The 142,323-nt window shown below is 44.3% G+C and overlaps 10 protein-coding genes and 1 non-coding gene across 15 annotated transcripts in view; 6 read left to right on the top strand and 5 right to left on the bottom strand.

Moving 5' to 3' along the window:
- babam2 (BRISC and BRCA1 A complex member 2) overlaps positions 1–11,672 on the top strand; it is a 77,206-nt gene extending 65,534 nt beyond the window's left edge. For both annotated transcript variants that reach the window (XM_034525659.1, XM_034525660.1), the window contains exons 8-12: positions 1,155–1,254; positions 9,057–9,127; positions 9,293–9,375; positions 9,468–9,621; positions 10,871–11,672. In XM_034525659.1, coding sequence (XP_034381550.1) covers positions 1,155–1,254; positions 9,057–9,127; positions 9,293–9,375; positions 9,468–9,621; positions 10,871–10,934 — 472 coding nt within the window. In that variant the 3' untranslated portion in view covers positions 10,935–11,672. The remainder of the gene's footprint in view (positions 1–1,154; positions 1,255–9,056; positions 9,128–9,292; positions 9,376–9,467; positions 9,622–10,870) is intronic.
- Positions 11,673–25,055: 13,383 nt separating this feature from the next.
- Positions 25,056–33,690, top strand: fosl2 (FOS like 2, AP-1 transcription factor subunit). The gene is made up of 4 exons (XM_034563018.1): positions 25,056–26,252; positions 28,746–29,000; positions 29,335–29,442; positions 30,819–33,690. Exons 1-4 carry the CDS (start codon positions 26,124–26,126, stop codon positions 31,416–31,418), a joined length of 1,092 nt encoding a protein of 363 aa, XP_034418909.1. The 5' UTR covers positions 25,056–26,123; the 3' UTR covers positions 31,419–33,690.
- Positions 33,691–39,143: 5,453 nt separating this feature from the next.
- LOC117751538 (potassium voltage-gated channel subfamily S member 3-like) lies at positions 39,144–40,436 on the bottom strand. Its single transcript, XM_034563457.1, has one exon. The coding sequence runs from the start codon at positions 40,434–40,436 to the stop codon at positions 39,144–39,146; it is 1,293 nt and encodes a 430-aa protein (XP_034419348.1).
- A 2,509-nt stretch (positions 40,437–42,945) lies between these two features.
- wdr35 (WD repeat domain 35) lies at positions 42,946–56,154 on the bottom strand. 3 transcript variants are annotated; one of them, XR_004608922.1, is made up of 29 exons: positions 55,743–56,148; positions 55,520–55,637; positions 54,493–54,564; positions 54,264–54,356; positions 54,060–54,188; positions 53,761–53,894; positions 53,202–53,367; positions 52,928–53,073; positions 52,372–52,497; positions 51,837–52,022; positions 51,636–51,671; positions 51,470–51,530; positions 50,614–50,758; positions 50,127–50,196; positions 49,698–49,751; positions 49,501–49,610; positions 49,049–49,268; positions 48,858–48,938; positions 48,495–48,631; positions 47,741–47,944; positions 47,469–47,615; positions 46,357–46,489; positions 46,123–46,233; positions 45,497–45,661; positions 45,135–45,275; positions 44,841–44,997; positions 44,310–44,547; positions 43,930–44,111; positions 43,336–43,435 (listed from the first exon to the last, which is right to left on the bottom strand). XR_004608922.1 is itself a non-coding variant. In XM_034525531.1 (28 exons), exons 1-28 carry the CDS (start codon positions 55,764–55,766, stop codon positions 43,285–43,287), a joined length of 3,555 nt encoding a protein of 1,184 aa, XP_034381422.1. In that variant the 5' UTR covers positions 55,767–56,154; the 3' UTR covers positions 42,946–43,284. The 3 variants fall into 3 exon arrangements, 2 of the variants coding, with proteins under 2 accessions (XP_034381422.1, XP_034381423.1); XM_034525531.1 differs by lacking the exon at positions 43,930–44,111 and having other exon boundaries at positions 42,946–43,435; positions 55,743–56,154; XM_034525532.1 differs by having other exon boundaries at positions 43,329–44,111.
- A 624-nt stretch (positions 56,155–56,778) lies between these two features.
- Positions 56,779–71,445, bottom strand: LOC117751712 (matrilin-3-like). Its single transcript, XM_034563674.1, has 9 exons — positions 71,041–71,445; positions 70,104–70,256; positions 69,231–69,806; positions 66,441–66,560; positions 64,025–64,144; positions 60,174–60,299; positions 59,894–60,013; positions 57,877–57,978; positions 56,779–57,597 (listed from the first exon to the last, which is right to left on the bottom strand). Exons 1-9 carry the CDS (start codon positions 71,333–71,335, stop codon positions 57,545–57,547), a joined length of 1,665 nt encoding a protein of 554 aa, XP_034419565.1. The 5' UTR covers positions 71,336–71,445; the 3' UTR covers positions 56,779–57,544.
- Positions 71,334–77,376, top strand: LOC117751537 (G-protein coupled receptor family C group 6 member A-like). Its single transcript, XM_034563456.1, has 8 exons — positions 71,334–71,509; positions 72,996–73,092; positions 73,187–73,293; positions 73,403–73,715; positions 73,907–74,695; positions 75,207–75,419; positions 75,509–75,626; positions 76,442–77,376. Exons 1-8 carry the CDS (start codon positions 71,334–71,336, stop codon positions 77,374–77,376), a joined length of 2,748 nt encoding a protein of 915 aa, XP_034419347.1.
- A 746-nt stretch (positions 77,377–78,122) lies between these two features.
- Positions 78,123–83,077, bottom strand: odc1 (ornithine decarboxylase 1). The gene is made up of 11 exons (XM_034525248.1): positions 82,930–83,077; positions 81,888–82,037; positions 81,529–81,666; positions 81,075–81,248; positions 80,753–80,925; positions 80,437–80,653; positions 80,266–80,349; positions 79,954–80,116; positions 79,747–79,862; positions 79,442–79,656; positions 78,123–79,290 (listed from the first exon to the last, which is right to left on the bottom strand). Exons 3-11 carry the CDS (start codon positions 81,628–81,630, stop codon positions 79,152–79,154), a joined length of 1,383 nt encoding a protein of 460 aa, XP_034381139.1. The 5' UTR covers positions 81,631–81,666; positions 81,888–82,037; positions 82,930–83,077; the 3' UTR covers positions 78,123–79,151.
- Positions 83,078–95,125: 12,048 nt separating this feature from the next.
- On the bottom strand, positions 95,126–113,178 carry nol10 (nucleolar protein 10). The gene is made up of 21 exons (XM_034525255.1): positions 113,011–113,178; positions 110,322–110,367; positions 110,128–110,226; positions 109,949–110,026; positions 109,825–109,862; positions 109,445–109,581; positions 109,281–109,346; positions 109,077–109,137; positions 108,563–108,648; positions 108,284–108,362; positions 107,462–107,611; positions 107,300–107,366; positions 106,238–106,290; positions 103,007–103,133; positions 100,013–100,092; positions 99,754–99,852; positions 99,502–99,594; positions 98,854–99,030; positions 97,408–97,712; positions 96,766–96,868; positions 95,126–95,858 (listed from the first exon to the last, which is right to left on the bottom strand). The coding sequence occupies exons 1-21, from the start codon at positions 113,074–113,076 to the stop codon at positions 95,604–95,606; spliced, it is 2,265 nt and encodes a 754-aa protein (XP_034381146.1). The 5' UTR covers positions 113,077–113,178; the 3' UTR covers positions 95,126–95,603.
- Positions 113,179–118,283: 5,105 nt separating this feature from the next.
- On the top strand, positions 118,284–119,603 carry kcnf1b (potassium voltage-gated channel, subfamily F, member 1b). Its single transcript, XM_034563455.1, has one exon. The coding sequence runs from the start codon at positions 118,284–118,286 to the stop codon at positions 119,601–119,603; it is 1,320 nt and encodes a 439-aa protein (XP_034419346.1).
- Positions 119,604–127,783: 8,180 nt separating this feature from the next.
- Positions 127,784–127,855, top strand: trnac-gca. The gene has a single exon. It is a non-coding gene; the product is annotated as a tRNA-Cys (tRNA).
- A 10,003-nt stretch (positions 127,856–137,858) lies between these two features.
- The window catches only part of mocs1 (molybdenum cofactor synthesis 1), a 9,061-nt gene continuing 4,596 nt past the window's right edge, over positions 137,859–142,323 (top strand). For both annotated transcript variants that reach the window (XM_034525313.1, XM_034525314.1), the window contains exons 1-5: positions 137,859–138,150; positions 139,416–139,527; positions 140,408–140,575; positions 141,034–141,198; positions 141,708–141,769. In XM_034525313.1, coding sequence (XP_034381204.1) covers positions 137,950–138,150; positions 139,416–139,527; positions 140,408–140,575; positions 141,034–141,198; positions 141,708–141,769 — 708 coding nt within the window. In that variant the 5' untranslated portion in view covers positions 137,859–137,949. The remainder of the gene's footprint in view (positions 138,151–139,415; positions 139,528–140,407; positions 140,576–141,033; positions 141,199–141,707; positions 141,770–142,323) is intronic.

The raw sequence follows: 142,323 nt of genomic DNA, 5'->3' as shown, positions 1-142,323 counted from the left end.
ACCGTACACCACTGAACAAAGGCCACGGTGTGGCTGCAGAGTGATGATGCAGAGCTGTGGACTTGGAAAACGTGTCTGCTCTTCAGACTCGAATGGAAGGCAAGCTGCCCATAACTGTTGAAAAATGCCTTGTGGCTCTCTGCCAAAACTTCACCAATCCTTTATGACATAACCAGGATTCACGCAATGTCTGCATACCCTAATGCACACCTTTCAGCTGCTGCTGCTGGCCCCAGAATACAATGGAGAAAACTCTGCATTCATGATCAATACATTATTCTTATTTCACAAAGTGTATTAGCGTTTACACATAAATGAGTAGCTTAATAGTGTCAAGCATATTGCCAATTTCCCTCCCCACAGCTGTGAAAATGGTTCTGATGCACACATTAGCTTAAGCTTGACTTGTGGGGTGACTTGTACTTGAAAAATACTTGGAAACAGCTCTTGGATGATGGGAGGGATTTAGTGGGACCATGTCCTTTGTTTGTGACTCACTGTTGTTGAGTTTTACCTTCATAGCCTTTCTGATCAGCTAAAGGATAACTACATTTTAGGGGCTGCATCTCAACATACTTTGACATTTTACATAATGTGGACTATTTACATGCAGCATGCATTCTTAACCTGGTAAACGGCAGTCATCCACTTCAGCGTGGCTTTTAAAATAGCGTCATAGCATCTCTAAATGCCCTCCGACTGTCCTGCAATAATGAAGAATTAAATAGAAATAGAAAGCAGCATGAGGGAGTGACTACTTTGGTTGGTTAGTCACCAGGGAGCTGCAGATTCCCTGATTAAACGAGCATGCACTAATCACTGATGTAGCTGTGCTGCAGGACTGAATCAGGAAGATGTCAAAAAAATAACCGAAGGAGAATGAGGAGGATTCCACAGGCATGAGCCACTCCTTTTGATGTTTTGAATTCCTCAACTTCAGTAGATTGCAGCCAACTAGCAGTGCTCAGTTTTTTTTATTTTTGGTTTTGCTCAGTGGTTTACACGCATTTCCATAAAGGCAGGATGTCACACAAAGCTTTGAATTGTCCTTAAATTGCTGTTGTGGCACAGAGAACGTGGTAGTAACAGCATGGTTTATGTAATCGTAATATGTTTGTTTACAGGCTAACTGTTTTCTTTTTTTATTCAATCAGTGCCCTGGGAGGCTCCTCAGCACTTCATATCCCAGCATTCCCCAGTGGAGGATGCCTAATTGACTATGTTCCCCAAGTGTGCCAGTTACTCAACAACAAGGTAACAGTGTTTGACATAACTCATTTAACCTCTACACAGCCTGGTCAGATGTGCTTTGTGTGTATGTCAATGTCAAATGATGTGTGTCCCTCCCCCTTAATGCATGTTATCTGAGAGCAAGGTGTCTTACTCTTAAAGCTACTATGAGGAAATCTTGTTTTGATTCTGGCGGTCCCTGTGGACAACAGCGGTAGTGTTTCCCAACACCAGACCCCCCCATGAGAAAATCTCAGATTTTACGGCAGCAGGGTGTGGCGGTCTGCCCCGCTCGGTCCTGGTTCTGGTTCTCCCGCGCCTCCCTTCTCTCGAGCGGGCCTAGCAATGCAGCCTGGGCCTCCGGCAAAGCACTGCTGCTGCTGAGCACAGAGCCCTCCTCCAGTCTACCGACTGTTTCATAATCAGTCACAAAGTTCCTCATACTAACTTTAATGTGTGTGACAGGTTTGGGAATCATTTATTGCATATTTGTAAGCGTCGGTGCAGCAAAGCGTGTGTCTGAGGGATGTCTTTTGTCAAGGTGTGTGCGTGCGTGCGTGCCTTAACGTGTATATGGGCACTCATGCACGTGTGTCCGGCATCTGCCGACGTGGGCGTACTGGCCAACCTCCATAGGCTGTCTGAGCGCTCCTTGGCCTCCGCAGGTTGACAGGTAGATATGCAGTGTAGATGCAATGTAATGCCATTTCCCTCAGGAGAAATGCTCATTCCCCACACACACACACATACACACACACACACACATTCTAAATCAACATGCGAATGCTGGCAGCTTAAAAAGAAAATCAAAATCTATATCCATTCATTGTATTTAAAACTTGATGTTCTGTTGCAGCTAAAGATCAGGCTACACTAACATTAGTAGTGTTATACTATTTGTAGGATTAGATTCCAGTGGGGGCTTCAGACTGGTGTGATCCAAACATTTCCAGTAACTCCAGAACGTTGTGAAGTCAAAAAGTCAAAGTGATGGCAGATTCAATCATTTCCAAAATGTACAACTTGTTTTTAGCCAGCAAAATATTCTGCTTTTCTTTGTTCAATGGTTATTTCAGCGTGTTGACAGACATTCTTAGTTTTATTGGACATTCTCAGATGCTTTGATTGTAAAAAAAATAATACATTTGGAAAGACATTCGCTAGCCGACAGCCTGAAACAAAATACAATACAGTTTTTGGCCTAATCAATAATGGAACTTTCAATATAACAGACTTTTACACCCCAATTTGTTCCAGAGTGTAGCAATCGTTTTAGTCCATATCATTCAAAAACATATCAGGATGTTACTAATCATTTGTGGCCTTTTCATGGAGTCTTAAAGAAAAACGGACACTTGGACGGCATACAGTAGCAATTAACCAAATCTGCAATTAGCACACACGTGGCTCATTTGTGTGGCAGAAGCAGCATTGGGATCTCTTTGGAGACCCTTCCAGCCAAAACAAAGTAACCTGAGCTTTGCCGGAGTAAACAGAGATAATATGTAGAGTCATCAGAGGCAAAAGCTGGACGTTCTAGCAGAAACACAAAACATTATATATCCGGCTTCTTTGTATCCGTTATTGCTTGTAAGGAAAAGACATCATGTTTGTAATCTATTCGACGACGGGCTGTGCATTCATTTTGCTCTTATAAAACCATCAATTATTCCCTCCCACGTATTCCAGATGCTGTGATTGTATTGACAGAGCGTTGCCACCGCACGCTGTGCTCACAGCTGTGGCTGTGACGAGGACCGTGCTGGGTGACGGCGGCAGCACCTGGCGTCTGCATCATTAAAGAATTACTCACGGAAATCAGCTACAGGACATAATAGAGCCCGAGGGCTCCTCAGTCATCCCGACAGTATGTACATGCTGGAATACAAGGAATCCGTTGCTTTCGGTCAATTTCAGGGAAATCCTCCTTTTTGTGGTTTTTGACATGTTAGTCGGGAATTTGGCCGATGAGAGAGATTTTTGCTTTGTAGACCTGAAGCCTAAATAAACACCTGAAGCCACTGTGCCGCTGAGACCGTTTTTACTGTGGAGGTTGTATCAAAAGTTTGGAATATTTGTTTACTCCCACGGCCGCATCGGGCCCATCTGTGGAAGGGGGCTATTTTGCGATCATTATGAGGACCAATACCTTGGTTTTCATCATCAGCGTTCGGTGCCACCAAAGTAACGCACAGCACATGAATCATTGGGCAGATTTATCCGTACAGTGACTTCCTCACTGAACTTAAAGAAAAGAGCAATGAGCTGTGTGAGCGGATTTCCCAGAAAGCCGAGTGGAGAGCAAACTTAGCCGTGAGTCATGATATTCACCCGCCACCACATTGTTGTGTGCTATTGTTTTATCCTTGCAAGCCGTGTGTGTGTGTGTGTGTGTGTGTGTGTGTGTGTGTGTGTGTGTGTGTGTGTGTGTGTGTGTGTGTGTGTGTGTGTGTGTGTGTGTGTGTGTGTGTGTGTGTGTGTGTGTGTGTGTGTGTGTGTGTGTGTGCGCAAAACAGACAAAACTTTAAAGATGTTTGGTTCAATCTGAATCAAAATGAAGTGTCGCGGTGCTAGTTGGTCTTCTTCTGACCTTTGGAGGATACTTTGCTCCAATGTGCAAAATGCTGTTCGATTAGATCAGATTCAACTTAATTGCCATTGCTTTGAAACAACGAAATGCAGTTCAGCGTCCAACCAGAAGTGCAGAGTAATGTTCAGAATGAACAGTAATATTTAGAATAGACGGTGAGAGGAAGATAATAACACGCTAGGGATGAACAGTATCTAACAGTGGGTCGTGAGAAAGGGAGAAAAAAGAAATGTAGAAGAAATGCGGAATGTGAGAGATTATACAGAAGGAAGAGCTGGCGGTTTGATGTGAATACAGTGTTTATACTACAGATGGGACATGTACAGTATCGACTATTCTGGTACGAGTGAGTCATGTGACATTTCTGCTGTGGCTGAGGTCAATTGAAAGTATGTGCTTTCTCCTTTCATTAACATAATAAATGTTTTTTAAGCTTCTGACGCCTGTGCTCTGCATTTCCAACCCTATCAAACGATTTTCTTTTGGTGATTATTCTTTTATGATCTTCCTGTAGTATTTGGAGGTGGATCTTGATCAGATCAGGGGGACATTGATCCTTTAAAATGCATTTGTAGTCAGACATCAGATCAGTCACTCTTTATGGAATGAACGCCGGGGGCGGTGCGAATGCGTATGTGACACAGAGAGAGATAGAGAGAGCGAGAGTGGAGAGAGATTTCTTAATCACACAGCAGGAAGCACTTCCGGCGCTATTGCATCACATTCCCCGCAGACACATGCGCAGACAACAATACGTGGTCGAGCGGGGCGAGGGAGCCGAGGTTTCTCAGGCAAGTTTGAATACCTGCGGAGCGAGATCACCTGCCTTGACTCAAACCCCCAGGCAGCCAATAGAGAGAGGCCTGGCTGCAAGTTGCGATGACGAAGGCGGGGGGGTTGGAGTCCTTTCTCAGTATGGGTGCGAGAGTTCAGTGATCCAGAGTTCCCTTGAAACACACACACACACACACACACACACACACACACTCATGTAACTAGATCAACAGCTTATTTTGTATGTGGCCTTGCAGCTTTTGAGAAAGCTCAATTGCCGCCTCCACTGTCCCATGTAAACATAATTCAACAGGAGTCTGAGTCACAATGTGCGTCTGTGTTTAGGAGACCCGACACACACACACACACACACACACTGTGTGGATCAGAGATTACTACTTTCCTCTTTCACAAAATGCCGTCATTCATACATGGCTGATGAGTAATCATAAGCATGCAGTAGCAGCGGGTAAGGCGCCACTGTCTCCAGTTGTATTCATTATGTATGCACTCCTCAGATGAACCCCAGCGTTTCACTACATGTTCTTACGGCAATATATTGCAATGCTTTCACTCGTATTATGCAATATGCTGGAGATGCCATAGCACCAAGATCACATTATTCTTCAGCGGAGGCTCGGTTTATCTCCTGAAACTTTTCTTCTTTCCAGAAGTTCACCCTTTCTCAGAGCCGTCGCTGTATTTTTTCTCTACTTTTACTGGTTATAGGAGGTGGACACCATTTGTAAAATTGTAACCACTAGATAACCTTTGAGTCAGTGTTGGTGATCTTGAGAAACCAGAAAGTATACGCTGCGTTTAAAAAATCATAAAAAATCCAAAAAAAAGCCAAGTCTACCAAGAAAGTTGCCAAATCGGCCACACAGACAAACCCTTCAGACGATGTATAGCTATATGTTTATTAGCTTCAGCTGATGTATTATCAGTTTCAGAACGCATCGGCTCCAATTTGGGGCAACAACCGATATTTCTGGGGACTTACATTTCCGTGGTTTGGTTGTTGTTTAGCAAATTGAGACAAGAGAATGGTTTGAAAGGTGACGTGTACGACCAGATTGTTTCACAAGTAGCCAGTTTACAAGCTTTAAAAAAGCTAAAGCATCGTCAGGCGATAGCCGCTGAGTTCCCAGATTGCATTACGGCCAATCCGGTCCGTCTCTTTTGCTCTCCACACGTCTATCTGCATTTAACCAAAGCCTGCTCCAACGTGATTGGTCGATACTACAAACCACAATCCGTATCAGAATCGGGTTTATTGCCAAGTACATTACACATACACGGAATTTGGCTTTGTGATTGATGCGAAAACGGAAACCAGAACGCCTCCGATACCAAAGTCTCCTCCCGTTACCAACAGATTCTCCATTCATATTCAGGATTTCTTTTTTGGGATTGGAGAGTGAGGGTCGGCTCAGGCTAAGAAGAAGCCTGCAAATGAGGTCTGATAAGAGATGAGTTAACCTTGTCTAAAATGCAGTCGCCTCTTGGAACATATGTCTGTGTAGAACTAACAAATATACCCACTGGTGCGGTGAAATGGATTTCACATTTGACTAAATAGTGCGCACGTCTAATTTCTGCGTCCGTTTTTTTTAGCCCCGCGTCGTTCAGTAGTCTGAGCTTCGCCGGCATTGCCCATGTGCAGTGATACGGAACCGTCACTGCTAAGGTGAAGGGAGCAGGTCAGCTTCATAGCTGGCTGGCGTGGCTGCAGGCTTTCTCACCTGCCCAGGACGCTCAACAGTAAAGCAAGCCCGGAGCGCGTCCTCTTGGACTTAAAGATAATACTTCATCACAGCTGTCAACACGCGCTAAACACATGTTGTTTGTGTTCTCACAAGAGGAGAATCCTGAATTACATTTTGTTTTTCTTTTGTTTTTTTATTGTGAATTTAAAATGTCACTCACTGTTTTTTAAATAAGCTCATGTATTTTTATTTTTTTTTAAACCTGTCCCCTCCCAGCAAAAAGGCCTTCATGTGTATGATACCCTCGCTTATGAATAGCAGTCGCATAGGGGTGTTACAAAAGGACAAAAGGTGCTAAACCTGCACATACAGTATAGGACAACGAGAAACCATCCACGTACCCGCAAAAGGGTGAGATGGACCCAAAACTACGCTGCCAAGCAAATAGCATCGTGGTGACGGGGGATTTTAAAGCCCAAATACAGTGTGTCTCTGTCGCGTTGTCTGTGCACCTCGTCGGTCAAAATAAAAGTCAGCTCAGTCAGAAAAGGTCTTTTTTTCTTTTCCCCCTCCGCCATTGTTCTCCCTATTGTGTTCGTGGCACAAAGACAACCTTTGCCACATGCATGATTGCAATCAGATGCAAAACAATTAAAAAGGCAATAGCTCATGTTGCTATGAAATGGGCAAGAATAAAAAAATTAAGAATACATTTATTAAACTGAACGTAGCTCCGTCTAAAAGCATTGGCTGAAATGGAGAGATGTTACCAAAATGAACACGGAGCCTCGAGCACAGAGCGTTTGACAGCCCCAATTGTACAGCACTTACCACCAGCTTATTTGCCTGTCAAGTGCTAAGCTTGGTGAGACTTTGTACTGTGACATTTAAATTCACCTGTTCAAAGATTGCATGTAATGCCACTTTTGTGCTCCGCGCCGACTGCTTTTAAAGAGAAAGCATCCATTAAAAAGAAAGTTCAGCTTTCTTAATTCTCTCGACAGGCCGCGGCATTGTTTACATTCTGGGTAGGTTCTCTGTAGACGCCTCTCTGCTAGTATGTAAAGTGCTGCCGGCGGGCTGAGGGTTAGATCTGCCTATAAAGGCCTGATTCAGGGCAAGACAGACCCGGAAACCATGCGTACAGGACATGTGGTGAGGGGGGTTAAAGGGGGTTGACAACAATATTCCTGTTCATTAAACAGAGTATGCATGAAAGATGTTGCAACGCTGTAAGGGTTTTGCTCCAGGCCAGAGATCTAGGACCTATCATCATGTAGTAATAGCATCTCTCCCCCCACCCCCACCCCCCTTCTGTTGATGTTTTCCTACCGATCAAATGTCTAAAATGTATCTACATTATTAGGCTCTGTGGTTTGACATCCAGCACCTATAGACCTATTTTATAGTGTTTGTTAGATTACCTTGGCGCCATACGGTGTCATGCTTCTTTCTGTTGTCTGTCTAGTACAATATGATGCAGAGTGTGAGCAAGTTATTCATTGTGTATTTGGGGACTTTTAACATCCCTCTGGCAATTACTTATTATTTTTTCAAAAGAGTCTTCGAAAGATAACAATTGACTCTTTGTTTGGGAATCGGCTGCTTTTCCTTTCAGGAAGTGACCTATTGTTGCCAGGTTTTCAATTAGTATTATACTATTTGTGTGGTAATTCAGCTCTTTGTTCAATTTACAATCAATACTTGTCTGTGATATGGTATGAAGCTCATTGGGAGCTGGCCTTATTATCCATCATCGGTGCACTCTGTTAATAATTTGTGAATACTGAATTTGGAAGAAATGATCCAATCACGTGTCTGGTGAGGTCTCGTCCCACAGCCACCGTCGTGCACTCCAAACCTCCTTGTAAAGTGTTTGTGGTTGTATTTCTCATCTTTTGTTTGATTTTTTGAGTGTCAAACACACTGATATGATTTGGTTTTCCTCTTCACTTATACGCTATATAATATAATATAGGACAATATGACCTGTAACCAGCTAATTAAACATTGGCCTGTTTTCAGACCCCACTGCAGTCAACCTGGTAAACAAATGGATGTCAACAGACCTTTGGCACGTATTGATAATATGTTGTAATCTCAGTTCTGGGCGTGCCACGGTCTAGATGTGAATGGTATCACGATCATGGAGTGTTTTTGTAATTACTTTGCTTTCGGCACAAGTGGAGCAACCTTCAACTACTTTGCTTTCCGTTAAACAGCTACTTGTCAGGCTTTTTACCCACCTTGGCTGTATTTCATAAGATATGAGTCTTTTGAATTTGGTCTTTGCATTCATCTTAAATATGAATTTAGCAAAGATGTTATTAAAAGTTTAAAAAAAGAAAAGGGAGGAAAATCTGGGTGCAGCACATACTATTTTACAGTCTCAGAGAGTAAATATATGTGTTATGATGACACAGATACACAGACATACCCACTTTATGCTTATCCCATGACGTTTTTTCTAAATGTTATTTTCGCATTTTCGTGTTGGAATTGCATAAAAAATGGGTATGACTGGAAAGACTCTTGTGGATCCGATGAGCCCACCATGTGACCTCTAGGGTAATCACAGCTTCATGAAACTGCAGAGGATGTGTGGCTCTCCTATGTATATAGATAGTAATTAATAGTAAAAGTTTCTAGCACAGAAGCGCTCGCCCCCCCAATCGGTGAAAATTGTGGTATGTGTATAAACCCCAAAAATTGCTGCAAAAACGTATGCTATGTTTCACTTTGATCCCTCCTAGGTGCAGTATGTCATCCAAGGATATCACAAGAGGAGAGAGTACATCGCCGCCTTCCTCAGCCACTTTGGAATGTGAGTTGACTGGAGAGGACCACATTGTCCACTGCTGTGGTCACAGCGTGTGTCCAGCAGGACATTCATTCGTCACCGTCCATGTCTTTTGACAAGAAAGTACTGTTGGGTGTGAAATAAGACCCGGGCGACACTTTGCAAGAAACCAATGTGTGTGTATTACAGGGGCGTGGTGGAGTACGACGCCGAGGGATTCACGAAACTCACTCTTCTACTCATGTGGAAGGACTTTTGCTTCCTAGTACACGGTAGGAACGTCACATGGTCTGCCTGGATCATATCTAAGGCCGTTTACCTTATGGCCCTCTTTTTCTCTACCCACATCCTTCTCTTCTCGTAGTGGACCTCCCGCTGTACTTCCCCAGGGACCAGCCCACCCTCACCTTCCAGTCCGTTTACCACTTCACGAGCAGCGGCCAGCTCTACTCTCAGGTGCAGAAGTCGTATCCCTACAGCCCTCGCTGGGACGGCAATGAGATGGCAAAGAGGGCCAAGTGAGTGGATCCAGCCTCATTGGATCCAATGTTTGGATCTAATTTAATTTTTTTACATTTTGCACATAGAGAGTTCAAATAAAATAGAATGGACACCTAAACACTCAAAGGTTTTGATATACTCAGTTCTCCACAAAGTGCATTGAAGCTAAAAAAAACTTCACACCAGGTCATTTATCCGAATGACTATCCTGTATGAGCTGCATTAGATTAATGATACAATAGGACCATATTGTTTGGACTGCAACGCACACGGGCCATTATTCAATGCTCTGAGATTTGATTCCACCTTCAATAAACATAAACTGGCACAACCCCATGAGAGTAGATCTATAGGCGTCAGCTGCAGCCTGAGAAGTGTTTGCTTTGTGCATGGCAAAGGTTAATGACTGCTGTAAATATTTGATAGAGCTGAGCGACGACAGAAGGCACAAAGAGCAATACACAATGTGTACTTCTTTCTTTACTCTTTGGTTCACCTTAATACATCTCAATGTCTCCACAAAACAAAATCTGGATTACCATCTGTCAGCTCCTGGATTTGACTACAATAGCCTTGATTTAGTCAGAATGCCTTCAAACAAGAAAACCCAGGTTGAAGCTATTTCCTTTAAGCTATATGTTCTATGGGTCATGCTAACTTGTCTATTCGCTAATTTTGCTCAGCGTACATTGATTTTTTTCTTAAATGCCAATAATGACCACGAGTCCAACAATAATTTCAGGAGATCAATGGCATGGCCAAGAAATAGTCACACATAATATCCTACAAAACCAAAATTGTCTGTCAGGCTAGCTGATTCCCCCTACTTCAAGTCTTGATGCTAAGCTAAGCTAACCAACAATTAATTGAACCAACGATCAACCAATGAGAGGGATCTAACCCTCTGCAAGAAAGTATGCATATTTCCAAAAATGAACTATTTGCTTGTTGCTTAATCTGACACGAACACATAAACACAACCTGTGGCTAAATACCGAGTGGACTGCCGTTTGATTGTTTTGAGTTATGTCTCCTGTGTTTCTCTCCAGAGCGTTAACACGTACAGAGTAGATATCTCATGCACAGCTGTAATTGTAACAAGTAAACACATTCTGCCTTTCATCTGCACGTTTGATACATGCTGGGTCTGGGACTAACCCAGTGAATGTGTTCGATGCTTTGAAGCACTTGAAACAAAATTATTGTCACATTTTGTATGTTTTATTTGCTGTATTCTCTCTCTCCCTCTCTCTCCCTCTCACCCAGGGCATACTTCAAGAGCTTCATCCCTCAGTTCCAAGAGGGAGCCTTCGCCAACGGGAAACTCTAGTACTCTCTATCTTAATGACATGCCTGGAGAGCTGCCTGAGGGAGTGTGAGTGTGTGTGTGTGTGTGTGTTTGTGTGTTTGTGCGTCTGTGTCCGTGTTGTGTACCTGTACAAGAGTATGCACCGACACACATTTGTGGAAATGGGCCACATTGCTTCACCTTGAAATGGTTGCCTCTCAGTCCTTCCTTTTTTGTTGTAGTTTTAGTAAGAAGCCACTTTGGTAAAGGAGTCTAGAAGATGACCAGTCACTGCATCGTGCCACAACAACGGAAATATGATAACACAACAGCAGACGCATAAACATTGTGCACATGTCACACAATTTTATGGGATCAAGCTGGAATGATGTATGTCAAGGACCTTTTATTTTGAAGAGAAACTCTATATTTTGACAGGAAGCTGACCAACCTTTTCAATCCAGAGCTGCCTCTCTGTGAAATATATATTGATGATATGTAAACTATTAACTACACGTTAATCACAAAGAGCTGTAGGGATGATGCAAAAGACCGCTGTTTACCGTTTGTTTTGTCTATCACGATTGTCAAGTTTGGCTCCACTGTCGATGTTGAAATGCTCTTTAATTTTCTGTATGTTCCTGTTGAAATGCTCTTTAATTTTCTGTATGTTCCTTTTGACCGTTCAAAGTCTTTTACTGACAGCTTGACGGACAGTACTGTAAATTTCTAAATGTTTAGTCCAAATTTCTATCCAGTAAAGAAGTCTGTTTCCCCTGACGTCATGTGTGACTTTTTTGTACTTAGTCTGCACTGTTTGTTTGTTGTATTAATTATTTATTATGGAGAAAATCTCAATGGTTTTATACCCTGAAAACAACTTGTTTTCATCTCAAACCACAACGTTTATTTAGCCATTAGCAAAGTTCTCATCATATAGAGATGGAAATTATTCCCATGTTAGAGCTTTGGGAGAGGATGTATTTTAATTTTTTTATTCTCTTTACATCCTGACAGCAATCAATGAATCAAATGCTCTGACAAAAATAGAAAAAGATCCAGTATCTGTGGCTGTCGCAGGACTGTTATAAATGTAATGATTGGCCTGTTCATTATCTACCGACCTGAGTCTTCCACAAGCTGCTAGCTCCACAGCTGTGAGTACAGTAGCCGTGTTCATGGGATGATCATTTTGGGGGAGTGGCTTTAGAGGGAGTCCCTGATATTCTCCCCATGTTTAGTTTGTTCTGCTCGCTGCTTTCATTAGGAAACAACACTGGGCTTATGTCAAGCTTTTAGACATTTGGATAAATTAAAGGACTGGACAGTCATGGCACCAGATCGCTTTTGATATCACCAATGATTCCCCTTGTAGGGAAACGTCCATGTCTGCTCCAAATGGTTACTCATCGGAAAGCAGAAGTCAGGGCATCACCAAAAATCATCCAGATTCGTTATCTGGGAAGTGAACGATTTACCTGCTGGTGGTGCAGGAAGAAAAGGCAGCCTCACCCGGCTTCATCCTTTCGGGGACATCTCAGAATCTGAAAAATAATTTTTAATCAAACGCAATAGCAGCGTTGTGTGAAAAAGAAAAAGAAAATAGCATTTTTAAAAAAGGAAACCATTTCAGGCAGAATGTCCATCAGATGTGTAACGGTGTACTTTTGGTGTGTCGTATCTGCGCTGCTTTTTTAAACCCTAGAGATGCTGTTCTTTTCACAGGCCCCTAATGCGCTTGTGTAATAAGGAGCCACAGCACCGAGAGTGTGTGTGTGTGTGTGTGTGTGTGTGTGTGTGTGTGTGTGTGTATCTGTGTGTTTGTGTTTGAGTGCGCACATGCCCATGCATGCATGCGCTTGCTTGTTTTCATCATTAAATATGAGGGTCATAGTTTGGGGTCCTTCCTGGCCCGAGGCGCAGCCTTTTGCTATATTTATTGTTGGTAATGCAGCAACTGTCAAGTCTAATTGAGAACTATAGGGTGAATGTATCTGGGGCATTTTAATAGCATCAAGGCTCCTAATAAAACATTTTTTATATATTTTTTAAAAGCAAGATTCTTTTTGTCTTTTTCACTGCCTCGCTCCATGTTCCTCGCTCTAACCTTTCCCGACCTGCTTTCAAAACGTCTCAGTTGTCAGCCGAGGGACGGGCTGCTTTCTGGGAGGAGGTGGGGGCGGGGGGGGGTTGAGAGGGAGTTCAGAGGAGGGGGGGTAGCATCGTTAACGAGCACGAGCAGTTTTAACTCTGACATCACGACGGCACTCGGAACGCAGCGATGGATCTTCAACAGCGGTGAACCTCAGCCTGCAGAATCCGAATCAACGACTAGTTGGTGCACAAAGAGCGGCTGAATCGTGATTTTAAAGGGCGGCGGCTTAAATCAAGCCCTTGAATTACAGGCCGTGACGTTGCAGTGTGTAAAGTTTGCCAATTTCATCTGGAATTCAGTGAAGTTTCCCCTCAGGCCTTGATGTTGACCCAAGTTGACATAAGCCCTTTTTAAGTAACTTGTAAACAATTCCTCCCCAAAGTGGCTTTAAACTGTGTCACCGTCGCGACGCTCGAGTCACACTCGGTTAGCCTCCTCCCTCCGAAGTGTCTGCTCCGAAACGTGGCTCACCTTTACACGCTTTTAAGCAACTTAGAGTGGATTTATCCCGTGTAATGATCCTGTGAAGGTGCTGCTTAAGGTACCGTTTGAAGAAGCGCTTCTCAGCTCCCCTGAATCACAGTGCAGAGGTCTGCCAACCCTCCCAGCTAATAATCCAGAATCCACTAATCCGGCCGTCTTTAAGAGATCTCAACGGCAGTCGGGTGGAATAATTAAAGGCTGGAATAATTAGCGTGGAATCTGTGGACGGGAGATGATTAAATTGATGGGTTGGTTGGGGGTTTTTTTGTGGTCTGTCTGCGTTCACGCTTTGCTGGACCGGGACTCAATTTCGGGATTGGTTGAGGATGCAGCGGTCCTTTCCCCTCAGAGGATGATCGAGTGGCGTTTTTCGGCCGTTGTTATTTTTTTTTTTTTACTCCATCGTGTAGCTCGAGGTGAGAATAATGTCATCTCGTCTCCCGCTGGATAGCGACCATCCCTGATGCTCAAGAGGCAGCAGGTTTCCTCAGCTCGAGGCGGCGGGCCAACACCAACGTTAGTTAGCATTGGATTAGCGTTAACCGCTCCGGTGACAACCCTGAAAAGTAGCGAGCTCGGAGGCAGCGGAGGACCTGCCAGCCCCGGAGAAAACTGACAAGTGTGTGAAACAGGATCACTTAAGAGCTCAGCAACGAGCACCTCTTCCTGGGCAACAACCCCCCCCCTCCCCTCCACCCATCCACTTCGAAGTTAGCTCTTGACATCAATCTAGCCCCCCCCCACCCCCACCCCCCCCCACCCCACTTCACCTCAGAAGTCGGGGCGAGCAGTTGCCGGAAACTTTTGAAGAGTAAAGGGAAGTGCACGTGGACTAAGTCGCGGGGGGGGGGGCGGTTTCATGGAAAGACGATAAGCGAGAGGGAGGGAAAGTTGAAAATTGAAAATCGTGAATCATCACCTTGTGAGCGGAGACGGTAAACAGCCGGGGCAGCAGCAAAGGATGAGGTCATCGGGGGGAGCGACCAAAAGGCCTGAATATGTCAGAGCGCCGTGGAGGCGGACAGCAGCCTTATTCCACATTGTTTACTTTCCTCTCCTGTCACCGAGTCCAAATCACCCCATCTGTCATCCTCGCATGATTTTTGTCTTGTGCACAGCAGCCCTCTGACTGAACATATTCCCCCGGAAAAGACAAAAGAGTTGGCCAAGGGAAGGGGCGAAATCATTGTGGGGGTGCTTTGTGTTTTAGCCTGTAAGTACAAATTCAGAGTGACATATGAGAAGTTTTGTGTCCACCCCCCCCCCCCACTCATCTTCTGTGTGTGTGTGTGTGTGGAGTGGAGTGGATTTCTGAGGCGATGCAGCGTAGGGTTTGTTGATGCGAGCCATGTTGAGGATGATGGAGCTGAGAGGCTTAACTAATTTTGGAAAAAGAGAGCAGGAGGCGGTAGGGGGGGGGGATTTGGGGCCTTTTGTTGCCGCCTGTTTGATCTAGGAATTTAAGAAGAAGGGGGAAAAATGGCCCAGAGATGTCGTGGAAATGAGAGAATTACTGCTTGGGTCCCTCGCTCTTCTTTTTTTTTTTCTTCTTTTTTTTTTACATATTAAACTTGAGTAGCACGGGAATTCTAATGCAGTCCCAACTCCAAACGGCAGATATTTTTCTCTTTCCCCCCCCCCACCCTTGCAGATAATAACTGGATCTAGTTAAACCCTGATTGTTAATTGCTAATTACTCCTCGTACACGACAAGCCAGGAGAGCGTGGCTAAGCTGATCAAATGAGTCCTCGCTCTGGAGCTCGTAGGTTTTCTCCCGTTTTGTCTCGCCCTCGCGTCGTCGAGGCGTTCTGGATGGGCTTGTTTTCGATGGCTTTTGACAAGATAAAGACTGGAGGAGAAGAGGGGGGGGGCTCTCCCTCTCCCCCCTCAGGTGTGATCACAGACACTCGATTTAAACCTTTCATGGGTTAAACCAAAGCACATCCCGCAGGTGTTTTTCCTTTCTGGAAGGCGTGCAGCTCTCGCTCTGCCCTGCGTTAAGCGAGCAGTTTGGCCTCGGTTCAATGTGCTTGATTGTCGCAGAGCCACGAGACTCAATTTGATTAAAAATAGTCAAAACTGGCACCCGCTGTTTCTTTTTCGCGAGAAAGAGGATTCTGGGCCTTTATGGCGGTTTTAAAGGTAATGTCTGGCAACAATCGGCAAGTTACAAAGCGGTATTTTAGAAACACTTCATTATCAGATGGTTTCTATGGAATTCAGCAAAGCGGCATTACGATTAGTCACGCCGGTTGGCTTATTTCAGGTCGTTCACTGACTTTAATCTACTCCCCTTGTCGGGTTTGTGCGTGTTCTTTTACTCTCTCAGCGGCCCTCGTCTTGCCTCTCGCCCCCCAGATTACTCCCCCTCTCCCCTCCACCACCACCACCCTCCTCTCCACCAGCTACCTGAGGAGCTGTCAGTCTGGATTGCCGCGCTGTCGGTTCAGCCTGTCAGGCGGTGGGACGCGTTCTGATCAGCCGTGGACACTGATAGACCTGTCAGGTGAGATGACAGCTGCGAGTGAAGACGCGCACAGACAGGTACATGTAATGTGACAAGACTCCTTCAAACCCCCCCCCCCCCCCCCCCTGAAAAATAAATATCCATGCATTGGAGTTGAGGGAAACTTTTCTTTTGAGCCTGAGCAGATGTGATGCACCCACATGGATGGAGGACGGCTCGGGGCATCCGTTTAGTGTGTTGTCATGGCAACGCGGCGTTTGAATGAAATGAACGTTATCTGTCCTCATGAGCATCTTCTGATAACATTTAAACAGCTTCTGTGAAGTAGAAGGGCATACATACACCTGCTGTGCACGCGGCCGCCTCTGTGAGACCTTGTTGGAACTATTTATGGTGTGATGGAGCGGTAGATGCTGTGGTGTACACAGTGCACTCTGCTAGGTGGACGTGGGGGGCAAACGTTTGCCCCCGGGTCCTCGAGCAGGTAAATCAGGCAATGCTTCAGACATATATTATAATTTCGGTATTCTGCATCTTGACGAGGCACACGAGGCAATAAAGAGAATTAAGCCAATTGTCCAACTGGGGGAGGTGCGATACCTTCTTAAAACAAAACAAAATTGAGACTACACACAAATGTGCTTGAAATAAGTGATAGAATAGCAGATACAACACCTCCTCTTGGCCTCTTGTTCATACCGTATCCGCTCACATCCTTTCCACACCGATGCATGCGTGTCTGTTCACCACCGTGATTCCACATGAACCCTTTCTTTTCAAAAGAACAACGTTTTAACGCTCATATGTCACACACGCGGCCAGATAACAATGGCAGTCGGTGCGTTTGCCCCTCTCTCTCCCCACAGCGTAACCGCATGCAGTGCTCGTGGCAGCTCCAGCACCATGGGGTGTCGCCCGCTTCACGACCTCGTGCAGCTGTAAACTGTTGACCTCTATCTGCGCCTTTGGACCAGTGGGTCATGTCCCGCAGGACTGAGGGTAAAAATACAAACAAGAGGCGCAAACGCCGAGGTTGTTGCAGCAAATGAGATAAGAGCAAAGGGTGAGCGAGACTGTGTGTTGTGGTGGTGGGGGCGGGGCTGATGGTGGTCGTGGGTGGGGGGGATGGCTCATGCCAAGTGACACAAACCCCCCTTGGCAGCCTAATTAAATTTTCCACTTTTCCACACTCGCATTAAGCCTCCATCGAGACGGAAGAAATGGACGCACCAGAGGAGTCGACCCCAGGAAGAAGATCAACCGCCCAACCCCCCCCCCCACACACACACACACACACACACACCCCCCACCACCGCCACCCCACCCCCCAACTCACATTTCTGTATCATCAATGCCGTGTGTTCAACCGCACGACGTCAGAGTTTAAACTGATACCGTCGTTCATTTGAGTTTTTCTCAGGACCATGTTGTTGTTTCTTCCACGTCTATCGCAGTCCGTCAGCAGTGGTCGCTGATCACTCGTCCAGCCTCAGCTCAACTCTCCACCCTGCCACCCGAAACCTGTCGCCGAACGACTGATAACATGGCAGACTCGATGGCCGTGTTTCTCTTCACCACAACGCTGTGTCCATGAAAACCAAAAATGTTGAATGGTTTTTGCTTCAGCGGCCTGAAGGAGAGGCCTGAAGGAGAGGCCTGAAGGAGAGGCCTGAAGGAGAGGCCTGGGAGGAAATGCAGTATGCAAGGACATACTGTACCTGACTCCACTCCCCGGTAAACCGACTCAAAACAACGTGGAGGTCCAAAGGTCACGTTACACGATAGTTATCTTTCTTCTATGTTGCATCTATTTTGAAAGTGCCCAATGTTTCTTTTAAACTGTTTTCCAGTTGTAAAATATTATAATATTGGAATTATTTTTGTCCACAGAGACTTTGTTTATTTTTAGATGCCCTGAGGATTATTCCTCTTTTCAGCTTTGATGATGTGAAATGTTGGCTATTAGCCGAGATACGGATTCTCAGAGACTGGAAAACCACCATTCCACCACAAATGGATTTCTCTCATATATTTAGCAAAACTTGATCAATTTGATATTCAGAGCATTGATATAGCAGCAAACAGTTATTTTTATTGTAAATATTTAGAGGATTAATGTCCAATAATGCGGTCGCTCTCCTTCCTTCTGTGTGTTTGTTGAGTGCATGTTAGTCTCCTGTTTTGTTCTGCCGGTTAGCTCACGGCCGCCGGCTGACGCCGACCACGCCCTCCCAGGTACACACTTTTCTCTGCACCGTTGGAGGTAATCCCTCAATCGTAGATCTGCTTTGTATTTGGTCTACGTGGGAAAAGTCCTGGGGCACCTCTTAAGATAACTTAAGGCTTATTTGGAGTTTATACTACATGTTTACGTTGTCAAAGAAATGTGTTCTATTACTGTCCATCTAAATATACCGGTATTCTTCTTTCTTTCTTTCTTTTTTAAACGCTCCAGTTTAGCCCCCGTCTCTTTAAGACCACCTCCCGAAAAGAAATCCAGTCTGTTCTGATTGGCTCGCGGGGAAAACATGTTGCACCTTTGCAAAGGTTTATCTCGAGCCGTGAGTGGAGACACCAAGTGATGTCTTATCTCCCAGTGTGTGTTTTGTTTTGAAACGACATGTCCCCTTTATCTTTTCAGCTCGCGCCATCACCGGGTACCATTATCAAATGGCCTGTTGTGATGTCAGCTACAGGTCGGTACTGGAATCCTCTTCAGTCACGGATTACAGACCACAGCCTTTAAATGCACCACGTTTCAAATGAGATCAATTACCAAGGAGCACAGAGAATATGTATTACCGCCTCTGCCTGTAATGTTAGTTCCCCTCCGAATGGGGCTTTGCACCTTCTTTGCGTTGTAGAGATGTCCTTCTTTTGTTTCTCATCAACAACGGTAGTGTCAATTAAGTCACATATATGTAAGATGCAAGAAGGGATCTACTCGATGGAAGACCTTATTTCTTTTTAATCTTACCTCGTATTGTGAGGAAGGTATATGAGTCCGATATAGGACGGTAGTAAGATATCACAGAGGCAGCAGTGGGGTCTTCTGAAAGCTCATCGGTGACAACGCTGATATCCTCCCATCTGAATCCACAATAGCTCTTCCACTGAGGACCCAGATAAACCGAGCTAAAACTGTGTATTATTCCACAGTGGAGATAAGCCCTCCGAGCGGCATCGGAGGGGACTGAACGAGATATTGGCACTGCTGAAAGCACAAAACAAAGAATTCTGTATGTTAACACAAACAAGAAATGCAAGATTGCACGTCGAGACAAGCCAACAGCGCTAATCCTCCCTGAGCTGCAACACGACGTGAAGTCAAGTTGTCCCTACAGCCCAGCTCCATAAAGAGACTCGAGCTATGTGGAGGAAACTATCTTGCAGCTTTGTTGGTTTCCTTTTAGTTTTTCCACAAAGGGGACTTCTTTTTTTTCTTCTGCCTTTACAGTAAAAGTTAGAGTGAACCTCCACTGCAGAAAGCTTTCACACCCTGTTGGTGAAGTGGTGTTTCCAGACTCCCAGAGAGAAACGGCAAGAAAAGCCTTGAAACAATCACACGCCCACGCTTTCACTTTAACAGGTGATTTCTGGGAAGTGCAGTGAAACGGCGACCTCGCACATTACGCCGTTGGGATTTTACAGGTGGCTTCTTCTTTAAACTTCGGACTTTTGATGGTTCGGTCCAAGTCGCCATGCGTGACCGGGACGTGGACGCAGGTCCAGCGCAGGTCAAGCGGCGGCCTCGACCAAAACGCATTAACATTCCGAGCTGCTCTCAGACCAGCATTACTCATGAGTTATGTTGACAACCTTGTTGACGGAGGGAGATAAACTCGCCCATTGTGTGCACTGAGACGCGTCATTCAGAAAACCATTTGATTTGTTTTGTGCCAACGACGAGGAAAAAACAACGCGCGCATGAGGAACCACAAAAACACAACAATACGCAGATGTGTTTTTGTCAGGCAGCCAACGGTTTCTAATATTGACTGTGTGTGTTGGGGAGTTGTGGGGGGGGGACTTTAGTTTTCTTCCACTGAACATAAGCAGTCCAGTAAAGGGGGAAGGAACCTGTTTGTTTGCGAGCTGCAGGTGGCTGGGTTGACCGCTCGCCCTCTTTTCTTCTCTCTCAGACCATGTGATTTGTTCACTTCTTCCACCACACACTTCCAACATTTCCCCTCTCTCTCTCTCTCTCTCTCTCTCCACTGTTCCATTCTTCTTTGTCTCGAGGTACAAGCGTGTCTGTGACGCACTTCCTTCCATTGTATCAGGAACTGATACCTTAACGCTGGCGAAGTTACCGTCAAAGAGTGTGTCGGGGTGTGTTGATTGGAAGGTTGCTGACTCAGCGCAGGTAGTCGCGTGTGCCTCCACTCGGCTGTTTTCCTGCGGCCCGTTGATTAAACTAGAGCTGCGGGGCAAATGACAGAATGAAGCGCCGTGCTTCACTGCAATCTGCCGTGACAAAATTTATTTTTAAGGTTTGCCAGCAAAAGCGCGACGACATGAAAACAAGTTGTTGCTGAAGTTGAGTCAGATGAGGTCACTTGGTTTATTTCCCGGCTGCAGCAGCAAAACAAGCATGAAAACATTTGGTTGCTACGTGATGGCATTTAATAAGATGCTCCCACCCCCTAATTCCCACCTCGCGGCGATTCCGGCGCTGTTCTCCTTTCAAAGTTAAGGCTCTGCTTGCTCGAAATCACATTTGTCTATGAAATATCAAATGGCAACAAAAAAATGTGTGCAATCTACTGTAAAAAAAAAAAAACTATTAAAAATTGATTCAGGTCCACACCTACATGTGTGTAGAGGTGAAGGTTTCAGGTTGCAACACTTAAACCACAAGTAAGCAGTCCTCACCACCGTTTCTTTGAACCATACCGACTTAAAAAAAATAATTGATTACTATTAAGATTTATTTTCTTTTTCGAGGGATTCCTGGCCAAATGTCAAATGAATAAACGAGTGGCAGTAAAAAAGTACAAAAACTAAAACATGTTCTTCATGTATTTAAGCCTAATACTTACCATAACCTAGACCTTCCCTGAGATTGAAATCTGGAAAATCAATCAATCAGACTTTTATACGTCAATGATTATACAAGAAGTTCCTGCAGATGCAGGTTAGCTTAGCTTAGCACAAAGTCTGGGAACAGTGGGAAGCTCATTATTTGGCTGCCCGGCCCAGAAGTCTTGGTTCACTCGGCGCTCTCACTGGGACATTTTCTGTGAAAAAGCTCCACAAGAAAGCAGACAGACTCTGCTGGTGAACACAGAGGAGCATTGGCAACAGAGGTAGAGACCAGAAACCGAGCTAAAAGGGAGTGAATACTAGACTCAAAAACATGACTTGTTGAACAGATGATAATGCATAAATAAGCAACTGTTTGCGAACAACTTTGCTGTATCAACATAAAAGGTCATAGGTCAGTGTTGTGCTCACAACTTGCGTCCAAGTGGCCGAAAAATGACTAAATTCAGGTTTACGGTAAAGGTTGTATACTAAAAAACATATTAAAATCATCTTAAAATGTTTTCAAACTAAATTCATACTATGTGTCTTGTCTTTCATTTGAAGGGCAGAGTACTTTAATGATTTAACATTGCACTGATATACAGAAGCCAGAATACAGAATCACCTAAATGTAACATACGGAGGCCAAGTTAGCCTAACTTTTAGTCTTTTGTGTGGGTCTAAACATTGGATCCTACAATTCCCCTAATGCAGCATGTTCATGGCAAGCACCCACCAGAGGTTGTGGACATGTCAGACATGTATGTGCTGGTCCACATAAGACCGCATGGGAACAGGTGGCCTACCTGACTGCGATTGGCCTCATTGGAGGATACAGAGCCTATTCTTCTCTCCTCCAGAGGTCAAGAGCGATCAAATTATCCCTGTGCGACTGCTTCACAAGAGTCACCAAGGCAACGGGTAAATGAAATCACCGAACGGTGGTTACTTTATTTCACAGGAGCTGTCTGGCATCCAGCCTCTTTTCCTTTCTTTTATTAAAGCCGTGTTCTTGCACAGTGGGAATCCTGATGAAACTGCTGATTAGATTTCTATATAAGAAGTCCAACTTGCACAAGATAAAGTGACAAAAGAACGCATGTTTACCACAAACCCACTCCTATTGGGTGGGTTCAATGGGTTTTATTCCATTCTCGACAGCAGGGAAGTGTTGCTCACTGGCAGGTTTACCCCAGCTTCCCGCATCGTGGAGCAGGAAAGCATTGCTTCTTCTACAATATGTAAACAGTATATTAAGGGTGCTACTGAAATGCTGTTGCGCGACATTAAATCCGTCTGTCAGTCCCGCTGAGTGTTCATTAACCCACTCTGTGTGATCCCGCAGTCAGCACTTTGGTGCCTGCGTGTGTCCTGCAAGCAGCACCTGAGCTGTGAGATTAGCCATGCTGATCGTGTGGAGCTATTATCCAGGTTAAGGTATTACAACATGACAGGTGAGTGACGCTGGAGGGAAGAACACAGAGGAAGGCAAGGGCAAAAATAATTATCTTCTTTTGGTTTTGTGTAACACAATGCTTATTGCGTTTCTGACTGTGCTGACTCAGACCGTCTCCTCCCCGCTGAGCTGTTATCCTGCTAATTATTTAGCATTAAAGTCTCAATAAGGAGGATTTTTTTTTCCTTCTATTTCTGAAAGTATATAGATTTTGACTTTATTTCATGGTTACATGAAATGTGACCATGGAATGTGCAAGACAATAAATAAAACAGGGGTAGAATGCAACATAAATGACCTATACAGAGGTAGAATATTCATCTTTCAAACGTAGATGGACGTTTTGAACAGTCCATTATTTATGATTACAGACCCCTCTGGCCCTCATATCTGATATTGGGGATTCTCATGCGGTGGTACTTAATACTTTGTATGCAGTGTGTTTATCATATTGCATCGTGTAAAGCTTTCATCTGCAAAGTGACTTAAGCTGTAGTAAAATGTATGATTATTACTTTAGACATGTAGGGTGTACATATGTGCAGTGTGCAGTGCAAGTGCCTCCAAATTTGTACTTAAAGGGTTAAATGCGGATGTCCAGTCAGTGTTGATGGTGAATGTAGTCGATTGAAGCAATGAATTCCTCAATGCGCACTATATTGACCCAGAAAGCTGAGACCCTCATGCTCCAGGAGGCCTGCCAGCACTGCCTACATGTACCAGGATGCATTGCACAAAGGCTTCTGACTCCCGGAGTATCCCCTCACAGCCGTATGCATCCTCCTGTATTTGAGCATTGCCTTAGTTCTCCATGCAGTGGTTTTCCTTTTTGTTGGGTGGCTCACAGCACTTGGATGCATCATAAACTCAGAGTGGAGTTTAACTATGAAGATGTTACTGTTTGATGGTTTCACCTGCTCTATAATATGTAATTAATTGAATCCGGGCCTTCGTATTGCATAACTAAATGTTCTCGTCCTCGTGCTGCAGCGGCTCTGTACCGTTTAGCCTGTAATGTCACCAAGAACCTCATTTTAACATCGTTGTTTGTGTCATCGCCCTCAGGCAAAAAGCATTTGACTGCCCTTAATTTACAATCTGCCATTCGGGTTTTGCAAACGGGCACTTGAATGCAGCATTAGGGCCACATTACACCCCCCCCTTCCCCGTCTGCGTCACCTGTAAGACGGCCACGGCCAGCCAGGTTAAGCCTCTTGCCTCCTTCAGTGGACGTAATACTTGTGTGGAGCCTTTTTTTAAATTTATTTTTAAAAGTCTGTCATTTACCATCAACACCCGTGAAACTAATGACAAATTGGAGCAAGGCCGTCTGAGTGACGGGCGTCACATCACCATGTGTGATGATATCTCATTATGTACTTAAAAGACCCAAATTGGACTGGTATAAGGGAACAGGACCTGTCACAGTGCCATACCTTTGCTTCCCCCAAATCGACGCCGACGGGTGCGTCTCAAATTATATTGCAGCATTAATTATAGGACTATGGCAGATTAGCACACACACACACACACACACACACACACACCTCCCCTCTTTCCTCCTCCCCGAGCAATTTAGCAGGAAACTGTGTCGCTTAGCAACACTGTCGCCCGCTCAAAGAGCTGGGATGTTGGCAGATGACAAACACTAATCATAAATTAATATCCTTGAAAAATAAAGAGATGTATTGGACATCTGCGTTCACACAGGGAGCTCCTGGGGTCACGGGAGAGGTCAGAGAAAGAGAGAGAGAGAGAGAGAGAGAGAGAGAGAGACCTTTGGAAACGGTGACACGGTGGAAGGGCTGATACCTGAGTGTAATTGACGTGGTCGCGTTATGAGCGTCATGAACTCATCTCAGAAACCCCCTGCAGATTGTTTTCCCTCGACACAACTTCCCCTGCATCTGAAACTTTTACTTATTTTTTTTGTTATGCGAGCGACTGTTTCTGCCAAAGACACGCGCAAAAAAAAAAAAAAAACATCTTTAAGAGAGCATATAACCAGTTGTGGTGATACAGATTAAAATGGGGACCATGGCAGATTGGATTATGCTTAATACGCCATTTCATCTCGTGTAACGTGTCACATTTTGGGCGCCGTGCCCTCGTTTGTGAGCTGCGTCCGAGTCACAATTAGCCCACATTGCGCTGACGTTCCCTTTGAAGCCGCCGCGCTGCGCCCGCTGCGTGTGCACCGGACCGGTGGGCCACGTCGATGTGGACCAAACTGCACCGGATAACGCTGCGGTTTTATGTCACGTCCCCGTTTGCGCTGCGCCGTGCGTTCTCGCGCAAACACTCAGTTGTGCGAGAAACACTGCCCCCCCCTCCTCCACTGCCAATACATGTTATGCTGTGCGGACACAGAAAACCTTCCAAGATATGTTTTGGGGTTTTGTTATGCTCTAAAACTCAGCCCCAGATTGAACGCGTGGGGGCGCGGGATTCAAACGCGTGTGATCATCTCTTCACCTTTAAAGCTTTCATCTCTTGTTTCTTGTCTCCCTGAACTGAGCAGGGACCGGGACCGGGACCCGGACCGGGACCCGGACCGGGACCCGCGCGCAGAGAGCTCAGAGTCCGAAGTGCAGCGCGGCGAGGGGAGGGAATCCCTCCAGTGTCTGACGCGTCCCTTTACCAAGGAAACCCACACGCGCGCTCTGACGCAACTGCCCATTTTAGGAAACATGCGTCAATGGACCGAGGCAAGTCAGACCAAACGGTGAACTCCACAGCCGGCGCTGACGTTCGTATCGCAAAATAAACGTGTCCACATGTATCTGGGCTGCTTGGACTGTGTCCCCTCGTGCCCGTTGTGTCTCCAGTGTCCGCTGGGCGACGGCTGGTCACCTCGGATCTGAGCTCTGCGCCGCCTGATCCAGAGCGCAACCCCTCCCTGGGAGAAGTTGCAACGCCCAGGCTGTGACGTGGGCCGATTCGTTGGTGTTGAAAAGCCGTTGCAGTTTCTTCATAGTGCCATTGAAGTGAGTCATCTCTAGGAAGTGTGGTTACGAAGAAGAAGAAGAAGAAGAAGAAGAAGAAGAAGAAGAAGAAGAAGAAGAAGAAGAAGAAGAAGAAGAAAAAAAAAAAAAAAGGAAAAGAGAGAGAGGAAGAAAAAAAAAATTAAAAAAAAGTTCGAAGTGTTCCGTGAACAGCGGAGAGCTCGGAGTGTCCAGGCGAGGCTGCGGGAGATAGTCCGAAGACTAGCCGGGCTGGAGCGACGTTAACCTGCGTGAATCGCTCTGTAACTGCGGCTGCGCTCGTCTCCACTGGATCCGCCTGCGGAAGGTGTGCGACTGACTTCAGGCTGGAGTTTGCGCACCTGAGAACCGACCATAGCGGAGGTCTACCTGCGGCTCAACAAGACACGCACGAGTAGAAATCTCCCTCACGAGCAGGAAGAACGTATTCATGCGAACTGGCAGTGTCTGTGAGGTGCTTTAGGTTAGTTTACGGGAGCGGCATTGCACTTTGTCTTTGCCAACTCTTCTCTGGATATCCTGAACTACCAGAGTCTCAAGACAGAGGATTTTTTTTTTTCCTTTTCTCTTGGTGCCTTTTGAACTGCGAGGATTTTAAGAAAGGAAAAAGAGGGGGCGGACACTTTAGATCTTAAACAGTCTCCTCTTTCCTGGACCATGTACCAGGACTACTCCGGGAACTACGACACCTCGTCCCGCGGCAGCAGCACCTCTCCGGCCCAGCCAGAGTCCTTCACGAGCGGCAGCAGCACGATCGGAAGTCCGGTCTCTACCTCAAGCTACCAGGTAACGCCAGGAAACGCCGGGCTTCCGCGACATCACCGATGAATAACACCGCACTAGTGTCGAGGTCACGTGCGCGACATCGGAAACATGCACGTCGTTCGTCGTATATATTGATTTTGTCACCAGTTAATATATTTTATTAAGACAGTTTAGCTTCGTGGGGGGAAGGGGGGTGCATTGAACCCAATGACACAGATCGTATCGATGACGCAACAGATGCAAGACTCGATCAAGTATTTCATCATCATTATATTTTAATTATGTCACAGGTTATATCAACGCCGTCGGTGTGATGCGCTTTTGATCGAACGTGAAACGTGGCGCGCGCAGTAAATGGCGCATCCGTGGTGATTTTAGCGCATGCACATTGAAAGTGCACATGTTTCCTTCCTTGTGGTAAAACAAAAGTTCCAAAAGGTACGGGCTACTCGCACGCGTGTCGCTCATGTTGTGCAGGAGTAATGGGACACGCTTTCCAGATGTCACTGTCAGATCCACGATCTGTCCGTCGCGCGCTTGTCCGTGCGTGTCCGTGCGTAACACCGTCATATTCGTGGGCTCTCTGCGCTTGTAGCAGCCGGGTGGGGACCGCGTGTTACGCGCATTGTAGGGACATTATAGGGACAATGGCATATACCACGAGCTATTTACAGTGCGCCAGTTGGGAGAATGCAACAGGCGCGCACTGCTCCATACTTTGACACGCGCGCCAGGATGTGTCGGTCTTGGCCACCAGCTACTGCATTTCTGGAGTTATGCTGTGGAAAAATATGATATCAATCAGTTCAGGTTGGACTATCAGAACTGATCAGATTGTAGTCCGATTTTCTTCGACGGGTCTCGCGCTGCACATGGCAGATTTCTTCCAGCAGGAAGTGCACACCGGGAGCGCAGGGCAGCCCGACCCTCCCCCACCCCCCAACAAACCCGGTATTTCCTTACCGAGAAAATGTTCCCAAAAAATTGCAAACGCAGCGTCGTTGTGAGCGCTCCTCTAAAACACCCTGTAATCATCTCCTCGATGTCATCAGAGGTTTCATAACTTCTCCTGGACCCGAGGCGACTGTAGGCGTGCCAGAGGCAGGCTGTGAGGACGCCGTGTCCATATACACTCCCAAATGATAGGATGTAACTCGTCCGGGAAGAGGCTTGTTGTTTGCTCGCAGTTAAATCTCGGTTTAGTGCACTTCTGTGGAACAGCGTCGTCCGGGCTCACGCAACATTACCGTCAACGACTTTTGGCCCGTATCTCTCATTGCTGCGGTTCCCTGTAATCACACACTGGCGGCCTGGTTCCCATTACAGCGGGCTGGAACATGACTTTGTTGAGACATATCAAAGCAGAGCATTTCCCCCCCTGTTTTAATTAAACCAATGTATCTAAGGAGTTATATCGGCTGAACTGGGAATTCACTATATTTAGTGTAATAACTTTTTTTTTGGTCGGATTTATATTACATTGTTTACATCTTCTTCTTTTTAATGACCCCTATTTTGAAGCCAAGTTTGCCAAAGAATTCCGCTCACATAATTCTGTCTGACTGATCTGGCTTGTTACAGCCCCCCTTACTGCTTCCCCCCCCCCCCCCCCCCCCCCTTACTGGAACTGCTCGCGTTTCTCATGTGCTTAACAAATCCCATACACAATGACTCACCAGAATAAACAAAGTTCCAATCCACTGCGGGGATATCCGTCGGGAATAACGGCGAAGTCAGGACGTGCGTAATTTACGCACAGGAGCAGGCGGCCTGTCTGTGTGTGGACTTCAAAGACATGAAGTTATACTGACTCCACATATTCTCACACCGGCATCATTCATGCAGATTTAAAAATCTTAGATTCGTATCCATAATTTTGAAGAATTGGTGCCAAAGGTTGAGTGGCATGAACTCATAATCTTTTTCCTTGAGACCAGAAACGCATATCCTGCATCACGGTGTGGCTCTGGAGCCACAACTGAGCGCAAAGGCGTCCTTTTGCTTTAAATACAGTTGTATTTACAGTGTTGTTAATTCTCATATTAAAATTATTAAATAGTTGTCACTCATAACTTTGCACGTCAGAAAAACAAATCCCTCTGTAACAGTTATTCTAATAGAATAAAGGCCGTGCCCCATGATATTATATCCATCCAGTCTATAGTAATATGTGTATTCACCCTCATGCCAGTACAAAGTTCTCTGGCTCATGGTTATTGTCGTAAAGTGAGATGCTCTGGACACTTTGGGCTTTCCCTGCGTGATTCACAGCATGTGTCACTGTTCCACTCCAGGGCTTACATACACAGGGTTTATATGTTGGATTGAATCATTACTATAAGCTGGTACTGTGGAAAGTGTGTGAATGTGATAATGGTGGGTGTTCGGTGGTGTGTGACTGAAGCAGGGCTCGTGGACAGAAACTAAAGATGCTCGTTTCCCCAGACGTGACCACGCGTCCCCTCTCATCCCGTCTCTCTCTCTCTCTCTCTCTCTCGTTCCTTCTCCTTCCAGAAGTACCGGGTCGACATGCCCGGCTCCAACAGTGCCTTCATACCCACCATCAATGCAATCACGACCAGCCAAGACCTGCAGTGGATGGTGCAGCCCACCGTCATCACCTCCATGTCCAACCCGTACTCCCGCTCCCACCCGTACGGCCACCACCTGCCAAACGGGCCGGGGCTGCTGGGGCACAACACGCTGGCTCGGCCCGGGGTCATCCGCTCCATCGGGGACGCCAGGGGCCGACGCAAGAGGGACGAACAGGTGAGGGACAATGTCGGACGGCCTTTTATTTTTTATTTTTCAATTGCTGGACGTTGGTTTCTTTTTATAGAGTTGGATTTTGCTTCAGAAGCTCTCTTGCAAAGACATTTGAAGTGTGTTCATTCTGAGAAAAACACCATCCTGTGTTCATTAAGCATTATTAAACGTGAGGTGGTTTGCAAAGTGAGTTTATCTTCTCAGTGTTCTCCTCACAGACCGCCACACTACCCAGCTCGTGGTTAAACTCCTGCTCGTTGCTTCGTGTCGATGAGCGTGTGTTTGTCAAGCAGCTTGTTTTATGCCTGCTGTGCTCCTTCTCTACGTCTGTCCTTAGCTCACCCCGGAGGAAGAGGAGAAGCGGAGGGTGAGGCGCGAGAGGAATAAGTTGGCGGCCGCCAAATGCCGCAACCGCAGGCGAGAGCTCACGGAGATGCTGCAAGGGGTGAGTGGAAACCTGCAAACCGGATCAGAGTGAGCTGTCGGGTTCCGCTTCAATCACGCTGAAACCTTCCTCTCATGCAGAAAGCTCCTCGGGCTCAGTGAACAACCAGGCTCCCGCTTTTGGAGGGGAAAATATGCCGTGCTTATAGTTAGCATATATTTATTTTATAGATAATAATAAAAATAAGGCAAAAACAAAAAAGCGACAAAATAAATTATTTTCACACGCATGGGAGGCAAACAAAAGTCACCCCGGTTCAGGTGTCTGTCAGGAGTTCAGAATATTTTTTTTTTTATGACTGATCGAGCACACCTAAAATTACAACCTTGCATTACTGGTTTGACTCTCTCACTCTCTGAGTGCGAGGACCGAGCGAGGAGATGACAGGCGATGAAAGGCTTTTTGTCTCGGGCAGCTGCAGACAGAGGTAGGGCTGTCTGCAGCATCTAAATGGACTAATTAGCCGAATTACAGTGAGGTGGAGCTTGTCAGGCCTTAAAAAAAAAACAACCAGGAATGGAATTTGCTTTAGGCAGCTGTCTCTGTGAATGAAGGACATTTTGTAAAAAGGGGCCAATTGAGTGTCTCACAATCCCACGTTGAGAAATGCTGCGCGCACACACACACACACACACACACACACACACACACACACACACACACACACACACACACACACCCATCGCCTCTAGGGAGAAAAAAAAAGAAAAAATTCCAAATAAGGAAGTGTCGCTTTCCCAGTGAAAACACTGAACAGTGTGTCTAACCACTCCTCTTTGATTGACTGAATTGTCTCACTTAGCCCCTCCCCTTCCTCATACCTTTGCCTGTGAGTCAACGTTCTCAGACAGCATGTCAGCTTTTCTCTATCTGCCCGATGTCTAGAGGTGTTTATGGGTCTTTGGACCTGAGTGTGTGCACGTTCGCTTCTGATGCAGATCTCATATCTCCCGAAACACAAACACAAACCTTCATTGTGGGAGAGTCACATTCAAGCAGGGAGTGGAAAAGGCCCCGGACAAGTTCCTGACTGCCACTTCCCATGTTAGCAGAACTGTAGTGAAGGGACAGTGCCCTCTGTTGGCGGCTCGGGGTAACAGTCACAAAGTCTGACGACCTGACTGGAAGAAACTTTAAATGATTCACATTTGTTTTGCAACCATGGCGTCTTTTTCTTGTCGTTTTGTCCCCGAAAATGCTGTCGCACTATTTGTTTTGATCAAATTTAAACCGTCCCGCTACTTGGTGCTGACCCTGAACTGTGAAGTCCTCGGTTCACGTCTGGCTGTAGTGAACCTTATTTCCTGTAAAAAAAAACAAAAACAGAACCTGCTCAAACTTTAGCGCTCAACCATATTTCCTGTTTCTCCTCACAGGAAACTGAAAAGCTGGAGGAGGAGAAATCCGACCTGCAGAAAGAGATCGAGAACCTGCAGAAGGAGAAAGACAAGCTGGAGTTCATGCTGGTTGCCCACAATCCCGTGTGCAAGCTCCCCATCGACGAGCGCCACCAGCAGCACCAGCAGCACCAGCAGCACCAGCACCACCACCACCACCACCAGCAGCAGCAGCAGCAGCAGCAGCAGCAGCAGCAGCAGTGCGCCCCGCTCCCCCTGACCATGCGCCCCAACATGGGCAGCCGGCCTCAGATGAACCACGTTGTCGTGAAGCAAGAGCCGGACGAAAGAAACGACGTGGGCAAGCCCCAGCGCTCCGTCATCAAGCCCATCTGCCTGGGCGGCGGCGGCGGGATGTACTGCACGGATGGGGACAGCCTGAACACGCCGGTGGTGGCGGCGTCCACCCCGGCCGCCACGCCCAGCGCCCCGAGCCTCATATTTACCTACCCGAGCATGCTGGAGCCCGAGAGCCCCTCGCCCTCCTCCGAGTCCTGCTCCAAGGCCCACCGGCGCAGCAGCAGCAGCGGGGACCAGTCCTCAGACTCCCTCAACTCGCCCACCCTCCTGGCGCTCTGAGCGAGGGCCGCACTCGGCTGAGGAACAAACACTGTGGCGTGAGGATCAACCGCGCCTCCCCTCCCCTTTTTAAAGACCCAAGAGCACATTCAAAAGTACAGAGCAAGCTGACCACCCGCCCCCCAACCCCCAACCCCAACCCCCACCCCCCCACACACACACCCCCACACCCCTGCAGGGAGACCCACAAGGGCTAGGCCGCGTGTTTCTTCTTGTTCTGCTTCAGTGTACTTTTTAAAAAATCTGCAAAGAGGGCCATTTCAACTCCAGAGTGTCAACTTGTTTACTGGGAAGACAATTCTGAAGAGAGACACGCCGCAATCTGGCAACGCCGCGACCGCAACTAGAGAGCGCGTTAATATATATAATTTTTTTTTGCCAATGTTTCAAAAGCCATGTGGCCGACACTTGCACTCCGCCAAGACGAATCAATAAATCACTAAACGAGGTCAGCGTTCTGCTGGGATGTTCTGAGGAGGAGAAGGGGACGAGACTTCCTCTCGTCTCCTCTTCCACTGAGAGCTCTCAACACAGACCTTGATTCAGGAATCGCTACTAGCAGTGTGGACACATTTCTGACGCTATTTCCATCTCTTTAATCGTGTTTATGGCCTGTGCCGAGTACATTTTACAAAGTGTTCTGTCGAGACATCGTCCTCTCCTTAATCCGCCTGTAGAAAAGCAAAAAGGTCGTCGGCATGGCGACCGAGCCCCTCAGTGTTGCAAAGGATTACGAGCCAACTTTCAATCAAGGACTAGTTCCTACTCTATACCTTCTATTTTTGCCATAGCGGCTTGACTTTACAGTAGTGTTGGTGTGCTTTTCCTCAGTGATTCTGTACATGAACTTTTACAACCTGTTTATGACAAAGTGTATGTGATTTACATTGATGTCAGGGATATCTCTCATGTGTAGTAGAACCCCATCGTGAAGAGCACCGTCTAGTTTTTCAGAGGTGGCGAGACACTGCACGCCGAGGGACGACACAACGTCGTCGCCTCGTTGTGTCACGTCGGGGTGGGGTGGGGGTGGGGGGGGGGGGGGGGGGGGTTGACTTTTTCCGCTCAGACGATACAAAGGTTTGAACAAAGCCCTCCTCCTCCGGATCCTGACCTTCTTTTCTGTGTCTCGCACATTCTCCAGATAAAAGGTCTGCAGGTCGGGTTTCAAAAAGCCCCCAAAAAAAGGTTTGTTTGACACGTGTAATCCTGTAATTTGTCCGTCTGTGTCTGAAAAGGAGGGGGTTTTACTCCAATTTGGACCCAAAAAAAAGAAGAGAAAAAAAAGCCGCTGTGGTCTAGACCGTCTCCAGCTGCCAATGATGTCAACCCTGTTTATACTGTGTTTGAGTGAAGCAGACAGTCAATGATGTTTAAATCCAAGCCAGACGAGCTGATTTCTTTTACGGGTGTGTGAGCGTAACACGGAGGTACTCTGTAGAAACGTCGTGGAGGCTTTACACAAGGGGCCAGACGCAGTTCACCTTCTGACAACAAGAAAGGGACTCTTTATTTTTTATTTTTTTAAACAGCTGGCCTGAGATGAAAGAGGGGACACCTCGAGAAGATGTAATATCTCTGAAGTTCTAAGAAGCACTTCTTTTTTTCGTCGTTTTTACATGTGTGTGTGTATCTTTAAAGGGATGAGGGTTTTCAATACTGTGCACTGAGAGGGACACAACAGCGATGTTTGGGACTTTATTTTGTTCACTTCAAACATTCCTAACATCAGGGGTTTTGGAAGGGGGGGGGGGGGGTTGTCGTTGCTCCAAACCCTTTTCTGTTAATAGAGGAGAACACGTTGTGGTTGGAAGACGTTTGGTTGTGCCGGATGCAGAAAAAACGGACTTTGCAACAAGCTGCTGCTACTTTGGAAAGAACGCGCCGGCTGTTTCTCTTCTGAGGATGTTGTGTTTAACGTCACCGGCTGTGATATTGTGTGGATGCAACCGGGGAGGGGGGGGAGGGGGTGGGGGGGATCTCTGATCCTGTATGACAACATAAAGAGTAACCAAAAACATTACTGTGGGCGAGTCTGAGATGTCTGTACGTTGAAATATTCTGCAGCCCCTCGACACACATAGGAAAGCCATTGACTGTAGATCTTCTGCTGTACATGTCATCTACTGTCTGTCGCCTGTTTTCAACTACTATTACTTATTTTCCAAATGCTTTAACTGTTCAAAATGATTCAAAATTAATAAAAAAAGAGCAATATGTATAGCAGTGTTTGTTAATTTAAATGAATAATAATAAAAACAAAAAAATGTTACTTTTCAACCTGAAATTGTGCTGTTTTGTTCATTCGGATGCACTCACCGCGGTTAACTGACAAAACACAGTGTTTATTTTAAATTATAGATAAAAACACCACCCTGTTCAGCAATCGTTCTGATCGGTCCGGAATAGGAAACCGTATCTGACACTGAAGACAGCTAAAACACAGGCTAACGTAGCTGGTAAAAAAAGCAACAACTATTATTTCAGATTTCATTCAGAGCCTAATTGCCTCTATGAAACATCTAAGAGTCGTCACACAGAACATGATAATACTGTTATTGTTTATCTAGTGTTTAACGGGCTACCTTATAATAGTGTATTCTGGAGAACAGTTTTTGTATTTTGTCAGTATAGGACATAACACTCCTGCATATTATATATATATATATATATATATATATATATATATATATATATATATATATTCATCATTCATAATTTTTATTTTATATGCAGTATATATATATATATATATAGAGAGAGAGAGAGAGAGAGAGAGAGAGAGATAATCATCATGATATATAATCATTTTCATGTGTTCATGTCGTGCTCATATTTAACCACTAGAGGGCAGAAGTCTTCAATCTCCACCGCATTAGAACTACCTCAGTCTAATAACTGTAGTTATGAATCCTGGTTTACAGTAAACTGTATTGACTGTTCTGCTGGTTCATGGAGGATTTACTGCACGTTAATCAGGCTGCAGTAGTTTGAGCTAAGACACTTACTGCCATCACAAAGCCACTCAACTGGGACAGTTGTCTGTCTAGAGCCTGCTAACAACACACATATCGGTCAACATCAACATCGTGAACGTGTTCTAGTATTTATCTCCAGCCGGAGTGGACTTAAAATCACCTCCGCATATATTTGAGTTGTTTTACTTTGAAAGGAGGCAACGAACGCTTTTTCTTTTAAAAATAAGCTTGTGCTGCCCCCGTGTGGTCACAGAGGAGAACTACAACCCCGGCAACGATAATCACGGAACTCCTGCCTTCCTTCCTTTCCTTCTTTCTTTTCCTTCCTTCACTGCCTACTTTCCTGGCTTCCTTCCTTTCCTCCTTTCCTTTCCTTTCTTCCTTCCTTCCTTCCTTCCTTGCCTCCTTGCCTTCCTTCCACACGATTCCCGATCGGGCCGCACGTGTTGATGTATTTTGACTCATTTGGGAGGTCCAAAGGTGCTTAGTGGTCCAAAGTTCTGTCGGAAGAAGAAGAAAAAGAAGCGCAGGAGAACATTCAGTGTGGCTCTATGAGCTTGGCTGCTTCGCATAGCCACACCGAATTATAATATACCATGTTTTTACAGTCATACCAATAAAGCTGATTCAAATTGAACTCACAAAACTATTAGAATATGGACATGGAGCTATAAGCGCAAGTTGAGACAGGAAGACCAAACCCCTCAAGCCCGCCATGTATTCCTCATATGTCTGCCAATCATTTCTCACACATGCTCACTCATTGTTTACTTGCTGTCATCGTTCTGCGCCGTCAATCATGACACCAGCTGCGCAGATCAGCTGATCCCCTCTATCCAATAAGCACACGGAAACGATGACACGGTTAGCCAATCACCTCGCTGCTGTCTCTTTTAAATATGACTGTCTCTCTAGCTTCAGGTCATTCATGTTGTTCAATTTCAAATCTCCCCGTAGAGTCCAAGCGCCAAAGACTCTGAGACTTCATCATTTCATATCATCTGTTAACAATAAACATGCATCCTTTCTTTATCTAACTGGTCTCTCCCTGATTGAAATGTGATTGCGCCTTTTTACCACTGAAGAACAGTGAACGCCCACGAACACACACACACACACATGCAGGAGCACAAACACTTCCGGTAAAGACTTTCAAAATAAAGGGAAAATATAAAATAAAGGTACGAAATCCAGTATTGAGTAATGTGATTACTAGAATAATGTTTTTACTGACACTACACTGACATCTTTCACTTATTTTTATACTCGCTTTTATCTGTCGTAATTCAAACTTCAATTGCTGAAATCCAAGCATGGAAATCAAACAAATAATTGTTGGTAAATCACTTTCTACTCTGATCAGATCCCAGCTCAGAGGAAACTGAAGAAGAGTATTTGTCTTCTTTTTTCAGGGTGATGTTTAATCTAGCGCGTGTATGTGTGTGTGTGTGTGTGTGTGTGTGTGTGTGTGTGTGTGTGTGTGTGTGTGTGTTTATTTTGGCAGATTACAACGCTAAATCTTCGTTGCAGGCCACCACCATGTAAAACCGGATGTAGTTTACTTTATTCACGAGCACAGTGTCAATGCTAACTATAAATATAAAGACAAATTCTATGATTTTTACTTGAACTGACACATTTGTTGCGTGTTAATTAAAGGTGCTTTTTATTTGTCTAACCCTTTGAGATATGCAGCCTCAAAGGATGGCTTCTGGAGAGACCCACTGAGACAACATCTTCTGTGTCTGAAGCTCTGAGGAGGATCATGTTTAGGACATAGACAATAGACATCCAGACTCACACTCGGTGTGATTCACACTTCCCGAGAATATGATCGTCCCTGAAGTCCGGAACTTCTGAATACCTGAAGCTGAACTTTAAGGAGCTCATGGTTCTTTGTTGCTGGCTTTAGAGAGAAGACACAAGGAGTTGTGTGAGACGAGGACATCGCGGTAAAACGGCCTTTATGCACAAACTGCAACAGTCAAATGACATCATCTAATAATTGAATGTTTTTGCATGCATCTCCGTCCTCCAGAAAACTGCTTCCCCATCTGGTTCTCTATAGCATGTATGTCCAACATAATTATAAAAAAAGTCAAACAAAGTTTTAAAAAGTCATGATTTAGTATATCAAAAATGAATTTAATCTAAAGAATTGTAATATGTAACACGGTAAAAGTCATAGCATAGTTTTTCACAAAAAGTTAAATAAAGTACATTTCCTTTTATGACATGTCAAAATGCCTTAATGTCAGACAATGTAAACCTGGAACCAGCTTTCTATCTATCAACAGGGAAATGAGAAAACTGTGCACAATACTGCCACAGAATATGTTTCATCGATCTAAAATGAAAAACAATCCCGACTGCAGTCTTGTGTCTCCGGTTGCTAATCGGACCGTAAACGATGAGAAGCACACGGAAAACAGAGTCTTTGGCCCGGATATCTGTGACTGCACCAGAACCCCAGAAATACAGCCCCTGAGACTGATACCCGATGGGTGCAGATGGGGTTGACCTTTTTAAAATATTAATTTGTATATCAATTAAATGGAAAACAGAGTTTTTCTTGGTGCATGTCACCACTGTTTCATCGCCTCGCCCCCCCCCCCCCCCGGGGGGTCAGCGGAGAACACACACGGTCTCTCCGTGTTCCTGTGTGGGAACCGCCGGGCTTTCCTTCAGCACAGGGAACGCCACAGATATTGCTGACGCTGACGTTCACGTATAAAGACTAAAGCAAAGAACTACTTTGGAGTGCGATACTGTGTGACCTTGAGCATAAAGGAAGGACGCAGGAGGCGCCCAGGCATGAAAAGATGCCCATATGAGTGCTGACAGTGAGGTTTATTTAAGGGCCGAAGCCACAAGCTACTTAGCAATTCTCTGGCACATGACGGCTGCAAAATACCACAAATGTTGAAGTCATCAGCTGCCAGCGGGAGTAATCTGACTATCGCAGAGGCTGTGATTCATATTGAAATCCGTTGGATTGAGTTTCCGTCGGCCTCCTTTTTAGAGGGCAACTCTGAAATTTGGTCTGTTCTTATTGATCGGCCCATTCTTATCTGTGGAGGAGATAACTTGGATACGACCCACATGCGTAGGTACTGCTGATCAGGGTGTTATGCGGCAAGAAGCAAGAGCATCAAACCGCAGGACGATTGAAGGTTTGCTGGCGTATATAGATTCAACATTAACAGAGATGAAATATAGTCTGATAACAGGCCATCTGTATTTCTTAGAAGCAATACAGATCCTGCTATTGACGACAAGACAAACACGTAACTTTATTGTCCGGCTAATTATTCCAGTTAAAGATTCAATACTCATTATGGGATGAATTGTTAAATCAGTGCCTTGTGAGGATTTTTGTATAACTTTAATACTTTTTAATAACTAATTACACTGATGACCCAGCAAACAGCAAGGAGCCTCTCGTTGGATTGCACAACTGAACGCCTTTTGACACAAAATACGTCGGAGACTTGAGAAGCAGACGCGTGGATCAGCAGAGGACAGGAACAACCACAGGATGATGCTTTTCACGTTATGACTTTATTAATGCGTTCGACGGCTTGAAAACACGGTGTTGCGCTCAGGTGAACATGTGCATACTGTCCGTGAGGTTAAAGGAGCAGTTTGACATTTTGGAACGTTTTTGGTTGTCCAGGTAACAACATCCACCTTCCAGCACTTCTGAACAAATGCTACTCATGTGAACTACTACTGACTAGTGCACTATGCTGTTTTACAGGGGTTATGTCAGACTAGTTATTGGCAAGAGTCTTTATAAAGCTTGAACTAAGGTAACTGGCAGCTGGAGCTCGCTACATATTTTACATTACATTACATCACGTGTTATTTAACTGACGCTTTTAACCAAAGCGACTTACAATAAGTGCATTAAACCATGAGTACAAACTCAGAACAATAAGAATCGAGAAAGTACAATTTCTTCAATGCTATCAGTAAGAGCCATTTAAGTGCTACTGAATAGCTACTACGGCGCTAGCTTCCTTATATTTACTGTTCAGACGTGAGAGCGGTACAAGTCTTGATCCGGACAGCCTATCAGAAGTGGAACGTTGTCCCCAAGACATCAACCTTGGGTTCATGAACGGCCGCTTTGAAGCCTCGAGTTCGGCATTTTGGTTGTCGCCATCTTGGTTTTAAGGAACCAGGAGGAGGGTGGAGCTACAACAGTTTTTAGTCAAACCAAATATTACAATTAACGTTCATGAAATCTAAACACACTGTGAAAGGGTTAAAGTATAAAGATGAAAACACAGACAACTCACAGACTGGACAAGGCTGTGGTAGCGGCCTGTCAATCACCTTGTAGCTCCGCCCTAAAGCATGTATTGAAGAAGACTTGAAACTAAAGATGCTTACTGTGAAACGAGAGAGTCATTTTCTCATAGACTTCTATAAAATCTGACCATTATAAAGAATTAAAGTTCAAGGCACTTCCGCAATGGCTTCACTTTACTTCTGAACCGGAGGTCGCCATCGAAAGTGATTAAGCAAAATTCCAGAAAATTCCAAACTTTTCCTTTGCGCCACAAACATATTTATCCAGTACAGTGTGCAGTTCATCCCTTTGCCCTGCTCTTGTGTCGTGGTCACAGCTTCTTTTACAACTGCTCACGAGTTGTGGGTGATGAAGGATTTTGTGGGGTTAAACGTTTCGACACTGCATGCTGGAACTCTTTGGAACACTCTTGTACCCGCTGGAGAGGGTTCAGTTATTGCTTCGTCTGAGATCTATACGTCTTTGCCTCTCATAGAAAGCGGAGAATTTATTGAAGATGTTAGTAACGGGCAGAGCCACCATCAGCAGCCCACAGAGGATGCACAGGGTTGCTATCAGCTTCCCAGCCAGCGTAATGGGGTAGGTGTCCCCGTAGCCCACTGTAGTCATGCTAATGGTGGCCCACCACCAGCCAATGGGCATCGTCTGCAGCTCCGACTCCTGAGATTCTTTCTCCACAAAGTAAATGAGAGCGGAAAACATCGAAATGCCCACGGACAGGAAAAGCACCAGCTGCCCCACTTCGCTGGAGCTGTGGCGCAGTGTGGCGCCAAGAGAGCGGAGGCCGGCCGAGTGGCGAGCCAGCTTTAGGATGCGAAACACTCGCATCAACCTCAAGATCTGCACCACCTTGCCGACGTTCTCCAGGTCTGTGTTCTCCCCGTTGTCCATTGCATCACAGGCCGAAGTGACATAGAAGGGCATGATTGACAATAAGTCGATCATATTGAGGGGGCCGCACAAGAACTTCCTGGCTGAAGGCGCAACAGCCAGGCGGAGAATAAACTCGGCGGAGAAGTACAGAACACAGATGATCTCGAAGAAAGTCAGCACTGGGTTTTCAATCTCCTTCTCGTGGAGATCCACTTGATGGTAGTCCGGCATGCTGTGGACGCACATGGCGACAATAGAGACGATGACCACGCTTAGGGAGGCTACAGCCATCACTTTGGCGGAAGTGGAGTAGCCTGGATCCTCAAGTCGAATCCAGATGTTCCTGCGGAGAGTCGCACACCAGGAGCCTTCAAACAGGTCTACGTCGTCCCTTGAAGCGGACAGCTCCTCCGTAGACGAGTCCAAGCTGTGAGGCTGCAGTTCACCGCTCCCCTGATCCACAGACTTGTCCTCCGCGAGCTTCATCAGTTCGTGGAACTTGTTGCTGCAGCAGAAGTCCAGGTGGCGCTCCGTGATGCCCCAGTACTCAATCTCTTGAGAAAATGAGAGCACGCACAACCCGTCCGCCAGGTGGATTTTGCCCGTGAGGTAAAAGTTGAGAACGTAGAGGAAGAAACGCGGACTGCGGTCAAAATAGTACTCAGAGGGACTGAAGTCATCGCAGAGCTCTAGGACTTCCTCGTGGGAGCTGCAAGACAGGAGGCGACCCAGACGCGTCTGCGGGAACCGCTTCAGGGCGTCGCAGTCCACGCGCTGTTTGAAACCGCCGACGTTGACGTTAATAAAGCAGTCGCCGGAGCGGCGCGAATGCAGGACCCGTCCGAACATCTTGATTGATGCCGTTCAGCTTTTCCTGGCGAGAACCCTCAAGACGCTCCGTTGGCTGCAGACAAAAGACACTGGAGTTAGAATAGCTCGCACTTTCTTGTTTGTCATCTGAGCCCAGCGATGGGCCTTGGGCAGAGCATCAAGTTGCAGCTGAGTCTCTGTGGCACCGTGTCATGGAATAGTTGCAGCATCAGTTGCTATTTACAGAGATAAAAAAGGATACCATCCAGCATTTATATGTGGTCACATTGTTGTTTGTGTCACGAGTTGTTGTTGTTATTGTGATGTGTCACATCATGGCAGTGCTCTGCACAATTAATTTGCACGCAATGAACAACATAATTCAACTCTTTTTTTTTTTTAATGTTGGATGTGTAAACATTTGACAGAAACAAGCCTTAACATGAGAACATGTGGCTCATTAAACTGAATGTATTGGCTGCCAATGGCTCAAATCACAAAACTGGTGATCAAGCTATAATATTGGTGCAGCATCCGTGTTTCTATGATACCAAGCGTGGCCAACATTTTACATACAGGCGCACAAATATCATCGACTCTCATCAATACCTGCTGTCTGACTTATATGGTGCGTTACTGCACCTTCAAATAGCAGTGAAAAGGCAAAACAAGGTCACATTTGACACGTTTCTGTAGTAAATTGAAATAAAACTGACTTTTACAAGGACATTGGAAAATTGTTGCACCAATAAATCCGAAAATATTGCTCAAAATAGTACTTAAGTCAAACAATGTCAACGGTGTTCAAGCATGTCTACATGCACTTGGAACCTGGAGGGACTTATAGCGGCAGCGTACCTGTGCGCGAGTTGTTGCTCCGGCGGCCCAGACGTCCTGTGGCGCTCCGCCCGCAGCGCACCCCGCACCCCGCACCCCGCACCCCGCACCCCGCACCCCGGAGCGCGGTGTCCCTGAGCCCGGCGCGGGGCGGAGCGCGCCTCCGAGCGGGACATGCATCACACGGTGTGCCACTAACGGGTTCGCTTCTATACAAACTTTACACTTGAACGCACCAGCTCCCTTCATGTGCGCCGAGTGTAAATACTCGATACGTGCTCTGATCCTCATTATGTTTTCATCATATTGTGAATCATTTTTTAATCTTTTGGAAAACAAACTAAGAAAGTAATAGAATGCAGTCCAGTGCAAATAAATATAGTAGAATAAAAAAAAATAAGAGGTCCAGTTTCTCACCGTTTGCCAGTTTGATTACCTGCAGCAGCGGAAGGAGAAGTAGTGCGCAGGAGATCTGAGATCTGAGATCTGAGATCTGAGATCTGAGATCTGAGATCTATTGGGACGGTTTAGTGTTTCATTATGGCGACAACATTCAGAGTGTGTAAGGAACCCCTGCATTAAGTCAAGATACCCAGTGGGACGTCATGGTGTGTAAGATTGAGTCATTCACTAATAGTAACAATGTTGCAGTGGCACAACAACATATGATCTCCTCCTGCAGTTATAACTAAAGTACAGAAGATAGCCGTAAAATAAATATGAATATGTTTTTTTTTTTAATGCATTTATATTTGTTCATGCAGGAAAATAGCATGTATTTGCCCAATATAGGGCACACATGAGAAACTGGCCCACCTTGATGGAAAATACCATTTACTGTAGAAGCCAGGGCTGGAGAGTGAAAGCCTGATAAATAAAATAATTAAAAATAATCATTTAAATTAATGACTTGAAATGGTGGTTTAATGGGTTTCAATTGGGACATTTTGACTACACAGTTTATAATGATTATTGTTGGAGTCGAGGTTGAACTTCCAATATCTCACACCCTTGCTAAATTGTATGCCAATGAGCCAACCGTGGCTCAATGGCAGAGCAGGGTCGTCCTTCAAATCAGAGGTTCGACGGTTCGATCCCCGGCTCCCCTAGTCTATGTCGATGTGTCCTTCGGCAAGACACGTAACCCCAAAATTACTCCCATAGCTGTGCCTGAATGTTAGTTACCCCTGATGGGCAGGTGGCCCCTTAGCCCCCTGTCATCAGTGTATGAATGGGTGTGAACGGGTGAATGATGAAATGTAGTGTTGAAGCGCATTGAGTGGTCGGAAGACTAGAAAAGATCTATACAAGTAGAGTCCATCGACCATTCAAAAGCCAGGAATGTCCCCATTGGGGCACAATGGTTAAAATATGCTCAACAGAACTGAGTCAGACGAGACAAACTGAAAGAGATGGCTGCTTATGAGCCTTTAAGGACAGTAGATGGCAGGAGAAGACTGCATCAGAAGCAGGTGCACACGGACCACTGAGGCACAGAGTCAGGATTTGGTTTCGCATTACATTTATTAATATAATACTCAGCAAACAATAGTGTCGTGTGAAATACTTAGCAGGCGATCGATGTTGGGGGTCCAGGTCCAGGTCATCCGGTTGGTCGATTAGTTCTGACTATTGGACAAGTATTGATTGCTCCAAACGGGTTGAAAGCCTTCCAATGCACCATGACAATAAAAAGGTCAGCAAAATACAGTTTAAATTGTTGTATTAACGGGACAGTTTATTGACTGTTCACTTTCATGTAAAAATAGTACACAAAGCAGTTATGTTCATTCAAGTATTGTACAACATTTAAAAAAGGTTAGAAAAAGAACATTTCACTAGATTGTTCAAGACGTATGAATCGAAGCTCGCTCAACACATATTTCCTAAGTTTTGACATATTGAGGAATGTTCCAGTTCGGGTTGAAAGCAAGTGCAGCTTAAGTGCTCCACAGACTCAAACTAAAATATATAATATATGCAGGTTAAAGTACAATACAAGGCTTTGAAATGTGAAAATGAAAATGGAGTTTTCTTTGGGCACGGAGCCTCATGCTACAGGAGTGTGACACAGCGGGCAGCAGTTGTATTTGCAGATCTCCTGCCCCAGAGCGCAGTGTTTACACACACTGCACATCCAGAACTGGTACTCCTGGATCGGTTGGCCCGTCACAATGCAGGTGGGTAATTTCCCTTCCGCCCTGGAAGAAAGAGGGACAAACAACAATTAGTAAGGCCAGAGAGAACCTCAGTGAAAGGGTCAAAAGGAAGTTTTTTTTTTAGAGAATGGCCTGTTCTCTGGGTCATATTTACATTTTAGTGGCCACATGTCCCGGTCTCTATCACTATTCAGCATTCACTTTTAGAGAGTGACAGTTAAAAAACCCAATTCTGCTTCTTCCGCCTGCAGGAACTGGTTCTGTAATCTACTTAATCCCCCCCAATGAAAATGTACCCAAAATGTTGTGTATACAAAATCAACAAAATATCTATTTTGAGGTTACTAAAGAAAAATAGATCTCTGCGCTTCTGCACAACTCAATTTGAGTTCACCAGTAAACATAAACCACCATTTGGGCCTTTTCATAACCAACAGAAACTGTGTTGACTCTTTTTTATTGTGTGTGTTCAAAGCTTTCCCACCACAGCCGACACAAATAATCTTGATCCACGCATTCCGCTGAAAAAGACTTACATTTTGCACCATCACGCGTCATCTTCTGCACTCGGTATTCAGACGGAGTCTAAACAGACTTATTTGTGAATACAATTATGAATTATTCCCGTTTGGTCTGATCAATCGACCACCGATCGCTGGTCGACTGGGTGGTCTCCATAAAGGCCGGTCAAAAGAGATGATGAGACGACGCATCGACTCTGAATTGAAACACATTCAATAGTCATTTGGCTGTTGTAAAGCTCACGGTCAGAGCCACGAGCCAGTTACTGTTGTTCCTCCCAAAAACTGGCAACATTATGACCTCTAAATAACACGATAATGTCACTTTGCAGCCATACATTTTAGGAAGCTGGTCTCCAGTCAGTGTTTGGAGCCAGAGTTACTTGTGCCCTCACCCCTCCGATCTGTCCAGCTCCACCACGTGGCTGTCCTTTGGGGTGTGCTTGGTGAAGATCTCCAGGGCCAAGTCCTCATACAGCTGCCGCTGCTCCAGGTCCAGGCTCTCCAGGGACTCCAGCTTGATGAAGGCCTGCGAGCACGTGCCGAAGGCCCTGTTGGCTGCGGCGCAGACGGCGAGCAGAGAGTAGATCTCCACCGCCGGGATGATGTCCTCATACTCACGCAGGTGAAGGGCTTTAATATCGGAGAAACCGTGAAGAGTTAGTCTGGTTGTATTTATCAATGATTTATTGTACTCTCTCATTCTCAGTTGTGTCCTCTACTTTCACGAGGTTGTAGAACTAGAAAAAAGCTGTTCAACTTATTCATACAAATTACATTAAGGTATCTAATATAAATCTATAATGCTACACATATCAGCATAATGTCTACTACAAAAACGGTGTGGAGAGACAACCTGGGCAATACTTCAATGTATATTTGTGATAATGACATCATCCGGTGACGTGTCCCGTGTGTTTTGGTACCCGTGCGCATGGCGTTCTCCATGTAGCCTTCGTACAGCTGCCTCTGGGCAAGCAGAAAGAAGTGATACGCCTCCGCCCCTCGCCAGGCATGGTCCACGATACGGTCGTCTGAAGAGGTTGCATCTTCCTCAAGCAGCCCGGCGAGCGCCGATGTTGCCTAATTACAGTACAGGTATATTTTAAAGCTTTTGTCCTAGAGAAATAGATTCATAGTATATAATATATACATATATATCTATATCTATACACACATACATATATATCTGTAATCAAGTATTAGTAGTGCTATAGTACCTCAGACTTCTTCCCTTTGGCTTTGCTCTGTTGTGACGTCTTCATCTGCTCGTGGTAATTTTCCACCAGTCGTGCTGCCAGCACATAGAGCTTCTTCACCCGCAGTGGTCGGGTCCCTTTCTCCGCCTCCTCATCCGCTATCTGTAACAGAAGCCACTTAAGTCCACAAACAAGCTACTCCAGCAGTTCATTAGCTGCATATCAGAACAGAATATGTAGATTACAGATTCATCTGTCGCTCAGTTATCAAATGGCCTCGTATCCTTTTTGCCATAAAATAAGAATTGTCTGAACGTGGAAGTTCCAGAAAACACTTTTCACAAATCTCCTCAAAGTCAGTGAGCATGAAAACACCAGCCGACCTTGAACATGAGTTTGGCTGCATCAAGAAAATGGTGGGCCTTCCGATACAGCTCCACCGCCTCGAGGGTTTTATTCTTCTCGAGAAGATGCGACGCATATTTGGAGAGAAGAGATTTGATCTCCTTCATGTTGTGGGTCCTGGCGAGCTCCACTGCTTTGTTCCACTGTGAGCAGAAAAATGACAACGTACATTCACAATTACCACATCATTGCTTTTGCCTGTGGATTTTCAAATATGGCATTGGGGCATATGAATCTAAGTTAATAATCATAAAAGTCAATGCTAAAAATGCAACACTTGTTAAACAAATGTTAAAAACGGACCAAATCTGTCTCCCAGTAAATGGAAATGACTCATAGTCCTAATTACAGCACAGATTAAACATCCTGTCAACTAAAGCAGCCTAAATTATGTATGTAAAGAAAGTTATTTCCTTTGTCCAAATGTTCTTTGAGCCAAAAGGTAAAATTGACATTGGAAGAGCCGAGTAGGAGAGCAGCGTTCACACTGGATGGCTAAATATCACTCAGGAGGAGGCTGGCAGTGGGAGGACAGCAGGTGCCACAGTGACTCATGTGCTCGCTCAGGAACTCTGGCGCCACAGGTTCTCTGTCCGTCTCTCACCTGGTTCAGATGGACGCAGGTGTCAACGGCCGCTTTGGGCTGGTTGCACTTAAGGTAGGCCTCCACGGCTTGTTCACACATGCCCACAGTGGCAAACATTTGTCCGATATCCTGAAAACACAGAGATGGAGACGATAGAGTTTGTTTAGTTTGAAGGATTCAGAGTCGTTGATGTCGGAAGCTTCCAGACGAAGTCCAAAGGTAAAATATCAGACATCGGAACATTTGGCTTACCGGTAGAAGTTGATGATTCTCTGGCAGGATAGCGGTCAGCTTTTCAAGGCCGTGATAGTCCTCCAACATGTAGTAGCATTCGGCCAGCCTCTCCTGGTTACAGCCCTGAAGGTAGTACTGCACTGCATTCACCCTTTGACACAGAAAGGATAGATATTTAAAACCTAGAACAGAGCAAAGTTTCCTTTGATCTTTAAGTACAAGTTAAAATTTCAAACACACTAAAAGAGTTATTGGTCGAGGTATTGGTTGCTAATTCCTAGAGTCAATAAGAGCTGTGAGGAGGTCCCATCCTAGTGATGAGGGACAAAGCCCAGAGTCCTCGATCTGGGCAAATATGGAGGCTTCAGCATTTGCTGTTAGCGAAGTCACATGGGCATCTTATCAAGTTATAGTCTTTGTAGTACAAATTCCCTGTTCTTCTTCCTTGATTCGGCTGTCTCAGACAGCTCAAGCCTCACATTGTTGGCTTTGAAGAGAGTGGAGATGGATACGGCTTCAGTTCCCCGTGGGAAAGGGCCGTCTGACAGCGGGGTAGTGTGTGGAAAATAATCTGAATATGGGGTTCACTTTTTTTTGATAGATTCTTTTGTTTCTTGATTTGGGGGAGAGGGGGAAGACATGCAAACGGCCGTGGGCCGAATTCAAACCCTAGCCACTGTAATAAGGACTTACCCTTAGTACCAAGGGCACCAGCTCGACCAGGTGAACCACCTCATGGCTTCAATATAGCGGACACTTCTGTTGTTGTTTGTTTAGATGGACCTTTGTTTTAGGTGTCTAGAATCGTACATCCACAGCAGTACATGGCTCTGCTGCCGAGCTGGTACTCCAGTCTGTTTCTCCAAACTCCATCTACTGTTGGTAAGGTACCTCATACAACGCTCCTTTAAAAAGCCCAAACAATCCCTTAAACTATGGAATCTTGATATTGTCATTTATAATACCATACAGTTGAGAGTAATGTTTTAGTATATGCACTTTTCTTCCCCATGACATATACTGTGTTAAGCATATTACAAATACACGTCTAACACGTGTGTACAATCTTCTTGTACTAAATACACTAAAGCACTAAACGACCGGAGAGAAGGTCAATTGAATTTCAATACCACTTCTGCCTGTCAGCAAAGTAGTTTCCGATAGCGTTGTACGCCTGCTCCAGCAGAGTATCATCACAGTCCCCAGAGCCCGTTTTGAGCAGCTGCAGCACCCTGAACCAGTCTCCCAGCTTCATCCTAAGGCTGATGGCCAGGTCCCTACAAGAAATACATCTCATCAGGCCGAGAGAACTGGTCGAATCATGTAACGCCGACAGTAAAAATGTGAAAACATAACAGAATCAACCATCGTCAAGTATGAGCCAACAGATGTCCACGTGTACCTGCGGTCCATATCCAGGTACATCCGCTCAGCTTCCTCAAACCTGCTGAAGTAAGCCGCCACCTCCGCCTGCTTCATGGGCTCGCTCTGCAGGTTGCCCAGCCGCTTGACGAACTCGATGCCCTGGTAGTCTTTGCAACGGACGAAGGCCTGTTCGGCCGTCTTCAGATCCAGTTTCTGGAGAGCCGCCTCAGCCAGAAGACGCCTGGCAGGTTCATAACAGGGAGAGAGGGAGGGGGCGGTTGGCTACTATCACCAGTAGGGCTGCATGGCATGATGTGTTGGCATAAATCATTTTACCCAATCTAATATGAGTTATTTAGCCATGAGGCTGTTTAAAGTCGAGCCGTGTCTGTAATCAATCGGTCTGTGTCAACCTCATGATTCTACAAACGTATAACAAAAATAAATGAGTACAAAGGTTGTCCTCAAGCCACCGACTGAAAATGACTCATAGAAACTTTTTTTTGCTGTTGCCAGATTTTGAGGGATGCTGTAAGAAGTGACACGCTAGCCAGAGAACACACATAAGCTGCAGCGATCCCACTGCTGCTTCAAAAGATTTAGAATAAATCTCATACACAGCAACAATCCTCCCAAACCGGCATAGAGAATATGCTCCGGTGACAGCAGCTATTATTTGGTGCTGATTTGACCTGGCAACAAAGCTCAACGGTCTCTTAAATTTAGGAATCGTTTTTGAGAATTGGTTTTGCGGTTACAAACACGAGTAAAGATGAAAATGTTGCATTTACCAGAGTCTCGGGTGAGGATTGTCTTTAATGAACTGCGAGGCATCTTCAATCCCCACTTTTTCAATCAATGCACGACTGTCTCTCAGGGAGCGGATTTCAAAGTTGATGAGGTTGTCTTTGTTCGGCCTCTCTGGATCCTGTGGAGCGAGATCCCACGACTGAGTGTTTAATTAAAACAAAAAATACAAACTACGTCTTTGTTCACCATGGAGGTGTGAAAGAAAAGCTAAGTTCTCATTTTGGGCAGGAAGTATTCCTTTAAGAAGAGTTTAATACGAGCATAAGCGGTTATGTTTCAGATTTCAACATGATTGTGTTGGGACTTTGGCCATCAAGACATTTTTTTCCTCAAAGGTTCAATACCTTCATGATTTCATCCAGCAGGACAGATTTGATTTCCAGGTCTTCAAAGTTGCAAATGTAGCCAGAAGTTTGGATGGGTTCCTGTTTCAAAGAGGACAAAAAAACAATCCATGAAGGCAACAGTTGCCCAATGTTTATCGAGTAACAATAAGACAATGCAGCTGACATCACACAAACACCTGCACGCTAACCTCTGGGTCTAGGTCCCTGAAGACATACATCCTCGTCTTCTCCATCATGGCAAACAGATCAGGATTGTCATGCGCCCACTTCATGTCCCAAACATCCTTCCGCTCAAACTTGGACGGATCTCCCGCAGACGCCAGGTTTCCTGTGCCGTCGTCTGCAGAGGCACGGACGTCCAGGTCCAACAAAGTCAGCACGCCCGCAATGTCGATTATGGCCAGACGGCTAAATAGAAAAAATAATTACAATTTAAATTATAACAGCTTTCAAATTGGACAAATTGTGTTTGATCTGGTTAATAATAATAATAATAATTATTATTATTATTATTATTATTATTATTATTATTATATATATATATAATAATAAATATTATTATATATATATATATATATATATATATATATATATATTTACAGCAACAAGTTTAATATGCATAACACCAATCAACGCTTACCTGGAGTTGCAGTTCAAGGACAGATAGAAGGCTCTGTTGTTCAAAATGTATTTCTGGAGGAGAACAACATTTGGGAGGCTGTATCTATGGATGGTACCAGACTCGCGGCCCTGTAAGCACACATGCACCAAAACACTCAATGTTTTACTTTCACTGCATGATCCAACACTTTAGAATTAAAACAGAGCTGTACATACCACCATCAGGGTTTTATCTGTTGCTGTAATACAACAAATGGGATCTCGAGTTGCCTGAAACGGAAATGGAAACTTACATTCAAACTATGATGAGTTATACAATTTATCTAGAGCAAAGAAATAATAGTAGTTTATTTACTACTAATAGCTACTAGTAGTAGTAGTTTATATGTGTTTAAATCTTTTTTCTTACCGAAATTTGAATATTTTAAAAGTAAGGCTTGAGAAGCTTTAAGTGAACTGAACACAGCAAATAATATATTTTTGTTTTTTTATTAGACAAAAAAAGGGCTTCACATACAGTGGTTGGAGAGATCAAATTGAAACATATATGTACTACTTTCACAATATACAGTAAAAAAATGGCTTGGAAGTGCCTGTAGAGTTAATTACTGATGTTGCGACCTGAGAGGTGAAAATGTCTCTTACTGTGAAAGCTTTTGCAAAATCTGGACTGCTGTCGTTGGCCGCAGATGGATTGCTGTCAATGTGATAGACCCTAGAGAGGCAGAAAGTGAGAACAAATGAGAAAGCCGAAGCGAGACGGACAAACAGTTGCTCTTTCCACTGAGGTGAACTGTTGTCCAGGTGCTAGGGTAGCCCCAGCAGAACATCAGGTCATGCCCAGCCTGTCTGGAACCTCGGTGGCCTTTGATTCAGATGAATGGATCCTTTTCATAGCGCTGTCAGTAAATACAAACACCCTGCACTGAAACAGTGAGCCAGTAAACCCACGGTTTCATCCACCGATACACAGAATAGAGCTGTGTGGTTACGCTGGCCTCCCTGTAACTTTCCATGATCTGCTTGATGTGTACTGCAAGTTCTGACATGGCCGTTCCATTTAGTTCAGATGCATGTACTGTGAATGTTAGGGCCATGTCTGGAGAAAAAAAAAACGAGAAAAAGGCCTCACCTCTCTCTTCCCTCCTTCTTAGTTCTGGTCACTTGGTTGATCTCCAGGGCAGTTAATTTCTTTGCCACTCTGTACTGCCACAAGTAGAAGGCCTGTTTGGATGCGGCGATCACGTGTGTCTTGGTCATGGTGACAAACAGCGGATCTGAGAAGTAGACAAGTGACAGACGTAGTTAGGGAGTGTGTATGAAATGTGTTCTTTTTTGTCATTTGGTGAAGCTTGTGTGTGCCCAGCTTTTGGCATCAGATTTCAAATGCTTACCAATTTCACCGACTAAGAGGATCTTTAAGTTTTTTGTTTTCTGTTAGGTTTTCACATTTTACTCGGGTTTACTGAGGCCAAAGCAGGAGACGCCTTCCAAAGGCCCACACAGGAACTCACTCTCTTACTGTTTACAAAGGTGGTCAATCTGAAACCCATTGAGTCCCACTAAGCCTTTCAAATATGCAGACTTTGAACCGTCTTGGCCACAGACTCGAGCTTAGAAAAACATTCGGACCCGTCCAGCAGCGATAGAATGCTGAATATTTGTGATATGAAGACGCTCGGCGCAAACAGTCTGTTTGCTATAGGATGCTGTGGGCCAATGAAAGATGGGACTGTGGGCAGCAGTTGGCAGAACGCCATCCACCATTCCTCGATACACGGGGTGTGATGTCTCGCGTTGGCTTGGAGAAATCCTCAGACCTCGTGGTAAATTAGGACTTTGATCAGTCCACTGTTGTGCCACAAGAAGATTACTAGCAAGTCCTACTCACTGCCCACTGTATGCAAGCTTGCAGGGCACATGGCTTGTTTGTGTCAAAGATATTCACTTTAAAAAGGATATTGAGTTTCTTTACTGTATGAACTCACCAATGTCAATGTATTTTGAGTCCAGTGGAGTCCCGATGGAGTTGCACAGAATCAGGACGTACTAAAAAAACACAGTAGTACAAAGTTATTCTACGGGTCAATTGATGATACTTTGTCTGAACAAATAGTCCTCATTTTGAGTGTGTGGTTTTGAATTGTACATTACCCTTGCATGACTCCCAGACTCTAACTCAGCATCCTCCTGTGTAGCAATGAATAATACAAACAAAAAACAGGAGGCAAGACAGCAAATAAACATTTGTAATCCTTACTATTGCAGCTCTGTATCTTCCCCATTGTGTGTAAAAAGTTAAATATATCTTGCTTTGCTCTCACTATTATATCATATAAGTGGAGGTGTTGGTACCTGAGGCTGTGTGTCATCTGCTTTGCTGGCTAGGATGCAGAAGTCCCCTGAGGTGGTGATGGACATCAAGCTCTTGACATATTTGACAAACTTCTCGTTGTTTTTGGTGTCCCAGAATACCACGCAGTAGTCTTGGCGCTCTGGCTTCGTGTAGGCATACACCACTGTGCTGCAACAGTAGCCCCACTGTGAGGAGACAGAATGGAGCAGGTGAGACCCCCCTTATGTGTGGGGCTTCTGAACTCTTTAGTCAGATTAGAATTACTTGGGAGTGAAGTGCAGTAGTTATTCCCCCACGAATGGTCATTTTTACTATTTTTACACTGAAAATCAGGCAGTGAAGTTATGTAGGTGTCACTGCTTTTTGAACATATGGAAGCATGATGTTAAACCATCAATAAGCAACCCGTACACTTAGCAACCGGCCAGAGCTTTAACCGTACTCATGCCAGATGAAGTATTATATTTTTAAGTGTCTCTGTCTACGACAGTCTTTGAGAACGTCCCCTCCCCTAAAACTTAAACAGCCATTTACCTTGTAGTCTGGTCTTATGTTGGCGAAGTAGATGTAGGAGTCCACGGCCAGACCAATACGCAGCCCTCCTCCCTCCCAGCCAACTCCAGTCATCTGCTTCCCAGGCACTTTGAGAGTTCTCAGATGCTATGTAAACAAGAAAAAGTACAAAATCTCTAATTTGTCCCACATTATAGACATGTCGTCGTCACGGATACCACCATGTTGCCTCCTGCATGTTTCCACAGTAGCCCAGAATGGACAAACCAAACACTGGCTCTAAATAGGGCCATTTGCATTTTTGCGTCGGCCACCATAGTTCTACAACATGCTTGAGGTACGAGAGATGGTTCAGTTGGCTGGATGCCGCCAAATCCTACACACTGGCTCATTAAATGACACCGAAAAAGTTAAACAAAGCACATTAGACAATGTACTCATCAACAGTCCATTCCATGTACATATTTTTGGTCCCACATATGATGCTGACAGGAACACTGCATGGTTGTGTACTGCTTATGCCTCGTCTTCTTTTTGCACCAAACTCCGTGTCAGGTAACAAAATCTTCCCCCTCACCTCTCCAAATGGCGTGTAGAACTGCACGACATTGAACTCTTTCTCCAGGTGTGAGGCTCTGAGGGAACCTGCTACCGCCAGAACACTGCCGCAATGATTCCATTGGATACTGACCACGCTCATCAGAGTGTCGATACACACCGGGTCTGAAGAAAAGGGAGGCAGCATCGCTCATCACCATCGGTAAACATGTCATTGAAGTGTAAGATGGAGAATACAGTGCAGTGCAGTGCAGTGCAGTGCAGCGCAGACCCCCCCCCCCCCCCTTCCTTACTTTCATCGTTCTCGTAGCGCATGACCTGGCATCTCCCATTGTCAAAACAGATGGCAAGACATGGGCAGTCTGGTTCAACGTAACCCCTGGTTCCTGCATACCAGTGGATACCTGCAATGCTGATAGCTCCGGTCGCATTGGCGAGACAGCTGATGGTCATTTTTACCTGAAACGCAACATCAAATTATTATTTTGTACTATTTTCCTGTTATTAATTGGCAAATGAATTAACCAGTCTTCCTGATGCACAGTGACGCTTTAAAAAGGGACATTTGTCACCCTCAATGTTGATGGCAAATGTAGTCGATTAAAGCAATAATTGTATTAATAATAATAATAATAATAATAATAATAATAATAATAATCTCCATCTCTGGGTAGCCATGTTCTTGGGGGCTTTACAAAAAATTATATAACATAGCACTACCTCAAGCCTTAAGCAGGTTAATGATTTGTCAACAATAAGCCCTCTGATAATGTATAATAGATTCTTCCTAAACCTTCTAGTTCCACATGGGTACATCCTAAATTGACATTTTTATTTTACTTATGCACTCACGATTAAGTTTCCTTGATTGTCATAGATGTGTACTTCCCCGTTGGCCATGCCAAAGAGGAGGATCTTGCTGTCTGGCGACCACGCCACATGAGCAAGCTGATTTCCCTTTAGCTCCTTCCCCCAAATCCGGTTTCCTACAAACAAACAAAAAAGGCATTAATCCTACTGTGCATGTTCATACTCAGTATCTGAATAAAGCAATCCTTTATGCTAAATCTTGTTGGAAAAATATTGCGATCGATCGACATTTCTTCTGATTTTTAGCAGGAACACTGTAAATGTGTGTGTGTTATTTTTACCATCTACAGAACCAACAATGACCGCTCCGTCTTCATACACAATGCAGATCTTCTGACCGTCAGTGTTCCAACTCATGCTCCTCACCACCGACTTGTTCCGGTTGTTGATCATCTCCTCGTACCATGCACCTTCAAAAAAACAGACAACTGTAAAAGCCAAATTCAATACAGGACTTGGATTTTGGATTTGACGGCAGTAAAAACCTTTGTAGAGCATCCATACAATAATGAGTCCATTCTGGTCACTGGTTGTCAGCTTTTCATACTGTTCGTTCCACGTGACCACTTGTACTGCGCCTGCAAGTTTCATTTAGTCATGTGAAGTGTAAAAACTTTTCATGTGGCCCGCTCCACGGACCTGCATCACCTAAATATGGACGCTGCCTGTTACGGACATCGTATAATGATTTGGCAACAGCTGGATATAACTTACCACTGTGTCCCTCTAGAGTCTGGTTCATTGACAGATTACTGGGAGCAGCAAGACCTTTAATTTTAACATCATCTGTTGAGAAAGCAAAAAAAAAGATCGGGTTCAGAACCCCAACAATGTCCAACCAATTCTCAGTGAAGGAATTGTTAAGAAACAGTTTGAAAGACCAGCACTTGTCTCCAGCATTGGAGCAGTAGTTTGCAGGTAGAACCAGCACAGAGTTGTCATTGTTTCATTCCATTCATTGTTGGTGGGGTTTCTCTGTTTGTTAAGCAACATAAGAACATAATACCAGTGGGTCTGTCCAACAGACGGAGTGGACAAGGTGGTACCATTTCTACTTACAGTGACTGGACACTGAGGCACCAGAACAGAGCCAAGAAAGCTTACGAAAGTTTCAGACCGTTTCTTACACGCTGGAAGAGCTGCAGTTTCAACAACACTCAAATCTCAACCATATGGGTATGACATAATGGCCAATTAAACGAACATCTACATAAAGATAAATGCATTGAACATTATTCATCACAGCCAAAATAAATATATATACTGCGTGTGTATATATATATATATAATTTTCTTTTTTTAACCTGACCACTTTTATTATATCCTAGAGCAAAATAACTGCAATAAATAGATAAATACATATTTATATTTATTTATTTGATATATATTTCAGTTTTTTTAAATCACACATTTTACACGCAGTCACTTTCACTAATATTGTTATTATCATCGTAATTATAATAACATTATCAAGTCTTACCCAACTTTGAAACTAGAAATGGATGTCATCCGATGAAATGAGTGACCATACTATATGTTTAAGTTAGTTGTTTTGTATGCAGCACACCTCACAGTTAGTTTATGCTGTAGAGCACTTCACATGTCAAGCAACTTTGCATTGTGTATTGCATGCGTTTAGTATTTTTGTAGACTTCCTCTATGGTTCATATTTACATCTGCGGCCGCTAAAGAAGAAGCCTGAGTACCTCAGCAGTGTGAGGACTGTGCATCCTGAACTCACCTGTCTGAGTTTCGAGCTTGAGCACTCTGAGGAGACCGTCGTCTCCTCCGCAGGCAATGAAGCCTTGGTCTTTGTTCCAGGAGACGCATTTGAGATGGATATTGTTGGGGATAGCAATCTATAAAACACGGGAAGTTGAAGCCGCGTTGTTAACCAACGCGTTATGTTTGAACAGACGTCTGAATCGTTGAGTTCACGTTGGGGGGCAGCAGCGGAGACTCACCTTCTTGCTGAGGTAGATAAACATGGCGGTAGTGTCAACAATCCCAAATGAGCTGCTAACTGCCTAGTTATACTAGTTAACGTAGGAGGACACTTACCAAACGTTAACTAGCAAACTAGACAGCTAGAGTGAGCTAGCTAGTTAACTCTTCTGACCTAGCTAGCTAGCTATGCTATGCACATCCCTCTGGTGGATGTGACGTTAGCTTTGCTAACACCGTTAACGTTCACATATCAAGTACCGAAGACGGGCGCGTTACATTTAGCCTCCTCAATTAAAAAGGCTAACGTTACGTCTATAGTTAAAAACGTCAGTAAATGTATGTAATAGAAACAACTGTTCAAATTCGTCGTCTCGTGGCCCGTGTTGGAGGACTCCAGTTCTCAGAGGTTGTAGCTTCCCTCGGTCTCCCGTGGTAACCGTAAACCGGAACGCGGGTCTTTCTGGTAATTGTAGTTTTTAATGTTCGCTTTCTGGTGGCGGGCTGCCTTGCACTTTGTTTAGCATATTGTAAAACTGCAGCAGGCGCCATGCAGTGGTTCTAGTTGGATGAATACATGACACAAGCTTAATGAACCAGCAATTCAATACATAACAAACAATGCTAAATTATATATGTTTTAAAGTCTGTCTCATGAAAGTATAGTCACTCTCAAGGAGTTGTCATTGGTCTTGAGATGTTAAAAGTCATCAGGATTAGTGCCTTAGTAACTAAGCTACAACACACAATACAAGACATATAGGATCTATTCTTTGAGAATATTTATTTTCCATATGCAACTATACACTCAATAGAAAATATACAGAATAGTTGTTTTCTATTACAAAAGCACCATAATATGAACAATATTATCAGTTTACTCAGAGATCCCTGCACCACAAACGCCCTTCTCAATTGGTTTCACATGTGTTCTTTTGATATGACCAAGTCAGAAATACATTAGGCCTACATGTGTGTATTGTATAAAGAAAATGATGTTGCGGTTTTAACTGAACGCAAAAACCTTCTTAAAAGTTCAAATTAAAATCTCACCAATCAAAAAACGGAAACATTTTATTTAATTTCTAGGACCGCGACCAGACACTTTGGTACAACACTTGCCAAGCGTGTAAAATGTTGACGCCGTCCAATAACTCCCTAAATTGTTTTCCCACTGAAACAATTGTACCAGTATGTTACAAACAAAACAAAACAACTAATTGTGCGCAATATAGTTGTTGCAATATTTCAGGTATCAAAGAACAGGATTATAGTAATTCACTGTGATGTAACAATGCCACAGGCTCATTGGATCGAGGCAACAACAATGCTCTTGTTGTAGAGGAGATTAGTTGTTGTGTTGTGGTTATGCATGGAGGAACACTGACCAGGAAATACTCTTGCATCTTGGATCCGGTACAAGTCTTCCACAAAAAACATTGAAATAGTTGAAAGTATACTTTTAACATGTCTACAATGAGGTTTTCACTTCTCTATTCTATAATTTCCCTAACTATCTCACATATTTTGATTCCATACTGGATGGCTTACACTGCCAGAAAGAAATGGAGCTTTTCTTACAAATATACAGGTGCAGTATATGTAAACATTTACACCAGTTATACCTGACTTTAACAAAAGAAGTAATAACATACAGTGTTGTGGATGCAAAATGCTTGTTTATGATATTAAATATTAACGCGATCAGTATACTGCATGAGAAATCCACACCATGCAAACATTATTACAGAAGCATTTTGAGGGTTACAAGACTTCCGCTGGTCAGAGGATCCTCGTCATGAACATGTCTTCATCGCTGTCCTTAATTGTGCCCTTGGCCCTCAATAAGGTTCACTTTGTCTGAAAGTGCATCAAGTGAACAGACTGTCAAGGAAACCAATTTTTGTTATTGAAGTTGTTCATCATCGCTGAGCATTTTCTAAAGATGTACCACTACAAATCAACGGACTCAAACTATCGATTCAGATTCAACTTATGCTTATTAAAAGTACTAATGAGAGAAGACCATTGTAGCAGCAGCCCAATATCTCCAATATTTAGAGGTGCGTAGCAGATATTTCTCTTACATAATCCCAATTTCTTTAAACAAATTCCAACCGCAGACCCTTCTAAGTCTGTCAAGCAAAAGGATATGTTTTCTGCTCAGCTCCTGAATGGCCGCCTGCACTTTTTTCTGGAACACAATCTGGGCTTCACACATGCAGGCGTCTTGAGTTGTTTCACTCCTCATTTCCTCTAAGAGAATGAGAGAAAAAAAACATGGAGACGGTCAAGGCATGTGAGTGGTGCTTCACCATGCGTGGCGTCTTTGTAATAATCCATTTGGCTCCACAGCACATCTGATATTCCCCCGATGTTGGTGTTCAGTATGAGAACATTTTGGAGATGACGAAATCAGATAATGAGGTGTTGTTTTAAATGGAAACATAAGCATAGTGGATATTCATTGAGCAATATAGTAGCGATCAGTTCTAATCATGATTTTTCCACTTTTGTGAGTGAGATTAGGAAATATGTAAAAAAAAAAAATTCAATCACTTCAATTAGTTAATCACAACCCGGGAATGCTCAGTTACTGAGGTCAGGCGTGGATAGCGTTAAAGAGGACGCATGTTAATAACCGTTGGAGCAATATACTCATGTATACATACAAGCCAAATTACTGAAAAACACAACAGACGACAGGCAAATCGATTCCAACCAATTTCTTTTGGTCCTTTACTTGGACCAACGTTTTGGGTGGTCTCCCACCACAACTTCCATTGTAGTTTCTCAATCCTTAAACCAGCAGCACAGCACACTCGTGTGTCCTACAAACTGTGCCATTAACGGCTGGATCAGTGGAAGAATTGCTCGTCGCTGGACAGTGGCTTTGGTTGCAGTCAACAGCAGACTTCTCCAAAGCTAAAGAATGCAAAAAGGTAGACATGAAAGGTATGATAACTATTAAGATCAAAGTGTATGCATTGTAACTACATTTAATCTAAAGGCCCCTATCAGTGTCATAGGCTTGACCAATTTTCCGACCTACAGCAGTGCATTGAAATTCACATGGGTGAGTATATAAGTAAGATATTTTATATGATTCCATTTAACAGTACAGTCTACAATCACAATTTGTGTAGATTGGTTGACAGGCATTTACAGACCTGTGGTCATAGAATCGGGGATCCTTAAACTTCATTCTATTTCACAGGGCTACATTTGCATATTGACAGAAGGCCACGGGCCAGTTCATAACTTCTAAGATCTGAGAACATTTAGGAATTAGCCTGGATCTCTGTTGGGGGCCATACAAACTACTTGTGGTGGATGGGAACACAGGACTATAACCCGGTAGACCGGTGCTTGGGTCCCGTGTGAAACCAAAAGTCTTGTTTAAGTATTTGAAGTAAAGGTATGTTGTTTTCTTACATATTTTATGCAGTTTACAGACTTGTTTTTCATAACCCTAACAAAGTAGTTTTGTTGCCTCAACCTAACTGTATTTTTATTACAGCCAGAATATCCACAATCTTCCAGATTGATTGTTCCAGCATTGAAAAAGTATCACCATTGCTTACTCTAAGCTTCTGAGCTTTCCATGTTGCCAGTAATAAGGTGGATGTCAAAGTAAATTCCAGTACTACTTTGCATGGGGAAATTTGTCAAGCCTATAGACCCTTTAAGAGAGCAAAGCCTGGGTGAAATATATTTATGTAATTATCATAACAGATAGCAATTGGAAAACATCTCACTCTCACCTTAAATCTTGCATAGTTAAGGATGATGGCTTGAGAATGGCTCTCGTCAAGTCAAGCACAGGGTCCAGCCTGTCTTCGATAAAGCCTCTGAGTTTTATAGGGAACGAGTATTCAAGGAGGCCCTGGTCAGCTGTCAAAACTTGGTTGCGCACAGTTCCTTTGAGGTCTCCAAGCCATGTCCACGCATGCCACACCACAAGTTAGTGCCAGTCTGGCACATTTTCTCAGTCGGGCCGAGCACAACACTAGTTGTACTACACAGCTCACAACGCAATAATATGAGAGGGTTGGGCAACAAATTGAACCTGAGGCTAGAACTGATTAAACATTTTGAGAATCTTTTGAAAGGTCTCAATACACAGACACCATTATGCATGTTGGAAGAAACAAAAATCCTCCATCCTTACGTGAGCATGTTTTCTGGTCTGCATTCAACACATATCGATCTTGGCACTTGCAGTTGTAGGAGTCCCCGTTGTTGATACAAATCTGCTGGCAGTCATTTCCCTGACCACATGCATTTGTACCTGGAAAGAGACATTCCCACATCTTGGTCTAAGTATTTCAAGGCCAAGGAGCAATTGGTTATCATTACCTTGATATGTATTACTGTCTAGCACAATACAAGAACTCTTCAAAGCATCTTGAGGTGCTGCACCAATGTCTAGTTGAAAGGAAGTTTCTTACGTGAGCAGGTCTTCTGATCCATGTTCAACACATATCCAACTTGACACCTGCAGACGTAGGAGTTCCCATTGTTGATGCACATGTGCTGGCAGTCATGTCCATGGGCACAAGCATCTGAACCTGGACCTGAAAGGAAAAACTCACATCTCAGCTCCTAGACCTATGACATGAAAACAATCCCCAAGCCTTTTGCAGAGCCTTTGGTCACAGTTCTTCGTAGAAGAAGCCAATGCTTTAGCCATGTGACCATACATTTTAACATTCCCGGTCTCCATTTCTTCTGCTTAGTCACGCAGACATCTGAGATGCTGGATCACGCCACAGATGCATATGCATATTGAAACAAATCAGATGCTTGCATTAGCATGTTTTCCGGTCTGCATTTAACACATATCCCTCACAACATTTGCAGATGTACGAGTGTTGGCAGTCATGTCCTGAATTAATTCCCTCCAGACTATACTAATCTTTTTACAACAATCTACGTGAGCTGATACCCATTGTATCCACAGCACAGTGGATAAAAGGTATAGCGACAAACTTGGTGGTTGTTTCTTGGCAAGCGCCAATCCCATGTGGATTCTTTCATCCTTTAGACAATATCTTCTGCAGTACTAGGTAATGCGCCTAAAATAATGGAGACAGAGCATGCACATCAAACGTATAGGTCAAATTCAAGTTCTTACGTGAGCATGTTTTCTTGTCTGCATTCAACACATATCCCTCATGACATGAGCAAAAGTGAGAATCACCATTTTTGACACAAATGTGCTGGCAGTCATGTCCCTGGGCACATGTATCCAAACCTGAAACGAGAGACTTCCACATCTAACGTAGTCCAACACTATCACTGAATTAATCTTTGGCCTGTTGTGGACCTAAAGATGGGTCACTAGTATTTCAAAAGAACATGCATGTCAAGTATACAATTACAATTCAGGTTCTTACGTGAGCATGTTTTCTGGTCAGCGTTCAACACATATTCCTCCTGACACATGCATGAGTAAGAATCGCCATTTTTCACACAAATATGTTGGCAGTCATGTCCTTGGTTACACACATCTGAACCTGAAAAGAGACTTCCACAGCTGACATCCACAGCAAACCTCCATGGTGAAGATTTTGGTTGGCCAAAATTGAATTAGAAGAAATTATAAAGGCCATGACTAAATGCTCTATGCCTCCTTCTGCATGTATTCAAGTATATACAATGATAACAATAACGATTTTAGTCAACCACAAATAGTGCACCTGGACATGCATATCAAGACAAAAGGTCCATGTTCTTACGTGAGCATGTTTTCTGGTCTGCATTCAACACATATCCCACCTCACACTTGCAGATGTACGAGTCATCATTGCTGATGCAGACATGTTGGCAGTCATGTCCTTGTGCACATGTATCTGAACCTGAAAAGGGACACTCACACTTGTAACTGACTAGTAGCTGATTAATTGAATGAGAGCCATCAAGAGGCACATAGTGAGATGTGAAGCTTTCAAAGTTGTTGCTGTCCAATTCAAATTTGTTAAGCATTCTTTTGTGAATTAATAGATAACAGACTTCAAGGGAGACCCAGGACAATGCACCCTGACATGCATATAAAATGTACAGGTAAAATCCAGGTTCTTACGTGAGCATGTTTTCTGGTCTGCGTTCAACGCATATCCCTCACGACACTTGCAACGGTATGAATCACCATTTGTGACACAAATGTGCTGGCAGTCATGTCCCTGGTCACATGTGTCCAAACCTGAGAAGAGACACTTCCACAGCTAATCATTTTTGAATTCTGCTAAACAGTCACACTGCAGTAAGACAAGGGACGGCCCATTCTTTCGAAGGCCCGTATTCTGAAACACCAATAGTCCGAAAAATGTCCCATTGGACCAAAAGCCCACCAACAGTTTATTATCCCATAAAGAAGTAGCCATTGTTCCCAAGGCTGATTGCTATAAAGATACACACTCTCCCTGCTACAAACAGAAGCACATGGCTAATTATTATGCAGAATAATGTCATTGTACCTTCCTGGTTTTATTTCTACCAGAAATATAATGCATAATGCATTATAATTAGCCATGTGCTTGTTGCAGGGAAAGTTTGTATTTTCAGAGCAATGGACCAACGGGAGTTTGTTTTCGGGATAACAGGCTGTCCCTGGTACATTCGGACTTTCGGAACAATGGCCTGATACTCTAAAACATGCATAGTATAAGGTCCAAGTTCTTACGTGAGCATGTTTTTTGGTCGGCATTTAACTTATATCCCACTTGACACCTGCAAAGGTACGAGTCAACATTGTTCTCACAAAAGTGCTGGCAATCATGTCCATGGGCACATGGATCATAGCCTGAAAAGAGAGATGTCCACATAACTTAAGAAAAACTGACAAATCATGACATCAGTCAAGTAGAGATCCTGGACTGTTGGAGCCTCAGTATGGCCATGTTTCCTGTTACTATGAGGTTGCATGCTCCACTCTTATTTCTGTATCAGTCACCTAAGTTATTCACGCCGAGCTCAACAACTGACTGTGAAGGTGCAAATTGTGAAGAAAGTCTGTACAAAGTACCATAACAACCTCAGAATTAAAGTCTATTCAGAGAAACCCACACGCCCACATTGCAATATGCCTGTCCATCAGTATTTAATCAAGCACTAAAGTAACGATTGTCGTAAACCAGAGACACTGCTCTGAGGAGTGCATATCAAATCTCATAAGGCATGTGTTCTCGTCTATTTGCAACCCATTTTACGCTTACAGAAAATCACACTCCAACTACAAGGACAACGGTGCTTACGTGGGCATGTTTTCTAGTCAGCGTTCAACACATATCCCAAAGGACACTTGCAGATGTAAGAATCCTCAGTGTTTACACAAATATGTTGGCAGTCATGTCCCTGGGCACATGTAGTTGACCCTGAAAACAAACACTCCCACACATGTAACACAATAGAATTACATCAGTCAAGCCCATCACGGCTGAGACTTTAAAGGTTCACTTGACAACATTTAGAACATTAATATAGCAGCAAAGACCTTTTTGGTATGTAAAAATATAGGTGAGTAATGACTGCGTAGCAGAGAAGGAAGGAAGTCCAGTCCAACTGCGTGTGTCTTTTAGAACATGTTAATGCAAGTGAGTCCCTGCGTGTTAGCCCCACTAGCTAGCTAATGGCCGCCACTCCACACTGCTCTCATACAGGGATTATATCCAGACCCCCGGCATTCTCGTGTAAGCGCCCGCCCACTTGGCGGTTCCTCCTCAGGTGAACACTGTTTGCTCTGTCAGCACTGTTGCCTTGTTCGTGCGTCATTACCATTTTTGAGAGCTTTGTGGAGTCAATTGTAGTAGAAGAAAAATGTCTTGGCCATTTGCCCAATTTCTCTGTCCATCAATTCTAGGTTCTTAATTCTATACTTTTCCAAAACAATTCAATATATTTTACCGCGCATTTGGAACAATGCAAGTGCCTCAGCAGCACTTGCTGCTTAATCAAGGAACATAAGTATAATTGTGGGAAACCGGTGGCAACCTGTCTGCATTCAACACATATCCCATTCGACAATTGCAGATGTACGATTCATCAGTGCTGACACAAATATGCTGGCAGTCATGTCCCCGGGAACATGAATCCAAACCTGAAAAAAAGAACTCCCACATATGAAGCCCTTATTGTGGAACTTATTGTAGACCCTTTGTTTGGCAAATATTATTTTTTACAGAGCCTTAGCAACTCTTGTATGTACAGCATATGTTTTAGGCAATACATAGAAACTTTCAGTCACATTGGAACTGGCCCAACAAACAGACAGCACATCTATGAAAAATATTCAGGTTCTTACGTGAGCACGTTTTCTGGTCTGCATTCAACACATATCCCTCACGGCATTTGCAGATGTAGGAGTCATTGGTGCTGACACAAATATGCTGGCAGTCATATCCTTGGGCACATGTATCTGAACCTGAAAAAAGACGCTTCCACATCTAACCAACTAAGTCTACCTTAAAAAAAAGGGCAATTTGCTTGAACTCTGTGCATCAATCCCAGTTTCCTACTTCTATGCTTTTTAAAATCAATTCAACACATACAGCTTCACACTCGGAACATGTCAAAAATGGAGTGCCTAGGCAGCTCTCGCTGTCAAGATGAGGTTTTTAAGCTGTTTAGGCAAACAAAAGTGTAGGGATTCTTAAGTGTTCGACTTCTACATTTACTCAAGTATGAACAGTAATTCACTTTTTGGGAAACCTGAAACACTGCAGCAAAGATGGACATGACATCTATCTTTAAGGGTTCTTACGTGAGCATGTTTTCTTGTCTGCATTCAACACATATCCCTCGTGACACACACAGAGGTAAGCATCGCCGTTTTCCACACAAATATGCTGGCAGTCATGTCCCTGGACACATGTGTGTAAATCTGAAAAGAAATATTTCTGCATGTTAACTTGTTGTTGCTGAGCACAACAACCATTTGTGGCGGTGCACTAGTCAAGGCAACCCCATAACAATAGTCACAAGAGCGGATCTGTTCCTGACCCTGTGCAAAATTCAAGGTGGTTGAAGCACTCGCTTCCCACTAAGAATAACCCAAATCCAAAGAACAAGCACTTAAGCTGAAGCAAAAGCCAATGTATAAGTGCCTTAAAGTGCAGTATCTTTAATGGCTGCTATGGTGGCTCCTAGAACACCTCAACAATACCCAAAATATTGTGAAAACCCCAACGTTGCTGTTGTGACAAGTCAATGTATTCTACAGATGTAGTTTAATCAAGGAGCATAAGTAGATTTGTTGGAGATCTGTGCCAAAATACAAACATAAAGTCTACCTGAAAAGTCCAGCTTCTCATGTGAGCATGTTTTCTGGTCTGCATTCAACACATATCCCATTGACTGGAAGCCCTTATTGTGGAACTAATAATAGAGCAGTTCCTATGAACCAAAACATCTCCTATTCAGTCAAGCCAAGTGGCACCCACTGTACAAAACGCCTCACCAGCTCTTGCTATGCACAGTATATGGATGATACATAGAAACCTTCAGTCGTGTAAACAAATCTATGAAAACAATATCTAGGTTCTTACGTGAGCATGTTTTCTGGTCTGCATTCAACACATATCCCTCACGACATTTGCAGATGTACAAGTCATCAGTGCTGACACAGATATGTTGGCAGTCGTGTCCTTGGGCACATGTATCTGAAACTGAAAACAGACACTTCATTTAACAAACTAACCGACAAGACGCCGAGCCAGTTCCATTTCATATATGCACATCAACCTGTAAACCACTCAGACAGGTGTACTATACTGCTGAAAGGGAACATAATTATTATTATTATTCAATAAGCCTCTGCACTTAACTAATCCCAGTATTATGAGCAGTGGGCAGACACTATACAGCGCAAGGGAAGCAGATTGGGGGTCAGGTGCCTTGCTCAAGAACACACCAGCAGCACCCAGGAAGTGAACGGGCACCTCTCCAGGTATCAGTCCAAACTCCTACTTGGTCCACATAGGGACTTTAACCAGCCAGCCAAGGCCCCAAGGGCTGAACTACTGCAGTGCCCACACAATTGTGATACAAGACAACACAGTCAGGTTTTCGTGGGCTGTTTAGGTCAGAAAACATGTGATTCAACAAGCCGTGCAGGCCCATTAGAATAAACCGCATACGAAGCGTTTCAGATGCTTTGTTTGGCTCTAAAGTACATAACTGAAGGTTGGCAGCAAACCTAATTCCAGGTTTGAAACCCCCAGGGCAGTTGGGGCAGCTGACCTACTGAACAGTAATATTCAGTCAAGCTTGTGACTTGGAAAGAAGATCCACTTGTCGTCTCTAAGTGGCCATTATTTACTTCTAAAATGCGTGCTTCTCATCAGCCCAGGCCTTCATAATTGTCCCGCTCACTGAATAGCTGTGCTGAATAGTGTCTGCCCTAATTTATTTGGGGCAACCCAAAACATTGGTAACAAGAGATGGTATGCAGTGTGTTCACAACACAAAGTGCCTATCTAACTGATGTCCAAAAGGAGCTTCAAAGTGTATGAACTTGGAATTCAAAGGTTCTGTCAAAGTTCTTATTTTAAAAGTTAGAAATGTCTACTTATTATAAGTTTTTTTCAAATCCAATCCCAAATCAATGCTAAAGCAACATTCCATGAAAATATTACTCTGCCATGTGCAACCTTTTTAGTTACTTTAAGATAGTGACAACCCAATGAGAAAGACATTGAGACAAGGATAAAGATACTTACGTGAGCATGTTTTCTTATCCGGGTTCAAGATATAGCCGTTGCGACACTTGCAGTCGTATGAGTAGTCATTGTTGACACAGATGTGGTGGCAATTGTGTCCCTGAGCACATGCATCCAAACCTGAAAAGAAACACTCCAATGTCTGATTGGCTTACGCCTAGTGACATCAATCATATTGTGTTATAATTATGTTAGTAAGTTGTAAGCAATTGTGTAATTCTATAAAGCCACATTCAAATTAGTTTGCTTGATCCCGGTGCTTCATCTATAGCGATGTTGTAGTCAATAGATTTTGTAGTAAAAATCCTGTTATTTGTTAAGGAACGAAGAGACATAGTCACATGCCGTTTTCAAATGTTACATTGACTTTTGAATATAGGACACCCGAATAACCATCCATCCCATATGTCCAAAAGAGTATTCCATGCAAACACAATATCTACTGAGGCAACACTCTGTCGTAATCGTTGCATGTCGCTTGGTAGTGACATCGAAAACACAGAATTTATGTCGCTAGAAGTCAGTCATAGTTTTAAGCAGTGTCGTTAAGTCCCCTATCTCATGGGAAGGCGTATTAATAGCACCTAAATTCCACGTGTCATCATTAGGCTTTCATTTTACTGCACGTCGTTAACGTGAAACGGCCGCGGTTACTCTTCGGCAACAAAAAAGACCTTAGTTAGGATTATGAAAAACATAAAGGTTGGCCTTGAAATAAGAACAGAAAAGTCAAAGACGTACGGAAACAACGTGACAGGAAAACACGTCCCGAGAAGCAGCCTCTCTCTTGCAATGTATTTCGCAAGAAAGGCGTTCTTGCTCGCTTGCAAAATGACTTACAAATTGTTGTGTCATTCCTACGCCAATTGGTGAGAGAGGGCTGCTTAAATTCAACACCTACATGAATAGCATGTTGTTTAGCAGTAAGGTAACTGCTAAACACATTTAGCAGTTACCTTACTTGTGTTGGAGGTACCAAAGTTTAAAAGAGAAATTAAAAAGGTGACATTTTTCTCTTCGGACAGTTACTTTGTGTGACAACTGATAACCACAGCTGTAGCTGCATGCTTGGCAGTGGGTTGAGCTGGGGTTGAAGCAGTGGATATGGTTATTGCTAGTGCTACAGTTGCAGCTGTTGCTACGGCGATTGTTATGACATGTCTATACACAAAGGCAATTCAGCCACGTTTTTCAGTCTGTATGTCTAATCTGCCTTTACCTTAGTAACCGGTGACGTAAAGTCATGTGACCGTGGTTTACCTTGTTTTTAGCCTAATGTTAGCATTTTACTTCTGGTGATCGAATTTACGCTTTAAAAATAATAAAAGTATTGTTCATTTGTGAAGAGTATCTTACTGAACACGACATCCAAGTGTCATTTGTTTGCCAGTGAGCAAATCTGCAATAATTCAAAACGTTTATGGAAAGATTCCATTGGCTTTTTGTCGAACAGCGACGCTCAGAGTTGGTCTACAAGAATGTGTCTTCTCTGCAGAACTCAATTGAGACTGCAAAATAATGGGAAGGGAACACTAAACTTATTGCAAGAAAGCACTAAACTTATTGTCAGGGAAAGCAGATAAAAGAAATGTCTCACTGTGTCCTTTCGAGACTCCGCAACAAAATGAGAATTACACCTTTATTTTGGAAACCGTCCTAGTTCTTATCACCCACATCCATCATATCAAAGAGCAGTTTGGCTGTTGTTCTGTAGCCTACGTGCATTAAGTATTACATTAAATATATATATATATATATATATTTCATTCACTCCATTATTAGTTTTTTACAAATGTATAAACATTCTTGACTCTATGACCTCTTGGTTACTATGAAATGTAACCAAGAAATTGCCGGTCAACTGCAACCAGCCAAGAAATAGTTTCACAGGTGAAACCACAACTTATATTTTATACAAATTAAACTAATAATAAAATAACCTAAAAACTTCTGACGGAGTGACACTAGCTGTTCGCCCCTGTTTCCAGTATTTATACTAAGCTAAGTTAACCAGTGGTGGTTCCAGCTTCGGACTTGAGAGTGGTATCAATCTTCTCCTCTGACTCTGTGCGAATATGTGTGTTAGTGTAGTCTACTGCCTAGAAGCATATCTTACGTTTTATTGAACGGACGTTTTCTTCGCAATTTCTTAAAATTGTAAAGTTTCCGCTCAAATACATTACGGTCAAGTTGAACGCCAGCGCAAGCTAATTGAGTTGTTGCCGTGCAGGATGAATGGCCGTTAATGTTCTGTCACAGGCTGCTCGAGCCCAAGTAGTGGACCGGGGAAGCTTAGCAGAGAGCAGCGCGCTCCATGTGAAAAGTACAGGCAGCATCATGTTGGCTTTACACCATTTGTGAGTGTTCAGGGTTGCAGAATTTGAGGGATCAGAGGATGTGTCCTCTTCTTTAAGGAGGTTAGTATGTGACTTACTGGCTATGTTTACGGCTGTGTGCATTAACTGCACTGCTTGTCACCATCAACAGCTAGTAAATACCTTTTTGTGGGAAATCCAACAAGTGGCAGTAAATCACTCCGGTTATCTTGCCCTTGTTCTCAAGACTAAAGAAGAGGACCAGTGACTTTAGAATGGCGATTGCGTCTATGGTGCTGCCCGTACGATCACAGGTTGTAAGTCTAAAAGGACGGATCTGACATACCGTTGTTTCCTTTATCGTCAGTTTCATTATTTATTCCTTTACCGTCTATTCTGCCAGCTAGGGCTAGTCCATAATCACCGAATCCGCCATCTAATGGAATATCCGCACTCCCGTTATCATCATCCTTACCACACAAGGTCTCCCTAAATTTGGAAGTGAGCTTCTCAATGACACCATAGGTCTCCACATAGAAGACGTGGTCATCGTGCGGAGGGCTGGCCATGAGGCGGAGGGACATCATGTCGGCCCTGTCCACACCCACCGCGTAGATCTCGATCCCAGATGCCCGGGCCGCCGCAGATACGTCCTCCACCTTGTCCTGGGGCCTCCCGTCCGTCACTATGATGGCCACTTTGGCGATGTTCACGGAGCTGGCTCTGGCCCCCGCCTCCGCCGTGAAAGCTTTCTCCATGGCGGTCTTGATGGCCATGCCCGTCATGGTGCCCGAGGCGAGGGGCTCGACGCGGGCCAGCGCCTGCTTCAGGGCGGACTTGGTGAAATAGGTCTTCAGGAGAAACTCGATATGCACCGTGCTGGCGTAATTGACGAGGCCGACCCGCGTGGCGTCCGAGCCGATCTCCAGGCTGTCCACCATGTCTTGTAGGAACTCCTTGGCCTTTTCAAACTCAGCAGGGCGCACGCTGCGGGAGCTGTCTATGATGAAGACCAGGTCTATGCGACGATTTCTGCAGTTAGATCTTGTTGCTGTAAAATAATTCATACAAAATTAAAAAGATGTTAGTCGGATTTAAAGTGTACATTCCAATGTATTTGGATTGAAGACAGAGTACTAAAACTCCGACACATTGCTGCACACGTGCTGAACAAACAAGATTTCCTTTTCAATCTCACTATAACAGTCATCCTCCTTATCACAATTGTTTTTTTATTAGGGACATGTGATGTGACACTTTGGCACATTTTACCATTACTGTCCACAACTCCACTTCTGTCTTTTGGGAGTCAAATGAGAGCATGTTAGTGGGGGCGAAAGTAAAGTACCTGCGTCAGCTCCGATGGATGTTGCAGAGCCACCGGGGGCAGGCTGCCAGAGGGCTGCTTTGTGTTGCAGCTGTGAGAGCGGCTGGCTTTTCTTTGGCGGCCTGGGTGGATGGGAGGACTGGTAGCGATAAACCCCAGAATTAGTGCCACCAGCTTTGCAAAGGGAGGTGGGGATGGAGAGAGGCAGAGGGGAGAGCATTAAGAGCAGGAGTTACTTTGGTTTAATGATGGGCATGCATCATGATTATTGGCTTAATAACAGTTTGTCAATGTGTATATCACAGAAGGGAAAAGAGTGTGAACCCTCGCTTTTTTGGGCTGTTATATTTATAGTTGATGAAGAAAATCTGTTGCATTGTTGCCCATATGGGCTTTTGGAATTAGCTATTGTCTATGTAAATTGTTTTTTTTGGAGGTAAAAATATTTTATCTTATTCATTATTATATATTATTTACTATTAACTAAATATAATTTTATTTTGAGCCTCTTAAAGTTGTAACACATAGATAATGCATGTCACTATAGCTAATAGTAAAACACCCTCAGTCACCAAAATGATTCTTATTTTATATATATGAGAAGAAGATTAGAAGAAGAAAAGAACTACATATTAATTTTTGAAATAGCACGTTCTGTGTTTTTCATTGGTAATAAAATGAGGGGAATAAACTGTGGCTACACAGAATCATACAAGTCTCTGGGATTATGAGTCTGTAATATAACTATCAATTAAATTTGCAAAAAAATAATTTACAATACAGTAGTAATAAAAACACGTGTAGTCACATATATTTACACGCTTTTGCGCCAAATCGGGACAAAATTGCCCGAACCGTGACAACCTGCGGGGGAAACCAATGAGAAAGTGATGGCACGTGGCTGCACGTTGACAGTGAACTCATACAGGACTACACGACATCTGCAGCACCAACCCACCTCCGTCTCCAGCCCTCCGTCTCTCCTGCTTGGCCAGGTACCTGTTGGCCCCGGGTCGGGCCTCGGAGCCTCGCTGGACGTCACGAAGTCTCGGTGGTTCGTCGGAGCTCTGCTCCACGGATCTGATCCCCTCGAAGGGCTGCCGGGCCCGCGGGCCGACTGGCCCCGAGGACACCCGCGGGCCACCCGGACTGATCGAGTGGATCTGCCGGTCGCGGGACCCGAACTGCGGGGAAGTCGCCAGGGTTCCGGCGGCCAAGATGACACAGAGCAGTGGCCACGTTAGTGAGGTCATGTTGTCCGCGCGCACAGTTCAACTTCCGTCCCGTCCCGTCCCGTCCGACCCTGGTCTGGAAGCACTTGGTGTGGAGGTCCACTTCCACAGCCGACGGGGGCCTATTTATATGGTCTCGTCCACTTGCCCACAAGGCGTGGGGAATAAAGAGCCCAGGGAGGAAGGAGTGGACAAGTGAGGGGGGTTTCAGAGCAGCAGCAGTAGCTGTCACTTCGCCATCCTTTTGAATATATATATATATATATATATATATATATATATATATATATATAACAAAAACGAATGGTGTATATATATAGGCCTTAATGGGGATCAGTACACATAAATTATGACAGGGGGACATTCTGTCACACATTCTTAGTACTTCTATCTATCTAAATCGTTAATCCTGAGACAATATCACTGTCAGTGTTAACAGTTGGAGCAGTTTCAATTTAAATTGACTCCAAAAAGTAACTCCAAATGTACAACTACAGCATTGCTGTATCATCTCCATATGACTCTTGCTATGGAACAAATTACAAAGAGGGCATGGTCTGCTTCCCTCTTGTGGTCTCTTCTGTAAACTGCGCCACCGTTATTCAGTCTTGGGGTAGTTGTGGACATGTTGCTCTTTGTAGATGGAAACTGTATCCCTTGACTCTGAACATTGTGTGCATGCAGACTGCTCATCCTGACCTTGTGAACCAAACCCAAATAGCAAATGTATCTTATCAAATGTAACTTATGTCTGATCATCCTGATCTCAGCTGAACACTCTTCCTTGGAGACAGCAGCACCTACCAAGGCTGGGACCTGGGCCTCGGCCGACGGGAGAGGACGCCTGCAAAAAGTGGGGGGGGATGAAATAATGTGCATATATACTCTGTTAAACCTTCTTGTGGTTAGACCTCCGAACCATCTGTGGGGAAGGAGCTCACTCCATTCGGCGGCATTATTCAAAGTATTCTAAGACATTTGAGAGCTTTCTCGTCACGTTTCTGACAAGGGGGTTCAAAAGGTCACTGACCCTAAATAAGAGGAGCCATTCCCTGATTCAAAATGCAGACGATGTTGGAAAGACTGTACTTTTCCAAGCTTAGAGGCTGTCCTGACGTCAGCGTAAGCGGGCAGAAGAATAACAACATGTGGGGGAATTTAAATACTTGTGTATCCCTCCCCACCCAACTCATATTAAAAAGCTGGGTGACTCACAACAATTGTACCTTGCACATTTTAGACACATCGCATGCAAAACGTTTGTCACACTGTTGGTGTCAGGCAGGTCAGACGGCCACACGAATCATTTAAAAATGCTCTTAAAATTCATTTTAAAAAGAACATGTCACCAACACCGCAAAAAAATGTTGATTTGAAATCCTTCCTAATGTGGCTCCCCGTCCCCTTTGTGACACATTTCATGTTGTTTTACTTTTCTATTTTTCTGCCTCCTTCCCAAGGAGACTACTGGCAGAAAATAATAAATGTGTCAAAACATGGCACATCACACCTCAAGTTAACATCTATTTGCACATGTCACCTATTCAAATGAGCAAACGCAACACTCCGGCCGCATACAGACACCCGGCTTGTCTAAACTCTCCCAATGAATGAGTCAATGTGCCGGTGGCGTGCGAGCCGTACGTGAAGATGTGCGCTGTTGTTGTGCTTCTCGTGACAGATTCCATCTGACAATGCAAATGATCCGGTCCGACTTCCCACAAGGTGCAGTTATACGGGAGCTGCTGTCCAGGAGCCAGTCCACACTCTCGAGAGAGGTGTGTGTTTTCCCGTTGCTGTGCATCCAAAATGCTCTCGCTATTACGGTTCTTTGTGAGCACCATGGTTGTGTTTTGCCCGTGTTCGGGAAAGAGTTACCTACATGCACACTCTCATGGGGACGTCATGATTGGAGGACTTTTCCCTCTTCACCAAGAAACCGACTACGACATAACGCCCGGACAGCTCACCTGCACTGAGTAAGTATGCGCTCGTCCAAATCAGACAGCTTTACACTACAACTATATTCATGATAAGACAGACAACTCATTTTGGATGTTCCATACCTTCCTCTTTCCATTTTTGCAGCTTTAATATCCAAATGTTCCTTCGCGCTCAAGTGATGATATACGCCATCCGAGAAATAAACCAGCGCATGCCGAGGGTTCTACCCAACCTCTCCATAGGATATGACATCTACGACACGTGTGGAGATGTCAGCCTGGCCATCAGAGCTACGCTCCAGCTGCTGAGGAACCAGTCAGACCCCCAGAGCTGTTTAGTACCCGCACACTTTCAAACCGCTCTACCCGAACCCGAAACCAAGGCAGTGATCGGTGCATCTTCTTCTGAAATGTCCATAGCTGTTGCACGAGTTCTTGCGCTGTCCTCCGTTACCCAGGTGTGTCTTCTCTGTGCCTGCCGGTGTCATATTAACGACAGTTAGAAAGATTTGGGAGGTTAATGATGAGGTTATGACGCAATTTCTTTATAAATCTAAGATTCCGTAACACATAATGCAATAGTGGCAATGAATATAATCCGTTGTCTTTCGGTTTAAATGTGTCTTCGTTTTGTACGTGTGTGTTTCAGATTGGCTTTGCTGCGACTAGCGAGCTGCTCAGCAGGAAGTTGAAGTTCCCCACTTTTCTGCGAACGATACCCAGTGACAAACATCAGACAGAGGCCATGGTTGACCTGATTATCAAGTTTAACTGGAAGACAGTGGTCGTTATAGGAAGTGACGATGAGCACGGGAGGTACGGCAGTGACAACCTAGAGGACCTTTTCAGTCAAATAAAGGATGTCTGCGTTGAATTTATTTTAATCCTGCCGGGTAACTTTTCCTTGAACAATTCCACAAACAAGTACGTGACTGATCTGATGAGCAAATTCAACAAGTCCTCTGCTGAGGCCATCATCTTGTTCACCCAGGAATTTAATGTTAGAGTCATCCTGGAGGCAGCAATCATACACAGACTCAACAGAACGTGGATTGCAACAGGTAGCTGGTCCACCTCTAAGCTGATATCCACACTGCCGGGCATCGAGAGGGTCGGGGAGATTTTCGGGTTTATCTCCAAGAGGAACGAGGTGCCTGGCTTTAGAGACTATGTCATCTCAATGTTCAATGGGACCTCCAACACCTTTCTCGAGTATTACCAGACTCATTGTGCATCTTGTTCTGGTACGCCTGAGGAGGACGGAGAAGGTCTCTGCTTGCCAACATGCGGGGACACAAGCTCCTTGGCCAATTACATTGACCAGGATAAGTCATACAACATCTACTTAGCCGTTCAAGTCATTGCTAGGGGTCTAAGGAGCTTGCTGAAGTGCAACAACCATCGCTGTAAACGCAGCACTGAATTTACAGCCCTGAAGGTACAGTAAAGTCATCTTGCATTGCCAATTTATTTGAACGTTTAGGAAATATGCTTCTTTGATCTCTTGCAGAGTTTGATGAGAAGATTGTTACCCCTCTATCTGTACGGTAAATACAAGCAAAGACGCTGGAGAACAAAGCTGACCCATTACGAGCTGCGCCAGGGGTTCGAAAGGGGCGCTGTGAATGTAGTGTGGATGAATGAAAGAAGATTGGGTTATATTTGCATGATGTATTCATATTTTCTTTCGGTAACATGAGATATTTACATAGCTGGCGGCCATATTTAGCGTTACAAAAGTGAGGTGTCCTAGCTATGCTAAGCTAAGCTAACCAGGCGACAGCCTTATCGTATCGATCTTCTCATCTAAAACTCTGCAAGAAAAGGAGTACAAAGTCACAGTGTGTTTGTGTTGTTGATTACTCTGCCACATTGTCCACGATTTGTTGACGCCTCCTCAATAATAGAGGCAATAACAAGAACATTTCTCTCCATGTTTGTCTCCACAGCTTTTTACGGAAATCAAGAAAGTAAACCTCACTGTGAACAATACTCAAATATTCTTTGACGGCAATGGAGACCCAAGTATAGGATATGATATTTTGTATTGGAACTGGACAAAATACAAGCATTACCCAAAAATAGAAAAAATTGGAGAATACCGTCTGGATAAAAAAATCAAACTCCGAGCTGATCTTGTTGAAAAAAAGCGCAATGTGACGGTAAGGTCAGAATGTCGTCATGTATTTATGCCTCAAAAGATTATATAAGGACATCATGTTGTACTAATTCTGTTTTTGTCTTTTCAAAGGTAACGGCTTTCAACTGTTCTAAAACATGTAAACACGGGCAGGAGTTGAAAATACTACACAAACGTTGCTGCTTTTATTGTGTTCGATGTGCAGATGGAGAATTTTCCCCTGAAAAAGGTAAGCATTTTATCCCCATATGAAATATCGAAATCATAAAAAACCTATACCGTTTAAGGGGATCCCTATGGATACATAACTGAGGATATCACATTCACGTAATAGGGGAAGAATTGGAATGGGTTGGATCGCTACCTGCTGAATTACAAAGAAATGTGACAATAATTTAGCTGATATAAGATGCATGATTTGAAGCCTGCACTCTACCCTGATATCAAGCCCAATATGTTAATAGAGCAATCTTTTTTGCAGATCTTATACACACATCATGTTGTACTAATTCTGTTTCCCCCCCATATTAGTTTGACCTGTCTGTCGTTAGTCCTGCACAAGCAGGAAGTGACGTGATCTCAAACGAGAGGAGGGGCAAATAACAAAATACAACAGGGACCAATAATTTGGAATGAATGACAATGAACCAAACAACCTGAGAGCAAGGCAGATTACGACAAAACCTCTACTCCACTACTGTTAAAGTCGATAGTCCAAAAAGGAAACAACTAAAACAACACAAGAGATACAAAGAAAGTATTTTAAAAACAAAAATCATTCATCCCACCCCATCCCCCAGACCTCTTGTATATGTCCACACTGGTCCCCAGGCCGTATCCAATGCTCGCCACCCTCCTGCATTCTTGAACGTAAGCTTCTCGCCCAGCTCCCTCAGCCACAGGCGGTCAACGTTCACCTTTGAATAGCGCGACCCTTCTGTGCTGCTTTAAATAAATAGCATAGCACTTTTTTCCAACGGAATTCTCTTCTTCCTGATGAATATGCAAAGAGACATCCAAAAAAGTGCTCCCTCCCTTTCGCAGGCCAGCAGTGCAAACGGTGCCGTGCAGACCAGTATTCGTCTCTGCAGAGGAACGAGTGTATCGATAAAACCGTCGACTTCCTGATGCGGTCGGACCCCTTCGTTGGCATCTTGAGTGCCCTGGCAGTGTTGGGTATCGCGGTCACCGTGGCGTTTGCCGTTTTGTTCACCGTCTATTGGGGCACTCCCGTCGTGAAGGCCGTTGGAGGCTACTTGTGCCTCTTGGAGCTTCTCTCCCTGCTGCTTTGCTTCTGCCTTACGTTCAGCTTTGCGGGGAAACCCACCGGTGCCTCCTGCATGGTGGGTCTGCCTCTCTACGGCATCGCCTTCTCGTTCTGCATCGCCTGCATCCTGGCCAACCTGCTCCAGATCTCCCTGGGCTTCAGCTTTGAAGTGAGCCCGCGATCCTGTGCGAAGAGGCTCCACCAGCCGGCGGCTCTGGTGATGATCGTCTCCGGGATCCAAGTGGCCCTCTGTGGGTCGTGGCTGGGCATGTACCCGCCCAAGGCCCATCAAGTGATATTCAGGGAGAGCATCCTGAAGCAGTGCGAGAAAGGCTCCAACATGTTCTTTATTGCCATGTTGGCCTACAACACTTGCTTGGCCTTCATCTGCTTCGTGTTCGCGATCAAAGGCAGAAAGCTGCCAGATCTGTATAAAAATGCAAGTTTGATCGCCATCAGCATGCTGCTGTTTCTGATCGTTTGGGTTTTCCTCATCCCCATTTATATCAGTCTGATCGGGAAGTACAAGCGCGCCACCGAGAGCACGGCCATCCTCATTTCCAGCTACAGCATCCTGGGCTGTCATTTGGCCCCGAAGTGTTACATCATGGTGTTCAGGAAAGAGCTTAACAATAAGAACGCCATGGCCGAGTACATCAGGAAGCATTATGAGCAGAGCGACACGGCCGTGGTGAGGAGCGCACCGCCGTAAATTCTTCGTGGGCTGCTGGGTAACAATTCTGAATCCTGGGAAATCCCGAGATGTTTTGAAAAGAAATTACAATGGTTTGTGATCTTTCATTTCTTGAAGTCAACTCAATTTAAGTCAGTTTAGCAAAACATGTGACTGTGTCCAGAACTAAAGATGAAAAGCTGAGAAACACAGGTGCGAATGCAAGGTGAACATGTTTACTTTCTACCTACAATATACTTTATTCAAATTGTGTATAGTGTACAAGATACTTAGTGACTTTTTTGTGTGTGTACTTTTAACATTTGTTTTCATATGATCTTTTAGATAAGATAATCTGTAATGTCTGTGCTGTGTACTGTGAATAAAATACATTTATATTTTCATCGCCAACACTGCACCTCCTTTCTTTCCACGGAGTGTTCACTGCATGGGCAATTAATCTGCAACAAGATGGAAGACAACACAGAGACAACCAACTCCAGTTACCCAAGTGTCAGTCGACACAGCCCTAATTGTCACGGAAAAAAAGAAAATATATATAAAATTTGGAATCTTTCAGATTAAGGCATGTTAAACAATCCTGTTGCTGTAATGTGTGTAAACTCTAGAAAAGGTCAGGATTGAACCAGGGGTACATGAGTGCTTTCTGAGTAAATGACTTAAGTTGAAGACCCATCCATCAAAGCACTTCCTGCTGTGAACACTAGATGGAGCTCTTGTATCCTTCATTTCTCCCACATGCACAAAACACACAACGCTCAAACTTCGACTCTGCACCCGATGCTTTATTTATTAAAAAAATACAAAAAAAGTTTCCATAGGAAAGCGATATGAAATTTGCAATCCCGTCTTTCATATCCGTTTTAAATGTATGGTTTTCACACCGCTTCTTAAATCATAGCATGAGCAGACTTCTTGCCTTCTACATGTTAGAAAACAAATAAAATAATATTAAGGTGGAGAAGAGGAGAGGTACAGTCTGCTTCTTGAGTCCCTGCGTTTTAAGCATTAATCCTTAAGGTTTTTTGGTGGAACCTGTATTGTGGTGACCAGAAAGCTGACATTTAGTGTTTATCTTTAGCACTGTCTGATTAATTTAAATTGTGCCTCTATATCAGCACAGACACTATACAAATGGAACTTTTTTAAAAAAGTGTGTTTCTTGAAATATATTTCTAGTCTTGAGGATTAACGCCTGAAAGGTTCTGTACAGAAGTGGAGACCATGGAAAAGATAAATAAACATAGCAGCCATGAGGATATAAATCGCCCCTCCAACTACCTCTTTGCGAGTTACTAGCTCGGGATGTGACTCCAGATGTTAACTAGGCTTTATTTTAATAGTAAATTATTTTTTTTTTTTAATGGTATTAAAATAACAGCATGAGTGACCCTTCACCTCTTCACTTTTGTTAGTTTCAAGTGTTGGAAGCTCCATGGTGACGGGAAACATCCAGTGAAGTAGTTTATTTTGCAAAAAACAGTTTGGAAAAATAGTTTCTTCATTAACTACTGTCGTCCAATTGTGACTGTTTCTCTCAAATTGGAGTACAGAGTTGCACCGTAACACTGTCTGGAACTCAGAGACGCTCAGAGTGTCATTGAGTCAATCCCCACTTCCATACAGAACACAGAAAGTTGTGCAGCAGCGTTAAACTCTCATTCTCCTGTCGAGTAACTGGCCTTGAAATGTACATTTGGGGTGAAAAGAAAAAAGAAAAAGAAAGAACCCTTTCAACAATTAACAAAAGGGTGCAAGATCTGGAGAACACTGCTGTGATGTAAAGTAGGTGTTTAAACCACATTGGCCTGGCAGGGCTTAGTGGGCAGCTCCAAGCTGCTCTCCCGACCGCAGCAGGCTGGCACTTCAAACAGGGAACCCTCCTCTGCAGGAGCCGCAATACCCTGGGAACAGATCTTCTGCACAGTTTGCCTGTGGAAAACAACGCAGATACAAGTTAGATTGGCTGAAGAAAAGCTGAAGATCGGAACAACTTTCCTCATGATTGAACCTCCCCTCCCCCCTCATCCCATAGTGATCCATTACAAAACTACCACTTGCAGCTTTTGGGACAGCTACTCACCAGGCAGTGCGGGACATGACGTAGTGCATGTCAGGTCTCTGGAAGCCGTTGAAGGTGGAGGCGGCAGCCACAGTGTAAGCACCCATGTTGTCAAAGACCAGCCAGTCGCCCACCTGCAGGTCAGGCAGGTAACACTGCTCAACGATGCGGTCGAGGCCGTCGCATGTGGGGCCCCAGATACTGCAAGGGTACATGACCTCATCCGGCTTTGGCTTCTAGTTGTACAAAAGAGGGGAGAAGCACAAACGGTCACCCTTTGTTTCACCTTCCACTGACTCACTTCTTCAACCCATGAATGTTCTTACCTTATGTAGTGTTGGCAAACAGTGAGCGTGGTCATAGAGTATACAGTTGAAGGACCCATACACTCCATCGTTGACATAGTACATCAGGGTCTTTTCATTGGTCCCTTCGTCTTCCTCTGAATGAAGCATAAAATAGGTTTCACTACTAAGAAATGTTACAAAACGTGCTTTCAGAATAAACTTGTTTTTCTAAATCAAGACTGTTACCGTCAGAGGCCGATTCATCGTCCACAATGACCTTCTTGGCAATGATGTTGACAACCAGTGTGTAGGCCGAGGCCACATAAAAGCGACCGGGCTCAGCGATCACCTTAACACCAGTGTCAGCGGGGAAGTACTTGTCCATGGCCGGGCTGATTACTGCTGTGATCTAGAAGGGAAAGAAGAAGAAACAAGGGTCTGCAGGTAAATATCAGCTTTTTATAAAGGAATAACCATTAGCTGGTAATACTGATGTTGCAGCATATTGGTCTCGTTTAAAAAAATGTTGCCACACGGAAAAGAAAATAAACACAATACCTCTTCGAATTTTAGTTCAGTTTCGTCAGAACCAGGAAAGCCTCCTCCAATGTCCAACAAGTCCATGTTGAAGCCCAGCTCATCCTGAGGTCACACAAATCTCAGTTCATTTTGCTGCTTGAAAACCCACATCCAAATATAAACCTCATATGCATTTCTGTCACAACTCACCCCAATATCGAAGACACAGCGGGCATCGGCGATAGCCTGGCTGTAGGTCTGTGGATCGGTGCAGCCACTGCCGACGTGGAAGCTGACGCCGATCACAGCCAGCCCCAGCTCCTTAGCACGCTCCAGAAGACCACGGCAAGCTTTGAGTTGGGCCCCAAACTTCACACTGAGGCGACACACTGCCTTTGAGTCATCTGTGGCAATACGCAGCACCAGTCTGGGCATAGCAGGAACAAAAGTTAGTGGGGAGAAGAAAAAAAAGGCAGCTATATGATGTATAAACTATAATCATAACAAAGTTACAACAAAGTCTCACTTGGCATTTTCATGACAGCGGGCCACTTTCATGAGTTCCACCTCGCTATCAAATGTCATCATCCGGACCCCATGGGCAGACGCATACTTGATCTGAGAAAGTTGCTTGCAGGGGTTGGCATAGATGATTCTGTTTGGATCCACTCCCAGAGACTGAACCATATGAATCTCCGTCTAGAGGGAGGGGGAGACAGACAATGCAGACAGTCAGTAAATATGAAAACACAAGCTGCCATTGCAATTTCCACTAATCGCCAAGACGCCTTTTGTGTGGCGTCGTTTTCAGAACACCTTGTGCTACGGGAAGTTCCAAACACACACACCTTGCTGGCACAGTCAAAGCCGGCTCCCAGGGATGCCAGCGTCATGACCACGGCCCGGCTGTCGTTGCATTTGACAGCATAGAAAGGAGTGACGCGAGGCAGGGCCCTCACCCAGCGCAGGTGTTTCTTTAGCACATCTCCCAGGTCACAGACATAGAATGCGTCCCTGTCATCCTGTGTGTGGGAGGAGAGTAGAGGTACACAGGATTTAACAAAAACATTCTCCATAATACACGGCAGACACTAAACACCATCTGTGTCATATTTTTTTAAAAGACAGTTATTCGCACCATGATCTCAAGGGTTAAGTAAAGGACAAACAATTCAGTCAATGCAATAACAGTAACCTGAACACAGGTGTAGGATTTCAGGCGCATCCTGTCGACTTTCATCACCCGACCCAGCAGGGCTTATTCTGTGTATCCACTAAACAATGTCGCCACTGGAAACTCACCGTCATGGATGACTCGTTGATCTTCTGCTCAACAATATCCCGGGCGGAGAAGCCCTCTTCCAAGAAAGAGAAGTCAAACTCGGTGGGAGTGGCAGTGTTCATGGTCACAAGAAGTCCTCTTGATTAGTCACCAGTAAACTGAGAGACGGCAAAGGAAACAATTGAGATTACGTTCAGTATCAAGAACACAGCGTCTTTAGTGTCCTTGATTACCATTTTAAAATCTTAACTCATGGGAACAAGTGGGAGTGATTCTCAAAACATGGCACTTTTGACTGAATTGACATGCCAAGATAGCTCAGCAGTGTTAAAATCAAGTTGAGACAGGGGAGGGGGTGGGGGGGGAGCAAGACACTTACTTGGATAGGAAAGAGATGGAATTTAGTGTTGCGGTTTACTCAGGTGCAGAGAAGCCAAGGCGGCTCACCAGTGAAGTTAAATCCCTTCAAATATGACTCAAGGCCCGGGCCTGCTGAGTAGGCAGTGTGTGTCTTCCTAGACTGATGATTCTGTAAAAAAAGAGCATTTGGTGGTGTTTTAACTTCATATTCCGAAGGAAATATCTGTGTCAAAAAAAGTCGCCTACAATATAAATGTATAATGCATCTGAACTACTAGAAAATAATTTTGTCTCCGTGAATAAAATACAACGTTACGGATTATTCAATTAAAATTAGCTGAAAAATGACTAGACCTCAGGGATGCCCCAAAAACGTGGACACTCCATTTTACAACCATGTCATGAGTCATGTCTAACGTACTAAGACACCATCTGCACAGAGAAGTCCCTGAAGGAGGTTTACGGTTTAAACCCCGCCTAGTGCAGATTTAATCCAATAGCAAATAAGGTCCGCCCTCACCATCAAAAGAGTGGCAGGGAAATTGATCAATCAGGGACTAACATATGAGGTCGACGTCATTATGCCGGTTCCGTTTAGAGCTCTTCGTGCCATGAGGCGATTTAAGTTAGCGTTTGAAGTTACGTGTAACGTGGAATGGCAGAGTTAAGACTGACCATTTTAATATAAAATAACTTGAGTAGCGCAAAAGCACCCGAGTCTGTGGCTTTGTGAAGTCGACGTAAAAGACTAACGGTATGCTGGTGGATTAGCGTGGTTATAAAAAATATCGCTCGATAAGGTTCGCTAGCCAGCCCACTCTTACACCGGCCACGTCGTAATGTTAAGTAACGGTATCACTCAGGAGCGACTGCATTTTGAATTAAATTAAAAACGCGGTGAAAAAGCAACAAAAGCCGACCCGCATTTCATTGTCCTTAAGCCGCCATAGCCGATTCAGACAGATAATTATCGTTTGCTAACGTCGTTACGCATTTCAGCAACAAACAAACACATATAATAGTTAGTAACGTTAGCACGACGTCGAAAATCATGAACTTACCTTAAAAAGCATTTACAAAGAGTGTGTCCATTAGACCAGAATGCTGGGGTAAAAAAAGAAACGCTGGCAGTGTGGCTTCCGTCGAGACTGAAACGGGTGTGCAAGCCGGTAAAAGGAGCCCGGCGGTATTTATAGAGAGCTCGTTGCTACGGCAACGCAGCCAGCTGAAACCGGCCTCCCATCCACGTATGAACCGGTTTGGGCTTGTCGCCCCGTACCACATGGCGGCGGGGTGGACACGGACAGACTCACACACATGGTCCCTGAAGATAACCGGGGTCTCGCTGCCACTGTGCTAAAGACATTGCGGTCACCATAACCCATAAATGAACTAGTTGGCACTCATAACGCCGTCATGCCCCAGCTGGTAATATACTTCACATGGGGGAACAAAATACTTTTCCTGTAAATGACTCTCATTTGCAGGGTTTACTTACCTCACTGAAACAAATACATATAAATGTAGATTTGGACCTTTGAAAAGCCTACTTTGATGCTCATTTGAACTTTCCCCTCTTTTGAGGAAGTCCAAACATTAAATAAATGCTGCTTTGACTGTTTTGTCATACTGCTGCACACCTTTTTATGCTTCAGTCTACCTGGCTTCGTGATGATGACATGGATCATCAGTAGTTGCTACCCCCCAGGTCTGGCTCTGATGGGATTAGAGGAGATCACGAGTTCACTTAGAGATGGCAAAGGTGTCAATGCAGACTCAACAGCTCTGTGACGCTTAGTTATATACATGTAGATGTACGCCAATGCTTTTCATTCTGTAAATCATGTTTATTATCAAAAGCAGAGTACACAATCATACATTGCACATGTATTTTTTCCATTTTCCAATTAATGCTTTTTGAACAATTTAAATGATATCTATCAAATGTAAAACAAATGTTTGCCGTGAATAAAAACATATTCCTCTGTAAGCTACTGAGAATGCTATGCAGGGTTTTAAAAGAAGAACAAAAAAGATTTCTCATGGTGCTTCTATTCCGAAGCAGAAAGATGTTTTTCACCCAGAGCCCTCAAATTCCTGTCCCCCAGACGCCCTCCCCCCTCCCCCCTGCTACTGCACAGTCTAATCAGTCCAAAGGTTGCCCTCAGAGACATTTGGTTCGCATGCAGACATTAACAAATGGAGGAAAAATAAGAATTTGGTTAGTGTGACCCCAACAGCATGTGGAAATGTTGCACAAGCATGGGTTCCAGGGCACCAGCGTCCAGACCTTAGGGCTGCACGAGGACTGCGGGCACAGTTTAATATCTTTTCCAGATCTCGAGGCCACAATCGATTCTTCGCACAGCGGGGTTTCCATTCAAACATTCTGCAGGGCGGGTGAATGAAGTCATGTTTTCCGAGCAGTTTCATTCTAAAAAAAGAAGTAAAAAGCATAGCCTTTTTTTCTGCACTGGTCAGAAAGTTCAAGGGAGGTTAAGCGGGAATGTCGTGCAATGACATAATCCGCAATCAGTTTCACACATCGCACGCAGCTTTCCCCCCTTTGCAGTCCTCTGCCCTGGATCGGAGCTCGGTTCTCGCAGGCCAACTCGTCCTATGCAGACCCCATGCCGGGCGGTCAGGAAGTGGGCCAAGCACTTTGGCTAATTCATTTTCAACGGATGTTTATCAGGCTTGTTCGGAAATCACAAGATCCCAAAACAAATCTTACATCCACCAAAATGTCTGCGTTTCTACCCCTCTCCCTCTCCTCCCCTTGTAATGTCTGCATCTCAAGCTCTGTGTGGTCTTTCTGTTATCGCTACTGTGCACCATTGTGGCCTCAGCCCCCCCCACCCCCCCACCCCACCAACACCACGTCTCCAAGGCCTTGCAAAGGACAAGGATGAGGATTGTTATTGGCCACCCACAAGATACAGTGCAGTGTTAGGGGCCACTGGTCACGTGTAACGCTGCATCTGGCTTTGTGTTCCTCTCCACTTCTTGGTGCATACCTTCTAGAGTTTTGCATCGCATGTTCATGAAAGGTTAACACGCAAAATCCACGAAGGCCCAACCTCGATATCTATATATAGAGACATTACATTATATTTAGCTGACGCTTTTATCCAAAGCGACTTACAATAAGTGCATTAGTACAAGTACAGGTTCATCCATTCCACCGTGAGTACAAACTCAGAACAAGAAAGAACAATTTCTTGAAGAAAGCCAAACTACAAAGTGCTATAAAGTAAAGTGCTAATGAAGTCCTACTTTCTTTATTCAATTTATAGTCGGTAAAGATGTGTTTTTAGTTTGCGGCGGAAGTTGTAGAGACTTTCTGCTGTCCTGATGTCAATGGGGCACTCATTCCACCATTAAGGAGGCAGGACACCACCGAGTCGGGACTTTGTTGAGTGTTTAGCTCGCAGTGACGGAGCTACAAGCCGATTGGCAGAAGCCGAGCGAAGTGAATGGGCTGGGGTGTACGGTTTTACCATGTCCTGGATGTGAGGTTAGACCATGTCCTGGGTGTGAGGTTAGACCATGTCCTGGATGTAGACTGGACCCGATCTGTTTGCAGCACGGTAAGCAAGAACCAATGTTTTGAAGCGGATGCGGGCGGCCACCGGTAACCAGTGAAGGGCGCGGAGGAGCGGAGTAGTATGGCTGAGTTTAGGAAGGTTGAAGACCAGTCGAGCTGCTGCATTCTGGATGAGCTGCAGAGGTCGGATGGCACTAGCAGGTAGACCTGCCAGGAGGGAGTTACAGTAGTCTAGGCGTGAGATGACCAGAGCCTGGACCAGAGCCTGTGCCGCCTTCTGTGTGAGAAGAGGACATATTCTCCTGATGTTGTGCAGCATGTACCTACAGGAATGTGTTGTTGCAGTAACGTTGGCAGTAGGGCAGCAACAACGAATCGATTCAAATCGATTATTAAAATAGTTGGCAACGAATTGCATTATCGATTCGTTGTGTCGCGCGATTGTTACGCCACCCAATAAGACGCGGAGATGTTTGAGTATTAAAAAAAAAGAAGAAAGTTGAGTTGAGCGCGGAGCGGAGCAAAAAAAAAAAGCCGGTAGAGCAAAGACCATCGGAGAGACCCGTAACGTTGTGCGAGAACTAACTTATTTCCCCGGTGGTGAACGGCTGTTTTTTCTGGCACAGTTCTGTTGAATAAAGGGTTGGAAATTAATGCTTTTTTGTTTTTTGTTTTTTTATCCGATTAATTAAACAAATAATCGACAGATTAATCAATTATTAAAATAATCGTTAGTTGCAGCCCTAGTTGGCAGTTAGGGAGAGTTGACTGTCGAGTGTCACACCGAGGTTCCTGGCAGTCGAGGTCAGTGCCAACACAGAGTTATTGAAGGTAATAGTCAGGTTGTGGGTGGGAGAGCCTTTTCCTTTTCCAGGGTTAATTTTCTGAGTTAATTTTCTGAGTCAGTCAATTTTCTGAGTCAGTCAGTCAGGCAGAGATTTGTGCTGCTACCTGTGTTTCAGATTGGGGAAACGAGAGGATCAGTTGGGTGTCATCAGCATAGCTGTGGTCGGAAAAGCCATGCGAGCAAATCACAGAGCCGAGAGAATTAGTGTACAGAGAAAAGAGGAGGGGACCCAGGACGGAACCTTGAGGGACCCCACTAGACACAGATCCTCTCCAAGTTACCCAGTAAGTGCGGTCGTTGAGGTAGGATGCAAAAAGGGAAAGAGCAGAGACTGAGAAACCCAGGTCCCGGTGGGAGGAAATCCAGGCAGTGGCCTGCCTTGAATCCAGACTGGTGAGGGTCAAGAAGGTTGTTATGGTGGAGAAAGGAGGAGACTTGGTTAAAGATAGTTCGCTCGAGAGTTTTGGAAAGAAAGGGAAGAAGAGAGACTTGCAGACCTTTCGTGTCTTAAGAGGACAGAGAGAATCAAGAGAGGAAGACAGAGTAGAGAGGAGAGTGTCAGTGGCAGAGTTAGGATGCATGAGTGAGAGCAGTTTCTGGTGAAAATAGTTGAGGTGGTTGCCGGCTTTGTGAGTAGTCTCCTGTTCTTGCCAAAACTGATTAAGGACAACTGTATATCTACCTCAAAGGTATAAAAAAAAGGTATTAAAGTAGTAGCCCCCAGTAAAATTGGAATACAGAACAGACACTCTAACCCTAGCTAGTTTCCTTTGCATTCAGTCACTTGATTGAAGCAACAATTCAGATAAAGAAAAAACAGTACAACCTAATTATCTAGTAGACCTAATCTAGCAGAGAAACCTCTTTAAAGAATGGACTCAGCCAGGATCCAAGTGGTCCAGAGGTCTGAAGGTCTCACAGGTAGAGTTGCACACTGAAGTGTGGATCTCTGAGGCTCACTTATATAGACTCCTAAATCAGCTGTGTCGACCACGCCCCCAGCTCGTCTTCCCTTTAATCCATGAAGTTGAAGTTTAACAAGAGTCTCCTGTTCTTGCCAAAACTGATTAAGGACAAAGGTCTATTTACATCAACGGTAGAAATTAAAGTAGACCTTATAGTCCCCAGTAAAATTGGAATACAGAACAGACATTCTAACCCTAGCTAGTTTCCTTTGCATTCAGTCACTTGACTGAAGCAAGGTCCGGGCTCAACAAATTCAGATAAGGAAAAGAAAGTACAGACTAACACTCTAGTAGATACAATGGTAATCTTGCAGAGAAACCTCTTTGAAGAATGTACTGCAAGTGGTCCAGAAGTCTGAGGTCTCACAGTTAGAGATTCCCGCTGAAGTGTGGCTCTATGAGGCTTGCTTATATAGGCTCCTAAATCAGCTGTGTCGACACGCATATTTACATATATATATATATATATATATATATATATATATATATATATATATATATATATATACATTTATTTCTGCTGGTCCAGAAAGCTGCTTATGACACCGGAAGTCTTAGTGTTTCACCTCTGTGGCACCAGGCCCGCCGTTCAAGCCGATGGTACCCGCGGTGTTCCTCTACTCGTCTGACTCCAGTCAGTGTGACACACAGATAGCCTCATGGACTTAAAGCTGCAATAATGCCATCGACTCCACCGAGCTGTGGAGAGTTTAAACCGTATAGCGCCACACAGCCGCTGATCCAAGACCAGCCGTCCACAGAACTAAAGGAAGTGGAACCAAGCAAACATTCCTGAATGTTATCAATGAATTCAAAGCCTACGGCACCATCTTACCTCATGTTCAACACACAAAAAGCCTTGAAGGCCTTTCAAGTTATGAAATGAATAATAGAGTGCTGCAGGAATGAGTCCTGGAAAGGAGTCGGCATTCCCTCATCTGGAAGTCAATGTTTTTTTGGGGGGTTTGATGTCTGAATTAAGGTTGGTGTTTAACACAAGCTTAAGGGATTATAAAGATTGCACACACCAAAGGGCTGTGATGAGGTGCCGACTACTGGAAGTAGACTCTGGAGGTCCGGTGACGGTTCGGATTGCTGAGTGTGCGACACTTTTTTTCCCCCTACTTTCATGGCTCGTACTTTAAGTTGTGCTGTAGTGTCTGGCATGTTACCGCAATAGCTCAAAGTAAATTGAAGGTTTGGTCTTGTGGGTCTCTGCTGGCTGACTGGGCTCATCCAGTCAGTTCATTCACAGGGCTGATGTCTCTGTAGTCGGGCCGTCTTGATGTCTCGTCTTGGTAATATATCTACAATATCTAGAGAAATTGCAGAATGAAATCTTGATGTTTTATTTTATTTATTTTTTAAAGGCCCTGTTTGAACTTTACCATTTTTACTGCACAATAATGAATGATTCACCACCAACAATAGAGGAAGCAACCCTGCCTTTCCTTTGTCTTTTTTGAACCGCGGTCACAAAGCTCACATTTAGAGTACAGGAGTAAAAAACAACAACAACAAAAAACATGTGTGTGTATGAGGAAGGTGTTACTTCTTCTTTTAAAAGTTCACGTCCCCAGTTGCACTTAGAACCTGTTAACCACAGGGGCCCAGAACGAGACCAGACCAGGACCAGCGCTTTCTTTAAGAGGGGCCAGTTCAACTGGAGCTTGATGACTCATGCTGCATTCCAAAAAAATTATTATCACAATAAAATAAGCGAGGGAGGCCAGGGTCGGAAACAGGAAAAGTTTCCCTTTCACCTCTCCCTCGTCTTCCTCCTGATCCAACAACAAATGTGGCAGGTGTGTGTATATGTGTGTATGTATGTATGTATGTGTGTGTGTGTGTGTTTAGCAACACCTCTCTCTCCTCTTTTGCTCCATATCCACTAAACTTTAGGCCGCCCACTTTTTCGCAGCCCAATCAAAGGCGACGGAATCGATTTAAGTCCCTTGTCTCACACCAATCAGCATAAAGTGTGTACTGCTTTAAATGTAAACTCTTCAATGGTGGTGTTGATTAAAGCACCTGATCAATTAGTAAACTCTTAAACTTGATTTAGGATTCATCAATGGGACGTCACAACACCATCAGACAACGCGAGCCCTTCGCGGTTCCGTGGGGCAGAACATCCTGAGAGCGAAGAACTTCCAGGAAGCTTGAAGAATGTCGGTTTGCCACGATGAGATAAAAAATCTGAATGTTTCCCGGTCCCCTTTGCGTGTCCTTGAGGAAAGCATTGCCGTGCCGTGAGACAGCCGGAGACGTTCTGAAATCATCCAAGCCTCTGGCTCTGTTCGCATAGACAGCAACACATTAAGACCCAGAGGGAACAACCTACAGTTGCGGCCTTAGGAACACTTAGGTAAACCTAGACAGACACAGGGGACCCCTGACCATGGAGACGGAATGGGCCTCATGGAAAACAAGCCAAATCTTGTCCTCGACACAAACGTTGGTACAGACTGCCATTCTCCCAGTTTAGGTTATCCTGTGGCTTTTTCCTCCAGCGCCACCATGAAATTGACATTTTCGTTTTTGGGTCAAGTGTTTCAACAACTATTGCATGGGTCGTCAATTGAATTTTGGCACAAAAACAAATGTCCCGCTCGGTATGAACTGTATTAATTAATCAAATGTGTCATTAGTCCAGTATTATACATTATCCAATACCTCCAATACGGAGGATTTATCAGTCTGCGCTGTCCTTTGTACAACGCCGTATTAGGGCCAAAAAGTTGGATCTGGGGGAGGAGGGAATTTACGTGCTTAGAGTCGCAAATTTAAGAGAATGTTTTTATATTTTTGATTAACATAGATAAAATGTCACTGTAAGCGGGGCCTATCACGCCATCCCTCGCGCTGCACTGGGTCACACCACGTCTTGGTCCATCTAATTCCTGCATACAGGCAGAAATTAAAGCTCTGTCAATGTTGTCAGGAATCAAAGTCGTGGACCAGCGAAGCTCGGCAGGACCTTCGGGCGTGTTTAGACTGTACAGACTGGGGTGTTTTCAGGACTGCTACCAACAGTCTGGAGGAGTACACACAGGCTGGGACCTGAGCTTCTGTGAAGACAGCTGTGTTCCAATGACGACAGGCCTTGGTTCACAGCTAAACTCAGACTGCTATGGCTGCAAAGGGAACAGGCATTTATGTTTGAAGAGTCAAAATACACATATGCGAGGTGGTGAGAGACGCTAAACGACTGAAAAACTGCAACACCAGCTCTCAGCGAGGCACTCTGCTTCTGTCTGCAGAGGCCTCAGACAGATCACTACAAGCCTAAAGCCCCCCACTCCATGAACGACTGGCAAATCAGTCATCCCGTAACCGCAAGGTTCGATGACCGCTCTCCCCATTCGTTTTGTTTTGTGTCGAAGTGTCCGTGAGCAAGACACTGTACCCCCAGTTGCTTCACTGCAGCTCCTTAATAACCATGGGTCAAATAATTTCCCCACGGGATCTAGTTCTGTACACCAGTCACTAGTTCATCAAGCTCCAGGAGTTTACGGATGACATCACCCTCATTGGACTCATTTCTGATGGGATGAGTCTGCCTGGTGGGAGACTGACCATCTGGTAACCTGGTGCAGACAAAACATCCTGGAGCTCAACATTCTAAAGACAGTGGAGTGGAGTTCCTAAAAGGGTGATTGGCTGCAATCTGCCCGCCCTCCACGACGTGTTCCCTTCCAGGACTCTGAGACGGGCAAGAAAGATTGTGGCTGACCGCTCTCACCCTGGATACACAAACTGTTGGAGTTCCTTCTCTTCCCTCCGGCAGGAGGCTGCGGTCCATCAGTGTCTTCCCATCTGCAGTTGGACCATTTATCCCTGTCACACACCCTTGCACATTTTGTCTCTATTAATATGCACATTACACTTTAATAATAGACCTGTTTTAACATACTATTATTTGTTTACCACATTTCATTGCACGTTCACGTTTTCTAATTTTGACTGTTGTGCACCAAATCACCGAGCCAAATTCCTTGTATGTGTAACGTACTTGGCAATACAAGGTTTCAGATTCTGAAATACTAATATAATTCATATATTTTGAGCTCACAATATCACCTTGTATCCCCGTTTTTTTTGGTCTCATAAATTTGTGACTTGAGTTTTTTCTCGCAAATTCACGACTTTATAATCTCATTGCATATTCCAGTTATATTTTAATTTGTTTTGAAAGCATCACATTTTCCACTTCCCCTCTCCCGCAGAGCACATGAATCTGAATTGAATTTGTGACTCCTTGTTGCATTTCAATGCATTTTGTGTGTGAGAAATGATTGCATATGGTGTCGTATCACCATATGGAGACAAGCATATGAGCTGCTTATCACCTACACCTACAAGGTCATGTTTTTGGTTCAATTTGTTGTTGTTTTTTTGTCTGTTAGTCTGTTAGGATTACAGAGAAACGACTGGCCCGATGTTCATGAAACCTGGTGGAATGGGCCGAGGAAGAAGTGTATCCGAATCACAGGGAGGGGACACGTGCATTGTTGTTATCTGCTTACGGAGACGACCTTGACGGAGGTCTGCACACTCTGAGAGTTAAAAAAAAAAAATGTCACAGTGATAACGTTGAGACATGGTGCAGCTCCAATGTGTGTTGTGTCGTCCCGTGTCTCACTCTTCTAAACCTGGCATCCCTCTGCGTCCCGAGTTGATTCTGTGTCTTTGTATATGCGCCGGTCGGTCGGACAGACAAAAGAAGAAAATGAAGAATGGGCGAGAACTAGTTTGCTGGGTTTAGGTCAAAAGTTGCAGACAAAACAAATTCCGATATAATCTCATATGCATACTTATCAATCTAAAGCCTACAGTAATAATATTTCAATTCAATTCAATTTATTTTTGCATAGCCCAAAATGACTAATTCCCCTCAGAGGGCTTTACAATCTGTACACATACGACATCCCTGTCCCAGGACCTCACATCGGATCAGGAAAAACTCCACAAAAAAATAGAAAAAAACATTTCACAGGGAAAAAAAGTGAGGAGCAACAGAGGAGGATCCCTCTATCCGGATGGACAGAAGCAATAGATGTATATTTACAGTCTATGCAATATCAAAAGGTTGTTATAAGGGCCGAGCAATATGGAGAATTATCAAATATCACGCTTTTTGACCAAATAGTAATAATCGTTCACAAAATATTGGCACAATTTGATTTTTATAATAAATAGTGTGGATTTAATAACTCATTGTAAAAAGGTAGAACATTCTGGTAGAGTCAGAAAAGTCCATCACGTTGCTGTAATGCAGCCTTTAAAGCCAGGAAAACACGTATTACCATATCCACCATCGAGGAGAATATCTTACAACATTGACATAATATTGGTATATTGCTCAGCCCGAGTTGGTATAATGACATTTTTGACAATGCAGCTGCCCCACTTGTCAGCTCTGTTCCTGGAGTGATGAGAGGAGAGTTGTTTAATCTGGCTCTCTGCTGACTCATCATCTGTTCTTCTTTCAAGGTCGAGTTTCCCAGAGCTGGTTCGCTCCGGATCATCTTTTCACTGGGCCATCTTTTGTGCTTCCCTGGGCTGGCCTGACGCTCGGTGAGCAGGCTGCGTCAGCATATTTCACTCCTCCTTTGATCCTTTGGCACGGACCAAGGAGAAGGCGCCCTGGTTTGATTATTAACTCATATTACTGTTGACTGACTGAAAATGTGCATATATGAACACCGAATGCAAGCTTGGAAATTCACAACGAGAAAAAAAAGAACACGATAGGTTGTTAATGAATCAATAAATTAAACTAGACTCAAACCATGTTCACCACAAGCGGCAACGTGGAACTGCCCAAAAAATCCTGCAGTACCTCAAATGGCCCCTTGAGTTGGGCTCCAAAAGAGTCACTCACCGTAGACTATGTTGTTGGACATTTTTGTACAATTGAACGGTCTTGTATGATAAAAAAAAAAGGAGCAAACTATAAGGGGGATGCATTTGTATAGTTTTACTTTATATTAAGGATTAAAGTGTTGCATAATTGAGGGCCTGGCCTCTTTGAGTGACAGGTGGGTTTAGTCTCAGGTTGCTAGCAGCGTCACTGGGGCCCGCCTCAACTTCACATCTTTGATCATTTGATGTTTTTTTTAGAGTTAGACTATCGTCACTGTCTCGTGAGAATTATTTACCCCAAAAAAACAATGTTTGTTATTCTGAATCAACATCACAACGGCACTCCCATAAATAAACCAATAAAATTAGTTGACTGTCTTCTGTGGATTATCCAGAGCAACGGGAACACTGCCTCACAAAACCTCCTTTGGAGGAAAAACAGGGAACATTAACTACCATGACGGCACCACAAGATATGGTTTGATTCAGTCACATTAAAGGGTGCCTGCTTTTTGCTTCCTGGAAATGAAACCTGAAACGCACCGTGAGTTGCAATTGCGCCCAATGTCTCCACTGCAATCAATGCAAAAAATCAAGTGAAAAAACGTGGCTTGATGAATTCCACGAGACAGAAGTCTCAATCCACCATTACGTAACCATTGCATTTGCCCAAATGCAATGGTTACGTAATGGTTTGGCACACAGGGGAAAGTATATCAAGTAACACTTTCTTGCCTTCGTGGGAAGGTCTCTTATTCGTTGTCGGCTTCAGTTGACCCACTTCCTGTGACCTGGTTGCCAGTTGTCATGGTGAAGCCACAGCATTGGGAAATAGAAGGAAAGGAACCCGGATTAAGGAACTATACTCTGCTAAATGGTTTTTATTTCATTCTACAGTGGGACAGTGTCAAAACACAAAGCAGGGCACTAGGCTGGGGCTTTATCGCCTGGCTTCAGTAACCGACTATCAAACTGATGGTAATCTCTCAACAAATACCTGGATAATAAGCTTACTGTTCATCCTCCAAAAGGCTTTGTACCAATTAAATGATGGTTTTTAGTATGACAACAGCCATATCCTGGTCTAGTTAGCTGTATACGAAGTGACACGACAATAAAAAGGTCACGTACAAAATTAAAGAAATAGTTTTTGCCATTTTCTGAGGAAACCGCTTTACGAGTTGTGGCTGGGGAGTTAAGTGTTTGGTGATATCAACCTTACATCTGTACGGGAAATATGGGGCTGGGGACTGCAGTCTTTTAGCTGAGCTTAGCACGAAGACTGAAAAACGGCTGAAGAGCTGCTTCCCGTTCATAGCTCGTTGACGTGAAGACGGGTTTGGCTCTAGCGTTGGCACATCCAATAGCAAAAGTGAAGCGGACGACATGCTCGACTCATTCTGCAGAGACCTGAAGCTCCGCCCCTTCTTACGCTTGAATATTCCAAGTTAATTAATATTGATGTATTTAAGCTAAGCTTCGGCTTCCTATGTAACGTACAGACATGAGTGGTATCAATCCTCTTGAGTAACTCTCAACAAGATAGCCAAATAAGTGCATTACCCAAACCGTCGAGCTGTTCCTCTGAAGGCCACAGCGTTGGAACCATGTTCGGGTTCTTGCAGAATTTGTTGTCCAAAATGCTAATTTAATGGATTTCTCCTCAATGAGGCGTTGTTCACGCTGTCGCAAAATACAGACGGATGGGTCATGGTGCAAAAGCATGGCGACATCCAATGAGTTTAAATGAGCCTGGGGCCAGTGTTGGCATGCCGTGGGCTGAAACGCCCCTCCCTCACATTTTGAAATGGACCAATGATGGAGCAGATGGGGTTCACACCATCAGCACACTGGGGGATGGGAAGGACACTCAGCCAGTCCCTTGTTTTCCAAGAACTGCAGTTTTTGGTGGGTGAAAAAGACACGAAAAGAAAGTTCCTCATTCACATTTTTCTCTTCTCCTTCTCTGGAGTGAGCTGCTGCTCTAGTTTGATCGAGACATTCTGGCAATAAAATCAATGGAGACAAGCAAGGTTTTGTTCCAAATATAATAACACTGTACGATCGGCGGTAATAACAGAGAGCATTAAAAATACAAACTTTTTTTCTTTTGCACAAGCACACATTTTTCTCCCCTCCCATTAACTGAAATAGTCGGCTCAAAGTACAGAGACAAGGCAGGTTAAGTCAAGTCCTTACAGCTCTTCACTAACTCCGTCTGAGGCCGTCCCCACTTATTAAAAAAAAACTTTGGGATAATGGCATAAACATTATAGGCACACAGGCAACAACGTATGTAATCTTTTTGTGTGTGTGCTCTGAATTTGCAGAGAGCAGCTAAACACAGACCACCCAGGAGCAGCTTGTGTATTCATCAATGTCAGAATCTCCGGTCCGTCTCTGGAGCGTAAAGACCAGAACGCTTGGAAGTCGAGGTCATGAAAGCCTCGACGTGAGCCGAGGACTGTGCCAGCAACACCTCTGTAGTCCTCTACTAGGCCGCCCATCTTAGTAGCGGCCTCTCGCCTCTCCTCCCCGTCCTCTCCCGCCGCCAAAGCCACGCCCTCTCCCGCCACCACCGCCCCGCCCTCTCCCGCCGCCAAAGCCACGCCCTCTCCCGCCGCCACCGCCCCGCCCTCTCCCGCCGCCAAAGCCACGCCCTCTCCCACGGTCGCTGCTCAGGTGTCCGGCCGAGCGCCTTAGCTTCCTCCTCTCCTCGTGGTGTTCCCATTCTGCCTGCTGCTGCTTCGTCTGCTGCTCCGACTGCAAATGAGGACGGAATAACACAAGTTTCACAAATATTGTTCCGCTGTGTGACTCCACCACCTAAGAAGTACACTCACACTTGGCGGGTAATACTTTTTTTTGTATAACAAAAGTGTGCATTAATGCTCTTTTCCATTTAGTCTGTATATCTTAGTAAGAAATAACTCCTATATTTGTATGAAGTTGTTGTTCTGGATGGCGATTTTTAATTGGTTGCGGTTGTTAACATCCCTGTTAGTTGATCATGTTTAAATACTTTTGAGTATGATATTGGAGGTATATTGGCTTGTATATAGGCCTTTAGTTTGATCAGACTGTAGCTATTCAATAACTGTATACAGTGTGCAATGGCTGCTTTTGGTTAGTTTGACCCTTTTTACACTACATTTGTGCAGATATGTGGGTTTCCATGACAAATAGGTGAGAGACTCCTTTCCCATGGTCAGTAGACATGTATAATATTATGGGGTATTTATCTGGTGCGCCATGCTCGAGGTCACGGCTACGCCAGCCGGCACCAGGGTTAGTAAACAGTGATACTATTACTAATTCAGTCTCTTTAAACACTCTCAAAGCAGAGTTGGTGATAGTTGGGACAAACAAAAGTTTGTTTCTGTGGAGCGAGGCAAGAGGACGTTTGCCTGACTGGAGTCTGTTGGCTTTGAGGAGATCTTCTTAATATTAGCGGGTGTTTGTGGGGCTTTGTAGCCTTTTGTTTGTTAAACAATGTTTTTTTTAAAGACCGTGTGAAGTTAAACCTGCACCTCTCCGGTCCATCTGCAAAGCAGCTTGGACAAGTGGCTGCACTTGTCCTGTTGGGGGGTCGTATTTGTACTTCACTGCTTCAAACAACGGAGTGAGGTACGGGAGAGTCAGAGGAAGGTGCGCCACGTGACCGGCTCACCTTTCTGAGGGTGAAGGTCAGCTGTTTGCTGCCGACTGCGGTGTCGGCCACGTTGCTGGTTCCCGAGTGCTCCTCCAACTTCAGACGGTCCTCCAAAGAAGCCCTGGAAGCAAACGCGCAAACACGCGCAAACACACACACACACACACACACACACACACACACACACACACACACACACACACACACACACACACACACACACACACACACACACACACACACACACACACACACACACACACACACACACACACACACACACACACACACACACACACACACACACACACACACACACACACACACACACACACACACACACACACACACACACACACACACACACACACACACACACACACACACACACACACACACACACACACACACACACACACACACACACACACACACACACACACACACACACACACACACACACACACACACACACACACACACACACACACACACACACACACACACACACACACACACACACACACACACACACACAGTTATTTGTTATAATTCACATTCTTATTTGTTGAGTTCAGTTTGTAAATCTATTCATTTAGAAGAGTCTCTCCCCCAGCCTCCCCGCAACAGTTCCATTGGATACATATCCAAAATACATACTTTTGTAGCCTCTGCTTGCGGGCCATGTCGTTAAAGCTTCTGAACTCCTCCCCAGCTTTGATCTGATAATACTGAGGCCGACTTGTCCTTGTGCCCTCGGCCATGTTTGATGCTTCTCCGCTCTGTTCCGTCTCCAGCAGGACGGTGTTGCGGTCCCCTTCCTTCCTCTTCTGCCTCCGGCGGTCCCGGCCCTCCTCCCAGATCAGCCTTCGCTGCTCCCTAACCTCCTCCACCCAGCTCTTGTCGTCGTCCGAGCTCTCCTCCTCGGAGCTCGCTCGCCCCTCGGGCTCCTCTTCGTCGTCCGCCTGGATGGGGACGCCACAAAGCCAAAGTTAAGTTGTGTACACGGCATGAAGCGCCTTCCTATGCAGAGTCTAGAGAACACAGCGTGAGAGACAAGTCCTGCAAGCCAATACCACACTTAGTACGGGAGCCAGTATATATTTAGTTACATTACCCTTTCTGGCACAACATTGATTTGAAATGGTGCAATTTGGTGCATTTTGACCAACTATACAATATAGTTAAAATAAAACAAATGTTAAAGCACAAATATCTGTACTTATAATCTTCATCAACTTCAGAGACAACCAGAATCTACGTCGGCCTGTAAAGTGAAAATTCTCGCATTAATAATCTTTACCGATATGCCAGCAGTGTCAAAGACAGACACAACCCTCCTGCTGGGGACGGAGGCAGCATACTGCATTCTGGGAGACTACCGTCATGATCAAAATAAGGAAGCGTGGAGTGTGTCAGACTGTACAAACACTGGCATGAAAAGGCAAAACTGGAACGCATTGTGCTTTTAAATAGAAAATAAACTAAACTGTGCATACGGAGGAGTGTTTCAGTAAGTGCCCCCTTAGCTTCATGTCAATGAAGCCGTTGTGCTGCATGCAGACTGGGACAGAAAATGCAGCCGTTTTTAAGGTTAAAACTTCTCTTTTTGTGCGCCTATGATTGAGCTACTATGTTCTTACTACGCCTTTATTCTGTTTAATTACTTGTTATTTCTTTTATATTGTTTATCAGTCAATTATATGAATCTCTGTTTCATTACCATTTCATGTTTAGTTTTTTTTATAATCTATTAAATCCTATTCTATATATGTAATGTTCCTTTTTGTTTGTATGTGTGAAGCACACTGAATTTTCCCTGTGAACAAAATAAACTTAGCGCTATAAAGTAAATGGACATTACTTCTGTGATTGCTTTGTCCTCGTCTTACACACAACGCCCTCTGTTGCTCTTTCGTTTGAGACGTTATGCAGTAAAAGCGATGACTCGCGCACCAATCAGCAACAGCTGCTGAGGTCAGCGCAACAAGCTAACGGTGCGCAGCTAAAAGGCGCACTTTGTTTCCGCACTCCCTGTTGAAAAATCTTATTTGTTTAAGTGAGCCCACCGCCTGGAGGCGGGGCTCTGCCGCTCGTGTCCGTTACCTTTTGGGAAGCGGCGACCTGCTGGGCCATGAGACGCAACTTCTTCTGCCTCTTCTGTCCCACCTTGGAGACGATGGGGTTGAGGAGGCGGAACTCCTCGCTCTGCTCATCCACCTGGTAGTCGGGGTTTTCGAACATCACCTTGAAGCGCTCGTCTCCCAGGACGCTGGGGAGAACCTGCTTGTGTGAAAGGTTGGGGGGGGGGAGGGGGGAGAGAGAGAGAGAGAGAGAGAGAGAGAGAGAAAGGGGGGCGGGGGGGGAGAGATTAGGGTCGGTGTTCTTTTCTTCCTCCAGCAGAGGAGGTGCAGAAAAAAGGAATGGAATTTGATTTAAATTTCAAAAGCCTTTTCTTTGGAATTAGTGAAAGTCCTGAGAAGTGCAAATGAGTCAGAGTGCCCCCACCGTAGGACAACAATGAATCACTCTCTATGTAATGTGTGACGGTGCCTCCTTTTCACATTCACTCCAAGCAGTCCCTCCAGATGCCTAACCCTATTCCTGCGAGTTGTGCTGCACTGTGACGTCTTATAGCATGTGTATGTGCCGTAGAGGAATGTGGATACATCGGACAGCTATGCAGTGGTGTGTTGAGTCACAGTAGCTCGGTAGCAGCCAACTCGGTCTTTGTCAATCTGTGTGTTTTCCTACCTTGCCCTTCTTTTTCCGAGAAGCCAGCTCCGCCTCCTCGTCACCCTGCTCCATCAGCTTGAGGGCCAGCTCCTTGTTCACCTTGGGCAGCTTCTGTCTCAGCCAAGACACGCAGTGATTGATAGTTGATCACATGGGATTGTGTGAAGCAACGTGTACATATTTCACAGACAAGAGTATCAGGGAATTACTGAGCTAAAGAAATAAGCGGAACAATGACACGAGCGGAACAACGATGCGTTTTTCGCTCACCTTGACCGGCACCCTCTGGGTCCTGGACTCCTCGATCTTCTGGCGGATCTTGTCCTTGCGATACTCGTCGTATGCGAAAGGATTAGCCATACTTTTGACCTGCAGGCCGAACCAAACGCACAAAAACAACCGTCAAATCGAAACAAAAACCCCTCTTTGAGACACTTTTACAACAGCTGTTGTCCGTTATATCATAATCAGGACAACTCAGCTAATTATTTGAAGGTGCATACAGAAAGGTGATATTAATTTATTGTACCTTGTGATAAAGCCGGATGTCCATGAAATAGCCGTGCATGTAGGCTCTCAGGAGAGATGATCCCACCAGGTGAGACAAACCTGACACAAATGAGCAAAACACGCAGGAATCACAATCTGGACTTTGCTAAATAGAGGGGGCAACTGATCCTCTCGTTTCCCCAATCAGAAACACAGGTAGCAGCACGAATCTCTGCCTGTCTGACCGACATCTCTCAGTGGATGTCCGCACACCACCTGAAAATTAACCCGGACAAGACTGAACTTCTCCTCCTTCCAGGAAAAGGCTCTCCAGCCCACGACCTGACTATTAACTTCAACAACTCAGTGCTGGTTCCGACTCCGACTGCCAGGAACCTCGGAGTGACACTTGACAGTCAACTCTCCCTGACTATCAACATTACAGCAATAACACACTCCTGTAGGTACATGCTGTACAACATCAGGAGAATACGACCCCTTCTCACTCAGAAGGCGTCACAGGTTCTGGTCCAGGCTCTGGTCATCTCACGGCTAGACTATTGTAACTCCCTCCTGGCAGGTCTACCTGCTAATGTCATTCGACCTCTACAGCTCATCCAGAATGCAGCTGCTTGACTGGTCTTCAACCTCCTGAAATGTACCCACACTACTCCGTGACCTTCACTGGTTACCGGTGGCCGCCCGCATCCGCTTCAAAACATTGGTACTTGCGTACCGTGCTGCGAACAGATCGGGTCCGGTCTACATCCAGGACATGGTCAAACCGTACACCCCAGCCCGTTCACTTCGCTCGGCTTCTGCCAATCGGCTTGTAGCTCCTTCACTTCGAGCTAAACACTCAACAAAGTCACAACTGTTTGCTGTGCTGGCTCCTCATTGGTGGAACGAGCTCCCCATTGACATCAGGACAGCAGAAAGTCTCTACATCTTCCGTCGCAAACTAAAAACACATCTTTTTCGACTATACCTTGAATAGGGAGGGTAGAGCTGTACTAGCACTCTAGTAGCACTTAAATGTCCCTTACCGATAGCACTTTGTTGTTTAGCACTTTAGTAGCACTTAAATGTCTCTTACTGATAGTACTCTGTAGTTTAACGTTATTGAAGAAATTGTACTTGCTTGATTCTTGTTGTTCTAGGTTTGGACTCATGGTTTAATGCACTTATTGTAAGTCGCTTTGGATAAAAGCGTCAGCTAAATGACATGTAATGTAATGTAATTATTAATAATAATAATAATTAATAGAATTTATCAAAAATAATTCTGAGCAGAGGCACCACGTTGCCACTTGAGTGAAATCTGTCAACAACTATTTAATGGATTGCAATGACCGTTTTGCACAAACATTCATGATCCCCAGAGGATAAATGCTACCGACTCTGGAGATCACCCGACATTTCCATTACCACCACCATGAGGTTAATGATTTTTTTTAAATTTAAATATCTTGGCAACCATGCAATTGGTTACTGATGTTGACAGTGCCCAGAGGATGGAATCAAACAGGATTGTCTGGCCTTCACTCTGACGCCACAGCAGATAAGAGTGTGTACTCGATTGGTGAAATATCTCAACACATCTCTACATGGGTTGGTACAAGACTCGGTTGAGTCCTTCAAGGTGATGAATCCTGCTGAATTGTGTGTGTTCCCCTTAGCTTTCTCCTCCAGGGCCACCCTGAGGTTGGCAATTGTGGTTTAGAGTTTGCAGTTTCCTGCTTTTTTCTATTTTAAATTCAGCATTAAAACTAAAATCTGTGATTCCAATGCTCAGAGAACTACCTACTGCTCAAAGTCAGTAAACAAAAGGAGCCGATTGTTGAAAAAAAGAAAAAGTGAGGACACACTCCTGGTCTAACAATGTAGCTAAGGTGGAGCAAGATAACAGCTTCAAGTTCCTGGGAAAAAGCATCACAGACAATATCAAATGGCCATCACGCTTCCCCATACCGGTGAGGAAAGCTCATAAACGGAAATATTTCTTTAGGGAAACGTTCCTGTGCCTCGTTCTTGATAACTTTAACAGAAGAAGAGAAGGCCTCCTGACTGGTAACGTTGAACAGGACAGGAGGGCTCTACATCACTGGCACCCATCTGCTGAGCATCTGTGATGTTTGTGACGAGAGGTGCCTAAGAAGAGCTCAAATGGTACAAGACTAAACCCACTACAGCCACAACCTGCTGCCCGTCTGGCAAGAGATACACGAGTGTCAGCTGCCGTCCTCAGGCTGGGTCTTTTGTGTGCGTTATGCAACAAAAACGGGACGACAAATTGCATTCCGTTGCACAACCCTGTCGCTAAATAAGGTAAATAAGGTTAAAAACGTGTGACCTTGAGAACCTCCACCCTGAGATTACTCACGGCCAGGTGTGAATGGGAGCCGTGGGCTGCTCTGAAGGTTGTTCGAGGAGGTATTTATGGCGTCAAAGCCTGAAACCAGCAGGATGGCTGGCGATAAAGAGCGGACGCAGTGAACGTTGAGCAGGCGCTCTTCCCAGGACCCCAGGGCGGGCGTGCTGGGCCCACGCTGCCTCGAATGTTACATAACGGGGCACCGTTACACGGCTTCTGTAAGTCAACACCGCCGGTCCCCTCCTCGCCTTTTATTCCACCGCAGCCAACCGCCTCTCTGCTTCTTGTCATTTGATCTCTTTACTGCTGAGCCTGCATTCCAATGTTCATTCAACCTCTCCAGTCTACGCTCCCCTAAAACCCTCCTCCCCCTCCCCTACACACACACACAACTTTTCTTACCTAAAACCTCTCCATCATTCTCTAGGCCTCTAGTTAGGTAGCCTAACCACCAGTGAAAGCCTCTTAGGCTCAGAGTGATTCATAGTTTGGGGTTTCTTTCAGGGCTGGGGTCAAACTCCCTCTTTATACATCGATCTCTTTTACCCTCAGTGCTTTCAAACTTAAAGAGGAAGCAAACCCAGCGGGGGTTGCTTGGTTTGGGGGGAGATATTCAACGTGTAGGTTCCCGAGGAGGAAATTAAGGCAGCAGGGTCTCACCCAGATTTTCCAGGTCCTTCCGGGTCACAAACTTGTAGTCATCGTACACTGTGCTCTCGGGGCTCTCCTCCAGCTCCTCCGTCAAGTTGTCAAGGAAGGAGCACCACCGAGGTGCAGGGCCCAGGGCCTACAAAACACACAGACACACACATCCCTGGTTCAGATTCAGACTGTTGAGTAAGTACGAAACCTGTCATGTATTTGCTGAAACCCGAAATAGACGCACTGTCTGTGCTCATGTTTCCATTCCAGTTAGAAATCACTGAGCTCTTTTTATACAAAGAGCCGTGGAATCGTGCTGACGTGTGACCCCAAACTGGTACAGTGTCCCTGCTTCTCAGGAACGTAATGCAAAAGGTTAGTTAGAACTTCACCAGCATGTTGTAAGGCGCCGTGTTGCCAGCTTTTCCGTGCGACCTTCCTCAGTCTTTGGCTGTGAATCCAATTGATTAGGAGGGAGAAATGCAGAAAGATTCCCTAGCCTGAAAAAATTGGCCCCGGCCGTATTTGCGCATTCCTGGGACATCTGTCTGAAGCCGGACTGGATAAAGCAGCACTCGACTTACTCCGGCCGCGGCTACACTCGTCTTTTCAATGCGTCTTTCGTGACACCTAATTTGACACTTCAATGCCTGATGAGTAGCGATCGCACATAAGAAGCGGCTGTAAAATGGTGGATAATTATCATACACTATAAATTCTTCGGGTATTTTTGCTGCCTGCACTATTAATAGTCTTGTTTTCTAAAAGAACAGCGGCCAACAAAGCTTCACCGGCAAATCAGCAAAAGATCCCAATGCAAGATCTGATCTGGGGCCAGACTTGACAGTTAATGCCTCCTGGCATTGGAGTGTAACCACAACCTCGGATCATGTAGCTATGGTATGTTATCATAAAAAAAAGAATTAAAAAAAGATGTAACCCATTTTATGTTTTCAGCTTTTTGCTGATGAAGGCTACAGATGGGTTTTTTTTGCCGATACAAGAAAGATGGGCTAGACTTTTTATTTTTTCTTCCTCCATTGGAGCCTGAAGTTGTGCAGCATTATTTGTTACACACAAAAAGTGTCGGGCGGCGACAGAGCGCCTTGAGCGAAGGCATTAAAAGGGGTTTGCGGTGATTCCCGGACACGGACAAAAGGCGCTTTTGTGCATTTTGATAAACAGCTACAGCACTTTCAGTCGTCAACCAAGGAAACTGTTGAAATGTCATCACTCGTCCCCTCCGTACCGGCTGTAAAGAGATATGTGAGAAGTGACTGCTGTGTTGGCGACGCAATCCACAACTGTCGTTCTGTGCAAAAAATGCATTCTAAAGTTCAGCCATCACGTCGCGTCAGGACGAAACCAGTGGTCATCGGAGTCACGGCAGCTGTTTTATGGGTTCATTGGCTTAGAGCCAGGGCCTTATCCCGACAGCTAACCTGCATGCGACTGCCAGGGAAGTGTCCCTCCTTTGTGTCTCTCCAAGGAAACACAGTTTTGGGGGAGAAGAACTGCTGAACTCGAGGCCTGGGTCTTTTGTCCCTCATCCCGTACAGTCGAGTCCCTGTTAAGGGGGTCATCAGAGGACATGTGTAGGAGAAAGCAAGCAATAGTGTGCGAGTGTGTGTGGGCTGTTTGATTTCCCTTGCATTAATGTGGTTCTCACAAAGCTGCTGCATTCCCACTGAATCAGGCCTGACATGCATCTGTTGTACTAAGATAGACATGAAAAGGGGCCTACAATCACAGACTCACCGGCAGTCGTCTCCTGAATGACGCGTCTTATCCATCGCGGTTTTATCTTGTTTGTCTAGTTTAAAACGGGGGCCGCTCACGCTATAACATCTAAGAGTAACAGCGTATGGAATTCTTCAGGGCTCCATTCAATCCACGTGGACGATGAGTCCCACCCTGAGGCCAAAGTCGACGGAATCCTGGTCATGCCTTAGTTTCGTTATTGCTGAGCAGAGAGCTGATAATAATTGGAGCTGTGTGGGCTGACGGTAGCATTTTTGCCGAGAATAAAAAGCACATTTTCCCCAAGACGTTTGCTTCCCGAGACAATATCACATAAAAAGTCTTCCTGAAGACAGGAGGTTCTTGGCAAAATGGAAAATGTGTGACCCCGTCTCTGCACTCTCAGAAAATCTAATAAAACGGTCACACACACACGCACCTTTTTTTTCTTCTTCTCCATTTGCTTCCATTTTGATGTTGATACTGATTATCGGTCCAACACACAACAACTAGAACAACAAGGCCGCTGTCCTCGAAAGTGTTTCTTGTTGTGACAATCTAAGCTCATGTTGGTTTTCAAATCAAGGTACGAATGTCTGTCGTCATGTTTTAGGTCATCACCCCGAAAAGAAGAAGAAATCCTTAAACAAAATCCTAATTTTAAATAAAGTGATTCATCGGATTGAATGGGTTCGTCTTAAATTACTATAATAGTGCTAGCGCCAAAATACATTGTGGTTATATGAAAGTCATTAATGATGCCGTTAGATTGCTGCTAGACGGCTACTGGGTAGCTACGCGTCATGAGAACGTTGATTCAGAATTCAAATGTCACCGGTATGAATGAAGCCTGGACCGGCACGTAGTCCAACGACCGAGCGTGTAATCGACCAACTGCAGGACAGAAGGGACCAAAAGTTCAGCCAAGCCGCATTCGTCATGTCTGGAATGTACTAATTTACACATAGCACAAAGTCTAGTTTACTGTACACACGCACACTACAACACGGTCGGATCATATCAGAACAGCCTGTTCTGTCATCAACAGGCTGTCCTGTGACTGCGCGGGTTTATGCGGCGGTGTCACTGAAACACACTCTAGATGTAGAGCGCCCCGATGAACATTCGGGTGATTACCACGGCTGATGTTTCCAGCGTCTGGCTGGTAATCCCGGAATTGTTCATGGGAGCGTTATACATCATCGTTATCTGTGTGTGTGGACCGTCTTCAACGTGCCATTTCTGTCCAGCAGTAGTGTTTACCGTCTGGGTGGGGGGTTGATTCCGCTTCAACCTTACTGCCGCCGCGTGGTTTTGGGGTTTTCAGAAGGGAAAACTAACAACCCACGAACACAAGCTATTGCTTGCTTTCTGCTACACATGTCCTCTGAATCACTGCGGCTTGTACAAACAACTTCCCCGTGACATCCAATCTCCTTTATTGACCTGATGGGACAGGATGTGACCGGCTGCTACGGTAGTGAGGAGTGTAAAGGGCTCTGCACTCACCGGGACGTAGAAGGTGTTCATCTTGGGATCCTCATTGGCCGTGAAGAGCATACCTGACGAGGAGACAGTGTGAGGACGGAAGCAGGGCAGATATTTACAAAAGGGGCTCATCTCTGGGGTAAACACTGGATTTACTATATGAATATGTGAAGGCCCCCGTTGAAAAAAAAGGACAACAGTATTCATGCTTTTCTAGTCTCTAATAATGTAACATTGTGAACAACCAATCTGTGTTTTAACTGACGCTGAAGAGCTGCGTTGTGGCAGCACCGCTAGCGGCGCAGGAAAGGAGGGTCCATTCGGTTACATTATGATGCGTTCAGGCTCTGCTCAGCGAAAATGAGTATTGGGTTCACATGTAATCTTGTCAAAATGTAGTGTTGGTGAGAAACTTGATTAAATCCAGTGGTTTGAAGATGTTTTCACAACATAAATAGATATTAATTATGACCAGTTTACAATAAATTATAATAATACATCATTAAAACTAATGTATACGGATACGGGACCTCCAGAAGTTATATTTGCTCCCCTTTTTCTTTGTGCGGATCCGATCTGCGACTGAACTGAAACGTGAGGTTATTGATCTGTTGCACAACTACGATTGCATAAATGAGACTTGGCTTGCATGGCCCCAGAGTTGTTCGAGAGTTTGTAAAAAGAAGGTTTTTGATATTGTTGAACAATACTTTCACTTCAAATAAATCAAAGACTTTAGTCAAGGTAACGCAGGTAAAATCTAAACGGATGTACAAGCTGATATCATTCAGGACCAAATTGTGAATTAAACTGACAACTTCTATGTCAAAGTTCACAATCAATATCGCGCCCGGTGGAAACTGATTGGCATGCAGAGACACAACGGCAAAGTCAACCGGTTTGAACTTTGCTGTAAAGCGGCGCCACCCAGAGGTCACAGACGGTTCTATCCCACCACCAGATGTCATTGCTCAAGTTACTTTCCTATGGATCTGCTCTTGTTCTTCTGCTTCGTCTGACTCTTGCCTGCGTGGGACCAATGAACGCTATTCCTGTGTCAGGATGCTGTGTGGGAAGTCTCACCTGAGTTGGGGTAGATGCAGACATCGTTGATGTTGGTCTGAGGCTGTATGGAGGAGAAGGCCTTGCCCTGTGGTGGACAGACAGAAATAAATAAGGGATAAATGGAGCCGGACGGAGTGCATTATGGGTCGAGTCCTGTGAAAGCTGTTCACTGGATCTTACGGTGTCTTTGTTCCAGAGCTTTATGATCTTGGAGTCGGCGGACACCACCAGGTCCAGCTGATCGTGGAAGTTGATCGACTTGATTGGCAGGCTGTAGAAGTGGTCCTTGACCAGCAGCGGCCGGCTGGAGCGCAGGTCATAGAGCAGCACCTTCAAGACACAGAAGCAGAGGACGCCGCGGGCAATTCATGAAAACCATTTCCTTTTGCAAGGGGGTGGGGGGCTTCTAAATGTGCCTAAGACCCGTGTGTTGTCCCCGACTGTGCTCATTTGCGTTGTCATGAATGGTAGTAACAGTGTGACGTGTCAATATGCCCCACCTCCTTTCTTTTAAAAATTACCATGACACAACATTCACTGTTTTTATTGGTGTTTCTGTAAATTGTGGCTGATGGGTAGAGCGGTCGTCCTGCAACCGCAAGGTAGCCCGGAGAGCAACTGGGTTGAAAGCAACATTTATGTATATATGTCAAAAATTAAATTTAAAAATCATCTTTTTTTTCTTTAAGATGAAGAAAAACTAAATAGAAATGTGTTGCATGTTGATGAAGTGGTGCGTCGAGCTTTCGTGCCTTAGGGAGCACCGGTGGAGCCTTGACATGGCTCCATTAAACCAAAACAATAACTAAATAATAACTGCAAAGTGTTAGAGGGAGGTGACATCAGACAACGCTTTGTGAGCCGACTCGGGAAGCAGAGGAGAAATCTCACGCTGCGCGTGGGCAGCTGATAGTTCACAGCGGCAAGCGGACACATACGGCGTGGAGTCATAGAGCACCGACTGGTGTCCAGCTGCTGCTTGGAGATGCGTTTGGTGCTCACCTGTCCGGTGCTGGTGCCGACCGCCATGGCGAGGGAGCCGTTGAACTTCAGCGCACTAATCGAGGGCAAGCTTTGCACTCTGTCGACGAGAAAAACAACCCAAGTGAGACAAAAAGGGAGTAATGCGATACAATGGTAAATGCCGTTAGAGGCGTGATCCGGCTGATTCAGACGGACGCTGGGTATCACTGAAGTGTGCACAGCCTGCAGTGTGGGGGAGATTTTTTGTGCAGAAGAAAAAGTGCCACGTGGCCACGTATGCAGAGTCGCGCTACGTACTCTGCTCCCTCGGAGAGGCTGCTTAGGGCGCAGTCCAGCACGCCCACTCGGTTCCGGACACGAGGGTCCCAGCATTCGACCCGCCCCTGGTGGTCCAACGCAAAGACATGTGAGACAAACGGGGGACGCATCATGGCTTTAAACACATTTTCTAAACTAGCTGGGTATATATGCATACATATACATACTAATATATAGTATCGATGATGGAAGAAGCCACCTCAACCGTTCACATGTATTCAACAAAAAAAGGAATTGTTGTTTTTGTGTGTTGTGTGTATGTGTGTGTGTGTATATATATATATATATATATATATATATATATATATATATATATATATATATATACGATGAATGAACGAACAGTCATCAGAACAACTCTAAATGCTGTTGTATATTCTAGAAAGCACTTGACAAGCAACGGCCAAACACAGAGTCACACACACACTCAGTCACACTTGTGTCTGCTAACAACTGAGGCCTCATTTCACACACAGCCTGCCACGGCACTTACCTCAGAGGTTCCTGTGGCAAACAAGTGATGGACGGGGTTGATGTCGCACACATTGTTCTCCCTGAGAAGTCCAGAGAAGACAAGCACCATGAGCAGCCGCTCACCAGTTAATAATGTCAGACTTAAAGTGGCGCAACAGTTCAAATATGTTCACCTGGCTGAATCTGGAGTCAGCCATCATGGCCGAGACATTGTTATACTTACACAGCATCCGTCTGAAGTGAGTTGAGGAAGCGCCCTTGTTCCAGATTCAGTCTGAACACCTGGGAACTGAAAAACACAAAGGAAACATTAACGGTGTCTCCCGACGAGCGAACCTGAAAACATGCCAGAACGACAAGGCCACCTGGACGCAATCACACGCTCACCTCGCGCCCACAAAATAGAGGTCGCAGGAGGGGTAGTGGTAAGAAAAGTCCCGGCCGAACTTGGGAATTCGTGTCTTGTAGTATTGTCCATGCTGGGAGTGGAACTCCACGTAGCGGTTGGAGTGCAGAAACACCAACTGTGCGGACACGGCGACAAAAGACAGAGGGTGAGATTTGAAGCAATTGTAGCGAAAACGAAAGCCACCAAGGAGTTAATTACATGTGGACTTTTACCGTGGAGTATAAATTAAGTGCATTAAAAGCATAACCAGTTGTGCTATTCATAAATCCACTGCCGAGGACCCAAGGAAGCGCCGTGTCGAGTGTGAACATAAACACCAAACTATTCCAACTTCATCTGAAAAGTGTCGGTGCCTCACCTTAGAGTAGTCATCAGACAGGATGTCGAAAGCCACAACTTTGAGAGAGAGAAAAGACTGTTCAGTTCTTAGATGGACACGACACTCAATGCCACACAACAGGCAGGTGCGCCTACCGACTTACCGTCCGAATCCAGACAGCGCTCAAACTTCAGGGACAGCTGGTAGGTGTCGTAGCAGCGGATCCTGGGTTTGTAGGTGCCTGAGAAAGTAATGTAATGTTCATGGCGGCCTGTTTTCCGACTGACAGCAAACGTCACCCTCGCGCTGAAGGCAGATTGGCTGGAACGCTTCGACTCTCACCTGCTGCCAGGATGAACTGACCGTCCCTGGACACTTTGATGGAGGTGCACACCGTGGGCATCTCAAAGTCCTGGATGAGCTCGATCCTGCGCTGGATGTCTGGGGGAGGGAGAAGAAGCAACGTCTGATTAATGACGTTCATTTGAAGACGATTACCCAGTCTCGAGGTGCTGAAATTGGAGCGATCAACTCACCGACATCTTTCTTTTGTAACTGTCTCTTCTTCCGATCTGACAGCCACTGTGAGGAAGAGAGAAGAGGTGATGGGATTTAAAGCACCGCTTAGTTATAGGAGGTACTTTCATCTCTCACCTCTGCTGGGAATATTTGAGTCTGGGTCAATTAACCTCTTAATGTTCCGGTGTTCCGTGGGTGGAACACCAACTGTGCGCTGGAGATCGTACCGTTCATCGTCCATCTATTTATAGTTAGGTACTAGTGTCGTATGTTTCTGGAAACCTAAGATTCTTGTGATTCTAACTATCCACTCCGTTTCAAGATCGGACCACCACAGCAGCTACAGTCAACGTGTTTGTCAGACAACAACAACAAACAAACGTTTTTAAAATCAAGGCGACTCACCGATGAAGCTTCGTTTTGAGCCACAGGTCATCACATTCCAATAAAAACGGTCTTGTTACATCGTAAAAAGGTCCATACGATCCAATTCAGTAAAAGATTTTGTCCAAAACACGTGATTACATCCATAAATATCCACAAAATGGCGTTGCATCATTTCAAATAAGCCGGCAAATATGACAAAATATTTCAGAAAAGTAGCTGGAAAAGATTTACAATCCGGATATCAAACTGTTCGTTGGACTCTAACCTTTTGAAGGACACCACACTTCAACTAATCGGAGCAACATTTCGTCTTCTCAGCCCACATTAGCCAACCGGAGTCAGCTTTGAAGGAAAGTGGACAACCCTCTTCTTTCGTATACTGTGCACGTGCACAGAGGCGGATTTGTCAAATGACGCTGGATTCGAATAGCCAATGAAAAGACGAAAACAATGATATGTAAATGATATGGTCAGGTAGAGTAAAATCACAGGGAAATTCACTGCGTAATGATAAACTGACTCTTGGGTGGGTCCGTGCGTAAAATAAGTAGTGAGTTTTTGAGCGTTTGGAAGAAGCAACAGAATGGCTAAACAGACGAGGAAATCACGCTATTCAACTGAAGAGGCAATGGAACGGTGTCTCCGGCGGGATAGTGACAACTTTGGGGATGAAATCTCCGAGGTCGACCACGAAATGTCTTTTGACTCCGAGGAAGAGGAAATGTTTCTGTCCAACACTTTTCAGGGACCTCCTTGAAATGATGATCTGGGCGTACGAAACCATCCGCACAAACAGAATTGGATTCCCCAAAACTATTTTTGAACTGTCTGACCTCTAAATCAGCACGTGGCAGCATTAGGTGGATCAGGAAGGACTCCCTCCTCTTTGTCTAGTGGCGAGACACAAAAGATGTCTTCATGTGTTCCACCATCCACACAGCCCATGCAAATGACTATATCCAAAGGAGACTAAAGGATGCAGCTGGGCACTGGGAAGTGAAAGACATCCCAGTTCCACCAGCGGTGAAAGAATACAACCGGTGCATGGGTGGAGTGGACCTATCCGATGCCCTGATAGGGTACTATAAAGTCATCCACAAGACCATGAAGTGGTATAAAACATTATTTTATCATTTCATGGACATTGCAATTGTAAATGCCTTCCTGCTCCACAAAGACCTTACAAAAGGTCGCGGGAAAATTCCATTGAGCCAGAAGGCGTTCAGGGAGACCCTCGCCGAGCAGCTGGCAAAGGTGGGATCTCCTCTTGTGATGTGACGTTGTGTCTGCTCCCAAATAGGGACTGCTACAATGAATGGCACACTGCAAATAACATGCGAGTCATATTTGTATAAATGTAAATGGTTTGCTGTGTTATTATTATTAGAATGTAAATAGTTTGCTGTGTGTTGTTTTTTTTCCACTAAAACACTTGTTTTGACTCTTATATGCACACACTTTAGTTTCAATTAGGTGAAAAAACAATATAATGTATATATGCTGCAGTTACTTTGTGTCAGCAATAGTGAATGTGTATATGGGATAGGATACCTCTGAGTGTCACCTTTCATTAGAGCCTAAAATGAAGACTGTACGTTCAAGAATAGTAGTCTTTTTAGCATATATGTGACCTTGGGTACCTAGGGTCCTTTGGAGTCTCCAAATGGCCTTCATTGGAAAACGCCAAATGGCCTTCATTGGAAAACGCCTTTAAAATCTTCATTTTCTGTGAAATTATGATCTACTTTTTACTTGGACTAGGTACAGACTTTATTCTATGCTCCCATTGTGTTTTCCTGACCATAAGTCACAGTTATAATCATTTTCAGGCATCTAATTCACTAAAAAATGTAGGCGGAAATAGAAAAACTTCTTCTTATGTGTGTTCCAAGTTAAATTACTCAATGTCAGCAGCACTTAAAGTGATTCTGACTGTTGGGAGAAAAACTTCAGAGTGATACCTTTCAAAAGAGACCAATACCATGCTTTTACTCCAAATGGTTCTCCTACAGCTTTCAATTTACTTTGGGTACGTCTGGATAGGCGTTTGTCGTGAATTGTACAGGAACGCTAAGAGGTTAATACTACTGAAGCTATGGTGCACAGTGAAGGCTGAACTGAGGAGAGCCCAGCGACGTTCTACTGTTTAGCTCGCTGTGTTCATGCACGTGTGTGGCCCGTTGCATCGAGGTCACGCTACGAAACGTCAGTACTACTGGTATCACGGATAGCTGCGTTAGCGAGCTAGCTCGCCTCAAGGCAAGCAGAAACTTTCTGAGACCATAAGACCGCGCGGCAGGAGCCAGCCGCCCCGCTTACCTCCGGAAGAGACTTCCCGTGGCTTAGGTTGTAGATCTTCACGTCGTTCACGCTGGATATCTGCATGGCGGCGAGTGAGCAAGGCTCTGGTCACGGGCAACACAGAGACTGCACGCCGGGTGAACTGCACCGTATCCACGTTGTTGCCTCGGAGCAAAAACAGGAAGTGGAGGTGAGTTTCCCGAAATAGGTCCGTGTAGAAACCACAGTGCCTGAACATGAGTTGTTCCCCTCCTCTTAGGTCCCGAATAGGATATACTGTATATGTATATAAATAAATATATTTAATACTACAAAATTAAAATAATATTGATAAAAGAAATACATATATATATATATATTTTTTTTCTTCTTTTCTGATTGAATTTACTACATTTCTACATGTGTTGAAGTTGTAACGCTGTTGGGCCAATTTAAAATCCAATGTATTTAAACCTTTATATAGCCCACCTCAACACATTATTACTTGATCAGATGAGGAGCTGTGATCCATATGATCTCTATATATTTGTAATCTTAAACTATATATCATCTTCAGTCAGCCCCTGTGCTGAACAAATATATTGAAAGTGTAATGCAGGCCAAGTGTAATGCAGGCCAAGCTCACGATCAGATTGTATCTCTTGGTCATTGAGGGAATGTAAATCTGCATTAATGGAGACACTGAATAAAACTGTATTGTGAAAACATATTAGCACTTTTCCTTCCCTGCTTTATATATTACGAAAATGTGCACAGTCCATACATAACCTTTATTAATTTGTATAATTATCATTATTTTCATCATTAAAAATGGAGGCTCTACCTTATATTTAACTGTTGCCATTGTGAATCGTGATTTCAGATCTCCATTGATGATGGCTATTTTCATTTACCACGTATGACAGTTCCATGTTTAAATCATGAACAATATTTTTTTTTAATTTAAACAAACATCTTATTATTTATTTTTTATGCAGAGTTACAACCCAGTTGCAAAGTGACGGCCAACCAATTCTGGTAACGTATACTCAGATCACCTGGAGTGATGTAACAGCTTCTTGTGATCCTAGATCCTAGAAGACAGTGGGCTGGCTCTCAGTCAGGCTCAGGTGGAACTGCTGCTCAGACTCTCTCCAACACCACCACACAGTGGGGCAGACACAGCACGGCCGTGAAAATGTCACTTTGAATGCTTGATTCTTTTCATTTTGTAGTTTCTGTTTAATTTGACTTCAAGTAGCCTCGCCATAACCAAGGGAAACTGGTAATATTATCCTGGGATACTCGATGTCTTAATGGAAACAGAAAGAGGATAACATCAACAAAAGTCAGCTTGATGCTAAAGTAAATGCTTGTGATGATGGAGCTCATTCTGAATGTTTGTCTGCTTTGTGTCACAGTCTCTTTTGTGCTAAACGTCTGCTCTCGTGGGGAAGATTTGATGCATTTGCAGGTTCAGGCTTGTGTTTCGGGTTTCCACTAAAAGCTGTTTACATGCTTTAATGTACAAAAAAACCACGTTATTTTTAGCACACTGTCTGTCTGAATATACCTGCATTCACCTTCTTTTCCGAAATGCTCCGTTTTTCTGTCGTGAAAACAGACTGGTCTGCTCTGATTGGCTTGCGAGAAAAATACATTGCACCTTTTCAACAGTGGTTCTCGAGCCGTGGGTGGAGATACTCAGATGGGTGACGTATGTATGTCCCCTTTAAATAACTGACAAGATAGTCCAGGCACCTCCGTAGTAATGCAATTTCTTTTTTCCCTGTTTGCCCCGTCAGCGTGATTAAAAAAAATAAACATTGTGTCTTGCCCTGCTTATTTCACCGTGTGGACCACCACACGGTGAAATAAGCAGGGCAAGACACAATGTTTATTTTCAGATAAAACTGTGTGCTTACAGTTCTGGGGAAGGTTCTGGTTAGGTTGTGACTTCTTTTGTGTGTTTCTCAGTGGACCTGATGAGCTACACAACCAAGTTTCAGTGGGACGAAGCCAAGTATCCCACAGCTCGGCCTCTGTCCAGCCTGGCAGACATAATCAAGGTATCCTGACTGGTTAGAAGTGAGGATGTGCTCACATAGGAGGACATGAGTCAGTGTATGGTTCTGATTTAGTAGAGTGACATACATCTTAAAGGCGTACTCCAATTTATCATTGCATTCCCGCACAGAAGTCGCAGTGAAATGGAAATCCTGGGGCAGTATCAATAAACAACACAAAAATGCAAAATACTCTGCTGCAAATATTTTGCATCAAAACTATTCAAACCGGCAGCAATGCGTCTGGAAGTCTGTCTGAGCTGAATTCTTGTACAGCCTAAAGCTAATGTGAGCTGTTTTTAATGAGTTTCCTTTCAGCCAAATGCATTAATTTGAGTTCCCACTCGAAACAATTCCAGCGCATATGTCTCGTGCTTTTATTGTGAAAGGGAAGGGATGGAGTGGATCTATGCGCTGCCTTTGCCAAAGTCCAAGGGAGTAATACAGTTTGTTGTCTTGGTTGGAAACACACAGCCTCCTGAATATGTTCTTTCCACACAATGATTGGGTCGATGCCTTAATTCAAGGTGCAAAAGCTCCGTAACGATCGGCCTCGCTCAGTCGTGTAAAGGCCTCTAGAGCATCTTTAACCTCAGTGATGTGACGGATTCATTTGAATTATTTATCATACACAGTTAGCAACTTCTTAGCAACCGCCTTTCTTAGGACACGTAAAAGCTTCAAAGTCACAGATCTTATTTCAGGCATCTAACTAAAAACCCATTAAAAAAACACGCCGACTTTGAGACGAGAGCAAAAAAAGCTTTAGATTTAGGACACATTTCTGCAGCACTATATCAAATATTCAGCTTATAACAAGAAGTTAACTGTTTCTTCCTTATTCTTTTTTGAGGCAAATTTGCAATTTGTGATGTTGGGCTATAAAAATAAAAATGACGACAACTCTGAAAATAGATATACCATGTTACTGTGTCTTAAAAAAAAGAAAAGAATGGCAAAACAGACCAAAACTATCAGACTTTAAGTCCATAAACACAGGTTTCTACATTTCTACACAAGTCAAATAGAAAAATGTAATTTGTGTCATATCTTTGCATCTGCATTTAAGCTGCATATATACAGACTCATCAAATGGTATTAAAGGTATTAAACACATCAGGAGTTCTTATCTCACACCAGTTTTGAGGTAACCCCCTTATGTTTCTATGTCCCCTTATGTTTCTATGTCCCCTTATGTTTTCCATGTCCCGTTTTAAAATGTAATGCTATCAATGGTGGAAGCAGAACTCCAGGAAATGTACTAAAGTAAAAGTACCAAAATCCCAATGAAAAATATAAGTGACAGTACTACAATCTAAATCCTCTAAAGTCAAATCCTTAAGATTGTCATAAAACCAGACACAATTTTTGATAATATTATATTATTTTCAGGATTAGTTTTCATTTTACTACCAGTGACTATTACTGTAGCTCTAGCAACTCTGTGATATTAAGTTTGAAAGGGAACTACATTTAATTTAACACATCAGACTCAGTTGACAGGTCTTGGGGATTACACCAGAGTTCTGCAGGGATGATGTATTTTTGGAAGCCAACCTAATACTTAGCGTCGCACTGGTTTGATTGTCAAAGAGCCAATGGGATTTTTCCACTGGCTTCTGGACTATTGCAGAAAATAAGCTCTGTGGAAAACAAATGTTTATGATACTCACACATGATTATCAGCGAGATAATCTTCACAAATGAGCACCACTTTTATGATTTTTGAAGGGTGAACGTAATCGGCCAAAGCTAAAAGCTAACGTTAGGCTGTCCACGGACGCATGAGCGCAATACACAACAAGTTTGTGGGAGCGAGCTAGTAGGCGTGATGACGTTTAATATGCGATATTTGATGTCTGACACGTTCCCTCAAGTGATGTCACTTGAGGCAGCGTCGTTTGGGGTTGAAGACTACGAGTTTGAAAATCAGGTGTGGCGTTAGAAAGAAGTGATCTTACTAGCATAACACGTTTCCGACCAAACTAGTCAGTTGAATTGTGGGTATTTGTGGGAAAGAAGAAGAATGTGTGTAATAAAAAAAAAAAAAGATCTCTGCTGCAGCAATTGTTTATCCATTATTGAAAAACTGTCCATAATGCTGAATCTGTGGGGGGCTCTCACATATAGCCCAGTGGTTTAGTCCAGTTGTCCTTGAAGCGGAGAGGTTGTGAGGTGATTGAGGAGGTAGGAAATAAGAAGAAGACACAAGTTTACCGCTTTGGGCCTCAAATTGTGATCTAAATGTGATCGGCACTAGTCTAGAGGAGAAATGTCTCTTTGCGGTAACTATTTATATCTGAAACATGACAACGAGTCCCAACTACACCACTTGTTTTTGTAATAGGCCGACAAGACCAAATGACTAATTGTGAATTATTTATGAAAATCCTAATCTGAATACTCGTAACTTCAGCTGTCAGATACAGTAAGAAGGATGGAACATAGCGCAGTAGGATTAAGTAACATGAAAATAACATATCTTTAAGTAGCAGTGCCACAACACTTGAGTATGTACTTAGTACTCTCCACCATGGAATGCTATTCAGCACATGATCACAGAGAGTGCACCACTTTAAATGTGATCAATCAGAATGTTTGATGGCAGAAGATCTTTGGATATTAACAACAAGGTAAATGTTATTAATTATATTATATTAATATATACTTGCTATAATGAATAATGTGTTTACCGTCGAGCATTCAGAGGGACAATAGGGCTATAACCACTGTGGGGAGACTTACAGTTTATCTTCATCATGGGGTTATTAATGCTGCTCTTATATTTGTTGACTCGTTTTCTTAACAGGTTACATATTGGATCACCCAGACGTGAGCTCATGAGACTTGTTCCCTCTCTTCTCTCCCTGAGTGTTTGTGTGCGTGTGTTTGAGAATGAGAAAGGGAGAGAGAGAAGGAGATAGAGAGAGGGGGAGAGAGAAAGAGAGAGAAACACAACTGTGTTTTTTTTAAACTTATTTACTGTAGTTAAATCTTGAAGGAGAGAGAGATAGAGAGAGAGAGAGAGAGAGAGAGAGAGAGAGGGGGGGGGGGAGGAGAGAGAGAGAGAGTGGGGTGGGAAGTGTGGCCGCTCAAGCTGTGCCATTCACTGCGCGGAACAGCCTGAAGAGCACACGCTTTTACGCGTCGAAATAATGGACTTGCCCTCCGGTTAGTGCGCTTGTTTTGTTAATACATCCAACAATACAGGGAGCATATTTCAGTCTGTCAACCATTTTGAGTAAAATGTGGACAGTTCCGAAGCCCAAATACAGAACTGGTTCGTGCGACGAGGGGGAGATTGCTGTGAACATCGGCGGAGTCCGGGTGGTGCTCTTCGGGGACGTGTTGAACCGCTACCCGGAGAGCAGGCTGGCAGAGTTGTTGAACTGCTCCCCTCAGAACCATGACGTCATCTCCGCGCTTTGCGACGACTTTGACCCGGGCAGAAAGGAGTTTTACTTCGACCGAGATCCCGATGCCTTCAAGTGCATCATCGACGTTTACTACTTCGGTGAAATCCACATCAAACCCGGCATTTGCCCCATCTGTTTCATCAAGGAGATGGAGTTCTGGAAAATCGACCAGGCAGTTTTGGACGAGTGCTGTAAAAGCTACCTGAGCGAGAAGGAGGAGGAGCTGACGGAGATTGCAAACAAAGTGAAAGTGATTCTGGAGGACCTGGAGGTGGATCGGTGCATCACGCGCACCCAGCGGTGCCAGAGGTTCCTGTGGAGGCTGATGGAGAAGCCGGGTTCCTCGCGGCCGGCGCGCGTCATCGCCATCGCGTCCTTCCTCTCGGTCCTGGTCTCGGCGGTGGTGATGTGCGTGGGGACCATCCCGGAGCTCCAGGTGGCGGACCCAGAGGGAAAGTTGGTGGAGCACCCGATCCTGGTGGCGATCGAGACCGCCTGCATGTCGTGGTTCACCGCGGAGTACCTGCTGCGTCTCGCCTCCTCTCCGAACAAGCTGCATTTCGCGTTCTCCTTCATGAACGTCGTGGACTTCATGGCCATCGTGCCTTTCTACGTGGTCCTGTCCCTCACCTACCTCGGCACCTCGTCCATGATGGAGTTGACCAACGTGCAGCAGGCTGTCCAGGCGCTGCGCATCATGCGCATCGCGCGTATTTTCAAGCTGGCGCGCCACTCCTCCGGGCTGCAGACCCTGACCCAGGCGCTCAAGAACAGTCTGAAGGAGCTGGGCTTGCTGCTCATGTACATGAGCGTGGGGATCTTCGTGTTCTCGGCGCTGGCCTACACCATGGAACAAAGCCACCCAGAGACGCTTTTCCGGAGCATCCCGCAGTCCTTCTGGTGGGCCATCATCACCATGACCACGGTGGGCTACGGGGACATCTACCCCAAGACCACGCTCGGCAAGTGCAACGCGGCCGTGAGCTTCCTGTGCGGGGTGATAGCCATCGCCCTGCCCATCCACCCCATCATAAACAACTTCGTGGTGTTCTACAACAAGCAGAAAGTGCTGGAGAGCGCGGCGAAGCACGAGGTGGAGCTGATGGAGCTGAAGTCGGGCAGGGACGCGCGCAGGAAAAGCAGGGATTGAGAGGAGGGAGGAAGACCGGGGGTCTTTGTAGTATTTGAACACATTTAAAGCCTAAGTTAAAATGATACAATTCGGACCCTGCCTTTAAAGACACTGAGACATGTTTCACGGTCACAACATTGTACATAGCATGCAGTCTTTACACGGCGGTGTCGCTTCTGTATGTGCCGCGCGCTGCTTGTTCCGCGGTGCGGTCATTGTGTTCATAACTCTCGCTGTTTAGCTGTTGTTATCATAAACATAAAACGTGCATATGCTCTGGGACACGAGCTTGTGCACAGAGACTCATTAAAGCGTCACATTTAACCCGCTAGCAACTTCCCCCGATTTCAACCGTAAGGATAGTTTTCACAGCAGGTTGAATGAAGTTAAAGTGTTTTATAATTAGCTTTCAGTGCTTTGGTGGCAAATGTATGAGGTAGAGACTTATGTTGGACCAAGGTGGGTGGATTCACAGCTGCTATTGTTTTAAGAAATGCATTAAATTAGATCAATATGACTAAAACTGAGTCATTATTGGAGCCAGATTATGCTAAAGTTGATCGTAGTTGATTCTCTTGTGCTCATATTTGTGTTGTTCCGTGCCCTTTGTGTCTGGCTGACCCAAGAGAGTAATTCCCTCAGGATGGATTACCTGAACATGGTTACAGAGCACAGGCCCAGGGGCCCAAAGTGTGAGGGGCCCTCCCGGGACTTCAGCTGCAATATGTCACTCAAAAAAAAAAAAAAGTGCATTTTGATCCAGAGATTCAAATGACTACAAATATGTCATAAAATGAGTGCAAAGAAACATAATACACCTACAAAGAGACCAAAACATGACGAGATGCAAAACAACGGCAAAGAGACAACACAGTGACTAAAAAGGGGCAGAATAACTTCTAAAGACACAACATGTTTACAAATAGACACAATATGACTTCAAAGAGATCCAAGATGACAACAAAAAGTACAACATAATTACAAAAAGACACAAACTAAAATGACTACAAAAAGACCAAAACAACGTCAAAGTCTGCCGATGGTTTGGACAGATAGGAAAATCCCAAAAGAAAGCTTTTAAAAATTGAGAACATATGGGCTCTCATACTGTCTCAAAAGTGAAGGGACCTTTTCTCCCATTTATTAATCTTTGGCAGGAGACATCTAACCCAACCTGACATCAACCACAGGTGACTACTGAATAGCTGCAATAACCATTATCCAACAAATATTCACTTCCAATATTTTTGCTCCATTCATGTCAGCATGCTTTACTTCATAGTTGTACAAAACACAATCTATATATATGAATATGTCATTCTTAAGCCTGGCAAACATTTCATAAATTACTTTTTTTTAATGAAAAGATACGTAGTTTGAGTGTTGTGGTTGACTGTAATTAATAGAGTGCTTTTTGTCCAAGGGTCATTCCCTTGCCAAATGACATACAGAGTGATGATGGAAGACCTGTTTGAAATAAAATGATTATAAAAAGCTTCTTTTAAAAAAAAAAAAAATGTTTAAGACTAGTTTTGAGAAGTAATATAAAAGATCCTAATCCAACCACTTATTATAGGTAATTATACATGCATCATAACCTCATGTTTTGTGTGTAATAATAGTTGTTAAAACTGTCAAATGGTCTGGATGTAGTAAAAAGTGCAATATCTACATACAGTATAATGAAGTAGCATAAAATGGAAGTACTCAAGTAAAGTACTTTTCCTTCCTGCTCACTGAGCTGCCTCCCCATGGTGCCACAGTTGGCGTCGCATTGCTTCTTCATGCAGCCGTCTTGCACGGAAAACCAGATCCTATTCCGCGAAGAAGAGGTCAGTGTCTGCTGCATGAGGGAAGGCCAACATTGACCCTGCGAAACGCAATTTCACAAGTCGCTGCCCGCAGAGGTTCTTGACGTGATCCGAGGCGGTGGTCCGTGAGAAGCGGCGGGGGGGAACACTTCCGAGTAAGAGGCCGCACACGCCCACACACTGGGATGCTCAGAAACGCTCCCCCTCCCCTCTCCCCCTCGGTCCCCCAACCACACACACACGCACACACACACACACACACACACACACACACACACACACAGACACACACAGACACACGCACACACACGGGTTGAGTGGGTAAGTTGCAGAGCGAGACAACTTGAAAACAAATGTGCAGCTGTTGCGTGAACATTCTGCGCAGCGTCTTTCTCCCCGTGGCGACCTGTAAACAAAAAAAAACGCATGAAGGACGCAGGAAGCTCTCCCCCCCCCCCCCCTCCCCCCCCCCCCCCCCCCCAGAGCGCTTTGATGCTTCAGTCCCAGAGAGCTCATGTGTCCGGTGGAGGATTTGATGGGGAATAGGTTTCGATCGATGTGGTTTAATACTGACTATTAGTTATTCCTTATAATGAGTTCCCACTGGTCTTATGGCAGTGTAGGCGTGTGCATGGGGAGGTTCAGAGCATTTAGAGGGACGTCTCTTCCTTCTTGATTGTGATCACAGTGGAAAGCAACACACACAAAAATAAAAAAAGATTCAATGAGTAATGTTTTCCAACCAGATCTTTTTTCTTCTTCTTTTTTTTAAAGAACGCTGCGATGGTGGTGGCTTTGGCTCACAGAAGTGTGGGGGGAGATTTAAAGACAGGGATCCAACAGAGCTGCCCACATACTACATGACGAATGAGAGAGAAAATATCCCAAATCCCGATGAGCAAAGGATCGGATTGATAATGTGGAGAAGGTCGCGCGTTATTCTCACAATAATCGATGCATCCACAATCATGGCATTCGGCCATTCAGGCCTTACAAACCATACAGTTGGACTCAAAGGGCCATTTAAAAAACACAACCTTTTGTACTTTCTATTCTCTTCGTCAATAGCTGTAAGTTTGGATGGAAGGGGTTGACAGGCTTAAAGGGCCGAGTTTCTTTTCAGTTCCTGAAGGAGTGTAAGTCCGTAGTGATGGCTCCATGGTTATGTCCTTCAAGGTGGCATTCATTTGGTAAATGGCTTAGAGTTTACCAAAACAACGCATGCTTTGATTAAAGGAAGTGATACAGTGATTTCTGGTTAAATAGACTACAGCACAGAGGAGAGGAACAACAATGGATGGGATGGAGCACATGCTTCCTCTTGAGGATCGTCTTACTTGTTCCTTAGTATCCTCATTTTACTACACCACTAACCAAAGGACAGATAACTAAACCGTTTGGTCACACATGCAGGAGACGGAAGTGGGGGGAATAGCACTGTTCAGGGGGTGATGCGCCGGTGTCGTTACGTCACCCCCAAAGTGGGCCAATAAATCAGCTAATGCCGTGTTTTCTGAACGGTTTGCAGACCCATACTAAATCCAGATTATCTCCTCAACCACAAGGGCTATTTTAATCATTTCAACGGTATAATATACAGAACACACTTGTGAGATTAGTGTGTATATCGGAGTATGTGTATTGGTTGATGATAGAACACAGAGAAAAGAAAAAAGAAATATTTAAAAAAAGAAGAAACTTCCAGAATGAATATCTCTTTAAATTATACATTTGACAGCTTTACATTTTATTTGAAGGTTGAGGCTGAATCCATTGGTCTCCAAGTCATTTTCCGAGTCATCTCGAGTCATTCTTATGGTCATGTTTATCTTTGCTGGTTGAATTGTGTTTGAAGCATGGAAAATTGGCTTATATGCTCTTGTAGCCCCAGGCTTTGTTGTTTAATTTGGTATGTGGCATCATTATTTTCGTTATTGATTCATGAACATATTAACACATTAACACATGAATGTGAACCCATGAACGGCATATTTGGGACCTAAATCGTACCCCGTGGGGATATAAAGGTTGAGTGAACTAAGAGGCTACTGGCAACCTGGTGGCCACCTGGGACACCCAGAACACCTTGTGTTTAAGGCCCCAAAAGCAGGTTAAAAGGTCATCTGGGATAACATGCAGTCTACTTACTGGCTGGAGGGCTTTTTGTTGGTAGCTAGTAGCACCTGAGCTCTCGTTTCATAAAGAATGTATCACAAGTAATGTTTGTTAGAGTGGAAATATAAATTTAAAAAAAAATCAGATTTTGAATATAGAATCCGAGTTTTGATGTGTTTGATCTTTCAATTAAAAATCCTATGAAAGCAGGACTTCCTGCAGAGTGTCCTCCACCTTTAGGGGGATCAAACTAAGACATATAATATGATGCCATGAATGTGTTGGCAACAGATGGCAGGGCAAACATTTAGAACGTCTGTCAGTCAAACCTACTGCACCCCTAAACAGAATAACATCATATCCCACTACACTTTTTCTTATCTTTCTTTCTTATCTTTCTTTTTTTCTTTCTTTCTTTCTTTCTCTTTCTTTCTTTCTTTCTTTCTTTCTTTCTTTCTTTCTTTCTTTCTTTCTTTCTTTCTTTCTTTCTCTCTCTCTCAAAAAAACGAACGTATCTCCCTCACCAGCAGTGGTCTTCTGTTGTCATGGCTCCAGTCTTTAAATAACAGTCTCGCTCTCATTATTCTGCCTCGGCGGAAAAAAAAGCCTTTTGCTTTTACGCCGGACTGCCACATTGAATGCACTCGGCTCCGTTCATTGTAATAGATTGAATAGAGCAACTGGGTGCCTCTTTTCAAACCGTATGCACGTCAGAGGAACGACTCACTCCAGATATTTTGAGGTGAAGCAGGGTCGGATATTGGAAATGATGGAGGGAGTTTGAATTACTTGAAATCTGATCCCCATGTAATAAGATTCCATCTGCTTGTATCAAACTTGGCAGTGGGGACGGATTACAACACGCAGACACAACACCTATTTCATATTGGCATCCAGATTCTCATCAGGAATGTAAATCACTGAGTCAGCGCAACGCTTTCATGGCTGATGAGCGAGGTGTGGTGGGTGGTGGCGGTGCTTTGCATGGAAAATGTCTATGTGCTACAATTCATGAGCTCTCTCTCTCTCTCTCTGGCACGCAAATGCTTGGCTTCGATGACTGGCACCTGGTGCGGACGACGAGAGTGTTGAGAAACCACAGGTGAGTTATAGAAAAGTTAGGATAAGATGGATCAGTGTCCTCAGTGGTGGTTTTTACTGAAAGGTTATTTGATGAAAAGCACCGCATTTTAACTTCAAGAAATCTCAGCTCAAACTGAGTTTAACACTTCATGAATGGAGTGTGGAAACAGTCCTTCTGACAGCGACATTGTCGATCTGGAGAATGGATCCGTAAAAGCAGCAGGATGGGGACCTTTCAGACATTCGCTTTTCTTCAGTCTGGAAGGAGCACTCAGCCTCACCCGCTCAATGACAGTTTTGCGCCCCCCCCCCCCCCTCCCCCTGGTCTTTTATTAAATTTAAATTTATTTCAATGCGGTCAAAGTGATCACAGAAACAAACTCTACAGCCTAGTTCTGAGCAGACCCCTGTGTCACTTGCAACTTGCAAATGGTAAACAAAAGCAATTGCAATGTGTGGTACAATTTCGAAATCCGGATGCCACATTTACGGCCAGCATGCCGAATTATAGAGCCCGGGATGGTGCTCCAATTGGTCGGGAAAAAAAGTGTTTAAAAGCGGTTCAAAAATGGGTAAAATGACCCGAGTTGACCAGGCAGGACATCCAGGTAGGATGCTCTCTCATTCGTGGAAAGACCTTTTTCTACAAACCGGGTTTCCTACTGTAACGGTTTCCCACGTTATCCCGAGAGCCCCGGACTGAACAGAGGCAGCAACACTGAATCTTGGGGTCCACAAAACCTTTTTATTCGCATGGACACACCAACAGCTGTATATCCCGAACACTCGCCTCCTGCTCCTGCCCCTTCTACGTCGCTACTGCTCCTTTTGGACACACGCACGCACGCACGCACGCACACACGCACACGCGCGCACACGCGCACACACACACTCACGCACACACACACACACGCACACGCATAGATTAAGAGCTCCCGTGGCTTATCTCCGTGAGTGGGGTGTAATGTCTCCAGTGTCTTTTTAATGTGTTGGGCTTCATACTGTCCGCTGCCAGAGTTTTCAGACATAAAACACAGACTGGTCTCTCCTCATCTGCATCGCCTGCGGTTGATTTTATTATTTTATTTTCCCTCCTGTCAAATGTAAAGATACACGTGAGTCTCATTAATGCAGCATTAAAGGATCTTGGACCTTGCGCATGCGCACGCGTAACCTGTTAACGCCGTAACCGTAACGTAAACATTTACACGTACTTTTGTAATACGTCAAGTTCACCTCGTGGTTGGAGCTGGAAAATCGTCTCAAACACAGGAGGCCTTGAGGCAACTTTTCTGTGCGTCCACTTCACAAAGCCAAGCAAACTTCTGCAATTTTTCCCTTTGACCTGTTGCCGTGTCGAGAAGTCGAGAGCACGTCCTCTAATGTTGGCACAATGATAAACACATCAGGTGCATTATGAAACCATGAAGAAGAGTGGAGCAGAGCAGATGCACAGAAACAGACACAGACACAGGGGGAACCGAGCAAAGCGGCCATGATCTGAAACAAACCCGGAAGAGCGATACGTGTAAAGGTATAAGAAACGATGAAGATGTTCTCTGCTGCTCGGCTGTGTATGTCGCAATAACCTTCTCATGATCACAAGTCTGTTTATTCGTGGCTAAATGTCAGTGCATGAAATATGAGATGAAAATGACACTTTTCTCCAACACTGCCTTGAATCCTTCAGACTGACAGAGAGCTACAGTATGCCTTCTGATATTGTTGAACATACACACCAAAACAACAAAAGTGTGCCTCTAACTTATATCACTGATAGTTTATTACATTTACCAGATGTATTGTTCATAAGACCGATACATCTCTAATATTAGGGAAATCAATTCAAATTCAAATAAATGATTACATTTCTCTAAGCTCAAGTCTAATTGGTCGATTCTTATACAAAGTAGTCACTAGTACATACATAGTACATACTAGTCCGTGACACTTCACCTCTCCTTAAAGAAACCTTGGTTTGGGATCCAGCGACTGCATGATGCATGTAGTATGTCTTTGGCCACCCTGCTGGGTGTGAATAAAGTCATCCTCGTACAGGACCTCGGCTTTGAAGGAGCGCTGGATTCTGCGCGTAAGAAACAGAGGCACTCTGAACCCTCAGTGACGTGGAAGGCAAGGCGTCCAACGCCTGCAGCAGCATCTGAACAGGGCAGAGGAGGTTTGAAAGGAGGAAAAGGGAGGTCACAGAGTGGGGGACGTATGGCTGTCCCGTCCAAAGGACCAGGCTTTTGGGTGGTGTTGGTAATTGGTGTTCTAGCTGCCAGCTGGCAGGACAGGGTCAGAAACATGCCTCTGGATCTCCTGCATCTGTGTGGGCATCTCCAGGTGCTCAGGGAGGGAGGGGAAGCGTTGGTTTGGCCCCTGAAAATTGAGGATCGGCGAGGTCCACAGAGGACAGGTGTGGCGGGTCGCCGTCCGGCGACATGGACACCGTGTCGTCAGAGGCCACAGTGAGATGGATCCCACTGGACAGGGGGTCCGTGGATTTGTGGTTGAAGTCAGAGTCTGGACTCTGGAAAGAGAGAGGAGGATATGGTGTTTTAACGGTTACACTTGTTGTTTTTTTGTTTCTTCACAGTTCATTTTGTTTGTACGCCCTCTGGCATTTCGGAAAATAATGCAACGAACAGCGCGTGCCGGCTACGGTGCCAAACGCGAGTATATCTATTCCTTTCATTTACAAATAAGAGTTGCTTATTAAAGAACGAATGCTAAGCAAACATTATCACTGTATGTGTGTAAACTGAAGACAACACCTGCAGGAGTGAGGCCGTGCTGTCGATCTGCACAGGCTGGAGTGGAGGGACAGTGTGGATTGTGGGTGCTCCTGTGCTGTACAGGGTAGTGGGGTGAAGGTGGGGTGAGGGCTGTAGGCCAGAGGCACTGGAGCCATCTACCTCTGGAGGAGCTGCAGGATCACATTGATGTCTGCCGTCATACGAGTCTCCAGCCTTGGCAGGATAAAGAAAGACGTCAGCGATTTATTTTCACAATCAGAAAACAACCAACTTAAATGTCTGACTTTACAGAGAATATTTAGTCTCACCGCTGACCCTTTTCTTATTGGTCTTTCCCCTCCCCCTTCTCTCGCACATTCACACCATGCTAGAAAGGGAGGTGCCTCCAGAAACACAAATGTGACGTACAAGTAAATATTGTCTATTGCTAGGGGGTATAGCTCAGTGGTAGAGCATTTGACTGCAGATCAAGAGGTCCCCGGTTCAAATCCGGATGCCCCCTCTTTATTTTCAGTCCCAGATACATAAACATGACACCGCCTCACCTTTTTAACTGGGACTGCAGCAGCTCCAGTCTGGACTCCAGCTCACTGGGCCGATGCTCAGCGCAGGCCGAAGGCTAGAAACTGGCCCTGACTGACAACTGTCGTCTCTGGCTCTGTGGTCTGGCCAATATCCATACAGGCCCGGCAAGCTGATTGGGGCTGCTGCTGTGAAGAAGAAGGATCCTTAGTTAAATTTTTTTAAACACTCTATTTTCTTTTTTATCAAAAATCATATAACATGCGGACAAAATAGACGGTGTAGGAAAAGCAGTCTGTTTACATTGTCGGGGTGGAGTTATCAGTGAGAGCAGTGCAGAGCAGCAGCTGCTAACCAGTGGGGGAAACTCACATGCACTCACATGCACTCACATGCACTCACTAAAAGCACATGCAAGCCTGCCCGTCAACAAAGCAAGGTAAAGAGTGGATACCGACACAGAGGGAGACTTCATTCATTACTCCACGATCTCTTTACATTACACAGTCATTTGCTGTTAATTATATACAGTATATATATATATATATATATATATATATATGTTTATATTTCTCCTTTAACATTAAATAACATACTATAGTTGCAGCCACTTAAAAAACATCTTTGACAAAAATACATGTATTATCTTTCCATGCAAAACAATAGTCACTTTTCTAAAAACCTTTTTTTCAAATGTTACCAATCTCAACAAATGGCATTTACTTTTGTCATCACTTTATTGAAAAAGAGAAACCCAGATTTTCAACAAGATATTTGGCAATATGTTACAAAAAAAGAAAGACGTGTCGGAAATCTATGGCTGAGTAAACCTTATTAGGGGTGGGGGGAGGGGGGGGGGGGGGGGGGTGGAGGAGAGGGATCCTACGCTTTGGGATCCTTAGTGGTCCAAAGTATTTTCCCCATCTTTGCGATTCTTCTCGCCATTTTTCGCGTTTTTCCAAGAAACAACCGGGCGGATCTTTTCGCCACTTAAATGCACACGACTCCCGATCAGTCCGCACGTTTTGATGTATTTTTTTACGCATATGCGAGCAACGCTGCTGCTTGTACGCTCGACCAAAGTTCTGGCGGAAGAATAATAATAGGACGGAATAAGCTCTATGAGCCTGCTGCTTCGCATAGCCACACCGAATTACATACATGATCTAGTTGTAGTATCTCTCCTTACATAAGTGGAAATGACCATGGTGGTGGCTCCATTGGTCACAGGACATTCTGGAAAAAGGTGAATGTCCACTGTCATTGGCCCCAATGCAAAAGCAAAAAGAACCACGGTGAATAATTTAGGACACTTTGTGTCAGACTCATTCATCATCCATTATGACAATCTCAGCCACTGCCACCTAAGCTTCTTTTTTTCTGTACTTAGAGACAGATCATATAAAACAGGGACAACAACAACAACAACAAGTAGAGGCTGCTCTGTGTTTTCATCCTGTGAGGAAACAGGTGTTCTTTAGAGATGTGAGTCAAAGATGATGGTGTTTCTCAAATTCTGTTAAAGATGCCAGGAATTTGATTAGAGTTTAATTGAGCTCTACTTTAGACAATTAAATAATTAATTTTGGCACAAAACATTTGTTCTCATTAAAATGATGGAGAGTATTTAGGTAAGTGAATTGGCCAGCTGTGTGGAGCTTGTTGGAATCCCTCAGACAAAGACAGATTATGGATACTTTTTGGATTTTTGCATTTAAATCAAAGATAAAGGAATATGAAAGTATGAGCTCATCTTAAGATTGTTAAAGCACCTAATTGCTGTGTGGTTCAACCTGACGATGTGAAGCAGCTCTGTGACTTTTAAACAGCTTGAAAGTATAGGTTTATCATCATCATCATCATCGTCATCATCGTCATTATATCAACAAATGTTGCCATCCTGGGCTCAGTGTGCTGAATTCATCAAATCTAGAAATCTGCCAGGTTTCGGTTGGTGGGCAACATGAGGACGCCCACCTTCCTCCACCACACAAGCAAAAAACGCGGCGGCTCCATGCATCCCAAATGGCATGATGACAAATGCTGATGACTAATTAGCCTCATAGACCTGCACCACCTGCTTACTGAGCGAGGACAACTGATGCCAACACCACAATGAGCTTCTGCTTGGGGACAGAAATGATTTTAACTGGCACCCTGTAACTAGTCAGCCAATGGGTCAGCCAATGGGTGATGTCATGGTGACTTCGTCCACTTCTTATATACAGTCGATGGTAAAAAGAAAAAAGAAAAGACAAAAGACTCTCTCTGTAGAGCCAGTGTTTAGCTTGTCTGTTCTGGGCTACTGTAGAAACACGGCGGTGCAACATGGTGGACTCCATGAAGAGGACTCGCTCTGTATTTAGATATGCAGGTCTCATTCTGAGCTAATGAACCCTAACCCTAACACAGCAGTTCTTAGTTGTAGGTGTTTATACACTATTAAAGAATAAAATGACGCATATTATGTTCCATTACTGCCAGTAGATCCTCTTAAATCTTTGAGGTTGCTTCAATCCATCATTTCATATTGACAACGAACCAAAGGAGTATGTGTAATGTGAAAAGCATTGTTCGAAGCAACAAACGCACAGAGAATATTTTCACCCATGTTGGAAACACTCAATGTGTAAATAATCAGCCGTTTGCTAGTATGCTCCATCGGCATCAACTCTATAAGGTGATGACATGTCAATGAGTGGTGGCAGCTGCATGAATACATGAAGGGTATAGAATCTCTACATCTCTACTGGAGAAGATGACTTTTGCTTATTTGGTAAAAGGAGCCTTTTGAGTAACTCAAATATGTGTTCTTATTATTGTTGACTCCAATCTAAGGTATTGTCGATGTAACTCAAACTACGTGTTAATGCTTCATGATGCATTTCAAAATCAAATGAAAAGAAAAGGCTTTATTTTCCTCCTGCAGTTCACCAGTAAAGTGAAGGACAAGAAGGCACAGATCGGATCCTTCCATCACACAGTGCTCAGAAAAAAAACAACTCCAGAGATTAGCTGTTATGGTGTGAATCGGTGTTAGCCATATGCAAATTCATGTTCCCTCTAATGTAATAGTAACTCGCCCACACAGAACAGGAGAGAATACTGCCGGGTGAAGGTGATCAAGTGAGTCTATCATTTGAGGAATCTTTTCCACGATCGGCGCCGGCTTTAAATACCTCTGTTTAATTGCTGTGTCACGACAGGATAATTACCGCTGTCATCCATTGGAGGGGACGAACAGGCCGGCAGACTGCCTAACACTCTTTGCTTGGTTCTGCAGGGAATTGTGGTTGTTGGTTGACAGCAAAACAATGGGAGAAATGAATAAAATAGCTCAAGAGTCCGCGAACATTAAACGAGGAAGCGTTGTCCTGCTTCACAGCGCTTGGTGGACACTTGTTCGTATGTGCTAATGTAGTCCTCACACCTTCCAAGAGCACGCCGACACGATCCATGTGCCAGACACTTCAATGCTTTTCACAAGGTTCAGGGTTGCGTTCAGATCACAACGCTCCTGTGCATCGTAAAGAGGCATTTGGCAGCTTTAGTGTGATATTTGCCATATTGACAACATTAGGTCAGAATATGCTTGTGTTAGGTCATTCTAACTTAAAGGGACAGTTCCAAAATTGAAAATACATATTTTTCCTCATACCCGTCGTACTATTCATCAATCTAGAGTACTGTGTTGGTGTGGAGTGTTGGAGGTATTGGCCGTATAGAGATGTCGGTCTTCTCTCCATTACTATGGGACTAGATAACACTGGACTTGTGGTGCTCAAAGCGCCAAAGAAATACATTTGAAAAAGTCCACAGCAACTTCTCTCTCCAGAAACCACGACCTGGCTACTCAAGATAGTCCACAGACCTGGTTGCGAGCCCTTGTGAGGGACTATTTGACCTTATCACCACGCTGCAGAAATCGTCCGTCTATACTCGATACTGCTAGCTCACCTAGCAACACTGAGCTGGCTAACGTAACAACTCAGCATTGGAGGACGCCATCAATGTTTACATCTGGCTCTGTTACGAGCACAAGCCTCTTGGTCATGAGGAGATGCACGCTTCCTCAAAAGAAAATAGTTCCCACATGAAAGTGCTCACAGCAAGGTCTGTGGATTATTTTAAGAAACCGAGACATGATTGTTAAGTTTTTCAAAGGTTTTCTTCTTTTTTTTTTCACTTTGAGGGCCACAAGCCGAGTGCCATCTAGTCCCATTGTATTGGAGAGAAGGCAGACATCTCCACGGCCGATACCTCCAAAAGTAGGAAACTCACACCGAAACCATTTAGATCGATAAACACCACTACACGTAAGAGGAAAACCTGTATTTTGGAATATTACAGGTTTAAAGGCTTTCCCTTTACGCCAAGTCTTAAATTATATTATTTGAAGTGATTCTATCTTTAATTAATATACTGATTCAGTTACCAAGGGGGCTTTGTTGAGAACCTCTGCACACATTTGAAATGTAGTGTGTAAAGCCTGCGTTTAAAATGTGATTGCTGAGTTGTGGTGACAGTCTGCATGAGCATGTAAACTGTAGACGGACGTAAACTGTAGAAGGAGATAAACTGTAGACTCTGCAGTTTATCTCCGTCTACAGTTTACATCCGTCTACAGTTTATCTCTGTCTACAGTTCATCTCCTTCTACACTTTATGTTGTCTACAGTTTACGTCCGTCTACAGTTTATCTCCATCTACAGTTTACGTCCGTCTACCGTCTATGTCGTCTACAGTTTACGTCCGTCTACAGTTTATCTCCGTCTACAGTTCATCTCCATCTACAGTTCATCTACGTCTACAGTTTATCTCCGTCTACACTTCATCTCTGTCTACAGTTTATGTCGTCTACAGTTTACGTCAGTCTACAGTTTATATACGTCTAAAGTTTATCTACGTCTACAGTCTATGTCGTCTACAGTTTACGTCGTCTACAGTTTACGTCCGTCTACAGTTTATCTCCGTCTACAGTTCATCTCCGTCTACAGTTTATGTCGTCTACAGTTTACGTCCGTCTACAGTTCATCTCCGTCTGCAGTCTATGTCGTCTACAGTTTACGTCCGTGTACAGTTTATCTCCGTCTACAGTTCATCTCCGTCTACAGTTCATCTCCGTCTACAGTTTATGTCGTCTACAGTTTACGTCCGTCTACAGTTCATCTCCGTCTGCAGTCTATGTCGTCTACAGTTTACGTCCGTCTACAGTTTATCTCCGTCTACAGTTCATCTCCGTCTGCAGTCTATGTCGTCTACGGTTTACGTCCGTGTACAGTTTATCTCCGTCTACAGTTTATGTTGTCTACAGTTACGTCAGTCTACAGTTTATATACGTCTAAAGTTTATCTACGTCTACAGTCTATGTCGTCTACAGTTTACGTTGTCTACAGTTTACGTCTGTCTACAGTTTATCTCCGTCTACAGTTCATCTCCGTCTACAGTCTATGTCGTCTACAGTTTACGTCCGTCTACAGTTCATCTCCGTCTGCAGTCTATGTCGTCTACAGTTTACGTCCGTGTACAGTTTATCTCCGTCTACAGTTTATGTCCGTCTACAGTTCATCTCCGTCTACAGTTTACGTCCGTCTACAGTTTATCTCCGTCTACAGTTTACCTCTGTCTACAGTTCATCTCCGTCTACAGTTTATGTCGACTATAGTTTACGTCCGTTTACAGTTTATCTACGTCTACAGTTTATCTACGTCTACAGTTTACGTCCGTCTACAGTTCATCTCCTTCTACAGTTTACGTCCGTCTACAGTTTATCTCCGTCTACAGTTTATCTCCGTCTACAGTTCATCTCCGTCTACAGTTTATGTTGTCTACAGTTTATGTCCGTCTACAGTTCATCTCGGTCTACAGTTTATCTACGTCTACAGTTCATCTCCGTCTACAGGCTATGTCGTTTATAGTTTATGTCCGTCTACAGTTTATGTTGTCTACAGTTTATGTCGTCTACAGTTTACGTCAGTCTACAGTTCATCTCCGTCTACAGTTTATGTTGTCTACAGTTTACGTCAGTCTACAGTTCATCTCCGTCTACAGTCTATGTCGTCTACAGTTTACGCTTATCTACAGTTTACGTCCGTCTACAGTTTATCTCTGCCTACAGTTTATCTCTGTCTACAGTTTACGTCCGTCTACAGTCTATGTCATCTACAGTTTACGTCCGTCTACAGTTTATCTCCGTCTACAGTTTATATCCATCTACAGTTCATCTCCGTCTACAGTTTATGTCGTCTACAGTTTATGTCGTCTACAGTTTATGTCCGTCTACAGTTCATCTCTGTCTACAGTTTATCTACGTCTACAGTTTATCTCTGTCTACAGTTTACGTCCGTCTACAGTCTATGTCGTCTACAGTTTACGAGCTTGGTTTTATGAGCTCGTTTTTTAACGTCTATTTAAAAGTGTTCTGTAGTGTGTAAACGCATATAGTGGACATGGATAGACATGGACTGGATGTAACACATAAACAGCAGTTAGAGAGGATATTTAAACATAAAAATACAAATGAAAGTTGTTCATGTGTACTAAGGCATCAGAAACTAATAGTTGATAGAGGGAATGTGATTTCCAGTTCAGTGTGGGAACAAAAGTCCATAACGTTTATAATCAATAACCTATCCACCTGCACAAAGGACATAACTTGTTACACAGCATTGGAATTTGACATACGTCACAAAGCAGTGCTACGGTTGAAAAGCAATGTCAATATTTATTACAAAATAAATCAATAATCATTTGAAAGGCCATATTTTAGCTGTGCGATTTATTTATTGTCGCTATTAGAATCTTGTGAGCCTTGATATCTCTTTCAACATATCGATACCTTCTTTAGTGTTGAAGGGAATCCATCACACAGAGAAAGGGGACTTCCATCTTTATAAAGAACAGAATTTAAATTGTTTTTAATGATAACACAAAGACCTAACCTCCTGGTTCATTAATATTGTTATTGTAATGTGCAAAACAGGAATCAACTAGGCAACTTTGTCCATCATTAGTGAGCAGCAGCCGTCTTTATCAGAAATGGAAAGCTCTCGCGGAAAGTCCGGTCCCGTTTTCTCCCTGAGGCTCTGGTGAGAGCTACAGCTGTTCACCGTAAAGGCCTCCGAGCTGTCCAGAGCGCCTAGCACTTCATCTTGTCTTCCTATTGTCCTTATCATATTCCTATTTGTTGCTTTTATGGCACTTTTAACATCTTCAATTGTTTTGTATGAGGTTTTGTTTTGGTCTTTTTAGGCTGCCTTGATACAAAGGAAATCTGAAAAAACTGAATTTCCTCTTGTTGGATGATCAAGATATGAACCGAACAGAACTGAACGGTCAAGTTGTCTTCACCACTTCACCACCAGCTCTGGGCCTGAAGGGCCTTTTGGGACAGGATGGCCTTTCAGGCCTACGTTTTGGGCCACATAACGATCTGGATTAGTCCAAGTAACTGGATTATCACAAATGAGACAAGAATTGCAACCCGCGGCCCCTCTTCCCCACTCCCAGCCACTGGAAGACTCCTTCGCCGTCACACACTTGTCACAGCGTAGGAAAGCACATCGCTATCAGTCATCAACACCGATTCACCAGATGTTGAGATGTGCTAAGAGCTTCATTTCTTGTCCCCAGAAAGGAGAGAACGGGCCTGTGCTGTGAGTGTGCTGCTACAAGCTGGAGATAAGAAATTATGGAAAGGGAAGAGTTGACTCCAGCCCGAGGGTCTGTTTGTAGCCTCAAAAGATCAATTCAACTTTAAATGTAGTGATGTGATGATGCATGGAATAACACGTTGGTTCATTGTTCAGTACTGTGTCCTGTGAGGGCCCCTGTGACCTGCGGGGGCCCTCTGCCACCTGTTGCTGGACCTCTTCAGCCTGTTTGGCAACACCTCGGGGTTGAGAGACACAGTGATAATCAGATACGTCCTGTGAGCTCAGAGTGTTTAACACTTGACAGTACTTGTATAGATCTGTTCTAGTCTTCCAAACACTCAAAGCCTTTAACACTACATGTCATCATTCAACCATTCACACCCATTCGTACACTGACGGGAGGAGCCACGTGCCCATCAGGACTAACTAACATTCACACACATTCATACGGGAGCAATTTTGGTGTTAAGTGTCTTGCCCAAGGACACATCGACGTGGGCTAGCGCAACCGGGGATGGAACCGCCGATACTCTGACCCTGCTCACCACTGAGCCACAGTCGCCCACAATAATAACAATAACAACTAAGGTGACGTCCTCAAACGTCTCGTTTTGTCAGTCTAAAACCCACCGACGCTCAGCTCAACATGATATACAACGGAGAAAAGCAGGATTTCTCTGAGAGGCCCAAAAAAGCATCCTCTGACATTCTTGCATTAAAAAAATTAATTTATCTATGAATTGAATATCAATACCATTGGTGTCAATCGACCAGCTGACCAATTGTTGGAGCTCAATAAAAAAGCAATGAGGCTTTTACAAAACAAAAAGAGAACAAGATTGCACTGCCATCTAGCGGAGACGTTTCACATTGCAAACAGCAGTACAGTAGCTCTTTGTTGGATCGCTTCAATAGAATGAAATATAGCTGCTTGTGTCAGGATGTTTTAAAAATTTGCCCCAAATCACACACTGAAAAAAACACCGTTGCTGTATGTTTGAGCATATTTGCACAAAGTCACCTCACTCCAAATCGCCTGCCCGCCCTTAGAGTAATCAAGCAGTGTGCACTCAAATGGGACTCATTACTACTTTGAACGTTGATCCTTTGGCTCATATATCCGCTGTGCAGAGGATTGTGGGTCCAGATAGCTAGAAAAGCATGCAGGTCTGCATACTGCATTCAGGCCTTATTCGTTGTATTTAGCGGCCTTAGTTTTTTTTCGGATGGTTTCCTGCATGTTACTGGCCCATTTTTCTTGGATTGTTAGAGTGGAAACTGGCCATCTTTAGATCCAAAAGCAGATGAAGAGTTCAGGAGACAGCAGGCAGAGTATAAAGTGATTTAATGAAGAAAGGAATTCACGGCTGGAAGTCCAAAATAAATCAGGCAGAGAACAGGAGATCATCCCAAAAAACAGAAAAAGAACACTGAGGCTGGACCGCAGAAACCAGCAACTTAGGCAGACGAGCTGATACTGAAACATGGAAACACATGGACTAAATACACAAGAGACTTTTTATGAAACACAGGTGTGGGAGGAAATAGGCGTGGAACAGACACAAGCAGGTAGTAAAACCTGCCATGACACATGAGGAGAATAACATTAAAAGTTTAAAAAAACACAGTGTTCCTGGAGAGAATGTTGTTAACCTGTCATCACATTGAGTTTGGACAATATAGTTTGGATCCACTCAATACTTCCAGTTTTCAACCACCTCTTTTGGCCTTTATCAGCAAGTGGAGTTTGCTCAGTTGTCATGGAGACTGTTCTGGTCATTGTCAAGTTATCATACTTCGGGCACTTCGGAAAATATTGAAACTGTCTGTCTTTATCTTGCTTATTTTCCTCTTCTTGATAGTAGTGGGTGTTGAGCAGTGCTGTCAGGGTATCAGAGACGTAGTTCATCATTATTGTGGCCAAAACAAATCACCACATCAATGTTATCACAAGATTTAAAATGAAATTAAAATAATAACGCAATCAGTCAAATTCCTCTTTAACTTTGTTATTGTGCGTTTTGTGTCTTCTTTTTTTGTGGCAGTAGGGAGGACTGAGTCTGTCACCCCAACTGTACAGAAGCGTGATTATTTTCTCAATAGTATCATATGTTTGATGATATTAAACATTTTACATTTTAAATATCAGAAAACATTATCAAGAGCTATATTGGGACACACTTTTTAAAAAAGGTGTTTTATTTCGCTGCCTGATTTCGAGTCTTTTACCAAGTACCACGGACTACACTACCCAGGGTGCACCAGCGCTGGTGGCGTACGTTGGCACGATTGGCTGACGTGTCCACGCCCCTGATCCACCCCCCTTAGCTTGAACGATATATTTACTGCAGAGCGGAGCTCACAACAAGAGTAAACAGTAAAGTACGGCTAACTTCGGGGGCTGTCAGTGGGGAACAAACATGGCTACGCAGGCCAGCATGAGCTGCGGCTTGTTTGGGAGACACGTGACTGTACCGCGTTTCAGAAAACTCTTCGAGCGGCGCGTGAACGGGAACATTCGGCGACTGTATTCCAGCGCTGCGCACGAGGGAAGCGAGGCTGAACTTTCGACTTCATCCGCTGCCAACTTCGCCTCATCCCTGAAAACCAGCTCAAGACTGGTAAGTTAACGTCGAACAAGTTGCGTGCTCGGTGCCGAGGTTTTGCCCCCCTGTGACCGTCTGTTCTCCGGCCAGTTACAGACAGTTCTCGGCTCGTGTTATTCATGGTTCACGTTGTGTCGGTTAGTTATGTAGCCGCGACCTCAGTCCACATAAGGGCCAACTGAAGGCTTAACTGACGCTAGCTATCTAACAGTAACTGGATATTTAAGCAGTGAGTTGAAGACCAAACATTACGACAGTGTAGTAACATTCAAATATTTTTTTGTAGAATGTTTTAATGTTTTAAAAAAAATTGTTTTTCACACCAGCTTAACTCAAATGAGATGCACCTTTCCTCGCATGGCCGAGCATCATGTAAGCTAACCCTCTGGATGTTGTGAACTAGCCTCCATGAAGGCACATAACAGACAGGTGAGGTATCTGAACTATGACCTTCACTCTGCAGTGGCTGAGGTGCCTTGTCAGAATGAATTAGGAAGACACATTTCTAAAGATGGCTGTCCTTAAGGGTTAGGGTTATGATTATGGTTCATTAATTTTTCATTGAAATGATATGGAATTTAAACTATTATCCTCAGAAATACATGTGTGTGTGTGTGTATAAATAAGTAATCAGCCGTTTTTTTTATGCTGATAACGGTAGCCCACTGTTGACAGACAAACGCCCTGATCCGTTGACAATGCCTCGAGCACATCCCCGGGCCTCCTTGTGCCTGGCTTGAAACCAAAGACAGTTAAAAGAGGAGATATCACGTGTCACATCATCAGGATACAACACGGTTGCAGTAAAAACTTGTCGAAAGGCTCACAGGCCAGCGCACAAGCTACCCAAAAAGTTCAGTCAGGCCCTACTTGTATGTACAATGTATGGCCAGGCCGTGGTTCAATCACACAGCGTGATTTGATTGGTTAAACTGTCAAATCTTTGGGTGGGATTAAACGTTGATTGTGATTGGATGCTAGCTGTGAGCGTTGAATGTCACAAAGTACATGAACGATGGTCTTGAAGTGTCCTAAAACTTGCCTTCGCTCTACTGACCAGCAGGGAGTGACTCCTCCCCGGTTGCAAAAAAAAGTCAGATTGTATAGAAGTCTATGGGGAAATGACTATTTGTCACGTTTCATATCTTCCAAAAACTCTAAGTGGTTGAATTGTTTTCTGGCTTATAGACACCGATTCACCCTGAGACTAATGCACTTATCTTTTTCGATGTGAGCGATCAGTTTAACGTTGCTGTTCAACCTGTTGTCTTTATCCCCAGGAGAAGCTGAGAGATGACAGCATACTACCCTTTTCAGCGTTCTTGACGGACAACTTTGGCCGGAGGCACAGCTACCTGCGCATCTCCCTGACGGAGAAATGCAACCTGCGCTGTGAGTAGAGGTTCCCCACTGTGCTACATTAAAGAGGTCCTTGTTGTTTAGGATCATTTTTATTTTATTTACGTGCAATTACATCGGATGTAGCCCCAACAAAAGTTCAGTTTATCCCAGTCAGTACTTGCCTCTATTAAAATAATCGAGTGCTGTGCAATCAAAGTAGTTCTGGGGCAGAAATCTAGTAGAAGCACAGGAGAGCTTATATGCAAGCAAAAGGTGTAAAATAAACAAAATTAATGTTATTTAGGTCCAGCTTGTGTGCAAAGAAGTACTGCACAATATAATGACATGTTAAGTGATTACATTACATATTTCATCATTTAGCTGATGTTTTTACAATAAGTGCATTCAACCATGAGTACAAACAAGAAGTGTAACGTTTCTTCAAGAAAGCCAAACTACAAAAATACCATAAGTGATACCATAAGCAAGTGCCACTGAAGTGCTAATCTTTTTATTCAAGGTATAGTCGGAATTTGTGCAAGAGATATTTGGGGGATTTGGCTCAAATAAACTTAATAACCATTAGGCATCAGAGAGCAGGTTGATTGGCATGTTGTTCATCAATAGTGATGATGATAGATAGTAGTGAGTAACATACTAAGGGCACATGAGAACATGTCGATGGAAAGAATAGCAGATCTATTTTATCTAGAACATTTTAACGTATTGGAAAAGACAAATAACTCTATGAGATGCACAAATTCTGTGTAAAGAAGCAACCGCATATTCATTTTCATTCGTTCTATTGTATTAGAAGTAGTCCGATCAACTGGTTTTGGCCGATTATGCGCGCGGATAAAAACATTTCCGAATGTTGAAACTGATGAACTATGTTGAACCATCTTGCCTTTCACCTTCCCCTCATGATCAGGTCAGTACTGCATGCCAGACGAGGGGGTGAAGCTGACACCACGGAGCCAACTGCTGTCCACCGCGGAGGTTCTGACCCTGGCTCGCCTCTTCGTACGCGAGGGCGTGGAGAAGATCCGCCTCACCGGAGGAGAGCCCCTCATCAAACCTGACGTGCTGGATGTCATCAGTAAGGAACTAGTGGAAGAATACCTAAAGTGGATGAATACCTAAAGTGGTATTCAGGACCACTACTCCTTAAGGTTGCGCTACATTCTTTTTGTTTGTTAAAAAACATCAGAGCTTAAGTGGTGTCGCTCGGCGCTAGGGACATGAGGAAGAAGAGGAACAGGACGGGTCTTTCATGCATGGCTTCAAGTTCGGACAGACTTGTGGAAGGGAAAATGATTCGCTACACCACCGCTATGCGCTGAGTCAGATGACACAATTTCACAGCACGATTTGTTGATGTGCTGCTTCGGTTTCAGTGTGAGCGACATCAACGTTGATCATGAGCTCCTTTGGTGGAGCTCTGGTTCTGCTGCCTCGATTTAATAAAACTGTCCTTTCCATAATGTGTGTGTGTGTACACTGTTCTCACTGTCTCCCCCCTCTCTTCCTTGTCCCATGTTCTCTCTCTCTCTGCAGAAGAACTGAAGAAGTTGGAAGGCCTGAAGACCATTGCAGTGACAACCAACGGCATGAACTTGGCCAGACTTCTGCCGAAGCTGAAAGACGCTGGCCTTGACCTGATCAACATCAGCCTGGATTCACTGGTCCCCGCCAAGTTTGAGTTCATTGTCAGGCGGAAAGGTAATAATAATATTTGACCTGTCAGATGCTATGAAGGTGTTGTGGACAAACCAAATCAATGTGCTAGCGGTTGTTGTGGGCCATTCCTGGAGCCGGCCCTCCTCCACAACACCTAAAGTTATCAGTCAGTAAAAGGTTAGCAGACATTAGGTGTGTCGTATGGCCTGAAGGGAATCTTGTCTCTTAGCCTCCAGGAAACCTAGTTAACACGTGTGGTCTTTAATTGTGATTGTGAGAAGATGACTGAACATAAGCCTCACCCCGTGCAGAGGACCAGCTAGTGTAGTCGGCCTGGATGTGTGAGTTTTGTGCAGATGTAAAGGAGAAGCTGAAATGAAGCAGCCTACATTGTGACATGAATCCTCCCTCTAGTCACACACCATCTCTACATTAGATAGCAGCACAGAATATAATATGAAGGTATGATTAATGTGTTCAATGCAAAATGTTGATACATTATCCAAGTTAAACATTTCAATCATTAATTTCAAATCCTTTTTTTTTTACAGGCTTCCACAAGGTCATGGAGGGAATAGAAAAGGCCATCGAAATGGGCTTTAACCCTGTGAAGGTATAACTTCATTTTATTGACATCTTCATAATAACATCATCATTTTACAACAGGCCTGAGCTTTTAGAGTCCAACATTTTACACACTGTACCGAATGTTCTCCTCATGCCCTATTGTAAACATGTAAATCATTCATGATTTCTATGTCCAGTCCAATGGGACACTTCTATGTTGAGTTAACTCACACGGGTCATTGGGTCAATGATTAATCAGTGACTGCTGTACATTTATGACGCAGCTTTCATTTAGTGTTTTAGTCTTTTCCACAGAAAACTAACTGAACATTTATTTTTATTATTGTATTTTTGTTTTTCTTGGATCCAATTTAAGAAGTATCTATTTTCTTGCCTGTAAATACGTTTATTTAGTAACGTCGATCTTTCAGAGTCTACGACTCCTGCCTTGGATGAGGATCTTTACAGATATTACATTTCACAAATGTACTCGACCCCTTTGCTCTACATTACATTTCATTTCGCTGACGCTATTATCCAAAGCAACTTACATGCATCCAACTTGTATACGTACCATGGGCGACCGGGCATTTTGCTCAG

Source organism: Cyclopterus lumpus, chromosome 22 (genome assembly GCF_009769545.1).
Source record: "Cyclopterus lumpus isolate fCycLum1 chromosome 22, fCycLum1.pri, whole genome shotgun sequence".
Taxonomy (NCBI): domain Eukaryota; kingdom Metazoa; phylum Chordata; class Actinopteri; order Perciformes; family Cyclopteridae; genus Cyclopterus; species Cyclopterus lumpus.
The sequence above is the reverse complement of the archived record's forward strand: the minus strand, read 5'-3'. Positions and strand labels throughout refer to the sequence as shown.

Bases quoted from the DNA above. Each gene is read 5' to 3' on its own strand.
- fosl2 (XM_034563018.1), top strand. From the start codon at position 26,124: ATGTACCAGGACTACTCCGGGAACTACGACACCTCGTCCCGCGGCAGC. The intron at 26,253-28,745 runs GTAACGCCAGGA...TTCTCCTTCCAG, and splicing joins TCTCTACCTCAAGCTACCAG to AAGTACCGGGTCGACATGCC. The intron at 29,443-30,818 runs GTGAGTGGAAAC...TTCTCCTCACAG, and splicing joins TCACGGAGATGCTGCAAGGG to GAAACTGAAAAGCTGGAGGA.
- LOC117751538 (XM_034563457.1), bottom strand. From the start codon at position 40,436: ATGTTCGGACGGGTCCTGCATTCGCGCCGCTCCGGCGACTGCTTTATT.
- wdr35 (XM_034525531.1), bottom strand. From the start codon at position 55,766: ATGTTTATCTACCTCAGCAAGAAG. The intron at 53,895-54,059 runs GTAAAAATAACA...GTTTGTTTGTAG, and splicing joins CATTGTTGGTTCTGTAGATG to GAAACCGGATTTGGGGGAAG. The intron at 52,023-52,371 runs GTAAATGGCTGT...GTCTCCTCACAG, and splicing joins ACATAAGACCAGACTACAAG to TGGGGCTACTGTTGCAGCAC.
- LOC117751537 (XM_034563456.1), top strand. From the start codon at position 71,334: ATGTTGTCCGCGCGCACAGTTCAACTTCCGTCCCGTCCCGTCCCGTCC. The intron at 73,716-73,906 runs GTGTGTCTTCTC...TGTGTGTTTCAG, and splicing joins CGCTGTCCTCCGTTACCCAG to ATTGGCTTTGCTGCGACTAG. The intron at 74,696-75,206 runs GTACAGTAAAGT...TTGTCTCCACAG, and splicing joins CTGAATTTACAGCCCTGAAG to CTTTTTACGGAAATCAAGAA.
- LOC117751712 (XM_034563674.1), bottom strand. From the start codon at position 71,335: ATGACCTCACTAACGTGGCCACTGCTCTGTGTCATCTTGGCCGCCGGA. The intron at 69,807-70,103 runs GTACTTTACTTT...ATTATTTTACAG, and splicing joins ATCCATCGGAGCTGACGCAG to CAACAAGATCTAACTGCAGA. The intron at 60,014-60,173 runs GTAAGAAACTTC...GTCTCTTTCCAG, and splicing joins GGATCAGAAGACCTGCTCAC to GTACAAATGCATGTGGTCAG.
- odc1 (XM_034525248.1), bottom strand. From the start codon at position 81,630: ATGAACACTGCCACTCCCACCGAGTTTGACTTCTCTTTCTTGGAAGAG. The intron at 79,863-79,953 runs GTAACAGTCTTG...TGCTTCATTCAG, and splicing joins CGATGAATCGGCCTCTGACG to AGGAAGACGAAGGGACCAAT. The intron at 79,291-79,441 runs GTGAGTAGCTGT...TGTTTTCCACAG, and splicing joins GTCATGTCCCGCACTGCCTG to GCAAACTGTGCAGAAGATCT.
- nol10 (XM_034525255.1), bottom strand. From the start codon at position 113,076: ATGCAGATATCCAGCGTGAACGACGTGAAGATCTACAACCTAAGCCAC. The intron at 106,291-107,299 runs GTGAGACTTCCC...TCTCCTCGTCAG, and splicing joins CTGCATCTACCCCAACTCAG to GTATGCTCTTCACGGCCAAT. The intron at 103,134-106,237 runs GTGAGTGCAGAG...TGTGTTTTGTAG, and splicing joins TGAACACCTTCTACGTCCCG to GCCCTGGGCCCTGCACCTCG.
- kcnf1b (XM_034563455.1), top strand. From the start codon at position 118,284: ATGTGGACAGTTCCGAAGCCCAAATACAGAACTGGTTCGTGCGACGAG.